General features: G+C 37.7%; 24 protein-coding genes, 1 non-coding gene and 1 pseudogene across 34 annotated transcripts; 12 read left to right on the top strand and 14 right to left on the bottom strand.

The window, feature by feature from the left end:
- The first annotated feature begins 253 nt into the window (after window positions 1-253).
- LOC18597116 (beta-glucosidase 46-like) lies at window positions 254-3,031 on the top strand. The gene is made up of 11 exons (XM_007025958.3): window positions 254-485; window positions 582-648; window positions 842-900; window positions 1,013-1,088; window positions 1,170-1,244; window positions 1,327-1,414; window positions 1,494-1,746; window positions 1,817-1,932; window positions 2,019-2,274; window positions 2,357-2,459; window positions 2,540-3,031. The coding sequence occupies exons 1-11, from the start codon at window positions 321-323 to the stop codon at window positions 2,869-2,871; spliced, it is 1,590 nt and encodes a 529-aa protein (XP_007026020.3). The 5' UTR covers window positions 254-320; the 3' UTR covers window positions 2,872-3,031.
- LOC18597117 (Pseudouridine synthase family protein) lies at window positions 2,461-7,149 on the bottom strand. Of its 2 annotated transcripts, XM_018123089.2 has the most exons (10): window positions 6,905-7,149; window positions 6,227-6,355; window positions 5,857-6,111; window positions 5,701-5,782; window positions 5,386-5,501; window positions 5,223-5,277; window positions 4,874-4,985; window positions 4,239-4,408; window positions 3,414-3,708; window positions 2,461-2,948 (listed from the first exon to the last, which is right to left on the bottom strand). In XM_018123089.2, the coding sequence occupies exons 1-9, from the start codon at window positions 7,138-7,140 to the stop codon at window positions 3,427-3,429; spliced, it is 1,437 nt and encodes a 478-aa protein (XP_017978578.2). In that variant the 5' UTR covers window positions 7,141-7,149; the 3' UTR covers window positions 2,461-2,948; window positions 3,414-3,426. The 2 variants fall into 2 exon arrangements, with proteins under 2 accessions (XP_017978578.2, XP_017978576.2); XM_018123087.2 differs by lacking the exon at window positions 2,461-2,948 and having other exon boundaries at window positions 2,983-3,708.
- A 2,457-nt stretch (window positions 7,150-9,606) lies between these two features.
- On the top strand, window positions 9,607-11,296 carry CYP77B1 (cytochrome P450, family 77, subfamily B, polypeptide 1). The gene has a single exon (XM_007025960.3). It carries the CDS (start codon window positions 9,658-9,660, stop codon window positions 11,173-11,175), a length of 1,518 nt encoding a protein of 505 aa, XP_007026022.1. The 5' UTR covers window positions 9,607-9,657; the 3' UTR covers window positions 11,176-11,296.
- Window positions 11,297-15,046: 3,750 nt separating this feature from the next.
- On the top strand, window positions 15,047-17,996 carry LOC18597120 (adenosine/AMP deaminase family protein). The gene is made up of 11 exons (XM_007025962.3): window positions 15,047-15,254; window positions 15,360-15,430; window positions 15,745-15,836; window positions 15,924-15,983; window positions 16,091-16,294; window positions 16,381-16,457; window positions 16,625-16,694; window positions 16,797-16,910; window positions 17,249-17,315; window positions 17,461-17,565; window positions 17,655-17,996. The coding sequence occupies exons 1-11, from the start codon at window positions 15,163-15,165 to the stop codon at window positions 17,777-17,779; spliced, it is 1,077 nt and encodes a 358-aa protein (XP_007026024.1). The 5' UTR covers window positions 15,047-15,162; the 3' UTR covers window positions 17,780-17,996.
- Window positions 17,997-18,631: 635 nt separating this feature from the next.
- Window positions 18,632-26,282, top strand: LOC18597121 (phospholipase A I-like protein). Of its 3 annotated transcripts, none has more exons than XM_007025964.3 (18): window positions 18,632-19,425; window positions 19,756-19,903; window positions 20,086-20,164; window positions 20,252-20,405; window positions 20,500-20,712; window positions 20,812-21,057; window positions 21,130-21,292; window positions 21,367-21,627; window positions 21,717-21,838; window positions 22,219-22,380; window positions 22,534-22,726; window positions 22,819-22,955; window positions 23,264-23,402; window positions 23,593-23,799; window positions 23,894-24,368; window positions 24,456-24,672; window positions 24,779-24,868; window positions 25,564-26,282. In XM_007025964.3, the coding sequence occupies exons 1-18, from the start codon at window positions 18,901-18,903 to the stop codon at window positions 26,011-26,013; spliced, it is 3,981 nt and encodes a 1,326-aa protein (XP_007026026.3). In that variant the 5' UTR covers window positions 18,632-18,900; the 3' UTR covers window positions 26,014-26,282. The 3 variants fall into 3 exon arrangements, with proteins under 3 accessions (XP_007026026.3, XP_088663645.1, XP_007026029.3); XM_088807519.1 differs by having other exon boundaries at window positions 21,370-21,627; XM_007025967.3 differs by lacking the exons at window positions 18,632-19,425; window positions 19,756-19,903 and having other exon boundaries at window positions 20,087-20,164; window positions 20,242-20,405.
- Window positions 26,283-27,622: 1,340 nt separating this feature from the next.
- Window positions 27,623-28,575, top strand: LOC18597122 (uncharacterized). Its single transcript, XM_007025968.3, has one exon. The coding sequence runs from the start codon at window positions 27,718-27,720 to the stop codon at window positions 28,111-28,113; it is 396 nt and encodes a 131-aa protein (XP_007026030.3). The 5' UTR covers window positions 27,623-27,717; the 3' UTR covers window positions 28,114-28,575.
- Window positions 28,576-28,998: 423 nt separating this feature from the next.
- Window positions 28,999-31,461, bottom strand: LOC18597123 (putative serine/threonine-protein kinase PBL23). Its single transcript, XM_007025969.3, has 5 exons — window positions 30,950-31,461; window positions 30,581-30,759; window positions 30,300-30,489; window positions 29,758-30,149; window positions 28,999-29,536 (listed from the first exon to the last, which is right to left on the bottom strand). The coding sequence occupies exons 1-5, from the start codon at window positions 31,086-31,088 to the stop codon at window positions 29,258-29,260; spliced, it is 1,179 nt and encodes a 392-aa protein (XP_007026031.3). The 5' UTR covers window positions 31,089-31,461; the 3' UTR covers window positions 28,999-29,257.
- Window positions 31,462-31,657: 196 nt separating this feature from the next.
- CLS (cardiolipin synthase) lies at window positions 31,658-34,220 on the top strand. Its single transcript, XM_007025970.3, has 8 exons — window positions 31,658-32,275; window positions 32,365-32,431; window positions 32,537-32,611; window positions 32,700-32,751; window positions 33,096-33,181; window positions 33,299-33,373; window positions 33,600-33,694; window positions 33,787-34,220. Exons 1-8 carry the CDS (start codon window positions 31,797-31,799, stop codon window positions 33,878-33,880), a joined length of 1,023 nt encoding a protein of 340 aa, XP_007026032.3. The 5' UTR covers window positions 31,658-31,796; the 3' UTR covers window positions 33,881-34,220.
- An 827-nt stretch (window positions 34,221-35,047) lies between these two features.
- On the bottom strand, window positions 35,048-36,670 carry PPR336 (pentatricopeptide repeat 336). Its single transcript, XM_007025974.3, has one exon. It carries the CDS (start codon window positions 36,516-36,518, stop codon window positions 35,322-35,324), a length of 1,197 nt encoding a protein of 398 aa, XP_007026036.1. The 5' UTR covers window positions 36,519-36,670; the 3' UTR covers window positions 35,048-35,321.
- On the bottom strand, window positions 36,644-36,715 carry TRNAW-CCA (transfer RNA tryptophan (anticodon CCA)). Its single transcript has one exon. It is a non-coding gene; the product is annotated as a tRNA-Trp (tRNA).
- Window positions 36,716-39,407: 2,692 nt separating this feature from the next.
- TOM1 (tobamovirus multiplication 1) lies at window positions 39,408-43,627 on the top strand. The gene is made up of 11 exons (XM_007025975.3): window positions 39,408-39,898; window positions 40,299-40,389; window positions 40,500-40,552; window positions 40,860-40,952; window positions 41,101-41,172; window positions 41,397-41,469; window positions 41,616-41,661; window positions 41,807-41,870; window positions 42,170-42,223; window positions 42,950-43,027; window positions 43,114-43,627. The coding sequence occupies exons 1-11, from the start codon at window positions 39,740-39,742 to the stop codon at window positions 43,204-43,206; spliced, it is 876 nt and encodes a 291-aa protein (XP_007026037.1). The 5' UTR covers window positions 39,408-39,739; the 3' UTR covers window positions 43,207-43,627.
- Window positions 43,628-44,090: 463 nt separating this feature from the next.
- On the bottom strand, window positions 44,091-46,479 carry DER2.1 (DERLIN-2.1). The gene is made up of 6 exons (XM_007025978.3): window positions 46,183-46,479; window positions 45,691-45,790; window positions 45,358-45,572; window positions 45,182-45,265; window positions 44,908-44,961; window positions 44,091-44,548 (listed from the first exon to the last, which is right to left on the bottom strand). Exons 1-6 carry the CDS (start codon window positions 46,279-46,281, stop codon window positions 44,366-44,368), a joined length of 735 nt encoding a protein of 244 aa, XP_007026040.1. The 5' UTR covers window positions 46,282-46,479; the 3' UTR covers window positions 44,091-44,365.
- A 938-nt stretch (window positions 46,480-47,417) lies between these two features.
- LOC18597128 (beta-amyrin 28-monooxygenase-like) lies at window positions 47,418-49,150 on the bottom strand (annotated as a pseudogene).
- Window positions 49,151-50,030: 880 nt separating this feature from the next.
- On the top strand, window positions 50,031-58,916 carry LOC18597129 (binding / calmodulin binding protein). The gene is made up of 20 exons (XM_007025981.3): window positions 50,031-50,788; window positions 51,023-51,494; window positions 51,599-51,684; window positions 51,881-51,994; window positions 52,104-52,292; window positions 52,404-52,469; window positions 52,730-52,786; window positions 52,974-53,096; window positions 53,181-53,297; window positions 53,596-53,703; window positions 53,793-53,928; window positions 54,680-54,817; window positions 55,288-55,464; window positions 55,553-56,295; window positions 56,508-56,685; window positions 56,805-57,046; window positions 57,319-57,508; window positions 57,959-58,184; window positions 58,277-58,432; window positions 58,558-58,916. Exons 1-20 carry the CDS (start codon window positions 50,153-50,155, stop codon window positions 58,646-58,648), a joined length of 4,245 nt encoding a protein of 1,414 aa, XP_007026043.3. The 5' UTR covers window positions 50,031-50,152; the 3' UTR covers window positions 58,649-58,916.
- Window positions 58,917-59,820: 904 nt separating this feature from the next.
- LOC18597130 (HSP20-like chaperones superfamily protein) lies at window positions 59,821-60,984 on the bottom strand. Its single transcript, XM_007025983.3, has 2 exons — window positions 60,326-60,984; window positions 59,821-60,241 (listed from the first exon to the last, which is right to left on the bottom strand). Exons 1-2 carry the CDS (start codon window positions 60,471-60,473, stop codon window positions 59,973-59,975), a joined length of 417 nt encoding a protein of 138 aa, XP_007026045.1. The 5' UTR covers window positions 60,474-60,984; the 3' UTR covers window positions 59,821-59,972.
- A 217-nt stretch (window positions 60,985-61,201) lies between these two features.
- LOC18597131 (zinc finger MYND domain protein) lies at window positions 61,202-63,716 on the bottom strand. Of its 3 annotated transcripts, none has more exons than XM_088807486.1 (3): window positions 63,575-63,716; window positions 63,400-63,482; window positions 61,202-63,299 (listed from the first exon to the last, which is right to left on the bottom strand). In XM_088807486.1, the coding sequence occupies exon 3, from the start codon at window positions 63,289-63,291 to the stop codon at window positions 61,393-61,395; it is 1,899 nt and encodes a 632-aa protein (XP_088663612.1). In that variant the 5' UTR covers window positions 63,292-63,299; window positions 63,400-63,482; window positions 63,575-63,716; the 3' UTR covers window positions 61,202-61,392. The 3 variants fall into 3 exon arrangements, with proteins under 3 accessions (XP_088663612.1, XP_088663613.1, XP_017979248.2); XM_088807487.1 differs by having other exon boundaries at window positions 63,400-63,497; window positions 63,575-63,713; XM_018123759.2 differs by having other exon boundaries at window positions 61,202-63,482.
- A 983-nt stretch (window positions 63,717-64,699) lies between these two features.
- Window positions 64,700-68,638, top strand: LOC18597132 (polyadenylate-binding protein RBP45A-like). The gene is made up of 6 exons (XM_007025985.3): window positions 64,700-65,156; window positions 65,629-66,100; window positions 67,611-67,657; window positions 67,734-67,864; window positions 67,961-68,057; window positions 68,154-68,638. The coding sequence occupies exons 1-6, from the start codon at window positions 64,812-64,814 to the stop codon at window positions 68,325-68,327; spliced, it is 1,266 nt and encodes a 421-aa protein (XP_007026047.1). The 5' UTR covers window positions 64,700-64,811; the 3' UTR covers window positions 68,328-68,638.
- An 892-nt stretch (window positions 68,639-69,530) lies between these two features.
- On the top strand, window positions 69,531-70,263 carry LOC18597134 (putative F-box protein At1g67623). The gene has a single exon (XM_088807680.1). It carries the CDS (start codon window positions 69,544-69,546, stop codon window positions 70,261-70,263), a length of 720 nt encoding a protein of 239 aa, XP_088663806.1. The 5' UTR covers window positions 69,531-69,543.
- A 442-nt stretch (window positions 70,264-70,705) lies between these two features.
- LOC18597135 (DNA binding protein) lies at window positions 70,706-78,258 on the bottom strand. Of its 5 annotated transcripts, none has more exons than XR_016027035.1 (6): window positions 77,918-78,258; window positions 74,820-76,313; window positions 74,546-74,627; window positions 72,409-72,493; window positions 71,675-71,726; window positions 70,706-70,731 (listed from the first exon to the last, which is right to left on the bottom strand). XR_016027035.1 is itself a non-coding variant. In XM_007025989.3 (2 exons), the coding sequence occupies exon 2, from the start codon at window positions 76,236-76,238 to the stop codon at window positions 74,943-74,945; it is 1,296 nt and encodes a 431-aa protein (XP_007026051.3). In that variant the 5' UTR covers window positions 76,239-76,313; window positions 77,918-78,258; the 3' UTR covers window positions 74,746-74,942. The 5 variants fall into 5 exon arrangements, 1 of the variants encoding a protein (XP_007026051.3); XR_016027034.1 differs by having other exon boundaries at window positions 70,706-70,748; XR_016027033.1 differs by having other exon boundaries at window positions 70,706-70,763.
- Window positions 78,259-78,417: 159 nt separating this feature from the next.
- Window positions 78,418-80,939, top strand: LOC18597136 (iron-sulfur cluster assembly SufBD family protein ABCI8, chloroplastic-like). Its single transcript, XM_018123851.2, has 2 exons — window positions 78,418-79,926; window positions 80,399-80,939. The coding sequence occupies exons 1-2, from the start codon at window positions 78,487-78,489 to the stop codon at window positions 80,615-80,617; spliced, it is 1,659 nt and encodes a 552-aa protein (XP_017979340.2). The 5' UTR covers window positions 78,418-78,486; the 3' UTR covers window positions 80,618-80,939.
- A 942-nt stretch (window positions 80,940-81,881) lies between these two features.
- Window positions 81,882-82,533, top strand: LOC18597137 (uncharacterized). The gene has a single exon (XM_007025991.3). The coding sequence runs from the start codon at window positions 82,125-82,127 to the stop codon at window positions 82,455-82,457; it is 333 nt and encodes a 110-aa protein (XP_007026053.3). The 5' UTR covers window positions 81,882-82,124; the 3' UTR covers window positions 82,458-82,533.
- Window positions 82,534-83,749: 1,216 nt separating this feature from the next.
- Window positions 83,750-87,447, bottom strand: LOC18597138 (protein DETOXIFICATION 40-like). Its single transcript, XM_018122623.2, has 7 exons — window positions 87,026-87,447; window positions 86,293-86,924; window positions 85,181-85,237; window positions 84,716-84,954; window positions 84,514-84,632; window positions 84,344-84,430; window positions 83,750-84,112 (listed from the first exon to the last, which is right to left on the bottom strand). The coding sequence occupies exons 1-7, from the start codon at window positions 87,371-87,373 to the stop codon at window positions 84,047-84,049; spliced, it is 1,548 nt and encodes a 515-aa protein (XP_017978112.2). The 5' UTR covers window positions 87,374-87,447; the 3' UTR covers window positions 83,750-84,046.
- Window positions 87,448-89,707: 2,260 nt separating this feature from the next.
- Window positions 89,708-93,440, bottom strand: LOC18597139 (protein DETOXIFICATION 40-like). The gene is made up of 7 exons (XM_018122488.2): window positions 92,815-93,440; window positions 92,092-92,723; window positions 91,251-91,307; window positions 90,815-91,053; window positions 90,601-90,719; window positions 90,408-90,494; window positions 89,708-90,136 (listed from the first exon to the last, which is right to left on the bottom strand). Exons 1-7 carry the CDS (start codon window positions 93,172-93,174, stop codon window positions 90,071-90,073), a joined length of 1,560 nt encoding a protein of 519 aa, XP_017977977.2. The 5' UTR covers window positions 93,175-93,440; the 3' UTR covers window positions 89,708-90,070.
- Window positions 93,441-95,790: 2,350 nt separating this feature from the next.
- LOC18597140 (protein DETOXIFICATION 40-like) lies at window positions 95,791-98,437 on the bottom strand. Its single transcript, XM_018122670.2, has 7 exons — window positions 98,042-98,437; window positions 97,304-97,935; window positions 97,047-97,103; window positions 96,695-96,933; window positions 96,383-96,501; window positions 96,222-96,308; window positions 95,791-96,068 (listed from the first exon to the last, which is right to left on the bottom strand). The coding sequence occupies exons 1-7, from the start codon at window positions 98,381-98,383 to the stop codon at window positions 96,006-96,008; spliced, it is 1,539 nt and encodes a 512-aa protein (XP_017978159.2). The 5' UTR covers window positions 98,384-98,437; the 3' UTR covers window positions 95,791-96,005.
- Window positions 98,438-100,268: 1,831 nt separating this feature from the next.
- On the bottom strand, window positions 100,269-104,964 carry LOC18597141 (putative GPI-anchored protein At1g61900). The gene is made up of 8 exons (XM_007025996.3): window positions 104,575-104,964; window positions 103,134-103,313; window positions 102,441-103,046; window positions 101,826-102,071; window positions 101,673-101,684; window positions 101,091-101,234; window positions 100,920-100,964; window positions 100,269-100,687 (listed from the first exon to the last, which is right to left on the bottom strand). Exons 1-8 carry the CDS (start codon window positions 104,642-104,644, stop codon window positions 100,611-100,613), a joined length of 1,380 nt encoding a protein of 459 aa, XP_007026058.3. The 5' UTR covers window positions 104,645-104,964; the 3' UTR covers window positions 100,269-100,610.
- A 710-nt stretch (window positions 104,965-105,674) lies between these two features.
- On the bottom strand, window positions 105,675-106,381 carry LOC18597142 (uncharacterized). Its single transcript, XM_018123714.2, has one exon. It carries the CDS (start codon window positions 106,296-106,298, stop codon window positions 105,945-105,947), a length of 354 nt encoding a protein of 117 aa, XP_017979203.2. The 5' UTR covers window positions 106,299-106,381; the 3' UTR covers window positions 105,675-105,944.
- Window positions 106,382-107,364: the final 983 nt, after the last annotated feature.

Raw genomic sequence — 107,364 nt, forward strand, 5'->3', positions numbered from 1 at the left:
TCAAGTTTTTATGTAAATTAATTTGTCTATTTTTGAATTTGACTTTCCAGTTCATTCCTTGCGTCAAGCCCCGGAAAACTATACGAAATGGGGGGTAAGGACTAAGGCGCTGCATTTTTTTGCCATAGTCAACGTTGGCATGCATGCGAACAGTATTTGCCTACTTCATCCAAATCCTATCCTGTTATTTTTCAATCTACCAATTTCCCTTCCTGTTTCTGCGTGTGTCTCGTCAAGCACGCCATTGTGACTACGTATATGTATAGAGATTACTCTATTTTCTGCCATTGGGTTATAGCAGCAGCTTCGGATAGTCAGTCATGGATATTTCTATGCTTTACATCGGTTCCTTTCTCTTACAGATTCTGTTCATGTTACCTCTCTCCATTTCATCCGAGCTGCAGACCCTGAAACAAACCTTGGGTAATCCATCTTCATCATTTCCTCCCAACTTTCTCTTCGGGACGGCCTCTTCCGCTTACCAGGTTTGCTTCACCATGTCTCAATCTGTTACAGTTTCTTATCCTTGTCTGTAAAAAACAGATAAAATTCTGCTTGTGCTGTTGTTTCATCTGTGGCAGTATGAAGGTGGTTACTTGAGCGATGGCAAAGGTTTGAACAACTGGGATGTTTACACCCACAAACCAGGTATGAGCATCACCTCTCCCAGCATTTTTAGCAGGATGCATGGCGTCCTTCATTGCAGAAACGCTTCCAGAGTTGCATTGTGTTCCTTGATCAATGAAAACACCATTGAATAGAATCTAACAGTACAAAGTTTACAGTCTACTTTATAAGAATATTTCCATATTTATGAAAAGAGATCAAACGATTATTGCAGAAAACGTAATCGACGGAAGCAATGGAGACGTAGCAGTGGATCATTATAATCGGTATATGGTATGTCTACGTCCTAATGCACCTTTACAATTTGCACCTACCTTTCTCAATCATTTTTCAATAAAAATAAATCATATGATTACTTACTTACAGAGATATTCATTTGGTATAGGAAGACATTGATCTAATGGTATCACTTGGAGTCAACAGCTATCGATTCTCTATTTCTTGGGCAAGAATTCTACCTAGTAAGTCTTTTATATCGTTTGAATTCGGGTTATTTGAATCAGGACCTGTATCTAACTATATACCATGAAATTTCCCGACAGAAGGGAAATTTGGAGAGGTCAATCCAGCCGGTATCAACTTCTACAACAAGCTAATTGATGCTCTCCTGCTTAAAGGTTATATACCGTTCTTAAGAATGCATAGACATCACATTCAAACCGGTGATTGCACCCTCAATTGGACATGTTTTTCTTACAGGGATTGAACCATTTGTAACACTGACGCACGTTGATCTTCCCCAAGAAATCGAGGACAGATATGGAAGTTGGCTGAGTCCCGAATCACAGTAAATATCTTGGTTCTTGTCATGAGCGTCTGTACATTGAATCGGATATGTGATAATGGCTTTCTTCTTTCAATTTCAGGGAGGATTTTGCATATTTTGCAGAAGTATGCTTCCGGTCCTTCGGAGACCGGGTGAAGTATTGGGTCACCTTCAATGAGCCCAATTACCAAGTCAAGTTTGGGTATCGTACAGGTACATTCCCACCATCTCGTTGCTCCTGGCCCTTCGGGAATTGTACCATTGGGGATTCAGACAAGGAGCCTTTCATAGCAGCCCACAACATTATCCTCTCACATGCTGCCGCTGTCCATATTTACAGAACCAAATACCAGGTATCAATTGTACTGAAAATCTAAATGCCATTGGTGTAAATGTAGACTTAGCAACTGTATGGGCGTGTAGGCGAAGCAAGGAGGTAGTATTGGGATCGTCTTGAATTGCGCATGGTTTGAACCCATCAGCAACTCTCTAGCTGATAAGCTAGCAGCTGAGAGAGCTCAATCCTTCTCTATAAATTGGTAGGTTTCTTCACCATTCTTTTTATCAATGTTTACATAGGCATATTTTGACATGCAGAAAGATACGTAACTAACCTTGAATGCAGGTTCCTAGACCCAATCATATTCGGAAGATACCCTATTGAAATGCAAAACATTCTAGGATCTATTTTACCTGAATTTTCGATAACTGAGAAAGAGAAGCTGCAGAAAGGATTGGATTTCATCGGAATTAACCACTACTCAAGTTCCTATGTCCAGGATTGCATGTTTTCTGCGTGTGAACCAGGAACGGGAACCTCAAAGACAGAAGGATTTTGGAGACAAACTTCACAGAAAAATGGCATTCCTATAGGAGAATCTGTATGTAACCTTTAATTTATCACCTATTCAGAACTTACATCACAAGTACTTAAACCAGAAGCTAAATCTTTTTGCTATGCAGACTGACCTGGACTGGCTGTATGTTTACCCTGGAGGAATGGAGAAGATCGTAACCTATCTTAAAAAAAGATACCATAACATACCCATGATCATTACAGAAAATGGTAGGAAAAGACCAAAGGTATCCTTTATATCTCAATTTCAGAGCTTTCGACACCCATAAATTTATTGTGTTCAATGCCAGGATATGGAGAGGAGGGCAAAGCAAACGCCACCATTGAAGATTTCTTACAAGATGTCAAAAGAGCGGAGTACATGGCTGGGTACTTAGATGCACTGTCAACAGCAATCAGGAAAGGAGCAGATGTTAGAGGCTATTTTGCCTGGTCTTTGCTAGACAACTTTGAATGGCAGTATGGGTATACAAGAAGATTCGGACTTCACCATGTTGACTATAAAACACTGAAGAGAACTCCCAAATTTTCAGCATCTTGGTACAAGGAATTCATCGCAGTGCAAGGCAAAGTAAAATACCAGACAACAGAACGTGTTCAAAAACACCCTTACTACTATTAGCATAAATTATTCCTTGCGGGTTTGAGATTTTGCTTTCCCGAACAATGAAATGCTTCTCCCTTGTTACTGCCAACAACCTTCACGGTAAAAGTATACTTAAATGTAAATTACTAGTAGACAAGAGAACAAAGATTCATTAATTTTAAATACAAATTTACAATGTTTGTCCAAGCAAGGGGGTAAAGATTTGAGTGGTGGGTAAATTCATGAAGATGTGTTTTGCAGCTCGTAATAGCAGAAGTTAAATTTTTCATACAAGTGCAAAATCGTTTTCAATCTTCTCCTGACAACCCTAATAACTTTACTTCCTTATTAACATCCTCTCTCTCTCTCTCTCTCTCATGCCTTTTATCCTTTTGGGTGGGGTTGGGGAAAGAGTTCAAGAAGTTTTCTGCTCTCTAACCTTGCCTGCAATTAGGCTACTAAAAATTCTAGAGCCCCCTTGTAAACAGAAATGAGACCTTTACAACAAGAGTGAAATATGGCAGAGACCTTAAAATCAGGTAAAAGAAGAAAATGTTGTATCTTACTGTTTATCTTACCCACATATCCAATCTAAGCCTTTCTAGATCTCCACCAAGGGGATCTTGCCTTGTAAAAGTGCTCACCATCATCCCATGAAATTTGACATGCTTGGAGACCAATGGCAACACTTGGCTCTTTTCCAAACTGGGAAATCCACTCTGTAATAGCAATTTCTTTATCATTCTCACTAGTGTGCTTCTTGTATTTGCCAAATGGGTTAAGTCCAGGATTGGCTATCTCTGCAATAGTAGGTGGCATGTACATTGAGTCGCCCAATATTGGTGCCCCACAGGCGGCCAGTTGTGCACGAACCTGCATCAAATGTTTAGTAGTTATTAAAAGTCTAGTCTTCTCTTGCCAATACTATAAAAAATTACATAAAGGTTCATTATTTTCTGCTCCTCTCCATTAATCAAGTACAAAAAACTAGCACCCAAATGAAGGTTGAGGGATGCAGAAATGGACCGTCTACTTGCAATATTACTAATAACTATTTTTATACTAGAACTGAATATTTCAAAGAAATCCTTTAATTGAAACTGAATTATCTGGAATGGAAGAATTTCATTTCCCTTATACTTCAGTCTTTCTAGATTCTAAACCTCACAATAATCTAGATGAGATTTTTTCTTCAAATAAGGAAGCAGTTGCCATCTCTAAAAGCAAGAGCATGTTACTGGATGTATGGCAATAATTACTATGATTACCTTTTCAATGGCACCATAGATTGGGGAAAGTGATACTATTAACGATATGCATAGTCTTACTCCTACATTATGCATTGCTTATGAAGTGTATCGCAAGTCAACTTAGAAGACTAGAGAAAGAAAGAGCCGAATAACCTGATGAGTCCGACCAGTCAAAAGGTTTATTTTACACTCATAAGCATGATCTTTCAAAGGCCACCCAGAGTCTTCAATACAGTAGTTTTCTTGAATGACATAATCTGGCCAGGGAACCTTTTTGCATTCCATAACCTCAAGTTGACACAAGTACCATCCTTTAATAAAGTCTGCAAGTCATATAAATTCCAGGCTCAACCCATATTACAAAAGTTGAAATAGGACAGATAGAGAACGGCATATAAACAAAGATCTGCAGACAAAACGGTTCTGAGCAAATTAGGGGGAAAAAATCTCCACATAATTGTAGAAATCATGTAGAAATCATGTAGTAAGTAAAAGAAAGTTTTTAACTAAAAACACAATTAACTACTGAAAAGTAATTTCTCATATCAACCGAATAGCCTATAACAGGAATGCAATTATTTCCTACTTTCAATCAAGTAGCTCTTCTGAGCACTCGTATCAACTCATGAGATAGAAAGAGGGGAAATGGGTGACATATCTCATGCACAACCAGGACAATGTGGAGTCCCACATCTTTATTTTCAATGCTTTATCCTCATTCTCAGTATCTTTCGGGTGTAATTGAGAAATTAACTTCAATAATCAAAATGCTTAGGAGACAGTATTACCTTCTGAGACAAGTCTAGGAGCCATATTGATTGGACGCATATAGTGCGTTATTACTCCAATTGGTAGAGGAGCAGCTGTGAGAGCAAGATAAAGTTTCTTTACCTTTTTCTCCTGTTGTAATAAAACCAGAAAGCTTAAGGGCAAAAGCAGACAAAACAACAAGCTCAGAACAAAGTAAACAAATATTCATTTGCTAAATGAATCTTATGCACACCCGTAGATAGTTAATTAATTAATCCATTTACTTTGAAAAAGCACAACTTCACAGAAATATAAGCTCCAATCATGAATTGAAGCTCACAAGTAGAACTACCTTTCTCTAATGAGACTAATTTATAAGAAACTTACTCTGATTTTTCCATGAAAAACTGAGCAATACTCCTTTGTCCTAGCTAACACGACACTGCAAGTAAATTATAGCCATTACATATCATACCAACAAACACTGAAAATAAGAAAACTACAGTCTATAATCAACCACAAGGACGCTAATATCCATAAGATACAATACCAGCCTTCTGTGCAATTATCTATCTGATGAGTAGTCTTCAATGGGGTGGAAAAGCCCAAGGCACGATTGGCAAATGTTGCACAACTTTCTTCAATATTGTCTGTAGTTCCCCCAACCTAGCCAAGATAACATAGAATATAGTTGTTGTAAGTCATCTATTAATTCATCGCAAATCTTTGAAATCTTCAGAAGAAGGATAAAGGAATATCATGCCACAACTCACATTCACAAACTTGAATTTGGGCATGCACTAAATGTAATGACAATTTGCAGAGCTCAAATCACAATTGAAAAGGTAATGAATAAGCCACATACAGATGTACCAGCAGGTTTGTCCAAAACCACATAGGAGTCAGTCACAGCTATGATTCTTGACTTCCAGTCAATTTCATAACACCTGGTTAAAGTTAAAGTCTTAATAATATTGCACTGGAAAAAATAAAGCAACAGGTGTAAAAAGAAGTGTTGCACCTTGGGAAACGTTTGGGGTGTACATGCACACGTAAGTATGTTCCAGCTTCAACAAACTGATCAACATGTGTTATACGGAAAGTCTTCTGTGCTTCTCGTACTGTTTTGCCCCTAATGGATGTTCTTTTACTCAAAACTGATGGTGCTGTTACTTCTTTAAATATCCTAATTTGCTCTGGGGTGGCACTTGGAGGAGGCTGTGGACATACAAGGGCATAATATACTGCTCCAAAATGGATGAGATCTGCAACAAACCTTCAAAGAATGAAATTTTCTATGTATCACTCTGTTCTGATTAATTAAAGATTACTGCAGAATGTCACAATGACATAGTTTAAAACAAAATAAACAAAAAAGGTATGGCACCTACATAGGAGGAAGATCCAGTGCTTTACAGATGTACTCTAGAACAGGCCCTCCTTCTGAAACAACTAAGTGTTCAACTCTTGGTGGGCCATTGTGTGAGGGACATGGAAGCAACCGATGGTATTCAGGATAGCTGAAAAGGAAATGAATCTCAATCATAAAATAGAGAAGAACTCTGCAAAAGAATAAATAGCATATATATGTAGAGTTCACATCAAACAGGATGAATAGCAAGTAAAATAAAGATAAGCTCAATATAACAGAACAGCTTAGAGAAGCATACAAAATTCATAACATGTGACAATATAAGAGCACCTCATCCCATCATTCAAAACTATTCATATCGAGGTAATAAAAAATTTGGAAGTCTTAATTCAATTAGACCCTTGAAGCATGCAAGCCTTTTCAATCAAATGCTAAACATTTGAAATGTTTGAGGCAATGTTGAGTTTATCAAAATCTCCATGAGTTCTGGAATCAAATTGAAATATCAAAATTTATAGCTGAAACTATAGATAAACATAACAACAAATAAAAAAAGAAACACAATTCAAGCTTCAAGCCACCCAGTAAGAGAAAGAAGCACTTTCTCTTCACATTTCCAATCCAAAAGCTATAATTTTTCACAAAACAGAAGTCTAATAAGAAAACACAAAACCCAAAAAAGAAAATCTAAAAGTACCCATTAACAGAAGTAGCAGAAGCTGTTTGAGCAGCATCCATTTTGGTAGATAAGCAAGAAAGCTCTCTCCTGCTCGAACCCAAACAACTCCAAGACAATACCGTCTTGCTGTAGTTCTTGTTAAGCTTGTATAAAGAAGAAGCACCGGTTGACGCTAACGTGCGCAGGAGGGACATTGGAGCACCGAGACTCCGGTAGCCAATGCCAAAGATGGAAGCTAAGCTCGCTGAACCCATCTTCGTGGTCTAGCTCGTAACGTTGTGGCTCTTTTCCTTTTGAGGGTTTAAGATAATTTGGATTGAACTTGGGCCGGATTGAATATTTGGGTCCATTTGGTTACAGTAAAATGGGCATTTCAGGCCCATGTCTTTTTGGGCTCAATTGGTACTCTTGTTCGGTATAAACCCATGATTAACAAGCAAATATATGTCTTATTCACGTTAGTTATGGACCGTCTTGGCCTCCCTCAAATCATTTTCTTAACCTTTCTCAACCTCCATTAATTCGAGAATTCAAAACTGCCTCTTTTCGGCTACATAATAGTAACTAACATGTTAGGTTTAAGTGGTGTAATAAAGAGAAGAAAATGTAGGTTTATTCGGTTTCTAGAACAAGAGATTAGTTTAATTTTTTTTTCAAGCTCGACGGGTATCTATTTTGTTTTTAGCAACTTACTTAAATTTAACGTAAAAATTTTCGAGATCAATTATTAGACTATGCAAATTAAAAATAACTTTTTCTTAGATAAAGAAGATGGTTACTCGATCCATATTTGTATTGCGGGTTAAGCATTGACACAACCATACATACATGTGCATTTTGTCACAATAGCTAGTAAATGAAGCAATAGGCCAATGCCTCTTCTTGTGCATACTATTATACACCGCATGTAGATATTCAATAAGAAAATGTTAATATCCCCACCAAGTGCCAACCCAATATTGATAAAAGAAAAACCTAAATTCACTTTTTTTTTCCCGATGAAAAATTCTATGTGAAATTTTAAGATAAGTTGTATTCATTTTTGGAGTTACATTCTTTTCAAACAAATTTCCAACCACAGAAATTTCCGTAAAAATGGAAAAGGTATTTTCTCTTGTAGTGATGAACCCATTGCAGATGAAGAAGAGAAAAGGACTAGAGCCAACTGGTATCGTCTTCTTGATTAAAGCTATGAAAAGGGGAAGAAGATAACCACCACCTTGACTACATATATGTATAGCCACGTGTTCTTCTTGGTTTTGGTCCCATGGCTCACACTTTGCTTCATTAAAGTTTTAGGTAAGCAGCTCCCGCACTCATTAACTGCTGGTTACCGTATTAGCTCACCGGTGTTCTTCTTACCTTGTTGGAAAGCCACAGGCACAGGATATGGATAACACATGCAAAACCACCACGGCCGCAGCGATAATTCACATATTGCGTACCTAGTTTAGCTTAATAAGAATAATAATATATATATATATATATATATATATATATATATATATATATATATATATTCTACTAGGATAGAAATATTCTTTCCATCTTTCATACGGCAATGACAGTAGAATAAAATTAGTTCTCTTTCTTTATATTTTTTTCAAATTTTAATATAAAATTAATACATTAAAATCAAAATTTCATTCTGTATTGGTATATGAATTCTCATATTTCCTATTTAAACAATAACTAAGATTTAATTATCTTTAACCTATTTAAATGATAAATTAAGTTTTATATGTTTTTTTTTTAATTGGGCGAAGGGAGAAAAAGAATTTGAATTTTTTTTAAGTAAAAGATCATACATCAATTAATAAGTAAAATATTCAAATGTAATTAAGTTTTATATATTGCCTGCCTACTTATGGCGAATCCACTGACAAAATATTTATTAACTTTCATGGACCGATTACATGGGTGAAAATTGGAAAAGATAAAAATAAAAAAAATTGGAAGAGTTTCTTGTAGAAATACATTATTATAGGAGAAGTTATGCCGTATCCAATCTTTTGTCTGATCAAATGATTAGAGACTTGACCAATATCTCCCGAAGGTATATGACCAGGTAACGTGTTTCCTGGTTTCCTCTTTCGGAAGTTGGTCAAGATTATTGCAGAATACATACGACGAGGCAACTGTGGATATAGTGTTCTTCTTCCGGGTTGTTGAATTTTTTTTCCCATGAAACTGCTACTTGTGGATCCCTGCTGCTTGTAGATCTTTCACGTGCCAAAATTTCTATGTCCCTAAAATCTTTTGTCCATCAAGCTAAAACCTTGCCATGGCATAGGATGGTGATGAAGAATATATACTGTCTTTTAGATTAAAAAAAAAAAAAGCTTATGATCATGGTAAGCCAACTAAATCTTACTATATCCTTACCCACATTCGCTTCCCTGGAAGCAAATTACGATTTGCGACCCAACAAGCTAACTTACTAAGTCGGCGCCAGCAATTTTCATAAACTGAATGGCCGAGCAATTAGCACAATTATGCATATATCATCACCATAAACCAAGTTAGGATTAGCTGTGTAACGATATAATCTGCAGTAGTTGTATTAAATTTTTTTTCTCATCACCCAAACAGTGTTACACATATTATAGTAGTAAATGTATTTGATGAAAGAAATTAATAGATACGGATAGCTGGTGGACCAAATTCATTTAATTCACCCTGTTCCTGTTCTATAAAACCTACCACTCTATCCCTCTCTTCTCTGTTGTGTGCAAGTCCCTTTCCTCCAATTTTTCTCTTCTCGAAAAGAAATGGAGTTGGTAGACCTTTTCGTCATCGGTTTGGCGCTTATCTTCCTCCGTCTGTGGTGGCGGTACTGGTCAGTCACTGGTGGCGGACCTAAGAACCTCCCTCCAGGGCCGCCTGGATGGCCCCTGGTTGGGAACTTGATCCAGGTCATCCTGCAACGTCGGCATTTTATTTTTATAGTACGGGAGTTGCGTAAAATATATGGTCCGATTTTCACCTTGCGGATGGGGCAACGCACTATGGTGATTGTTACGGACTCCAGGCTCATCCATGAAGCCCTTGTTCAAAGAGGTCCGACATTCGCCTCCAGGCCGCCGGACTCCCCGATCCGGCTGGTGTTCAGCATGGGGAAATGTGCCATCAACTCTGCTGAGTATGGACCTCTCTGGCGAACCCTGCGAAAGAACTTTGTGACCGAGCTGATAACCCCCACGAGGGTGAAGCAATGCAGTTGGATCCGCAAATGGGCGTTGGAAAACCACATGAAGAGGATCAAAAGCGAGGCTTTTGAGAATGGGTTTGTGGAGGTAATGAGCAACTGCAGGCTCACGATATGTAGCATCTTGATCTGTTTATGTTTTGGTGCAAAGATCTCCGAGGAGCGGATTAAGAAGATAGAGAGCATACTAAAAGATGTAATGCTGATAACATCCCCACAGCTACCGGATTTCTTGCCTATTCTTACTCCATTGTTTCGCCGGCAAATGAAAGAAGCTAAAGCACTGAGGAAGAGGCAATTGGAGTGCTTGGTTCCACTGATAAAGAACAGAAGAGCTTTCGTGGAGAAGGGTGAAAACCCCAACCAAGAAATGGTGAGTCCAATCGGTGCAGCCTACATAGACTCTCTCTTTGGACTGGAGCCGGCGACCCGAGGACCACTGGGTGAAGAGGAGTACGTGACTCTATGTTCGGAGGTGATTAGTGCTGGTACTGATACTAGTGCAACAACTGTAGAATGGGCTATGCTTCACTTGGTGACTAAGCAAGAAATCCAAGACAAGTTGTACCAAGAAATTGTCGCTGTTGTAGGCAAAAATGGGGATATCCAAGAAGAAGATGTGGAGAAAATGCCTTATCTCGACGCTGTGGTTAAAGAAACTCTCAGGCGACACCCTCCCGGCCATTTTCTTTTATCTCACGCAGCTATAAAAGACACTGAGCTTGGTGGGTACACGATTCCTGAAGGAGTTTTCGTAGAGTTTTACACTGCATGGATTACTGAGAATCCGGATATTTGGTCAGACCCAGGTGAGTTCCAACCTGAGAGGTTCTTGCATGGTGATGGGGTTGGTGTGGACGTGACCGGGACTCGGGCGGTGAAGATGGTTCCATTCGGAGCAGGGAGACGGATTTGCCCGGCTTGGAGTCTAGGCATATTGCACATAAATATGTTGCTTGCCAAGATGGTTCAAGCCTTTAAGTGGCTGCCGGTACCTGATGCTCCACCCGACTTGACTGAGACTTATGCTTTCACTGTTGTTATGAAGAATCCTCTCAGGGCAGTTATCTTGCCCCGGTAAGAAATTGAAGATTGAAAGCCAAAAAAAAAAAAAAAACAAAGGCAAGAGAAAAAGAAAATGTTGAAGCTTAGAGAATATATACTTGGTTAATATAATAATATGTCGTGTGTTTAATTTTGTATTTCAAGAACATTTAATTTAATTTACAAGCCATTTTCAAAGCTCTCTGAGTGAGTCACATTGATCTTAATCTTTGCTAAGCAAGCAAGAAAATTGGTTCTATAAATAAATAATGATATGAGACAAATGATTTGATGGTAAAGTCATGTAAATGATTTTCTTTTAATGTATTTAAATTCTCTCTGTACTTCTAACATCAACTGCACACATAATCTTTTCATGGCATTCAACTGCCTCTTCCCATATGGATGCAAAGCAAGTGGCAGCCTTCAAATTTAGCAATGTCCCAATATTAACGCTAACTGCTTAAACTTTATGACATGGGGGATTGTCTTTCACGCATGATCTGTGGAGAAAATTTCTATGCTGTCTTAATTAATAAGAGCTGTCGATATTCCATAGCCATAGCTTTTGGCTTTATCGCTTTCCTTTGGTCTTTTGTGGTGATTCTTGGCTGCCTAGTCGACCAATTAGAAGATGCCTATGGATACTTTTACACATACTTAAAGTAATGAGCCATTACCCATTTCATTATTAATGAAGATACCCACAAATATTTTCATGTCTTAGTCATAGTATTTAATTCAAAACCATAGTTATGATTATGGGTTTTCTTTTTTTCTGTAAATGGCGAAATATTGTACTGCTGAACAGTTGATCCTAAGCATTTATAATAATCCTACAAACAGTAACATGCATGGATTCCCCAAATCCTGGCCAAATTCCATGACAATGGGGGCACAGGGGTGTACAACTGGCTATCTGATTTCAATCCCCTTTGCCACTGGCGGATGGCACCAATTTGATGGAAGATTTGTGATTATACCTCCACACCCCTCTCACCACGTTTTCTCCTCCTCCCCTGGAGAAAGTAACAACCAATAAATGAAAGGAAAAGATACACACTAGATAGTGTTGTGTCTTATCTTCAATAGGGAATTTTTGCAGAATAGACAGCCTGGCTGGCTGCAAAGGCCATTAAAGTTTTCGGCCCCCACTTGACTCTCTTAAATGCGATGTAAAAAGTTTTTTCTAGACAAATACATTAATTGCCATTGGCATTGGCAAACAAGCAAAGAGCTAGCTAGTTATCACGGCTGATTTTAGCTAGGGCAAAAACTTCTGCACAGCAACTAATGAAATGATAGACAAAAACTTCATATATTTTACTGTGTGGCAGAAGTAAAGCCCCATGGAGATTCATGACGAGTAGATGAAGCCAATAAATGTTGACGCAGAATCCAAAAGAAAATGGCACCACTGCCAATATGCCATATTAACGCATGCCATTCGCTGCGTCAATTCACAGCCAACTACTGACTGCCAACGTTGTTAATGGTCTGATCTTACCTGGTCTGTTCCACTGCTCCATAAACAAACAAACAAACCAGCCAGTAAAACAAGGCATGACAGCCATTCATGGCCATGCTGGACGGGAACTGGACAGTATATATGCGCGTATGTGTGCTTATTTTCCGAATAAATATAGCTTAAGGTTTGTTTCATATATAACTAGATTTGATATTTACGTGTTATCATGTACAAGGAACAGTTTTTGCTTCATGATCATATGTTCATATGATCACGTACAACAAATTTTAAGTTATAGAATGGATTTTTGAACAAAGAAAAGGAAGAAAAACTTGAAGATATATAATCCAACTAGATCTGAAGCTGGATGGCTGGCAACTAGGGAAAGGACTAACTCAATGAATGTAGGAGACAAATCTCTGGTGTCTGGTCTCTCACAATAAAGGTTCTTTTAATTTACAGCTTTCCCGCATGCTGTCTTCATTTATTTCATTTTTCACTGTATGGTGAAAAGATAGTACAAAGGGGTTGGTTGTCCCTCGACATTTGAGTTTATACCTGGTAAATCCTTTACTTAAGTTAGTTGAATTAAACGTTTATTGGTTAGTAGTATCCGAAATTTTATAGAAATAAAATTTTGAATTTATCTTTTAATCATATTTTAAGAGAGACGAACTTCTTTATTGACAGATTCACAAGAATATGAGTCTTATGTTATAGAAATTTTTTTGCTTACTCGTGAAGCTACAAGTTAGAAGTGTTCTTTCAGTTGACGTCCTAAAAAATTGCAGTCTTATGCTTATAATAGCATTGAAAGTTGAGTCAGAAAGTAGGTGAAGCAACTAAATTGGGGAGTTGGAGCAGAGTCAAAAAGCAAGCAAAACGATTCCTACAGTAATAACGATTAGCGGCCCGTTCGGACCCATGGGAAGATGGCACGGAATTTTTGTGAATGGACAATATTGTTTAGACAAGCAGCCCATCAGGGCCGTCCGCCACTCCTTTTGGGGCAAATTCAACTGCTACCATATGACCGTGTCACAAAAGTGTTGGGGAGAGAAGGCCGGCATGGCAATATTGTTCTCGTACCTTTGTCGTGATTCACATGTGCTATGCAAGGGACCAGGTAATATATGCTGGTAACATTTATTTGTTTAACAGTTCCTCTTAAGGCTGTCTCTCCCTGGCTAGCTCTCATTGGGGAGCAACTCTCTTTCATATCCTCAGGCAGGTTAGGTGATCAAAACAGGACCATTAAGGAGAAAAATCAATGTATGTTAATGGAGTTACTCATCAAGCTAACATAGTACTTGTGGGGTTTGGTTTCAATTGGTGTTCAGAAGGGTGATGGCCAGATCAACTTGTTGAAGGGTATCACAGGTTTTGCTTACCAAATTATTTATTATAGAACAATCTCTGATAAGTCGAACTATGAACTTGGGGTCGTGCAAAATATGGCAGTGATCCATGTTAGGCTTTCAAAGCTCAAGATCCGTTTTCCCCCAAAAGCCATTGACAGCCACGGATCTCAATTTATAAATTCATTGCATTGGGCCCATTTCTTCCAAAACAGAAAACAAAAGACTATGGTATTTGTTAATATACATACAGATCAACTGTGGAAGATGCAACTCCAGGTAAAACCCCAAGACCTGCAAAACAAAAGGCTTCCGCCATTTGACATAGACCAGCCATGGAGTGAAGAGAATGGTATGCTGGTGAGTGGTTACAGAATCCTACTGGCCAATTACTCAAATTAGGGAGGGCTCTTGCTATGTATAAAGATGTAGGCACCAGTCCTACCGGCCAGCCAAAGGTGCATGATCCTGATCAGGAGCACATGCATGCATACTAACCAATTATCAGAAGGATCATACACTTCATAAATTCAATTAGAATAAAAAGATATCAGCTAGCTAGTTTGTGCATTCATAGAAATGGATCCAGAAGCCTCAAATAATGCCTCTTTTCGATGGTCCACCCATCGCAAGGCACGGAATGCCGTGCAGGGAACATATAGGCAATGGTTTGGAGGACAGACTGAAGGATGGGCAGCGGAAGGACGGCTATCAGACCACACTAGACAAATATATGCGCCAGAAGGATCACTTATAGAGCCATCTGAATTGATCAGATTTGGTAGATGCTCGCAGTTATAACATTGATAGTCCAGTATCCTTTACCAAGCCTTGAGGAGGTATCGTCCTCCTTGTTATGCAAGCGGAAGCAGACCGTTGAACTCGTAGAATATTGAGTCTCTATAGTGTAGCCTTCAACGTTGGGTTCTTGAAGCCTGAGATCCAACATTGCCAAACTTTGTTGAAGCCCAACAAGTCGCTGTTTGTTGTCTATTTGGGCCCATTGCTGCAGGTGCTCACTCGCTTCTTTGTCCGTTTGCTCTTCATTTTTGTCCTCTTCTTCTTTGACCATTTGGTTAGAACTTGGAAAATACTCAACACTCAAAGGACTCAATCTACCACAGTTCCGAGCGTACCCTGTTGGAAGACCCAACCCAAGGGCGGCTGCAGCAAACAAAGATAAGGGAAGCTGGAAAAGATGAACAGACAAGATATGGAGTGGTGTGTTTCGATGCCTAAGGTTGAACTTCACGCTCACCTCAACGGTTCAGTTAGGGACTCTACTCTCCTGTGAGCTTACTTATCCCTCTCTTCTCTTTCTTTAATTTTAAGGTTTTGAATTATCTTTGCTATCTGAACCATGAAGCTTAATTTAGTAGTGTTGTTTTCTAACAGAGAACTTGCAAGAGTTTTGGGTAAAAAGGGTATCATTGCTTTCTCTGATGTGGAGAATGTTATAATGAAAAGTACGTTGCTTCCTCCTCTTTTAATGTTTTAGTCCTCTATTTCATTGCTGAAAAAAATACAAAGAAGAAAAATCCTCTGCTCAATTGTGCAATTTGCACATTGTGCAGTTGTCATTCTTGAGAACCCAAAACAAACATGAGATTGGCTGCTTGGTCACAGCTCAGGTGGTAAGGCCGGGTGGAGTTTGGGGTTGGAATGGTTTTCATTTGATTTAATTAATCTTGCACATCTAGGAAATTAAGAATTCATCATATTGTCTTCTGTATATTTAAGATTGATATTTAGGAACCTCCTGAATTTTTTTTCAATTCAGGTGACCGTACTTTACATGAAGTGTTCAAGCTGTTTGACCTCATTCACATTCTCACTACTGATCACTCGACTGTTACAAGAATTACTAAAGAAGTAAGGAAGCTTCCTACTTGAAGGCTTCTCTTACCATAATTCGTCCATATCGGTTCATCATGTTTTTCTTGCTCTTTCAAAATACAGGTCATTGAAGATTTTGCTTCTGAGAATGTTGTATATCTAGAGCTTAGAACAACTCCTAAGGTACTTTTGTTGCAATATTTTAGTTTTGTGGGGGGGGGCGCAGCTTGTTTAACATGATGAAACAGCATGTAGTTTTGAATTAATGAACTCATGGAACTGTTGTACAGAGAAATGATTCCATAGGAATGAGCAAACGCTCTTATATGGAAGCTGTGATGGAGGGTTTAAAAGCAGTCAGTTCAGTTGATGTTGATTATGCTCCTGCTGGTTTGAAGACCAATACATTTAATGGAACTACAAGAAAAAAGCTATACGTTAGGTTTCTTCTCAGCATTGACCGCCGTGAGAGCACTGAAGCTGCCATGGAAACTGTATGCTAGGAATGCAGTTTGTGAAGAGCTTGTTATTTGTTCATTAGATAAGGTATCTAATATCTTTCTCTTTTTCCAATTTTCAGGTTAAGCTTGCACTAGAAATGAGGGATTCAGGGGTAGTTGGCATTGATCTCTCTGGAAACCCGATTGTGGGCAACTGGTACTCATTGTGCAACAAATCTCTCTACTTTTTTGTTTTAATTTAATTCTGTTTTGGATAAATAATCAGTAATCACTGCCACTAATTCTTACTAGTTTATTCATGACCTTGTCCTTTAAATGTTATAATGATCTCATAATTCTGAATTTTCTTTGCATCTGATGTAGGACTACATTCTTGCCAGCATTAAAGTATGCTAGGGAGCAGGGTCTCTGTGTAACTCTTCACTGTGGAGAGGTGCGTTTTTGTTTCTTCTCCTCACAAGTTTCATGCTACTAGTGTGCTTTATAATAATTGAAATAAACCGACTAGTTTATTTGCATATCTTAGTGCTTGTAGGTACCTAACCAGGAGGAGATCAAAGCAATGCTAGACTTTCTTCCACAGAGGATTGGTCATGCTTGTTGCTTTGAGGAGGAAAACTGGAGGAAATTGAAATCATTGAAAATCCCAGTAAGATATTTATCAGTTAGTATGTGGGTTGATATCCAATTTTCCAAGCCATTTACTTGATAGATTGCTTTGAGTGTAATTTATTAGATTGTCGAAATCCAGCCAAGATTAATTCTGTTAATCATGTTTCCTTCTTGACGATTGATGAAATTTTATAGTTCAGTTTTCTATGATCTGTACCTCTCATCATGGTTGGAGGATGCCTGTGCTTCTACATTTATTGACAGATTTTCAATTTAAAGAGGCTTTTAGAAGGTTTAGAGTTTGCATTGCAGGCTTGAATATTATAGGTCTTAGAACATTTAGCAAGCTAAAGGTTTTCTTTATTGTTTTTGCAGGTTGAGATTTGTTTGACATCCAATATCAGGACAGAAACAATTTCTTCAATAGATATTCATCATTTTGGTCAGGCTTTTCTGCTTCTATTTTCAACTCTGAGAGTTTAATTTTGCAAGTATTTAATCAGCTACTCTCCAAGGATTGCAGCATATTTCTCCTTCTGCTATATACTGACTCTTAAAACATGTGTTCTTGTGACATGGTGATGCAGCTGAACTATACAAGGCAAAACATCCATTGGTTCTATGCACAGATGATTCTGGTGTTTTTTCTACTAGTCTTTCTGGGGAGTACCATCTTGCTTCTTCTGCGTTTGGTAAGAGAAACATAAGTAACACACTCAAAACGGTATAGATCAAATAGGTCATACTCACTGATGATGTATTCTTTTTTTTTTTTTCCTAGGTCTCGGAAAGACAGAAATGTTTCAGCTTGCTGAAACTGCTATTTGTTTTATATTTGCTGATGATGGAGTAAAGGAAGAATTGAGAGCAATTTTCGAAGTAGCTGCGGGGAAGCTAAAATTATGAGTTGTAGCAGGTTCATAAGCATGTTGTACTTCCTACTAATACTTGATAGGCCAGTGGCAACATTGTTGATCCTATTTAGGTCAATTTGAGACCAGCTAGGCTACAATTCATCTGAATTCCTATGTTGAGACAAAGCCATTGTTGTTGTAACTTTGAACTGATCAGATTTCTGAGCTTGGTTAAATGTATTCTCACCCCTCCCCTTCTGGATGGTGCATTTGATGATCTTGAGATTTTCTAAGCAGGTGTAGATGAGCCATTTTCAGGCCATTGTCAGGCTTAAGTCTTGGCCTCTTCTGTCTGCCCCTCACTAAGCTGGTGCCATGCCTCTGGGAAAGGGCATATGGGCAATGTATGCCCAGACTCTTAAACTTGAGCAAAAGAACCCTAACCGATGCGGTGAACATCTTAAAATCGAAATAATCGAAATCGATTTATATTTATCAGTTTGATCGGTTTTATCACAATCGGGAAAAAATGAAATTAAGTAATAGACTAAAATCAAAACTGAACCAAACTGAATTTCGGTTGAATTATTGGGAATTAGAACTAATTAATGGTCCCTATATTAGTTAGAATTTGGGCCACCTGCTTTAAGTAATTAAACATTATGTCATTTATGTATTTATTTCTGTTAAACAATCACCGTTTGTCACTCTCACTAGAAAGCTATAGATTACAAAACACATGAAAAACAGAATTCATATTATTGAGACTGGCTTAAGAGAAACGACGTCGCTTTCGTCAAAATTTAATGCACCAGGGAGCGAAACTGTCTTTCAACCATCAAGCAAACGACGCCGTCGCAGTGATCTGGCTCAACTATAAAAACGATAATCGAACGACTCCGACAACAGAAACTGTGTCGGAAACGAAGTTCGTAGATTTCAGAGAGATCATTGCACCTTCAGTTGTCGATCAGTTTCCCATTACTCTCTCTCCCTCCCTCTCTCTCTCTCTCTCTCTCTCTAAGCCTTAACCCTTAAGAAAGGAACCTCATCATCATGACTACTTTTCAATTCGATTTTCTTTCCGTAAATACATTTCAAATGTGAAACATCGTATCGACCGTCTGATCGGGATAATCCTCTTCTTCCCCGCATTTGGAACGTCTGATCACAATGTCTTGGGGACTAGGCTGGAAACGGCCCTCGGAGATCTTCCGATTGTCTCTAAGCTACGGGAACGAAGAATCGGCGGAAGATCTCGACCGCACGTCATCGGCATCATCGACAAGTTCCGTTTCGTCCTCGTCGGCGTCGTTGCCGCCGCAGAATCAGCAGGAGGTAGGGTTCAGGATCGATCTGGATTGGATAGCGGGGGATGACGAGGACCAGGTGGCGTTGAGGCTGCAATCTCAATTGATGGTGGCGCTTCCGGTCCCGCAAGATGCGGTGGCAATTGAATTGAGGCAGACGGAAGGAAATGTAGTGGGGGTGGAGATGAAGGTGGAGAAGAGGAGGGAGCCGTTACGGGCGGTTACGATGGTTAAGGCGGCCGGGTCGGGTCAGCAGAGTGATGGAGTCGGAGTTCTGGTTCGATTGTTACGGTCAAATTTGGTTCCATCTGGTGATGGAAGTCCGGTTCAATGTGGTGACCATTGGAGAAGTGTCACTTTGCTTAGCCTTTGCGGTTGTGGTTTAATGGTAAATTCTTGCTTTTTCTTCCTTTTTCTTGTTCTTGCTTTTCCTGTTTTTTTTCATTTGTTTTTTGGTGAAATGATTATTTTGAGAAATGTGGGATGATGGACTGCAAGAAAGTATAAGGCTCTGCCTAGCCTAATTTTAACTAGTAACTAGTAAATTGATTCTTTTTTTAGGCTTTTTCTTTGTCAGCAGAACAAATTGGTAAGAGAAATGGTAATTGCTTAAAAATTTTGAAAGTTTTGGGATGAGCTCGATGAACTAATCTAGGCATGTTTCTTTTCCTCTCCTTTAGTAGTTTGGAACTCATTGGTTGCTTATTTTTTGATACAGACACTGCCGGTTGAGCTAACTCGTTTGCCAATTCTTGAGAAACTATACCTTGATTACAACAAGCTATCAGTGTTACCACCTGAGCTTGGTGAACTAAAAACCTTAAAAGTACTCAGGGTTGACTACAACATGCTTGTTTCGGTTCCTGGTAAGCATGATCTTGTTTTTACAACTAAATTGTGTTCCTGAGACTTGTATTACCATATCGAGTTCCTAACTTGCCATACTAGGACGGAAAAAAATTTGTTATCATGATTTTTGGAGGTCTAGGCCATAGATGTTCCTTCTCACTTGTCTATTTACCATATTTTTGTTGGTAATTATGAGCAGTGGAACTGAGACAGTGTGTGGGGCTGGTGGAATTATCATTAGAGCATAACAAACTTGTTCGGCCTCTTCTTGACTTCAGGTCACATTATTGACAAACAACTTGTTTCTTTAAGCTTGTGAATATGTAGTTTTCTCTGGTCTAATTTTTTTCTCCAGTTGATGGCAGGGCTATGGCTGAGTTACAAATTCTTAGGTTATTTGGTAATCCACTTGAATTCCTTCCTGAGATCTTGCCTTTACGCAAGCTTCGCCACTTGTCCCTTGCGAATATCAGGATTGTGGCTGATGAAAATCTAAGATCAGTGACTGTGCAAATAGAGGTACACATCAACAAATTAGCTGTTTGTATTCTCATGCTTTTACATGACAATGTACAAATCTATATATAAAACCGTTTCTCTTTTTGTGTTACAGATGGAGAATAGTTCTTATTTTGGTGCATCTAGACACAAGCTGAGTGCCTTTTTCTCTCTCATATTCCGTTTTTCCTCTTGTCATCACCCTTTGCTAGCCTCTGCACTGGCCAAGATAATAATGCAAGACCAGGGGAACCGTGTAGTTATTGGTAAAGATGAGAATGCAGTGCGGCAGCTCATAAGCATGATAAGTAGTGACAACCGCCATGTGGTACACAACATACTTTACTTTTATGAGTGACATCAGAATGTTTGTCTTTTCTTTCCCCTCCCTACTGTGCACTGTCCTTATAGTTCTGATTTGTGGTAGGTTGAACAAGCCTGCTCCGCTCTATCAACTCTTGCTGGAGATGTTTCTGTGGCCATGCAGTTGATGAAATGTGATATCATGCAACCTATTGAAACTGTAATGAGGTCTCCTGCCCCAGAAGAACTCGTTTCTGTGCTGCAAGTTGTGGTCACATTGGCCTTTGTATCTGATACTGTAGCCCAGAAGATGCTAACCAAGGATGTTTTGAGATCATTAAAAATGCTGTGTGCCCATAAAAACCCGGAGGTAACTTCCTGATTTTGTTTGATTCTCTTATATTGAATGATTATGTATAATTAAACCTTTATATTTAATCAGGTGCAAAGGCTTGCTTTATTAGCAGTTGGAAATCTGGCCTTCTGTCTGGAGAATCGCCGCATTCTGGTCACCTCTGAAAGTTTGAAGGAACTTCTCATGCGCCTGACTATTGCACCTGAACCACGTGTGAATAGAGCTGCAGCTCGTGCTTTGGCAATTCTTGGTATATTTCTTGGATTTAATACTTTTTTTGAAAATCTTTAGATCATGGATCATCTGATTATGTTCTTGTTGTAGGAGAGAATGAAAACTTGCGTCGTGCTATTAGAGGGAGACAGATCCCAAAACAAGGCCTACGCATACTCTCGATGGATGGAGGTGGCATGAAAGGTCTTGCAACTGTGAAGATCCTTAAAGAAATTGAGAAGGGAACTGGAAAGCGAATACATGAGCTATTTGACCTTATATGTGGGACATCAACCGGTGGCATGCTGGCTGTTGCCCTTGGTATTAAGTTGATGACCCTGGATCAATGTGAAGAAATATACAAAAATCTTGGTGAGTATGCTGCATAAAGATTCATTGTTCAACAACACTTTATTTGTAGTTCAATTTGTTTACTTTATTCTCCTATTTTGGCTTTGTAGGAAAGCTTGTTTTCGCTGAACCTGTGCCAAAGGATAATGAAGCTGCAACTTGGAGAGAAAAGTTGGATCAGCTTTATAAAAGTTCTTCACAGAGTTTCAGAGTTGTTGTACATGGATCTAAAGTATGAATTTCTCTTTTCATGAATATGAATTTGTGCTTCTTTTTACGATAGTGCTCGGGTTGCTTTCATGTTTTCCTTGAAAATATTTGTGTATGTATGCATGTAGAGGCATGAATAACATATCAAAGTATATCTTAAAAGAATGAGAACCTTTTGTATTTCTACAAGATATTTTTGGAGGATTTACCATAATTTACTTTAAGGGTTGCTCGTTCTGTATATTGCCTTTAATCAATAAAACATGCCTATCTGCTGCAACTTTTTTTTTTTTTTGAGTGGTATTATGGAAGAGTAAAATTAATAATCCAAAAGGACCTGCTGTTTTACCTTTCAAAGTATCCTTTGCTTTCAACAAGACACTATAACATATGGTATTGCAGCACAGTGCAGATCAGTTTGAGAGGTTGTTAAAGGAAATGTGTGCTGATGAGGATGGCGACCTGCTAATTGAGTCTGCCGTGAAAAACATTCCAAAAGTTTTTGTGGTGTCGACTTTGGTGAGCGTTATGCCAGCTCAGCCTTTTGTATTCCGCAATTATCAGGTAGTTCCTTTTTCTATCATATAATATGAACTCTAATTGGGTTCAAGTATTATGTTGCTCATACAGATATATTTAGACTATTTTATCCATTATGGTAATATATTGTTAGCTGTACAAGTTTGTTTATACATTTATATTTTTCTTAATGTGCAGTACCCTGTGGGAACACCAGAGGTGCCTTTTGCAATATCAGAAAGTTCAGGAATCACCTTTTTAGGATCTCCAACTACAGGTGCTCAAGTTGGCTACAAACGAAGTGCTTTTATTGGAAGTTGTAAACACCATATATGGCAAGCTATAAGAGCATCTTCTGCTGCCCCGTATTATCTCGATGACTTCTCAGATGGTATTTTTCTTCTGCTTCTTAAATTAACTATATTTTAAGAATGTCTAAGCTTCTTAACATTTATATTTAAATTTGTTTTACCTTCTCTATAGATGTATACCGCTGGCAAGATGGTGCTATAGTGGCAAATAATCCAACGATCTTTGCCATAAGAGAAGCACAACTTTTGTGGCCTGATACAAAAATTGACTGTTTAGTTTCAATTGGGTGTGGCTCGGTGCCTACGAAGGTAACTGCATTTTTTTTGTGTTTTTGTCATCGAAGCAATTTGTCATGAGATCTGGCTTTAAGTTTCCGTAAAATTTTTTCAATTCCCATGACCACTTGAAGTGAAAAATCACCATTTTACGAGGATATTCATGCGGAATGACAGGAAACTGCAGAGATGCTTTTTTAAGCATTTCTGGTATCTTGACTAAGGGAGGATTAAAAATCTAGAGATTTTAACTTTCTAATTTATTTTTTCATTGCTGATCATATTAGTTTTAAGGGTCATTAGTTCAATCCATGGATTCATGAGTATCTCATCTGTTGTAGGCACGAAAAGGTGGTTGGCGTTATCTAGATACTGGGCAAGTGCTGATTGAGAGTGCATGCTCTGTGGACCGAGTGGAGGAAGCTTTGAGTACACTGTTACCTATGCTCCCTGAGATACAATATTTTCGGTTTAATCCAGGTATAAATTCTTGGTTCCTTATGGCTTTCAAAGATGAGGGCTGGAGGTCTATTTTAATCCTGGCTGATGTCTTGATAACTAGCTTTCATCCAACCATCATTTAATTTGATTTCGGAATTTATCCTTATGGAATAGCTCTTTAGTGGAATAATTATGAACTCTTCATTGTTTTATACGGTTTTCCTTGCAGTTGATGAACGTTGTGACATGGAGCTAGATGAGACTGATCCAACTGTTTGGCTGAAGTTGGAAGCGGCTGTAGAGGACTACATCCAAAACAATTCGGAGTCCTTCAAGAATGCGTGTGAAAGACTTCTTCTACCATTTGCACATGATGAGAAGTGGACAGAGAATTTGAAATCTCAACATTTTGCCAGGGCAAAGGCATCAAGTGCAGGTATTAGACCTCCTTTTCGATAATCGTCATATGTTTTATCTTTCTGGATGCTCTGCTGAATCTTTTTAAATTCTTTTATCTTGGGCTGTACTAGATGAGAATAGCCCTTCATTAGGTTGGAGGCGAAATGTACTACTTGTTGAAGCTTTGCATAGTCCTGATTTGGGAAGAGTTGTGCACCATGCTCGGGCACTTGAGTCATTTTGTGCACGAAATGGAATAAGATTATCTCTTTTGCATGGCCTCTCTGGAATTTCAAAGACATTACCAGCAACAACTTTTCCAACACCATTTACCTCACCTCTGATCACTGGAAGTTTCCCTTCAAGCCCTCTTCTGTTCAGTCCTGATGTTGGCCTGCAGAGGCTTGGCAGAATTGACATGGTCCCACCTTTAAGCTTGGATGGATTACAATCCGGAAAGACAGCTACATCACCCCCAAAGTCTCCTCCTGCACCCAGACAGCTCTCTTTACCTGTACGGTCACTGCATGAGAAGTTACAGAATCTACCGCAAGTGGGCATTATACATTTGGCCCTTCAAAATGACTCAGTTGGATCAATACTAAGGTCTAAAAAGCCCCTCTATTTTGTGGCATTACTTGTGAGTGTCGTTTATGCCCTAGTCCTAACCTGCTAGCTGCTTCTTTTCTCTAGTTGGCAGAATGACGTTTTTGTCGTGGCGGAACCTGGAGAACTGGCTGATAAGTTTCTACAAAGTGTCAAGGTTAGCATGTTGTCAGTGATACGGAGCCAGCATCGGAATGATGCATCAAGTTTTGCCAATATAACAACTATTGCTGATCTGATTCACTATAGACCATACTTCCAAGTTGGAAACATTATCCATAAATATATTGGACGCCAAACTCAAGTGCGCATGCTTTTCTCATTTTCTTTCAGGTGATTTCATTTGTTATTAGTTTGATATTATCAAAACTAATGAAGTTCTGTTGTAATTGTCATGACATCTCTTAAAGGTCATGGAAGATGATCAAGAAATCGGGGCATACATGTTTCGTCGTACAGTCCCTTCATTGCACTTGACACCTGATGATGTTCGTTGGATGGTATGTATATGGCTCTCATTTGATTATCTGATTTACCCATCAAAGCACATGATACCTGATGATGTTCATTGGGTGATTTGTATATCCCTTGTTTCACTCTGGTGAAGAGTTACGTGGTGAAATCTTTGATGTTTAACCTCCATTAATGTCCCTTGTCCTGTATGCTGCTGCTGGTCTTGTTAAGGCAATATTGCATTTGCTGTATGCTACTGGTCTATTAATGTCCCTTGTCCTGTATGCTGCTGGTCTTGTTAAGGCAATATTGCATTTGCAGAATTAGTGAATTTTTCCTTGGTTCAATTGCTTAAACTTGCTTAACCTTGAGATGAAAAAAAAAAATTGCTTAAACTTCAATAGATAGAGATGACCTTGACAGACATAAGATTAACTTGAGACAGTTGCTTCTAATCATTGAATGAATAGTAATAGGTTTCTAAGACGTGAGGATTTTATTTGCTATAAGCCTGTATTTTCAGTCGAATGACATTTATTCTTGATGATGGCATGTCAACTTAGGACCATTGTGTCAGCATATTCAATGATCCCAATCCCTTTCAGTGGCGCCAGAAGTCTTTTGTTTATGTTTTATGTTATTTGATTCATGTTTTCTGTGGATCATGAACAAACTTGAGTTATCCTGAACAAAATTTGTTTTTAGTACTATGTGGTTGATACTTTGTCTCAAATAATGCTAGGTTGGTGCTTGGAGGGACAGGATCATAATCTGCACAGGAACTTACGGTCCAACTGCAAATTTAACCAAGGCCTTCCTAGATTCTGGGGCCAAAGCTGTCATATGCCCTTCAGCTGAGCCCCAAGAAGTGTCAATGACAGCAGTTAACGGTTCAGGAGAGTATAACGTTCTGGAAAATGGTAGGTTTGAGATTGGTGAGGAAGATGCAGAAGAAGAAGAAGAGGCTGAACCTATCAGTCCGGTGAGTGACTGGGAAGATAGTGACTTGGAGAAGAATGGCAACCATTCTACCGGTTTCCGGGATGAAGAAGAAGAGGAACTATCAAGGTTTGTCTGTCAGCTGTATGACCCGGTGTTTCGCGAAGGCGCTAGAGTGGATGTTGCCCTCAAAAAAGCTCTTGCCTCCCATCGGAAGCTGAGGTTTTCCTGTCACCTTCCCAATGTAAAATAGCTTGTCAAATAAATCTCATACAACATTAAAATTCAAAAAAGGGAAAAAAAAAAAAAAAAGACACAAAGAGAGAGAGAAAGGAGGGAAATAAAAATATATGAAGTGCATGGAATAATTACCAAAAACCAAGAAAAAAAATAGGAGGCACTAATTCAATTTTGAGGCTTACAAGAAAACATTTGTTGTCAATCATTCATTACTTGAACAAGAGTGTAGATTTTTTTACATTTCTTTAATGGAAATATATAGAAACTTATATTTTTAGTTGATTTTGTTCTTGTTTCCGGTTGAATTATCTCGATTAATTCGATAGAAATATCCTCTTAATGGAACTGATTGAAATTTTGTTTTAATTGAATTAATCGAACTTTTTCACCGAATTATCTGGAGTTCTGAATATGAGTCAATATTGGTGGAAAGAGAGACCGGAAGATGGTGCAAACTGCAAATCCCTTCGATACTCAGCATGTATTTTTCCCAGCATCTCATTCATTTTCCATAGCTGCTACATGATACAAACTCATCAGATGGATCATACATTTCAAACCCATTTTTCGGAAAATAGATTTTACATCATGAGGAAGTAGGAGCATGTCTTGATAAAATTGCTTTTCTGAGACCCAGCCAGTGATCAGTATGAGCCCAACTGTAAAGGTTTACAGCTAGAGACACCTGTATCACTGTCTGGTCGGATGAAGATTTGAACTCAACAGATTGATTCCGTTTTAATGTCGTCTGAAATCTTTGTTTAGCTTCTCAAATGCTTTTTTGCCTGTCACAAAAAGACTTTGTTTTCACATTTCTTTGTCTTTCAGGATTGGTGACAGTGTATGATATTATTGTCATGCATCCAGATCAGACACAGCACCACTTTTTCACTAATTTAATTTAAATTGAAAGCAGGAGATGTCTACCTGAATGGTCTGCTGTCCTGTCCTGTCCTGTTTCAGAATCTAGATGGTATACAAAAGAAGACTTCCCTGATCATACAACTCTCTTACTGAAATGAAGAAATGATTTCAGCCACTGGCATGGATAAGTTTAATCATTGGAACCCGCACAATGCGTTTAAAGGTTGTTTTTGATTCAAACTATTGCAAGAAAACAAAAAACAAAGAAAAAGAAATGAGACATTCCACAAAAAAGCAAAGGGAGTTGAGAAATCAACGGGCACTAGGACCCCATGCCTAATAACCCAAAACAAAAAGCACTCAAGTTAAAGAAGCCTTCCTTTTTCCCTTTCTCTATGCAAGCCAGGAGAAGAAAAGAAGTTTAACCTAATAAAGATAGAAAGGAAACCAAGCACAGTTGAAATTTCCTTCCTTTTTTTTTTGTTTTGTTTTGTTTTTCAGATCATGGTTCTAAACCAATCATAAAGATTACAGTTTTACAGCTTAAGGAATGTGCGGAAGGGGGCAGCCAATTTCTATGGTTTAGAAGGTCAAAGGGGTAAACAGAAAACAATACGGAAAAAATGCATGCTTTCATTGCAAACACAAGGAAGGATATGATGATGGTCTGTATCCCTATCCGAGGCTCCAATTATGCAGAAACTCATGCTGTCCACTTTAATAAAGTGATTAGATTAATAGCTTTATTTAGGTCAGAGGGATGCCTCATAAGCAAAAGTAATCTTCCCAACATAGGCAAGGAACCAGGGCCATCACTTTCTTCAGCCACAAGCCTCCAGTGCCACTTAAAAAAATGCAGTATAAAGCCAGCTTCACAAACACCAAGTTTTTCCCTGAGAAAATGGCTGCAGCAACTCCTGTTGCAATAGGCACAAGGGGAACTGTGGGATCACTTCTCAAGAAGGAGATTGAGTACTTTACCAAGTTTGAGTTAGAGGGACGCGGGAGCTGTTGGAAACCGCATGGACAAGTAGTGGAGATGGTCCAGATGGATTGCAGAAGTGGTCATGGAAGGCAGAGTCTCTGGTTATCGATTACTGGCTGGAAAAGGAAGAAGCGAAGAGGGGGCAGCGGGTTCCTACCAAGCATGTGTTCTGCCACGGAAGTTGCAGATAAGAATCAGCTAAATAGGATTCCTGGTTTCAATTACAGGATCCTTAAAAGTGATGTGAACAACTTTCACTTTTAGTCCCTCTTGTTTTGATGCCAGCCTTCGACTTCTGGCCATTTCTCAGTTGGACTTGAAGGAACAAATAGTGCTTTGCCACTCTTCAGAAGCTTAGAGCTTCATCAAATATTGTTAATAATCTGTTTTTTCTCTAAACTTGTGAGCCATTTTATAATTTGGGTCAGAGCTGAGCATCAGAATCCAGCGAGGAGTTTCTGAATTTTATCTTTTGGTTTTAAGAATTCAAACTTTTGGTTTGTGTTTCTTACTGCTTTTATTGAAGCTCTCTTCATAGACACATTCCTACTGAACTGTGACATAGATGATAGAACCTTCGAGGTTCTCCTCTGTAAGGTTTCGTTATCTCTGGTGCACAATCTATGAATTGTATATGCTATCTCAAAGGAAAAAGCTGTCTTTGTTCAACTTGATCTTGCTGTGACTTGCTGCAATGAATTCCTAGCCATATTTTGGCATTTGAAAGATCACCTGTCTTATGTTTTTATGTTTTGTGGTTTATCAAACCAAGTTATATGTGTCTTTCATGTCGTTTACTGTCATTTGCGTTGCACGTTCTTGACAAACAGGTTCATCATTAAAATCCCGGTCTTAACAGAAGCTAAAACAGTCAAGGGGCTCTGATTAAGAAATGAGATTCATGTCAAAGAGTTTTGTAACTTATAAGTATCTTTTGCATATGGGGAAACCTTAAATGTGATGGTAAATTTGGCACTGAAGTTGAAACCTTCATTAAGGTTCCACAATGGGCCCTGACGTGCCTTCTTTTTTGTGTCTTCTTCTTCTTTTTCCTGCTAGAAAGTAGAAGGAAATCATCGTTGTTCTCCCAAAAATATCAGAATTGATAGCAATGATGTCTTGATTCTCCTATCGTGGCAAAGGCATTCCTCAACAAAATTCATAAATTTATTGACAACAGGTTCTCTCTTGTAGTCAACTGAACACGAACTTACCACCAAGTGGCTTCCAGAATCACGCTAGAAATGGCTACGATTGCTACTCAAACGATTACACCATTAATCAAATTGCTCACAGATTCACAATTATCTACACAACAACATGCTAGTATGGTATGAACAACTTAAGCTGGTTCAGTTCTGCAATTTTTACCAAGCTTCAACTTTGCTCACCCCAGCTAGGCTACAAGTCACGGTCCCTTTTGGAACTTCCTTTCTTTCATGGAGCTAGCATGCAAGCTGCTGTTTGTTTCGGATTCTGCAGCAATTTTGTTAGTGTCCTTTGGCCGGGCCAGAAACTCAAGGGCAGTTACAACATCACCAATCAATGGTCGGGTATCAGCTTCCTCCTGAAGACACATGGCTGCGACTGCAAGAGCTTGATAAAGACCCTTTACAGTGTAGTTCCCTGCAAGCAAGGGATCTGCCATCAACGTAAACTTCTGCCTGTCCTTAAATAATGGCTCTGCCTGCAAGATGGAAATGAGAATGGATAAGAAAGTTAGATTGATGAATCATGAACTTCAATTCAAAGCTTTAAAAACCTAGAAGCATGCAAAGGTCACATGTAATTGTCTCAGTGATGGGGTGAGGATTGCCAGGTTGAATCATAATTCTGAGAATTTGTATTGTCCTTCGGTCAATATGGCATTTGTTCTTTGCTGAGTGATTATTAAGTTCTTGAACATACCCAAGCAACCAGGTTCTGTTCCTCACTTGGTCTTTCAATATCGATAGCTCTCCTCCCCGAGATTAGCTCCAGGAAGACTACACCAAAAGAGTAAACATCAGATTTTGTTGTCAGCTGCCCTGTCATTGCATACTCCGGGGCACAATAGCCATAGGTTCCCATAACCCTTGTTGATACATGGTCCCTCCCTCCGGTCGGACCTAGCTTTGCAAGTCCAAAATCAGAGAGTTTGGGATTGAAGTCGGCATCTAATAATATATTTGATGCTTTGAAGTCACGGTAAATTATTGGCGGCTCAGCAAAGTCATGCAGGTATTCCAGTCCTTTGGCTGCTCCTTCAGCTATTTTCATCCTAGTATTCCAATCCAGTGGCTCCTTACCTGGAGGTAAATCTGATTTAACAGATAACATAATCAGAATCAAGATGTTCAGCTCTTAATCAGTATTCCACTAGCAAGCTCTCTCGGCTCATACAATCAGTTGGGAGAATGAATTAGAATTATATTAGTATTGAATAAGTGAAAAAGTATCCATTAACATACCAAGAAGATGTTTTTCCAAAGATCCATTTGGCAGGTATTCATAAACTAAAATTTTCTGATCCCCATCTGCACAATAGCCGATCAGATTCACAAGGTTTGGATGATGAACCAGACTTAGCATCAGAACCTCTGAGAAGAATTCTCTACTCCCTTGCATTCCATTTCTGTCGAGTTGCTTCACGGCTACAATCTAAAATGGAGTTAAAGAAAAACCAAGCATATACTTAAGAGTGTCATGTTAGTACATGCATCGAGAACAGTTCAAAGAAAAAGAGAGATACTTTATCGATGCTCTCTATGTATCCTTTGTAGACCCTGCCAAATCCACCTTCACCTATCAGACAATCAGGATTGAAGTTGTCAGTAGCAACCACTAGTTCTCGGAGGGTGAAAATACGAGCTGAAACTTTAGCTTTTCCGATTTTCTGGATTTCTTCAGCTATTTTCTGCTTGCTGCTACCTGCACATTTGATCAACATGGCTAAAACAAGATCTCCAGAATAGTAACACAGACACTAACTCGAAACAAGGTACCCAAACAAGCAACGAAGATACCCTTTTGACTGGTTCTGGAAGCTTTTCAATCAGGAATCAAGTTAAGAATTAAAAAGCACAATGAAATTTGACAATTAACATGTTCTGATTCATACTTGTTTTGCCTGTTAGATTGTTCATGAAGGACTTGAACGATTTGCCACTCTTGTTATTGCCTTCAACGCCATGGCTGCTCTCCTTGAACGAACCAATACGCTGCTGCACCTCCACCCCACAACAAAAGAAGCAACTCATTCTCCTTTCTCACAACTCTCCAAGGCTCTTCCCAATGCAGAAACTCTGTTTCATATATCTTTGATCCAGGTTACAAACATAGACAGAAACAGAAATCTTGTTCATATATTAGCAAGGCTAGGGGCCTGCTTCCATTAATCACCCATTTATCACCATGGCCAGTATACCAGTTTCACTTTGCTAAATTTAGCTGTTTTCCATCTACCTTATGGATCATCATGGATAGAGATCAAACGCCCAAAACTGAGTTAAATTGTTTGACAAGTTTGGTAGAACAGAACAGACGCGTATACAGTTTAATTCCATTTAACAAATTTCCCAACAACTTCTATTCCATAATTGGCCTATTTAATGCCATGGGAGAGGATGCAGTAAATGAAGAAGATGATGACTAACTAAGACATGTGCCCACTGTTCTCAACCATGCATGTATCTAATTGATTTTTCCTTTTTTATTTAAATATATTTTTTATTTAAATTTTAGAAAATAATTATAAAAATATTGGAATTCTTTGCATGGTTACAAATTAGGGAAAGCTGACACGTGGCAAATGCATTTACAATAGTCGTCGTCGTCGTCGTCTTTGTCGTCATCATCTCCCTAAACCCTTGCAAAACCTAGGAAAATCAAAACACAACATAACGTTCCGAAGGGACAGTATCTCTCTGTTTTGTCTTGGTCTTTCTGTTCAAAGCAATGCTTCATCAATGGGGATTTACAGATCTCTGCAAGCTTTAATCACGAAAAGCCCTGAAAAAACCCGAACTTTTTTGACCGCGGCATCGACAAGTTCGACGACTTGTATAATTCCACCTCTGTCCTCTCCTCTCTTCCACAGCCGAGTCTCGCCTTCTTCTCCATCTCTTTCCAAATGGATCGCTCCTTTCAACGGCCCTCTCTTCCTCTCATCTCCTCCCTGGAAACTCTCTCAATCCGCTACTCCGCTTTGGGGGAACGTCGCGGTTTTCAGAAAAGTCCAAGCTTTGAATCTTGATTTGGTTAGAGGCGGCGCTAAGTTTCCGGTCAAGATACGATTCGGCGCGGTTCTATCGGATCCCAGAGTCTCGAATCGGGTGGAAACCGACAGGGAAGTGGATAAGGAGAGGGAAGCTGTAGTGGAGAGTTTTGTCAATTTGCCGAATTTAATTTCAATGAGTCGATTGGTTTCTGGTCCTCTGCTTGGATGGTAAGTTCTAATCTTTAATACCAATTTTGGTTTATTCTTAAATTAATTTGATTTTTGCTGTGATCAATTAAGTTAATGAGTTAATGCAGGATGATTGCAAATGAAATGTATGGTTTTGCATTTGTGGGATTGGCCATCTCTGGTGCAACTGATTGGGTATGGATTCCACGACATTTTTCATATTATTGAAACAAGTAGGAAAAAATTTGTATAAATCATGACAGTTTAGTTCATTTCCATCATTTCTGCTTGTTCATCTAGTTGGATGGATACATGGCTAGAAAGATGAGGATTAATTCGGTGGTGGGTTCTTATCTTGATCCTCTTGCTGACAAGGTAAATGACAAAATGCCACTTACTCTTTGTAGATTTTTTTGACTCTTTCTGAGTTTCATTTGACAAGTTTCCGGTCTTCTTGGTATAGGTTCTTATCGGATGTGTTGCTTTGTCAATGGTACATAACCAGCTTTTGCACCGTAAGTAGTCTGCATATGTTTGGATCTTCTGCAATTCTCTGGTTATTAGAGTTAGTTGGTATAATCTAATAACAATTATCTGCATTTGAATGTGTATATTATCTCGCTTTCCTTGCATCCACAAACAAATGGAAATTTGGAATTATCATACCGGCTGATCATAGTCAATTGCCTCAGAATCCTTCGTCTTCATTTCTGTCTCACCAACCCTTAATACAGGGAATTACAGCAGTTGTAGCAGTCATCTGTGTATGGTATTTAATTTTTACATGCATAGGAGGTACTATATTATCTGTAAATGTTTGATGATGCCTATCTTATTAATAGTCTTCTGTGCTGTAAAGCTGGACTTGTCGGACTAGTTGTCTTGCGAGATGTTGCCCTTGTTAGTGGTGCTGTGTATCAAAGAGCTAGTAGCTTGGGTTGGCAGGTGAGGTTGCTTTACTCGAACTTTGTTGGCACATTATTTTTTTTTTTGTACCAATTGCTTTACGGCTTGGCAAACTTTGGCAATAATTTATTTAAGTCTTGTGCTGGTTTTATTCAGTGGAAAAGTTGGCTAGATTTCTTCAATCTTGATGGGACTAGTCCGCAGAAGGTTGAGCCTCTCTTTATAAGCAAGGTAAGCATCACCCTTTGTTTTTCTGATTGGGTGGAGTAGAGGGTTAGCAATGGGGTCTGTGTTTCTTTAACATTTTAACCACTACAAATAGATAGTGAGACCAAGGAGTGGAAAACTGTGGCAATATATAGAAAGAAGCCATCTAGAGATGGCAGATCACCTGAATGCTGCAGCTTGTGAAAATGGTTAATGCTTCCTTATCTGTAAAGACTTCAAACTTTTGCAGGTTAACACAGTTTTCCAGCTGATTTTAGTTGCTTCAGCGCTCCTTCAACCAGAGTTTGGAACACCAGAAACTCAATCTTGTATAACGTACTTAAGGTAAACTAGCTGACGCATAGCGCATTAAATCAAACTCACTTAAATAGATTATATAAGTCACAAAAACTTATTTTTCCATGGCATTTCAACAGTTGGCTCGTGGCTGCAACAACGGTGGGTTCTACCCTTGCATATGGAGCACAATACATGAGAAAGAGACCCAGGTTGATTGCAAGAGAGTCTTAGTTTGAGTTTTCAGTGCAACTCTGAGACAATTTGATGAGTTCCCTTTGTTCTGGCACCTGATGAGTGAGCATTTATAGCTCTAGGAGGGATGAAGGAATGGTTCATAAGAGTACAAACTGGATGTAGAGTCAAAGGAGCTCATTGCTTTCTTGCACATGGCCTGCACCATCTTGTTATAAAAGTGTCAGAAACAATTAACTCTCAATGAATACGGCATTGGCAAAGAATGGTTTTTAGCATAGAGTAATCGCGCAAATTATATCGTGTAAAAAATTTTGTTCTTGATGTTTAACCTCTTTAAGAAAATTATATTGATTTCTGCCATTTCTCAGTCGCACAATCCATCGTGTTCATTTTCTTTTCACTTGAGCAACACCTATCAGTAGGGGCGACTCAAACAGATCCTTCAGTTTTTGTTTGAACATGAAAAAGCTTCTACTGCTTGCCTCCAGCAACAAAGTATTTTTGATGGTCACAGGTTAGGACAGCATGGGATCTTGTGCTATGAACATATGAATGCAATAGTTTGAAGGATGAAAACCTAAGGATGAGCATCACAAGGATGACGATCAGACCACACTAGACAAAAGTATGCAGCATCCGAACCATTTATCAAGCCTTGCAAATGGAGCAGGGTTCCTAATCCTTGAAGTTTTGGTATTCGATAGCTCATACTCTTTTCAAACCCTCTACAGTGGCCAACTAAGTATGCACCATCCATGGCCTTGAAATTTTATCAAGTATTAAATTATCCATTAGTTTACCGTATTTACTTGTGATTTGGATTAAAAACAAAATTACTCATGATTGTGATTTATGATTTCATGATAATTAACAGTATGAAGTATATCCATAAATAAACAGATGAGTACCAATTGGTTCAACAGGCTTCTATCCTAAAAGCTACAGCTGCAGGCATTCAAATCAACATAGGTTCAAGCAACAAAGTAACAGATTCATGGGAAATCCTAATATGAAATATATACTCAAAGGGGAAGGGAATTAGGAATTCATCTGATACCTTTAAGCCTGAAACAGACGAGAGCACTAGGCCATTTAGAATCTCTCAATTAAATCAGGGGAAACTTTTGAGTTTTGAAGAGAAAATCTTAAAGCTGGTCTAAGAAAAAGTATCAGTATGCACCACAACTTTACTTGAGCCATGCATAATCAGCAAGTGAATGTAAAAGTTATTACTTGACTTCTGGAATATGTGAGTATACTAATTCCACACACACTAGCATACATGGAATAGCTAAGGAATGACATAAAAGTTCGATATCCTACACCAATTCAAGAAACAAAATGAAATCGGATCCATCCTGTTCATGAGAAAATGCCCTATTCAGTTTCATTTCCATGCAAAATTGGCCTGACTGGCTTTAATAATTCATGCTCAAGCTCTTAAATAACAAACTCTAAGACACCCTAGTTACGTTCTCTATTGGGGCAAACTCTTTTCAACTTCATCCCATAAATCTGCATTTTTTGAGAACTTCTCCTTAACTTTCTGGATAAGTTCCTTTGCCTCCTCAACCTTAGACATGCTAGAAAGTCCGTTCACAAGCGATTTCATAGATGAAAAACTTGGAACCCAATTTTTCTCCATACTCTCCTTACAAATACTCAAAGCAGCCTCAAAATCCCCACCTTGGCACGAGAAATGCACCAAAGTAAAATAACATTGACTATCCGGCTCCAAACCCGAATTCCTCATACTCTTAAACAATCTCTTAGCTTCCTCCAAATTCCCTTCCTTACAAAACCCATGAATCAAATTGTTATACGTGACCGTATTCGGCTTCATCCCTCTTGACAGCATCCCATCAAGTAAAGCCTTTGCCTCAGTAGACTTCTTCAACATACACAAGCTTTGAATCCTTGTATTATAAGTACTAACCCCAACAGGAACCCCATATTCCTTCATCAAATTTAACACTTTCCCAACATCCTCGTACTTCTCCTCCTTATAGAACCCGGCCAACAAAGTCCCAAAAGTCGTCGCATTTGGTTGAACTCCTTTGCTTTTCATATCAACCAAAATGGAATAAGCTGAACTCGAAGACCCAGATTCACACATAGCTTTAATCGCAGAATTATAACATTCTAAATCGGGTTCGATCCCATACCTTTTAGGAAATTCCACAAAAATCCTCTTCACTTCTTCATAATCCTTCGATACAATCCCCGCCACAAGCAAAGCGTTTAAGGATTTCGCCGAACGGCATAACCCTTCATTATAAAACTCGTCGAAGGCCGTTAAGGCGTGGTTAAGCATCTTAGCTTGACCGTAGAGGATTAAAGAATGGGAAGCGAAACGCTCGTTTTGTAAGTCAGGGCGGGAACGGAGCTCGTGGAGGAAAGTGTCGATGGATTGGAAATGCTTGCCTTCGGAGAGCTTGGAGATTGCTACGGAGAAAGTGATTCGGTCGAGGTGGGAGGCTGGCGTGAGGGAGGCGGCGCGGCATATTTCAAGGATACGGTCTGGGTTTTGCTCGGATTTAAGGAGAGAAAGGGCGGCGCGTGTTTTTTGGTGGGAGGTTAGAGGGGTGGAGGAGTCTGGGGAGAGGATCGAGAAGTGACGGAGGCGCAAAGTTGCGGCGGTTGTTGATGCACGGACGCGGGAGAGTAAAGCCATTTTTTTGGAGGTGATTCGGAGGTAGTGTAGGGTTTTGGGGTTTTTCTAGTTGGAGATCAGTGAGCGGAGTGCTGCCGTGGCGGGCAGGTAAAAAAAAAGCGGGGATCCGAATCGAACCGGGGATTTGAACCCGACGTGAATCGAACACGCAACCTTCTGATCTGGAGTCAGACGCGCTACCATTGCGCCACGGATCCGATATGAGGCTTCCATCTAAAAATACATAATTGAAAATAAACTTAATGGGCCATCTAGTGGCCCACAATTTTTTTTTTATCTACTCGATACTGGATTTTATTATCTATTCAAATTCATGACGTCCTCGTTGCGGATCAAGTCACCCTACCGATTTCCATTCATTGAAGCGCTTATAGTGAAATCGAAGTTGAGTCTAAATTGACTCTAATATCACTTTATCGTAAATTTATTACTTTTTTTTTTAAATTAATTTAATAAATTATGCAACTCGCATCCAAATATTTAATTTATTAATTAGTATATAATTTTTTATCTAAAAAGTAAAATTCAAATCTCCCTTTCCTCAATTATAAAAAATAAAAAAAATTATACACTCTATATTTATAAGCACAAAGCTCATCTCTTATCAAACATTTTTAGAAACATAAAATAAATTTTTACATTCCCCAATCCTTATTAACAAACTGTAGCTCACGATTTAAATGACGAAAAGAAAAACTAATTGTTCTTCCAAACTTCCAAAAGTTGAATTTACTAAAAGTACTTTGTGCCTAATTTAACTTCCACATTTCTTCCATTAACTAAATTAGAAAACACATACCATTCCTATCCACACAAAAACAAGTCAAAAAACTACACCATACATTGAACTATCCATAACACTATACGACAACTATATTTATTAACAACATTAATATTTCAAATTAAAAAAGCATTCTTACACTATTTTTATTCCATATCATATCGATGTTATGCTGGAAGATAAGACTACGCTTTACTTAGTTTTATATTAGACGTGTAATTTGTGGTATCAAATTAGCCATGTTTAGACGTAAACATCATGAAAGCAAAGGCTGCGGGCAAGGAACCAATTTGGCAAATTGTAAGAGTTGACATCAATTATTTAACTTTAACCAATGTTAGACTAAATGAATATAGAAGCAACATTATTCTATCAAGAAATAAGAGGCAAGAAGGGGGAGCAAGGAAGAAGGAGAAAAGCATTAATTGAACAACCATGGAAAATTTTGGAATGTCTACTTTTTGGTCTTTGTATTGCATGAAAATGACGCGTAATGTCACAAGGCTGTTATTATTTCTTCAAAAGAATAAATTGATAGATATGCAATATTTATATTTATTTTTTTTGAAGTGTTTGACGTGACATTTTACCCTACTTGATTTTAAAACATTATCGTTGTTGTTAACCATCATACTTACCTCTTATTTAGAGGTTCTTAAGGTGAATCGAGTTTAAATTGAATTCAGTTTGAAATCACTTTATCATAAGTAATTAATTTTTCTCAAAAAATTAACTTGATTGAGAGTGCAGTGTTCACATTGTTTGATGTGAGATTAAAGTGCCTTATTTACTCTTTTTGAAATGTTTGACATGAAATTAATTCTAATAATACAATTTGAGGAGTTTACACTAATTATTTAATAGCAAAATTTTGAAAAATATTATTAATTAAGATATAAAAAAAGTACTTTTTAAAAACTTTGAATGGAGAGATTTTCAAATGCACTTTCATAAAATTTTAGTTTAATAAAATATTTAAAATATTAAAAGTTAAAGTTAAAAAAATTACATTGTGAAAAAAAATTAAATTTAGATGTTATTTATAAGATGAAGGAAATAATAATTAATAGGAAAAAATCATTAAAAAATAAAAAGTTTGAATTTATAATTATTGAGTCATATGAGACAATATTTAAACAATCATAATGTAGCTTTGTTTGCTTAATAATTTGAATTGGAAATGGGGCCCTAAATAATTAAACAATTGATATAAAAAATTGAGAAGAGAAAAAATCAAAAAGAAACACCGCCAAAACCGGCCATGGGCCCTTGGGCCAGGGACACGAAGAAACTTCGCGTCAACGTCCTGTTAAATTAGTACTCCCTCCCTCACCTCTTCCCATCATTGTGGGGCCCCCGTCGGAATCTCATGGGAGCATATCTTCATCTGCGACACGTGATCCTCTTACTCACTCAATCCCCAACCCCCCCCCGTTTTAAAATTACACAACGTAACACACTTCGGTCGTGTTATAATTATATGATATATATAAGATAAATAAATAAATAAAGTATGCATGTTTTTATTATTTTATTTTAATAAAAATGATGTATAAATGATTTTCTTTAATAACGTCATGAAAAATTATAAGGCTTGTCTAAATTCTGCTTATCAATAAATAAACGTATAAAGTATAATCATAATTAAAATGATATTGATATTATTTTATAAAATAAGATTTTATTTTGTTCATAACATGTTCGTATTATTATCTAATGGTTGAGTTTCGTTAGAATATAATTTTTTTTAATTTATGACACGTGGGGAAAATAAAATTGAGAAATCGAATATTATTAAAAAAATGGTAAATTCCACTTATTTTGGCGATTTCATTTTTTCATACATGACATTTTATGATTTTTTTTCAATAAATATAACATGAATATTTTTTTATTAAAAATTATAAAAATATCTTTAAAAATAAATAAATAGACTGACTTTAGATTATAATTGAGTAAAATTAATAATTTAATTTTTATGAGAATGAAAATTATCCATGAAATGTTAATTGAGAAAAAAGATACTTATGGAAAAAAATTAAATCAAGAAGGTTCTTAATAAATTTACTTTAAAAAATAAAAAAAAAGGGGGCAAAATGGCAAATAGCAACCACCACGTTCGTAGATGAACTCGTAGAAGCTTAGGTGAGACCCGGGTAGAGAGAGCGACCAAAAGGGGAAGGAAAAGCCTCACAACTTCATCAATGGAAATTAGTTATCAGCTCCAGCTCTTTGGACTGACCGGTAGACTTAAAATAATCTAAAATTTAAAAATCTTTTCTCTCTCTTCGTCTCTCTCACAGTTGTCTCCCTTCGTTTCTCGGCTTCTCAGTTTTCTTTTCTCTTTCTGCTCTTTTTTTTTTTTGGGGGTTTTTTTCTTTTTCTGTTTGGCTGTGGGGGATTTTGACTTTCCCGGGAAAGCTCGGGAAAAATAAGAGGAATGGTTAGAATGAGGAGCATACCACTGAGCTTAGCGCCTATGGAGCTTCCAGCTATGGTGTCCGATTGGTGGGACGAGATCAATGAGTCGACTCAGTGGCAGGATGGCATCTTCTACGCTCTCTGCGCCGCTTATGCCCTAGTGTCCTCCGTTGCTCTGGTCATCTCCTATCTTTCGTCTTTTGATTTTCAAGTTTATGTGCTTTTTTTGTTTTTTAATTTGATCCACTGTTCGATTTTTTTTTTTTTTGCTTGGATCAGTGCTAAGTAGAGGATTTGTTTCCAGAGTTGATTTTTATTTCCATTTTTTCATTTTACTAGTTTTCAACCTTTTAGGAGTCAGATGACTCAGTTCGTTTAGATAGTGACATTGTGATAATTGACATATTTATTTTCCCTCAGTTAACACATTTATTTCTTTTATTTAAGTATTTGATGTGAAATTAAAGCTTATTAGATGTTAATTTCAGTGCAACTTTCATTATTCGTCGACAAATTTCTTCACGGTGTTAGGATCTTAGATTAGTTTGTGTGTAATGGGTGGTGTTTGTAATGTGCAGATACAATTAATAAGGATTGAATTGAGAGTGCCCGAATATGGTTGGACTACACAGAAGGTTTTCCATCTTATGAACTTCATTGTTAATGGAGGTGATGTTCAAAGTCCTCAAAACATATGGAGTGTATTTTTTGTTTATGATGTTATTACGATTGAGGACATAAGTTCGATTACTTGATTGTGAGTTTTCTTGTGGTTGCAGTGCGTGCAATTGTGTTTGGATTTCACAAGCAAGTATTTGTATTGCATCCCAAGGTTAGTTTGCTATGGAATCAAGAGATTTTGGTTCATACACTAAAGTTCTTATTGTCTGACACAAAACTTGTGTTGGGTTTCGAATTCAAAAAGATTACATTTTATATTTAGGCAAGCCAAGCAAATTTGTCTCATCTAGGTCCCTATTGTTTCAGTTTCTCAGACAAATTAAGGCTTTTTGGGTAGCACAAGGGAATTAAAGGAGAGTGCTACTTTGAGAGAAAAATAGAGTACACAACTAACAAGTGTTATGTTCTAATTGACACAAGGCTTTTATACTGACATGAGCCATTACTTATTGAACTAGGTACTCACACTTGTACTGTTGGATCTTCCGGGCCTTCTGTTTTTCTCCACGTACACATTACTTGTCCTGTTTTGGGCAGAGATTTATCATCAGGCAAGTGACTTTCTTAGTTGGTTTTTGTGAAATGATGTGTCAAATTTGGCTTGTCTTTGGTCAATTGACTTCAGTTACGAACTTGTGTGCTTGGTTCTTTCTTGTACTTCCATGAGGAACTGTGACATTTTACCTTACTTATGAGCAGGCAAGAAGCTTACCAACGGATAAGCTCAGAATTTTTTATATGTCAATCAATGGTGTTATTTACTTTATACAGGTGCGCTCGAACTTGGATTCTCTTGTGCTGTTTACTTTGCTTATTACCATCATTAATACCTGGTTAATCTCTGAAGGAAATTATTATATCTGTTTATTTATTACGCTCTCAAGTTTTTATCTCAAAGTTTCCTGCCAAAACTTGCTCTAAGACATCCTTGAGCTTCCATAGAAACCTTATGATATGTGTAAGTGAAGTTTACCAAAATGAAGTTTTGACATCAGGTCTGCATTTGGGTATACCTCTGGATAGATGACAACAGTGTGGTGGAATTCATTGGAAAAATCTTTATTGCAGGTAAGTGTAACAGTGAATCATCAAAACGAGTTTCACAAGGTTTATCTCTGCATATTAGTCTTTTTCTCAATAGAATTTTTATGCAGGTTAAGGTTTATTTCTTTTGTTTTAACTGTGCCACTTATTTTCTTTATTGTTTTCTCCAGTGGTGTCATTTATAGCTGCATTAGGATTCTTGTTGTATGGAGGAAGGTAATTGTTGTTTATTAACACAATATTTATGGCTATTGTGTTTCAAGTGTTGAATTTTTAAAGATGCCCTAACGCTGCTCACTCAAGTCCTTACTGTTCTTGTTTATGCATTTTCTCCATGGAATTTCATGGGCAATACTTCCAGACTGTTTTTCATGCTAAGACGTTTCCCTATTGAATCAAAAGGAAGAAGGAAGAAGCTTCATGAGGTATTTTCCTTCCTATATAATTCACGTAGTAAATAAGAATTTATTTCTTCTATAATTCCCCATAGCATAAGTTTAAAGTGCTTTTCTATGTGCTAATTGCTTGGTTTTTAACTTGGCATAATTCTGGGGAAATTACTTTAAACAAATTTGGGCATGTTCATGAATTTATTGAAATATGTTCTTGAATAGAGTACAGCAACACCATATAGCCGATTATATGCAGCTGGTAAAAGGGTCAGTTTGTTGTAGCACTTTCTTGGCATTAGTATTGTTGACTTGATGTCTTCTTTTTTTTGTAGGTTGGATCTGTTACAGCCATTTGTTTCACCTGCTTTCTTATTAGGTGCTTTGTGGTAAGTTTTTCTTTTTGGACCAAACTCTGTGGTAGGTTAATCATTCAGTATGTCTCTTCTATATAACTTATACAGCAGTGTCTCTCTGTTCTCAACAGATGACAATCTATTTGATTTTTATATCCTGAGGCGAATTAATAATCTGAACACTTAAGTATGCATGAATTTAGACATGCTACATCCTTCATATGTGAGATAACCTCTGGGAGATTTAAGTTTATCTAGTTTTTTTAAAGTAAAAACCCATAATTAGTTTAGTCCTTTTTTTTTTTCCCTTCCTTTGAATCATTAGGAAGCTTGAACCTTTCCTGGAGTTTTTCCTTTTCTTGACATTCTAGCTAAAAGTGACTGGAAGAGGTGCACAGGAGTAGGTAGTTTTCCTCTGGCTAAATACTCCCAATATTATGTGAATAGCTGAATATAAGTGCAAAGTTAGCATTTTCCCATGGAGAGGGCTGGAGAGGGAGGCAAGTGGGTATGCTTCACCTGAGTTCTCTCTTCCTAGGTTTCCATCTTAGATGGTCTTATCAATAGAAATTGGTCATGAAGTAGAATGTTATGAGCAATTTCTGGCTCGTGTAAAATGGGTTATCAACAATGTTTGATGCGAATATTTGACCCAAACAATTTGAGCTTGACAACAGTTGAACAACTCAACTCTTTTTATCAACTGTTTAGAAATAATATTTGACCCAAACAATTTGGCTCTCATTTCCCTATGTGCAGGTGGTTTTATCTGCTTTCGATTCAGATGCATCACTTGATGTTTTGGACCATCCAGTTTTGAACTTGATCTATTACATGGTATTCTACCAATTCTTTCGATTTGTTTCCACCTATTTCTCACTTTTATTTTCCTAAGCATGTAATTTCCATTGATCAAATTACAGGTGGTTGAGATCCTACCGTCAGCTCTAGTCTTGTACATCCTGCGTAAGTTGCCTCCAAAGAGAATATCTGCCCAATATCACCCCATCCGTTAGCCAGAATGCTTCTTTGTTCGTAGGATTAATTTTTCCCCTAGAAAAAAGGTTTTGGCATGGCTCGGAGGGTTAGTTACTGTCGGCGTTGAGTGAGAAGCGGAGCCAGAGAACAATCCAGAAATAGAACTGGAATGGCTCATGGTGCCGGCAAAATCTTTTACATGTATATTACATAGATATTTGCAGCTTTGTTAAGGGAGATCATTGAATTGATTTCTTCATGGGTTATGTGATCAAAGAGTTGGTTAATTGACACTCTTTTGGCATTATTTGTCGACAATTGGAAGAAAATTTTTTTCTTGTAGGTTCAATCAGCAATGCAGTAGTTGTTGCATCTGTTTGTGCTTAGAGATTGAACTTTATGGTTTGTTATAAAGACTTGCTCGAAATGATATTAGTTTAATTTTTTTTTTCTCTTCAATTGGCTGCCATTATGTTTTTATGTCTTGTAGCTGCATTTTTAGGCATTTACGCTAACACTTGGTGGAAAAAACACGAGGAGCAAGGTTTTATGAGTGTGTTGTTCATTTTGATTCATTAAATTTCACTATTTTATCTTCAAAAAAATGCCTCCTAGATGAAAAATGATATGAACAGTTGAATATTCAAATTTCATTTTAATATATAATTAATATGAAATTCATAACTCCTCTCTGAAACCGTGACACCAGGAATGGGAGCCGAGTTTTCAATATTGCTTACAGCTACATCAGTAAAGGGAGGTTTCGCACATCTGCTCGCTGTTGCTGAGGATTGTCCACACATGAGAAGGCCATTCACCATGAAACTAAACAAATTTCAAGGCCTGGAATAACAAGATGAGAGTTCTGCCTCCAGGGGAAACGGGGAAAACATCAATTTTGTGAGTATATATGTTGCTAAAATTTTGGTCATAACAAATGCACAAAAGGGCATCCTATACCAACCAAAACCACTCGGTCTAGGCATAAATTACAAAAATTCCATCCCAAAATCCGCATAACTGTATAGCAGCAGCAACATCAGATATACACAGCTAACCTCTAATGCAACGAAAATGTAAGCTTGCACATTTTTAAGAAAGGGGCCAACCACACTTTTGCAGGCCTTTGCTATGTCTGAGCAGAGATCAATTCAACCAAAGGTACCCTCCGTTCATCTAGTTTTTTGCAGGGGGAGGTCAATCTCTGTGAAATTCCTCCCCGGGTGGTGGAGCGAATCTCACGTTTGCTGGCCGTGCTACCACTACAGCCTCATCTGCAAACAGTGCTTTAATAAAGGATGGAGTTCTTAGGGGTCGGCGACCAGTCATTCGTGGATATACATCTTCAAGAAAATAGTACGCATGACCGGCTATCATTCCCTGGATCAACAAAATATTTAGTTTGACAAAGAAAAGCCACAAGAGTAACAATGATAAGCAAAAAGAGGTAAAAGTTTAACATGGTAACAGTGAGGATATAAGCAAAGTGAGACTAGAACAGGGGGCACTTTATAGGACCACTACATCATTACAAGTACGTCTCACAGTCCTTACAGAAGACCTTTCCAGCAGTGAGCATAGATGATGATTACGAAAAAGCTTAATTACACTAATATAGCTTCTGTCCACTCGGGGGGGAACATACTACTAATGGATTTTGGAGATACGCAGAAAATGTATGCAAATAACACTATCCCAATATTTCAACATTAAAGCAGGCTCTGGGAATGGAAACGCACCAGGAGATCCACCCAAGCACTAGCACCAACAAGGACAGAGAATCCCAAAAGCACCTGAAAGACAGACAAGGGAAAGAAGCCATTACACTCTACAACTAGGGAGAATTAGGATCAAGCCCACAAAAGTAAATATGAAAAATAAAACTTTCTCCCAGTGGGAAAATCCACCATAACTACTTCTTCTTCCTCGGTCAAAACCTGTAAATGCTTTGAAATAGAAGATAAATACTTGAAGAACAATAAAAAAAAGGATGGAATGAATTGAAGCACTCACCCAGGGCAAATAAGCTGCTGTGAAGGTAAAAAGACCCAGAAAACTCATATGTATAAAAGGATTCTGTTTGCTCCACACATATACCTACAAGGAGTGGAAACATAAGATGGCTACCAGAGAACATACACTAATTAGTAAAAAACATTTTGCATGAGAACAAAGGCAGACAGACTTACCATCATGAATGTCAATGAATTGCTTAGAAATATGATTTTGGCAAATGACTCTGAGAGATAAGGTATCATTCCTCCAATAAGAACAATGCCAGTTAGGACAGAAGCTCCAAATAAGAGCATGTAAAAAAAATCCGCAGTCCTTCCCCTGAAAGAGTTCTCTTCAAGAAGCTTGCAGTAACGAGCAAGAAAGAACATGTGAAACATGAAATCCAAATCTGTCATTATCAAGGGATACCGTGTTAAAGGTGCACATTACATAATACAACGTCGTTCCCAAGGCATAACAATCCAGAGATTTCAAGACACTCAGACATAAAAGCACATGAAATTTACCCATCTTGCGGAAGTACAGAAAGTTAGTAATGAGGCGCCAGAACTGATACTGCTTAACCACGAGCTTAGGGTTCAAGTACAGATGATAAGGTGATATTATCTGCAAAGAGAGAACTAAGTCAACTGAGCATAACAAATCATACCCAATTGCCTATCATACACAAAAAAAAAAAAAAAAAATCTTTTTTAAAAATGAATAACAAAGTCAACTTTGTATGCCCAAATTCCCAACATGAAAGATAAATTGAAAAACCATAAGAGCAAATCCAATGGAAATCACCAAATTTACAAAATTGAGACAAACAGAACTCAAATCAACCTAAAAGCATCATACCCATTTGCACAGAAACTTAGAAAGATTGCACTGTTCATTGAAAATTGAAGACACAATCACAATGCTATTGCCTAGATTGATAAAAATAACACCGAAAAACAATTTAAACATACCAGAAAAACAAAAGAAAATATAAAACGAGAGAAAAAGATGCATACTTCGAGAGAGCAACCAATTGTGGTTACTACGGCAGCTGTGAGATAAGAACGTGTGATGATGGGCATCTGCTTGTACCATTCTTCAACAGCTTGAGCCATATTTTTTTTCTTTTAACAAAATCCTCCTTTTGATTTCCACAACAATAGAATTAAACCAAGATATTTGAAGGGCTAATTCGATAAAATTGTCAATTTAAATTTCTGGGTTTTGGGGGTTTTGAAGATCGAAACAAAGAGCTTCCTTGTTTTTCTAGAAGAAATGAAGGAAAGCGTGAAATAGCACAGAAAATATAATAGACACAATTTGGCTTCGTCATACTTTATGTTTTGTTTAGTGACAAATCCAAGCGAATCAGAACGCGCGTGGTTCACACGGACCAATGGGATTCTATTTGGGTGATACTGTAATACTTTATTGTAATCCAACAACATTCAGAAAAAAAGAAAAGATAATAAATCTTTATGGTAATAGATGTCGTGTGAATATGTAATTGATAATATGTATTTATTTAACCCGATTAAAAAGAAGATTAAGATATTTAATAATCGAGTTTGAGGGTAAAATTTAAATATATAATGAATTATATTTAAAATAGTTATATAAAATATTTATAAAATTTGAGTATTTATTAAATAATTGGATTCGGCTAAGGTTATTAAAAATAATGAGTACCATATCTGTTGATATTCTTAAATATTAAATAAATGCTAAAAGGAGTTAAATTAAACTTATTTTCTAATTAGTTTTGGCCAAATATATATATATATATATATATATATATATATTTAGTGATTATCTTGCCTTCTTTTTTTAAAATTTCTTTTGATGATAACAAGAATGCCTTTAATTAATTTTATCCAAGTATACTTGATGAATGATCGGAGGCAGACAAACCAATCAATATTACTCCCATTTTACATGGCTAAAATTTTATTTTTTATTTTGATTTCATCAAAATTTTAACAAATTATTAACAAAATTTTCATGAAGGAAGTGAGAATTGTTAATAGTTTTGTTTCATATGCATGTGTATCTGCTAAGTGCTAATGTCTCCATGGTGGGTAATCCTCACAAGTTTTAATGGAGTTTAGTTTGTGGAATAGGATGGCCTCATGATGAATAGTATCCAATGCATGTCGCTAGCAGAAGTTACACTGATTTGAGAGTAGAAGCCAGAATCTTCTTGGCAATTTCCATTGAAAAGTTTACACTAGGCAAGCTCTTTGCTTGAGTTTTAATGGATCCTGACAGGGTTCTTGGGCTCAATTTCTACCAGCATCCCATGACTGAAAACTGGGAATGGGTTTCTGTTGAAGGAATTGTCTGGGTAACAAAGCTTCTATTTAAATCGGGTCACCAGGTAATGGACTGTAACCAGGGTTTCAATCCTTGCAAACTCGTTTCCAGGACAAATCCTGGCTCCTCCTCCGAATGCAACAAAGCAATAGGGTGGTGTCGATGCTTGTTTCTCGAAACGTGTTGGATCAAACTTTGATGGATCAGGGAAAATCCGCTTATCCATGTGTGTCATGCATGCAGCCCAGATCACCTGAAAAATTTCAGAATCAGATACCAAGTCACAATCAAAAGAACAGTTTAGTTAATGGAACCAAGAGGTGAAGGATGATACAGTCTTGCCATCCTTTGGGGATAGTGTACCCTTCATACTCAAAGTCTTTGATGACTTTCCTGAAAGAACCCAACAGAGGAGGGTTCATCCTTAAAGTCTCCATTGCTACTCTCCAGGTGTATTTCATCCTGGCAAGGTCATCCCAGGTTAGAAGCTCACCTGAAGTCTTGGTCTTGGCTATCTCTGCTTGTTCTACAATTTCAACTTCAGTTAGTAGACTGTAAATTTTCTTTCCCTGAATATGGAAAGTGAAATGTTTGCTTACCTTTCGTGATGTTCTCATAGACAGATTGATCTTTAGCTAAATGCCTGACCAAGAAGGTAATGAGAACGGAGGATGTGTCATGTCCTTCTATCATTGCACCTATTACATTATCAGCGATTTCCTCATCAGACATCAGAACTGAAGGGTCATTATTTCCGAAGCTAAGCATGCAAGTGATGAGATCTTTATTAGGAATAGCAATGCGTTGCTCCAAGGCTGCCCTCCTTTCACTGATAAGATCCTTGATCAGTGTTCTGATCTTTGCGCTGGCTTTCAGGCTGCGGTTGAACCGTGTGAAGGGAAGATTTATTGGTAGTGACACCAGGCCGTTCATCATATGTTGGAGAAGCTCTACAAGAGTATTTCTTCTTTCCCCATGTTCTATACCAAATATGAGTGAGCTCATTATATTGAAAGTGAGAGACTTCATCAATGGCATTACCCGCATATATAGTTGTGAGAAGGAAAGAAAAAGGAACCCATCTGTCAAGATAATGCAGCATAGAATTTGGGTTATTGACAATTTTTACATATCAGCTTAGGATCTGCTTGTGTTTTGCCATGATATTAAACTTACCATGACCTTCTGATTCCCATGCCAATGCATGTCTAGATGCCTCCTAACCTCTTCATCCAACTTCCCTACATATTGCTTTAACATTTCAGGCTTCAGAAAAGATACAACTGCTCCCCTCACACGCTTGTGATCATCACCAGCCAACTCTGTCATATTTCTCTCCCCACAGATCCTTCTAACCGATGGTGGTTGCTGATTTGAAAGTATGTTGCCATCACAAGTAGTGAAGATGAATTTGTTAGCACCCTGCCCATGTAGGAACACTGTTGGAGTAGCAAAGAGGCTGAGTTTAGAAATGGGACCATATTTTCTTATTCTCTCTTGAAGCCATTGTTCTACCGTGTTGGTGTGCATTGCTCGCAGGAAGCAAAGGCTTTGGCCTATGAGGGGGAACCCCAAGGAACCAGGTTGGAGCTCTTTGGATGTTTTCCTTGTCAGGGCAAGGTAAAGAGGAACAAGGAAAAGAAATAAGGTGAAACAGACTGTGAAATTCATGATTAAGGTGATCTGGGAGGAGAGAAGGCTGATTTATTTATAGGAAAAAGTTCATGTTAATACATCTCCGATCAATAATGTTTTTATAAATCAATCATTGAATTAAATGTTCGGATACATCTTTTTTGTTGTTAAATAGTAATCATGTCGTTTTCCATCTTAATCATTTGCTGTATTCTTGTGAGTTTTTGGTTCTTCCTTCTCATTTTCTACATACTGTTCTGTCTTAATGCATTTGGGAGCCTCCCAACATGAACATATACTATATGACATTCTGCTTGAAGCTCAATTCATGTTGGGTGGCATTTTCGATGAGCTGCTTCAAGCTGCATAGAAGAATTTTTTCTCTAAAACGTCAAATTAGAGGCATCTTGCATATTACAATTTTTAAAAATATTAAATTTACGATTTTTATTCTTAAACAATAATACATAATACCGTAAATGAATATCTAACAGTATCGAATTCGTTTAATTAAAATTAAGATATTTTTTAAGTGAATTTGGATTTTTATAAAAAATTATTAACCGAGTTTTATAAAATATAAATATGAAATTTTATAATTTAATGCGTTATGAATATTTTTCTGTTGCCATTTTTACTCTCGAGTGGATACCCTAATGAAGTTTTAGTATTTTTTGGGAAATAAAAATGGCGGGTGATCTTCGGCCCATTAAGGTGGTTGATTTTACGGGCCTTTATATGGGCCTTCAATACTCTTTCCCGAATTGGATCCGGAGCTCCACAACCATTTCGGGCCTTTGGAAACACGTGTGAAATCTTTTTAGCGGGCTCCTCACACGTGCCTGTGACTCAAGCCCACCGGCTTCATCATAACGTTAGTAGCGCTTTCTCGGCTCTCGCTCCTCATTTTCAAATTCAAAAACAAGAAACCTCCTTTCCTCCCCCTCTCGATTTCTTCTCTTTGTACCCAAATCTCTGCTATAAATTCACACAGCAAGCGACTGATCAAAGCAAAGGAGAAGAGCAAGAAGAAAAGGAATGGAGGAAGAGCCTGTTACTTCGTCAGCTTCCTCTTCTTTCCTTCTCAAAGACATCTCAAATTTCAAAACCCCCAAACGCACTTCAAAGAATTCGAATTTCCACTCCCCGTGTCCTCGGTTCTTCACTGCTTCCAAGCAGACTCCGAGGTCGTCCTTGTCATTTCGCCCCCGCTCTCGACCATCCCTTTCCTCTTCCCGCTCTCGAACCGCCGCCTCCTCCGCCGCTGCTCGGAAGCTCAAAGCCTTCGAGCTCGAGCAATGTCATTCCGCTCGCAAGGAACAAGCCAGAAAAGAACAATCTCTCAAGTCATTATCGAAGTCCCTTACCGTTTGGCTCAATTTCCTTTACCGAAATCCTAAGTCTTGCGGCTGTGATGTCTCTATCAGCGGCGATGATAACAATGTTGTTCGTGTGGACAGTGCCTGGAGAAGCCCGAAAAGGATGAGAGAGTTGTGGTGGAGAGGGGAGGAATCCGAGAACGTGGCTGCGGATATTTCTGGTTCAATGTATTTGGCTTTGAGGTCTTCGTTGAAGGAAGTTTTTAGTTTCGATGATTTGAAGCAGCGGATGCGGATTTATTTGAGGTTGGGGAGTTGCAAGGAGATTTTCAATGTCATGACTCAAGTCGTCAAGGTTTGCTTCTCTAAATTTATTATCTTTTTCTTGTTTTCTCTGTTGTTCTCTGCAGAAAAGACAGTTACTTTGACTAGTGACATAACTTCTTATTTTGTAAATGCGCCGTGGTATAAACTAGTTAATTGTTTACTTTTAAATATCTTATTTTCTACAAATTTATAATTAGTCTTATTGGTTATAATTTGTTACTAGTAGCATTGAAGTTTATTGTTGTTTTTAATCAATTTTCAGAATATAGATGAAGGGAGGTTAAAAATGAAGTCACATTGTCCTATAGTTACAGATGTTGGAATGAAGGAAAAGGCTTCTAAAATTCTTATGTCTTACAACCCAATTTGGCTACGAATTGGGTTGTACATTGTTTTTGGTGGTGAGTCCTTATTATCATCTGAGGAAGATAATAGTTCCGAGCAAGATATTTCGTTTTTGAAGATGGTAATTGACAAGCAATTTTTCTTGCATTCTGGACTTGCCAAAGCGTATGCATATAACAAGAAGGTTGAAGGTTTGTATAGACCGGGATACTATGAGAATTTGGGAAATGTTATATTGAAGAGAATTTTGTTGCTTGTTCTTATCCTCGATCGAGCCAAATCCCAGACCAGTCTTCCCCTTGAGTATGGTATTGATGGAGTGGACGGTGGTTCTCCTCTTTTATTCACAGTTTCATCTGGTATAAAATCAAGTCGTCAAGTTCTTAACGGTAATTCTATAGCAACTTCTTACTTCAATATTATTGTTGCTTAATTTACAGCTACATGTGTTATCTTTGTATGCACTAATGTTGCCTTTATCATATGAAACTAGATTTCTTATCTTCCGATGTTATGCATGGGGAAGGCAATCTTCTCGCACATCTAGTGATTGTAGGGTATAAAGTTTCTCATCAGCAGGTATGTGGTTTAAATTTAATCCCTGTAAAGTGCTTATGTGCTTGTGGGTGCTTATGCATACATGAGTTGTAGGTTTTAACACTAATCTACAATCTTGCAACTTGATTTTGAGGCACTTCATGCTGATAATTATACATTATCTCCATAGGTTTTCTTTTTCTGTTCTTTTTACCATCCAAAGTTTTGCTTAGTGCAGTCTGCCCTTGTTGAGTTTGACTTCCAAGTATCAGATTTATTTGTGGATCTTCAAGATGGGGTGCGTCTCTGTAGAGCTATTCAACTTTTACAGCATGAACCCTCTATCCTCATGGTTGGTATTTCTATCTTATACCCCCAAACTCAACTTGTCAGGGTCAATCACTTATATTAAGCAGCACATGGAATGTAATTTTAACTTAGCAGCTTGTTGCGTGGTGCAGAAAATGATAGTTCCTTCAGACACCCATAAAAAGAATTTGGCAAATTGTGGTGTTGCCCTGCAATATTTAAGACAGGCTGGTGTCATGCTATGTGATGAAGATGGAATGAAGATTACCGGAGATGATGTTGCTGATGGAGATAAGGAACTCACTCTATCCTTGCTCTGGAATATGTTTGTTCATTTACAGGTGTGCAAATCTCCTCTTGGTCTGAAATTTTCAGATGGTAGTGGGTTTTACAGAGTTTTTGCATGTGTTAATTCTTTTAGCTGTGCACTTATGTTTTCATTGAGTTTGCAGCTGCCACTTCTGATCGATAAAACAATCATTGCTGATGAAATATCCAAAATACGTGGCTTTAATATGGTATGCTTCAGACTTTACTTGAGTTCTTGTGAAAAAGGGGGGCTGGTGAGAGAGCGAGGTGGGAAGCCGAAAAGGCTGGATAATTGTTTAGTTTTTCTATTCCAGCAGAATCAAGAAGTGCATATAGGAAGTTATGTCAACCAGCTATATGATTAAATACTTGAAAAACTTGGCTAAGTTCTTTCTTATGTTCATTTCTGTTGTTTATTAAGGTTTCCTAATGTTCACAAATCAATTTGAATTTTTTCTTCTCATTATAGGAGAACTTGAATGCGGTCAATTCTACTCTTTTGGCAATGCTTTTAAATTGGATCCAGGTATGTCTGTTATTTCATTACCACTTCAGTTTTTCTTCTTCTCTGCCTTTTAGATGATTTTATCTGATATAATTATTAATCAATAGTAGTGTTTAGGGATTCTTCACTCTATACATGTTTATTCTTTTAATTTTTCATCTTCATGCTTTTCACTGCCCTTAATAAGAATATAAATGAATGTTTGTAGGCAATTTGTGAGAAGTATGATCTTAAGATTGACAGCTTTTCTTCACTGGTTAATGGAAAAGCCATATGGTGCTTGCTTGATTATTACTTCCGCAGAGAACTCTCTTGTTCATGTTCTAACAAGGTGGTGCACACTCTTTTCTGTCCTAATGTTTTCATTCTTTTCCCTTTTAATTTGTATTAATCTCATATTGCCATGTCTTAACAGGATTCTCATGAAACAAGAGGTGAAGAATCAATAATGTCTGCTACTGATTACACAGATGCAGTTCACAATTTTGTATTATCACAGAAACTGACAGCATTATTGGGAAACTTTCCTGAGGTAATGCTTAGTTTAATTCTTATTAATTGATTATGTGCTATTTACGTTTACATTGCTTATTTATGTTTATTTAATGTTTCAATATCTGCTATAGAAGTGAGAATTGAGAGATGCTGGTAACATTTTAAATTCTTATGGGTTTTTTGAGGCAAAAGAGTGTTAAAAGATAACTTGTAATTTAGATGGTGATTGTGCATGCTATTAATTAGACAATGAAGTTTGCTCTTTTAACATATCTTATATTTGATTAGTTACAATATGTTTATATGTCTTACTATTTGCCTATGTTGCTGTACAGGTTCTGCAAATAAGTGACTTACTTGAGCATAACGGTGCAGTTAGTGATCAAAGTGTGGTAGTTTTGCTGGTTTTCCTGTTGTCCCAGCTGATTGTCAAGAAAAATGTGGTAAGGCCTGAGCCCAGAAGACTCTTTCGGGAACATTTGATTGTGCCATGGTTAAGCAATCACTTCAAGAACTCTTCTATTTTTTCCAGGATCAGTTGAATTTCCATAAACTATTGGGTTGCAATTGCCAAAACCTAGAGAGGAGGCATTCATTAACTCGACGGCAGTCAGCAAGTTCTGAAGCTGTTGTGCACAAGAAGGAAATAGACAAAGATACCACTGAAGGTTCTCTTTTTAGTAATACTTCTCTTTTTAGGAAGTTATGTATGTTAGATGGATGTGTTTTATCTTATGCAGCTAAATGTGGTTGAATAGTGCTCATCAAATACTGAAAACAATCACATCATGCAAAAATGTATGAAACTTGGGCTGTAAGTGGATCACTCTCATCAGGCCTAGCTTCCGAGGACAAAAAACTGGAAAATGAGCTGGTATTGGCTGTAGTTCACACAAAAAAGGTGTATTTTAGCTATAAATTTATTATACCTTGTATACCCCATCTGATCCACTGCTGTCATTGTAGTATTGGTTTCTGCAAGGAATACATGCTAACTAATTCAAAAGATGTGAGGACAACTGGTGTTATAACCTTTTAGAGGATTAAATACTCCACCAAACTTTCTTTATGATTTCTTTTTGCTAATCATGAAGCCCCTTTTATTGTTCAATGGTCCATTTACCTTTTGTATTTCATGCTTTATTTTATCAATCGAGAATATTGTTTTGTTTGATCCTTTAAGTTTCTTTGTCTAAAACGTGGCTCATAATGCTAGTGATGTACTCAGCATTTTCAATTTCTCGTGTGTGGTGCATGCATTTACAAGTGTGTGTGTTATATTTGTATGCTTATTTACTTTTGGTTTAAGGAAATTATCATGTGAAGTTGTTGCATTTGCTAGTTAACTATATGTTCAAGCCCTCAGAATTCAGCACTAAAATTTAAGCTTTGTTCACTCTCTCTAACATATTTATACAGATGCTGCTAAAAAGTTTAAGGCCATTCAGGCTTGGTGGCGAGATATGAGTGAACGAAACTACAAAAGTGTTGTAAGACCTGCTGGTTCTACTTCATATTGTCTCACAGCTCGGAAGTCAAGCATTGACATTCAAAGAGGTTATTCTGTGCTCCATCTCTAGTTATTTTTGGTAATAGTTTTGTTTTTCCTTTGCCTGTTCTGCTATGGGTTGATGTAATTTTTACACTGACTAGGAGTCTAATACCTTTTCATCTAAAATTTTCTCATTATTAGTTAGTTGATGTTGATGTTTCTTCCTAAGTAATTTTAACTTTGATATTCATTGGTTGTTGCCACATTCATGTTTTATTGCAAGTTTTCATGGGAAATCTGCTCTGTGAGTTCAAATTATTCTGTCATCGTGGTTAGATCACATTGGATTTGGAAACTTTTTAGTTGACAAATTACATATTTTTTCTAAGATTATCTTAATTTTATGGCTTGGTCAAATTTAACTTAACATGGCATCTTTGACCTCTATGGTCTTTCATTGCATTCACCAACAATAGCATCTCTGTGGAAAGTAACATTTTTCTTCTAACTTTGCGATTCTGGCATAATGGTTCAGAAAATGCTGCAATAGTCATACAGTCTCATTTCAGGCGATTGATAGAGCGTCGCAAATTTCTGAAGATGATGAAAGCAATCTGTTTAATGCAAACTGTTATACGTGCATGGTTGACAGTGAAGAAACATTCAGAGCTCAGCAAATTCAGTTTTTCCAGAGTTCAGGAATTCCCATCTGGTATTTGCTCTGACTGCATATTTTGGTTATATGCATTTTTCCATATTGCCAGTTTTTCACTTTAATTGTTTGATCTTTGCTTTGCCAGAAGAACTCAAGAGACTTGTCGAGTTTATTGTTGAGAGACACAGTTTTGTCAATTTAAGACGATCAGTGTTGCTCATACAGCAAGCTGCAAGGATTTGGATAGCTCAAAGACATGATGCGTCCTATCCTGACCTAGTCAAGGCTGCCATTGTCATTCAGAAATGTGTTCGTGGTTGGATGGTAAGGTCACAACACATTCTTGGACCTGCTCATATTGAGAGCGCTTCTCTTATGTGCCGAGAGATTGGTCTAAGCAATAGTATAATAGAAGCAGTAACCAGGATTCAGATTGCATGGAAGAAGTTTGTCTGCAGATCTCTACACAATCAAAATAGTGCTGCAATTAAAATTCAGAGCAATTACCGGGGTTGGCGGTTAAGAAGGAGTTTTATGAAGCAGAAGCAGGCAATAACAAAAATTCAAAGTAATTTTCGACGGCTGAAATGCTGGAGGGCCTTTCAGATTGCTTGGAAGGATTTTGTCTATAGATCTCTTCAAAATCAGACATTTGCTGCAACCAAAATTCAGAGTCATTTCCGTGGTTGGCAGTTAAGAAGGAATTTTATGAAGCAAAAGCAAACAACAATAAAAATTCAAAGTAATTTTCAACGGCTAATATGTTCGAGCGCTTTTCACCAATATAAAACTGCAGCCAGATCAGCAATCATCATTCAGCCTCATATGCGGGGATGGATGGCTCGGAGAAAAGTTCAGAGATATAGGTATCTTATTGTTGTGATCCAAGTAAGTTGTTTCTTTCTTTACTGATTATTTCTGTAGTGCTTCCTTATATTTTCTTTGCTGCCTTGATCTGATGGTCAAATTAATATGATATTTGAAATTCCAGATCAATAATCACCTCAACTTTATATCCAGTGCATTCCTTAGCATGGTTTTCTATAAGATGTTTACTTGTCGCGATACATAAATCACTGATCTTTCTTCTTATAAACCAGAGACATTTCCGTGGTTGGCTAGTAAGGAAGGAGCTTATGTTGCAAAGGTCTGCTGTAATAAAGATCCAACGAGCAATACGGTGCCTAAAATGTCAGAAGGCATTTCATTTTCAGAAACAGGCTGCTATCCAGATTCAGCAGTTTATCAGGGGGCAAATTACTCGAAATAGGCTTTTAGGTACTTTCTTAGTTTTCGCCTGAACTTCCACTTATTGAATTACGAAGTTCATGTTTGCATATTTCATTTGTGGTTCCATCTGAGAATTTACAAAACTATATGGTTTTGAGCAATTGCAGGAGCATCTTCCTTATATGCAGCTACTACTGGCAGTTGCAAATTTAAGATGGTTGAAGGCCTCTTCCAGAGTTTTGAATTGACATTAGTGATTGCTTCAGTTCTGAAACTGCAAAGGTGGTGGAGAGATGTTCTGTTATTTAAATTAAGAACAAAATCAGCAATCATTATTCAGAGTCATGTACGGGGGTGGATTGCTAGGCAAAAGGCTTATAGAGAGAGGAAACATATTGTTGTAATACAAGTAAGATATCTCCATATTGAGCTATGCTTTATATAATTGCTTTTAATGATGCTTTTTGCAAATGTCTACAGTTCCAATTTTTCTGCTGGTTAGAATCCACTTGCACTTAATATTAGCTTGATTTAGTATTGGAACTATGCCACATTTGGTTAAATTTGCTTGCCGATCCAATCTTTATCCTTCTACTAGTTTTTGTTCTTAATATATGTTTTCAATATTCAACTTGCATATCTTGCTCAATCCTAATTTCTTTTTCCTTATAAATTTGGTAGTCATATTGGAAAGGTTATCTTGCTCGCAAAGAATCAATAGGGCAGCTAATGGATTTGCGCTTGAGAATGCTAAAGTCTGCTATGAATGTGGATGATAGCAGACGTATTATTAATAGGCTTTTGTCAGCACTTTCAGAACTACTGAGCATGAAAAGCATCAGTGGCATTCTTCACATTTGTGAGACTTTGGGTGAGTTACGCTTTATTCTACAAAACTCATACTTCTTGTAGTTCTCACTCCTTGGAAATAGTGACAGATTGCTTTATTTTAAGATAAGTTCTTATATTATCTGATTCTTAAGCCTATATGCATAGTTTCTTAAACGATGCAGGGTTCTGCCACATCATGGTCTTGGTCAAGTATCTTACAAAAGTCCTGGCAGATGAAAATGTTAATAGTTCATGGTTTATCACTCTATGCAGTTTAACAAATTAACATTGAGTATTCAAATAAAATTTAGCTTGTATATATTTTGGATAAGCTTAATTGTATTATGGAATAGAGCATGGTGGATTAATATGATCTGAATAAAGGACCCCAAGTACTGAGACACGACTAGTTTGATGAGCTAACATGACATTGTTTCCCTTAATAGATACATCATTGAATCTGCATACTTATGACAAAGCTTCAATGCAGATATGGCTACAGCACATTCTCTTAAATGCTGTGAAGAACTTGTTGCTGCGGGTGCAATTGGCATTCTACTGAAGCAGATTCGCTCAGTCAGTCGAAGCATACCTGATCAGGAGGTTCTAAAGCATGCGCTCTCAACACTCAGAAACCTTACCCGCTATCCACATTTGACAGAAGTGCTGATCGACACTCCTGGATCCATAGAGATTATCTTATGGGAGTTGCACAGGTTTTCCATTTTCTACTCTATTACATGTCAAGATAATGGTACCTCATATGTTGTTGTCGACTTGTTTATATTTTCTTATTAACTTCTTCCAGGAACAAGGAGGAAGGATATTTTATTGCTTCCGAGATCTTGAAGAAAATATGTTCAAATCAGAAAGGTGTGAAAGCTGTACGGAAGTTTCCTGCTCTTTTGAAGAGACTACACAATCTGGTTGAAGAACTGACAAGGAAAGCAAACATGGAAAAAAGGTTAGCTTTTGGCTAAAGAAAGCTCGTTTCCTTTAGAAATTGGTACTTTTTGTTGAAAGAAAGTGGAATGTGGAGTGATTTATGACCCCCCACAGATGATGTTCCCTCATCCTATTTTCTTGCAGGAATCCCCGTGGCACTGTTGCTATAAGAGAGAACATAGAAAGAAGATTGAGAGAGGCTGTCGAGCTTCTTAAACTAATAACAAATGGTTAAATCCAGCAACTGCCAATCGGTTTTGCAATGTGAAGAAGTCTTACACCATGCTAGGGTTAGTTCTGTATATTTCCATATAGTGTCACTGATATGTGTTTGATAATGATGATTGATGAGTCAGTTCTTTTAACTCTTGGTACAGTTTTGTAAAATCTAATGGTGCATGATCTGTGCACGGATGTGTTGTGAAACTGATACTGATGTAACTTCTGTGAAAATGTATTTATCAGAATTGAGTCATTATCTTATCTTTAAACAATTAATCTAATAGGGTATTCAGTATTCACGTTTTAATTTCTTTTTAAATGTTTGATGTAACATTCTTTCCTGTTCAATCCGGGGATGTCTTTATTGTCGACAATTACCCTGCCTACACTTATAAACTTTCTAGAGTTGTGTATGTGCTTCATGTAAGATTGAAGTAAGTGCGAGACGTGGTAGCCAGCGACTTCCTGAGTCTATCATTGCTATTTTGGTCTTTTGTTAAAGCAAATTTCCATCTAGTAACATTAAACTAGTTGAAGCTAAAGCTGTGACCTGCTGCAGCACCGCCCATCCAATAAGGTTCCCTGGTTGGAACCTGTCCAATCGAATTCGATTGCCTCGGGGGATTAAAGGTTTGCGCAAATCCAGGTTGCAGAAGATATCCTTGGCCCGCAAAAGGCTAAAACAGGTTGCAAGTTGCAACATTGTGAACAACAAAGTTTTAGTTTATTTAAAGCCAGTTGCAATTACTTAATTCTAATTATTCCTTTATTTTAAGTAGTGTTGGAAAAGATCTTGTGGTGATCCTTGGTCCATGGCTGCTGCTGCGCACATTCTCATCTTTTGGCCAGAGATATCTATTATCTAATTATCTATCCAGCCACTCCAAGGGACTGTTTGTGTAACTCACTTGTACCCAACAAGGAAGCCTTCTTACAGAAAGTTGTGCAGCAAACAATGCCTAGAGGCTTTGGTCGACCCAACATGGTGGGAGTTAAAGCTCTGTTTGGTTGTCATTTCTCTGCCGCCTTGGCTTCAACTCTTTCTCTCAGGTCTCAAATTGGAGAAACGAGTTTCCTTCTCTCTGTCCGGTAGGTGGAAGAAAATTTCAGATTATGTTCAACTAATTAGAGTGAAATATAAAGTTCATGCCAATATCCATGGACAGATTACAGCAGCAGCCATAGTTCCATACCAAATCAAATCTTTCATACAACAAATTCCCAAACCAATCACACCCACAAACAGGCTAACAATTTAATGGAATTGAATCATTGATTGGAACCTATTCTTAGTAGCTTAACTAACCAAGTAGCCATTTATATCTAACTTTCCAATTTCAGGCAGCCCTTGCCAGAACTTCAAGCCTCTCGGGAACATCTGCAGGGTCAATATAGAAACCACTCCTCCTGAAGGACCTTGGCACTGTAACTGTCAAGACCCCATCTTCATATCCGGCTGATATTCCATCAATATCTATCATTCCAGGGAGCCGGAATTTCCTCGTGAAGTTCCTGACTGGTTTTGTTAATTCATCAACGGCCTCGGTCCTGATTACAAGATATCTTGCGTCCTCAAGTTCCACTTTTATCTCCTCCTTCGTCACACCTGATATGACAAACATGACATGAAACTAAATTCTAGTACAATACATAACAAAGCAAAAAGAGATGCTTTTCCCTAGTGACTTACCAGGAAGATCAGCAGAATAAATGTGAGACTCAGGGGTCTCTGTCCAACGAACGTAGTTTTCGGGAAGAAGCTGGTTGGAGAAAAGGGCAGGAGATGAGAGGAGGTAATGCCAGGGAGAAAGTTGGTATGACGGGAAGGGGAACTCCATTGCTGATGAGAGGAAATCTTCTTGGCTGCAGTATGGGGATATCTGAGGTTTTGGGTTGGCTTGACAAGGAGATAGAGAGAGAGTAGTTTGCACTTTTTATAGGCCAAGTGGGCAAGTTGGGGTTATGGGGGCCTTAATTGGGACGTGATTGGGTATTCAAAGTTTCAAACTTTACGGTACGTTTCCATCTTGAGGGAATTGATTAATTGAATCATGGCTCATTAATGGAAAAGGGTTGTTCTTGAAATGACAGATTTTACATTGAATGGCTTCTGGAAATGAGTTGGGCAAATGTACAAGTCGCAGCATGCGGCTGTCGAAGACGACATGTTCGTTTTCACCATACAACACAGAACTCCTGGAATATTGGAAGGGGTGAAGTGAATTCCAATATTTGTTCATAGAAAGTTGTCAAACGAGGTCACAGAAGTATGCGAGTTGTTCCCATTTCTGATGGTTTTGCATGACAGCTAAACATAGGAAGAGCTTCAGCATAAAAGAGATCTTGGTTTCAAATGCAAACATATGTGCCACTGCTAATTCTCTAAAAGCCTCAGATGCTTTGGAAAAAGTTTTATTGCAGTAAAATGTAACACAAAACGTTAATGTCAATGCAAATGGAAGCAAAACAGAAGGTACATGTAGTAGTTTCACAGTCAAAGGAGGAATATAAAGCTTGCTCTAAGCCCTTGTATGCAACACTCAGAAATGACAGAACAACCACAAAGTTCACATCAACTAGCTGTATTCAACTCAATAACAGAAACAGGTTGTGTTACATTGAAATTCTCATTGCTTGATTGTCTCTCAGCCAATTTGTTATCAGCAGGTAAAGCCCGCACCAGCATAATATCTGCTGGTATATATAAAATCATGTAAAAACAGAGGTTTCAGCATCTGATAATGTCTGAGTCTAGAGTCATGTGTTTACCCCCAGCACAAATCCATTGCTGTAAGAAGGAAGATTGCTGGAAGAATCATGATTCTTCACTGGGGAACGGAAGGGATTTGGTGTCACAGGGTGGGTGATGTGCAGTCCAGCACCACGTAGAACCTGTTTAGCATTTGCACACAAAATTTCTGACTGCTCGGTGAAGAAGGCTGGAATGTTCATGGCTTTGATCAAATCAAGAGCACCACCCCAAGTGGCATACCTATCCAATACACAGTTCAGTGCAACTATAACATGGGGGGAAGGCAGGTAGGTGGCTTCTTCCTGATAAACACCCCTTACAAGATTCACCCTCACTCTGCTACTTATTCCTGATGTTGTGCCTGACAAGTTCGTTGGTACTTCAGGTCCAACCATAACTATTTGTATATTACCCAACCCATTTAATAAGTGACTGATCTCAGCAAATGCTGGCATCCAATCCATCTCCCCTTCAGGCCCCAGGTAGTGAAGAATCACCTCCTTTCCTTTGAGTAAAAGATTCTTTGAACTGATACTGAGAGCCGTCAATATATAATAAACCGTCAAAGGGTGGGAAAGAATATCAGCAACAGGGCTTGACAATGGCAGCGATCGAAGGTTGTAGTACTCGGACCAGCCAGAAAGAAGGATAGGGCTTGAGATCCCGTCTCTTAGATGATTGTGAAAAGGTGAATCGCGAGGGTACTCTTCATCATCTAGCCCACCCCATGAATCCCAGAGCCCACCTTTAGCTGGAAGGAGACCAAAAGGGCAGTGAGAATAGCAACTGCACTTCCTTCTCCACATCCCTTTCTGATGGATACCCAATGATTCAAGCCATTTACAAGGATGGTCAGCAGAGCAAGGGAACATGAATATTTTCATTACAAGCTCTTCTTCCCTTTCCATCATAGCTTTGTACAGACCACACATGCTTTTATGTGATTCCTTCCAGTGCTGCTTTTGGCAGAGAGAACCACAGTAGACCACTGCTCGACATCGTCCACAGCAGAGAGACTGATCTCCATTAACTTCTTTCTCACACATTGCACACTGCCTTGAGCTGGAATTTGAGTTTACCCTTATATCCATGAAGGCATCCTCATTTGGTGGCTCTGCATACTTGGTGGGTGTTGAGCTGGCTGTTGAACTTGTCTTTTCGTCATATGCCTGACCAGGCGGATGTGAGATTGTAACTGCTACAAGTTCATGACCTCTAGCCATTTCTGGAGGCCACTGAATGTCAACTGTCTCAATAAATGGATCAAAACATATCAACCTTGACCAGTTTGGACCACCTTCTTTATCCACCCGAAGCAATGGGTGTACCAGGGAAATGGCTCTCATGAAAGCATAAACGAACTTTAGCTCTCCCAGGGTAGGATTTCTAAACCGAAGCTCACCTGAAGATGTGCAGCGTGCAACATCAATAACAGGAAACCGATCAGTCCCTGATGCTTCCAATGACAATGACTTGATCATTTTGCGGTTCGAAGGAAACATTAATGTCTCAAGCTCATATGTGACCCTCAAAAGCTCCACATTTGCAACTCGAATTGTCTCCCTAGAGCCTGTCATCTTCTTAGCATCATTTTCAGATCGAAACATGTAAAACCCAATATCCCCACCATCTCCTCCAATGAACTGGGCACATGGAAAAGGCTGTTTTTTGCCAGACCAATCTGAATCTTTCCCAACTCGGACACCAAAGAAATGCCCTGGGCGCAATCTCCTCCAAGGTTCAGTTCTATATAGCGCTGCAGAAGCCTTAAATATGGATTTTATAAAATTAGAAGCAATGCCATCTACCTTCATAAGGCATGTCCCGGATCCAGGACCGAGGCCAGGACCAGAACCAAATTGCTCCTGAAATCTATCGAACAGGTTCTTCAAATGGAAATCCATTCAGACCCCTGACATGAAATCTAGTCAAATCCTTGACGACTCCTTTGAGATAACAAGACAGAAGACAACAATTCCAATTACAAATCAAAATCTGTCAAAAGATCTCACAAGATTATCACTTTAGCCCAGAATTTTCTCCAAGACGAAAGCTTTAAACGTCAGTAAAGAGCAACTACTCCAGCTAGTAATTTCTGCACACACTAAAACTGCTTAAAACTAGAATTAAGAATGGAAATCAGTTAATTACCTCAACATGGAAGATAAAAAGGTTAAAACTTCAGACCTGTTTAAGCTGAACTTCAAATTCTCCCTCAAACATTCAGATTCAGAAGAGTGAAAGAGCTGCCTATATCTGTTGCCTTTCCGACAGTGAAGAATTACAGTAAGAACACTGACCGCTGCCAAGTAAAATAGCCACCACGGAAACTGACAACCCAATTAAAAAATTGTTTTTTTTAAAAAACATTTAAGTAAAAAAATGATTATTAATAGATTTAATAATTTATGTTTTGTATTTTCAATGTATAAAACATAATTAGATATTAAATATATTAAAATTAAATATAAACATGATATGAATATTATTTATATTTTAAATTTAAAATACATATATATATTTAATAGTTATATAATACGATCTAACACGATTAAAACTTTTGTTAAACGTGTTAATATCTAACATGACACAATTAATAACACGATTAACACGTTTAACATGATTAAATAAAAATATTAATAATTTAATATAATTTTATTATTTAAATTTAAAATTAATAATTATAAAAATAATTATAACAAAACAAAATAACAATAACATCAAATATTACAAAATAAAATTTAAAATTAGAATTTAGACATGATATAATTATATTATTATTTTTTATAAAATTTAAAAATTTTATTAAAATAATTATTTAAAATTATTTAAGTAAGATTAAAATAGTTTTTAATTATTAATTTTTAATAAATTGATAAATATGTTATGTATACATATTTAAATATAATAACACGATTAAACACGTAACACGATTAAATATAATAATATAATTAATACGATTAATTAAATATATTTTAAATATGTTATTCGTGTCTGATACTATAAGATAAGATAAAATACGAAAATTTTTATATTTTCAGACACGATTAGATAAGAAATATGCTAAAATTAAATTCAAATTTATTTAATTTTATGTCATTTTAACATATTGTGTCTAAAATTATCAAGTGTAATTATTAGAGCTAAATCAACGATGAAAGCGTGATTGGGGTCCACAAAATACAAAATGATCAAAATATACCTAATGCCTTACTTACCAATGATAAACAGAGAAAAGCCAAACCCATTTCAGTCTTTTCACAGGAATATCAGCTTACGCCTTGCGTGCTCACTATTTAATAGCTCTTTCTTTTCCAACCAATAACTCTCTCTCTTTCACATCTCCCAAACCTTACCTTATCTAGGGTTAGGGTTTCGCTCTCTGTCAGTCCAGCCCCAGAAAACCAAAACCCCAGATTTTAAGATGATGCAGCAACCAGCACCCGGAGTGGTTCCACCACCAATGGCTCCACCACCGTCCATGGCGGCAGCTCCACAGAGCCAGCAACAGTACCAATACCAGCAACCGCCACCGCCTCCTCAGCCGCAGCAACCTTACATGATGATGAACATGATGCCACCTCAGAGCCAGCCTCCACCCATGTGGCCCCAGCAACAAGGTTCGGCTCCGGTGCCAGGTCAGCAACAGCAGGTGGGTCAAGCGGGTCAACCCGCCAGCGCCGATGAGGTTCGGACTTTGTGGATCGGAGATTTGCAGTATTATATGGATGAGAATTATCTCTTGGGTTGTTTTGCCCAAACTGGAGAGGTATTAAGTGGCTTTTACTCATTATAATCTTGAGATTTTGTTTTCTGGGTTGTTTTATTCTGGAGGGGTTTTGTTTTGATGTAATGTGTCAATCCGTGGTTCCTGTTATTTTGATTTCTCAGATGGGTGATTAAGTTTTTGTGTTGTTTCTTTCTCTGGTCAAATGCATCAAGAAAAGATTTTGGTAGTGGATTTGCTTGTTTATCAAGGTTTTATATGTTCTATACTTGATGTTTAGGAGACTTGATGTAGATTTTATATGTTTTGGATTTGTGATGTCATGTTCTTTTTTTGATTTGCATTGAAGGGCTTTAACTAGGATGCTGCTTAGACTAGCAAGGATGTAGATTTGAAACGTGGCTATTTATGTAGGTTGTAGGTGTCATTGTTACTCAAATTGTTATGTTAAACAGATGTGTAAATATTCTCCTTTTATGATGACAGAGTTTTTACAGTCTTGATTCTGTTGCAGGTTGTTTCAGTGAAAGTTATCCGTAACAAGCAAACAGGCCAAGTGGAGGGTTATGGGTTCATTGAGTTTGTTTCACGTGGTGCTGCTGAGAGAGTTTTGCAAACATACAATGGTACACCTATGCCGAATGGTGAGAATAACTACAGGTTGAACTGGGCATCATTTAGTTCAGGCGAGAGGCGAGATGAAACCCCTGACTTTACAATTTTTGTCGGAGACTTGGCGGCTGATGTTACAGATTACATGCTTCAAGAGACTTTCAGGGCACGCTTTCCCTCTGTGAAGGGTGCAAAGGTTGTAATTGATAGGCTCACCGGACGCACAAAAGGTTATGGATTTGTTAGGTTTGGAGATGAAGCTGAACACAATCGTGCTATGACAGAGATGAATGGCGTATTTTGTTCAACTAGGCCTATGCGTACAGGACCAGCTACTAACAAGAAGACTATTACAGCACAACAATATCCGAAAGGTATGTTTGCAGATTTGCCCAAGCCTTTTGGGATATTTTGATTCATTAGCTGCATTAAAAGAATGGCATACATGTTTGAGATTGAATACATTTTTTTGAATCTTCTGGTGCTCTTTTATGTGGTATGTAATGTGGATTTTATGCCCTTTAAATATCATTGATATTCATATTTATGAATTACCAGTTTGAAAGGGTAAGGTTGGTGGTGCTAATTTGCAACTATTATTTGTTGTGAAGCGTATGTAATATTATTTTAAGTTTTCTCTCTTTCAGTTATTCTCTAGAAGATGAGCAGCAGTTTCCAAAAGTCATTTCCTTCCTGTACTTTCCTTTTAACATTTGGGCACCATAATGCTATTCAAATCTTGAAACTTGCAAAAACTTATAAACTCCTGTTGTCTCAGAGCAGGGCGTCAGGTGGCTCTATCATCTTGGGGCCTGGAACTGATTTCAGCTGAAATGGTTACCCCCTTAGTCCGTGCCCTCACCTAGGTCAGTTTTTGTGTTTATGTCTCGTCCTTTATTTGAGATTTCTGTGGCATCTCTCATGCTACATTTTCAAAGTTCATTTCAGTTCTATTGGTTGAGCTGTCAGTCAACTTACTTTTACTTCTCTGGTTAGTAAGAGATTTCAGTCAAGTTACATTTCAGTTTACCTTTAGAGCCTTTTTCTCCTTCAGTTTTACAAAACAATGACATTTGTAATTTCTTATGTACTGTTTCCTTGTGCCTTTACATTTTAGCTTGATCTGATTGCTTAGTCCTGCTGCTCTCGATGTCTGTTTCTGGTTGCTGTACTAGAGTTTTTTGGTCATGTGTATTTTTAGGTTTCAGTCAGTGAGAGCTCATACTGTAGGTTGTAGCTTGTCAAAAGCATGGATGTCAGTATTTATCTTACTTTTGTGATCAGTGCTTTCTAGGCACTTATTTAGTTGCCCTCTTATTTTTTTTTTCTTCATTCTCCTTTTTATTCATGGGGTCTTGTCAAGTGGGAGTTGTCGGTTTTTGCAGATTTGAACATGTTATGTCTTGACATGTATATGAAGTTTTCATCAGCATAATTCATTGTAGGAACTGCATTCTGGGAAATGATTATTTTATCTCCTCTTCATGGCTCCTTTCCAAACCCTTTGTTGGTTACCAATTCATGTGTATGTTATTACTTTATGAGGATATGCAGGAAGGCCCACCCTAGTGGTCATACACTGGGACCATGCTGTATGTTTGGTGTTTATTATTGTATATTCAGTACATACTCTTTTATGTGCTTCTTTGATCATGTTTCTATGAATCAAGGGACATTGGTCTTGTACATATTATTCAAATAGGTGACACAGTTTTTAGGTTATATGTTTTTTTCTCAACTTTTAAGTGACAGCCCCTGGAAGTGTAAGTACAAGATTCATCAAAGGAATCCTGTCTATGCATAGTCTTGTGTTTTCTCATATATCTTGGAAATGCTATTCCCTTTTTGTTGTACTTTTGTTATGCCTTTATTTTTCATATGCAGCTTCATCTCAAGGGGCTCAGAACGAGAATGATCCGAATAACACAACTGTGGGTACTTTGTTCACTTTCCTTGAGGAATTTATTTTTATGTAATATGTTTTTGATTTTACATATTTATGTGCAGATATTTGTCGGTAATTTGGATTCTAATGTGACGGATGACCATTTGAGAGAGGTTTTCAGCCCATATGGTCAGTTGGTACATGTGAAGATACCACAAAACAAACGATGTGGATTTGTTCAATTTGCTGATAGGTTAGGAAATGCTGCTCAACATTTCTTAAGAAATCTATTAAGGGGAGAGATAATGCTCATGTAATTGGTTTGTTCTGTGCTTGTGCTGTGCATCAGGAGCTGTGCAGAAGAAGCACTACGAATGCTAAATGGGACTCAGTTGGGTGGACAAAGTATTAGGCTTTCATGGGGCCGTAGCACATCAAACAAACAGGTGAGTTAGATGATTTTGATGGCCTATTACTTTTTTCTTGGTAATGCTGTATATCGTTGAGTTTGATCCATGCCTTTGACATGTCTTGTATTGCAGCCCCAAGCAGATCCGAACCCGTGGAATGGGGGATATTATGGGTATGCTCAAGGATATGATTATGGCTATGCTGCTGCTGCTCCCCAGGACCCCAACGTGTACTATGGAGGCTACCCTGGGTATGGAAATTATCAACAGCCTCAGCAGCAACAACAACAAGTCGGATATAGTTAAAGTGCTGCTTTGTTATTTATGGCTGCTTTTATGTTTACTAGTATGGTGAACTTATGTTACTTGATCTCTCCTTGTTTCTCTCTTGGGGGAATAAATTCAGGCTATGTTATTCTCTCTGCTATTAGCATATGCACTGTATAACCCTCCTTTATCACAAAATTTTGTACTATTCTTGGTGTTTAGCTTTAGCCGTTATCAGATGCTGTTGCTTTTGTGATATATGCACGTAATGGTGAAATTGTGGCCTTTGGGATTGAGGAAAGTTCAGTCCGGTCATGGGTGCATCATAATGATACGAGTGTTATTTATAACTGTTTTTGTTCAATTTGTTTCAACAAATCCCATGGTTAGTCCTAAGTAAAAAACCGCTTGGAAAGCCTGGAAAAGGGGCTATTGGCCTACAATGGCTTGGATGCTAAGTTTCCCGTATCTGCTTGTCATGATTCAATCTTTATGTAGCCTTTGTCATGATTGGTTGATTGATTGCATGGTTGGTACTTATTGGATGGCTTCTGGTTTAGTTTCAACTCATTCCACTCAGCTTCGCCTCGCCTCCACCCTTTTCTCTCTTTTGCTCTCTGATGTTGTTCAAGTATCAGACGATACATGAGCCTGGATTTACCAATTTCATTACAGAATTTAATAAACGAATGTATTGTGTTTCTGTATTATCGATTTTGAAGCTTTAAAAATTTTACAAATAAATCTGTCAAAGAGTGAAGCTTCGTACGTTTTAGTAAGGTCGGTCAATTGGCCTGCTGAACTCTGAGAACATACTATAAATTTACATGTATTTCGAATTCCCAACAGAAAATCTTATAGAATAATATTGGTAGTAAAATTGTGTTTGGAGAATTTCTGGGCAAAAAGGAAGAAAAAAATATTTATTATTGGACATTTTTTGACCAGATACAGAAAAATCTTTTGAAATTAAATAAGAAATTATTGAATCATAAATCCTGCAAACTTGTATTAATATTAAAACTATTGGATATTTGAAGTAAATAAATTAAAAAAAAAAAAGACCAATAGAATCAGCTGTCAATAATAAACGGGAAAACTTTGCAATAAAGAAATTATTGCATTAATCCTTGGTATGGTCGGATTTCCTTTTTCCTACTCCTTAACAATTACGGAGTCCGGGTTCCCTTCTTATATATAGCTAGCTTTCTTCTAAACTTTCTTTCCACGTTAACGCCCTGCTACGTTGAGGATTATGAAGATGAGAAAATCTAGCAATATCCAGTCTCTTCCAAGAGAGATGTTGGCAGAAATTCTTAAGCATGCAGCTTCCAACTCAATTACTGATTTCGTCAATGCCCAAATGAGTTGCAAGGCTTTTCTTGGAGCATCGAACGATTATCAAATCCTTGAGAACGTTTCGATGGCGAATATCAGCTTTGTCCCTTGGTATAAAAACGAGAAAATCTTTCTGAAAAAATGCAAAGATGCCAAGAATTCAGAAGCATTATATAGGAAAGGGATGATCAACTGTTTTAATAGGAGGAAACTAGAGTCAGGATTGTGTTACTTGAAGAAAGCAGTTGAGAAAGGTCATTTCGAAGCCAAATATACCTATGGCATTATGTTAATTTGTTTGGGAGCTGAGCTTAAAAGCCAAGGACTTCAAATTGTGTCTTCTCTCGATCTCACGAGCTCCAACACAAGATTCAAGATTGCTAGTTGCCGCTCGAAAACAGAAAATATGTTGAGCAGCATGTGGGTCTATGTGTCTTTAGATAGGCCAAAAGAATCTGCTAACAATGCAAAGGTCAACTGCAAATGTGATGACATTATCACGCCAAGACCAAACCGGTGGGAAGCAAACAATACTCTACATGATAACCTCCCTTGTTGTGACTCTTGCTTTTGGGATCATGAAGCAACTTTATTTTCTAGCATGCTTAGGAAATATCTAATTAATAAAGTTCATTAATCCTTGTTGATTCAATGCATGTAATCTAAATTTTATATATCTGTTCTTTTAATCTTGTATTGGAAATATAATTAGATTTACCGATTTAAAAGTTGCGATCAAGTACTTGATTTTGATAATTAAAGATGACTGAAATATTCTTGATTTCGATATCTTATAGAGCAAAGTAATCAAACAGAACAATAGACTAAACAAAATATTAAATGTTTATGTATGAGAAAGCATAATCCAAACTTACAAGATGAAACTGAAGTCATTTGCTTAATTCTGCTCCCTTGACCTTTCAGCCAACAATGCATTGTATTCCTCTCTCAGGCTGCTATATTTCTCGCTCAGGTCATTGAAAGCTTCCTTTCTCGCATCTGGGATATTCTTCTTCTTCTTCTTCTTCTTCTCCAGGCAAAGCTTCACAGTGACAATTTGTCTCTTGAGCTCTTGGATCTTTAATGTTTTCTCCTCATGCTGTTTCTGCAGTGTTTCCAACTCTGGTAGTGGTTTGGCTAAAGCTTTTTAAGAGAGTTTAGTGTTTGCGAATTCGGATAAACAAAAGCCAAAAACAACAGCTTTACTATAAGCTATTCTTATTAGCTACTCTACAATTTACATTCATACAGGTTGTTTCTGATAATGTAATTAATTAATAATTGAAGTTGGTATAAGTTATTAGATTCCATTCTAGATTGTGAATCAGATGTTACTTCGATTTCAGAAAAAAAAAGATGCATGATATGGGGAAAGAGAAGGGATCTGACCCCAACTTGGCATGTATGGATTACATTAAAAAAACTTTTTTTTTATTTTGCAAAGCTTACATTAAATAAACTTAAATGCTAATTATCAAAGTATCATTAACCTTGGTTCTCTTCTAAGCCAAAAGGTTGACTTTACTAGGGTTCTGATATGTTTCAGAGTTGATTCAAAGGGTAAGACTGTCTTTCAAAAGATTCTTGGTTTACTATTTGGCCTTATGGGAGGTAGATGATATTGCTACACAAAAGTGAAAATGCAGGGTGGACAGCCTTATCCTTAAAGGTTTAGAGAACCAAGTAACAGCAACCTTCAAATGGTTCAAAAGAAAAAGTAATTGAGCTGCCTGACAACATTTGGAAAAAAGCATGAGATCTCACTGTTCAGTTATCAAAATTTCTTTCTAAGTGACTAGTTTGTAAATGCCTCAACTATCTAAGGCTGGTTATCAGTTGTGTTTCAAAACTTCAAGGGAATGTTGGTTATATTTATAGAAGCCCCAGGAGCTATATTGGATCTACAAACTATAAAGATAACTTTTCTCTGAAGGGAAAAGGTATTGAGCTGTTTTAATTAGTTATAAAATAAGTATGTTCAGAATTTACGATGTCAAATCTGTCAATAGAGGAAAAAAAACTAATAAAGAGTTGTAAGAATTTGCTACCTGGAGGGTTGTAGGAGCTGCCACTGCCACCTTCCATGATGTTTACAGATTCCTGCAGAAATATTATTGTCAGGGTCTTTCCTATATTGCCTCTCACCTCAACCCTTCTTAATCTCTGGGTAATGCCTTCTTATCACTTCTTTTCTCCAGGACTCATTTATCTAATTCAACTCCTCCAAAGAAGAGAAGAATGAGGATCAAAGAGATCTCATGGATGGGGAACCTAACTATTCAAATTCTCAGAATGCCCCATTGCAGTTTGTTCTAGTCTTTTATGAGAATCTGTCTTTTTCCATCACTTATGAGAATTGCACTACTTCCTTCGTAGAATCTTCAACTTTTTTTTTTTTTTTTCAGATTTGATGTCTACATAGCGCAGGCCACAATATTTGCATACAGCAGTCTCCTTGAAGTCAAGGCACATGAATTCAATTGGGTGTCCTATATCATGATTACTGTCTGCAACCTATGTAGACTATATCCTCTTGCTTAGGCTTTTAGTTGGTTTTGTTTCTACTACTAAGCAAACAATATTTTGAAAAATTTAACTTTCATGGATATATAAAAATACATGATTTTACTGTTACTCAAAACTATCTTTTAGTATTAAACATCTTAGCCATTTACTTGTTTTTATCAAATATAATTTAAGTTGCTTATTGTGCCAGTACATAATTCACCAACTATTCAGATTGTTCACAAAGTGTTAAGGAAAATAATGATCAGAAACCAACCTCCCTCACAAGCTACAATCCTGGCTTCAACCTTGATAGGAGGAACTTCATTGATCAACTCCATCAGAGATTTCTTGCCCGTATCCTGCAAATTTGAAAAGAAAAGGTGAACTTTCAAATTATCCACTCTACTTCATTCTCTTCACTTCATTGCCCTATTGTGATGTCATGGTGGCATCATAGGCTGCATTTTGTTCCATCCATCAATAGCAGAAAAACCATTCACTTCCAAATTTCAGTCACTAAAGATAGAGCCAATGGCTTACACCAACGGCAAGCATATCTTTACAAACATGAAAGAGTAACTAAATTCTAGCAAGGAATCAGAGCCCACAAGGCAAACCAAAATCCATTGGTCGATAACAAAATGCTTGTACAAATTCAGGCACAATAGAACCTTTGAGTACTTAGGATTGAAGACATTTAAAGACAATAAAAAGAAGGTAGGATTTCCATTAGGTAGTGACTCCAATCTGGTTTCTTCAAGTTCAAACAAGTATCTGCTGCTTGACCGAACAACCCCTGCACCTGTTTCAATTCCTTCTCTGGCACCAAAGACATAAAAAAGCATAGAGTTTATAAATATTTCTTCATTTCAACCTTTTTTCCCCAAGGTACAGTTTAGATCCCTAGTTTAAAGTGGGGAACTTAATCCTCTAGTTTACATGCTTAACTTCAAGACAGCAAGGTTGGAAACAAAACATGTACCATTAGTTGACAATGAGTTAGAAAATCAGAAGAAAGTGGGTATGTAGAATGACAGCGATGGAGCAAACATCCTATTTGATCTGTCTAATACAACACTGAAGGCCAGAGTCTATGCATTATTGGCAACTACTCCATGTTTCTGGCACAAAAAATTTCTTCTTGAGATCAAGCAGCCTAGGTCTTAACAATCCCACACCTAATTGGTACTCATTTCCCTTGTTCTTTATTCATTAAAGGGAAATCGAACTGGAAACAAAATTCATTCTTAAGAACATTGAAGGCAACAAATCTAGCAAACAACCAGAAGGATGGGAAAATGTACTGGCAGCCTCCAGTTGCTTCTGAAGTTCTTGGCCTACAGCATCATTTTCAGCCTGGACAACAGGTACAACGATAAAAAAAGAACAAGAAAAAGACAATTAAGACATGTAAAACACAGCCGACACTCTATCTACTTGGAGTTCAGCAATCCTTCTAAGTTGAGCTTCTTCACCTCCCTCGGATGATGGAAGTACTGCAACCAAAGCATCAAACTCTTGAAAGTAGTGGTAACAATCAGTAACATCTGACATAAGGCCATGAGACAAGGAACTGATTTGACCCAATCATCAGATTATACTACTAATAGATTCCTAAGATTGTGGTACTAACAAAAAAAAAAAAAATCATAATTCTGATAAAATCAATCACCCTTCCTCAACTGTTTAGCAGCCTTAACAAGAGCAGCACTCATGAGCTTGGGTTGGTCAGCGAAATTCGCCAAGTCCCCAGTGGGGTTAGCAGGGGGTTCTGGGTAATTTGGGGAAAGCCTGATGAGTGAGCATCTCTCTGCAGCAACCCAAAAGTGTTGAAGGCTAGGGCAACTATTGCATTTACTTGTTCTTGTAATTGGGAAATTAAATCCACCTTCCCAAACAAAAGAGAACCCAAATTTTATTAGACAGATTGAACAGAGAAGAGCCAATAAAAAAATTTCTGCAAAACTTTGGCAGCTGTTACTTCAATGTATTTGGTCTTGGTGCTTCGTAAACTGCATAATTTTGAAGACCCAAAGACAAAAGCTTGAGCTTAAAGGGGAAATAAATATAAGCAGGTAGCCTCGGAGGTAGGAGCGGGGGTGTCATATAGGCCTATAGGGTCTTGACCTTCATGAATTTGGGCAACTGGAAAAGAATTCAACTGAAAAGCAGTCATTTGGGACTAAATTCTGTCAGGAATTAGACCTAGTTCCTGGTCTATGCCCATGAACTATATGAGGTTCAAGCGAAGTTAGGATAATTGAAAAGTCCTGAACAGTTCCAAACCCAACCAAGCAGGGCCCTCGAGACATTTAGTCAATATGAATATCAATGGAGACAAACTTGGAAATGAAATGATGGTCACAACATCATTCAATCAATATGAATATCAATGGAGACAAACTTGGTACCTTGTAACACATTAGTCTTTTTCGATATGGCATCCTGTCATCAACTTTTTCTTTCTATACTTTGGCCACATCACATGCTTACCTATAAATTTCAATAAAATGGAAAAGAGAAGTCAATCTTGGAAACAAGCACACAATGCTGTTAAAGACTGCAAATATATCTTCATCACACTTTGCAGGCATGAAATATGCGATGGAAATGAAGTCAAAAGGTAAAAGGTAGATTGCAAAGAGTTTCCCATTACAAATAATCCAAATTAGAGACAAAGAGTACCTAAATTTAAGATTTTCCTTAAACTCTCAACTATCCTCAGTCATGACTTACACAAGTCATCCTTCAAGCCTTAACTTCTAAGGCTCATTCTATTCCCGCCTCTAGTTTCACAACTCGAGAAAACTAAGACTGTGCTGGTGGAATGGCATCTTTGGCATTACTTTCCACACTATTGGTGTTGGCAGCCATTGAGGAACTACTAACTTCAGATACAACCCTTCTTGGAACATCAGATTCTTCAGCACCAGGCCTGGATTCAGATGGAATAGTTTCCGCACCAAATATCATTATTGGTAGGCTGGTTGATACAGAGCATGGAACTGTTACAGTAGTTGTGGCAGTATCACTTGTAGACAATCCATCCATGCGAGACTTGTCATTTCCACATATAATCTTCTTAGCATGCTCCGGTTGAGTATCTTGTGAAATATCTTTATCTTGCCTTGATGAAGCCTGTTTTTCAAACATCTTGATTCCAGTGGGTTCACAGGCCACGGATTGAGGTTCAGGTTCAGGAAACTTGGGAGTTTGGTTGTTACCAAAGTCAAGGCTTTTCACATCATCATGAATCAATTCCTGTGGCTTAAGGTCCAAACTCAAGGCCTGATGTTCAACTTGAGGCTTCAGAATTACAGTATCAGTAGCTGGCAAAGTAGAAGTAAATGTTGCTGACACTGGCTCTGATGCTTTAGGTGCCTCCACATCAATATTTGGTCCTTTCATCAGTTTTAAGGCCTCAAAACCCTCCAGTGACTGATCCTGTACAACAGCTTTATCATTCTGCAATCGAGAACCTAAGATTTGTTCTTTCAGGACCTTTTGACCCAGGGGAAGACCTGTGTCATTTATTTGCAAGTTACTAGCTGGAGGAATCAGAATAGAGGCAGATTTGCTCTCACTAGCAGTTGTGCCACCAGACTGAAGCCCAGTATGTAGACTTTGGTCTGGAAGGTTAGGAGCATCATTTTTATTCTCAACAGGTTTCTCACTTTTTCCAGATGGAGGACCCACAGCATGGTGCTGACTTTGAGGGTTTACAAATGGGATAGAAATCTCTTTTCTTTCGTACATCTTAGCATGAGGAGCCACATCATTTGCAGCAGTAACTGGAGTGAATCGCCCTGGTAGAAATACAACACCTCTCAGATGAGTGTTGGTGTCACCTACCTTAACATGAAGAAGATATCCAGCATCAAATGAACCTTCAATGACACCAGAAACCATCTGGCCTACCATTTCATCAGAGGCTGTGTTACTTGTTCCCATGCTCTGCTTGTTTTTCATTAGAATGTCAGATGCAGGTGTCACAGGTGTGCTGTCCCCTTGAACACTCTCATCCTTGCGTGGACGCCCACGTTTCCGCTTCATAGGGGTATCTGCTGAAGAACATAAGCTAGCCCCTTGATTCTGGCTGCTCATCCTGAACAAATGGATGCACAGCCTCCTTTATACTATCTTAATATAATTCCTTTGTGATAGTCTTCCCAAATTTTCCTGCAATCACGAAAGCAATTAAAATTTTTGACATTGATATGACCAAACAAGAGCTGAGTGCATTAGAATAAATGGTACAAAAACAATAGTCAATAAACAATATGCTAATATTTCTTTTGCCATGCTAGTAAATCATATTGCACAAGAATCAACTGTACCAAACTATATGATATCTGGAAATCCTCTAGATTATCATTAACATAAGATTGCCTATTGGTGCAATAGCTAAGTGTTCTACTTTGAGTAGGCTCAGATAATGGTCCAAAATTTTGATATTCCCTCGTGCTCAATGCCATTAACAAATTAGAGTAATGTTTTAATTTTCAAAAGCTTTCAATACAATAAATGGATTAGATTTGAACAGCTAATATACCTACTGAATAAAAGAGCAATTGGTGATGAACTAAGATATGCATGCCAATAAGGTTGTCTATGTAATAGGTAGATTCAGGGACAAGCCAGATTGATATACAATCAATTACAACAAATCTGTGATATCTTAAATTGATGCTTTCCAAGATTTGGGCACCTAAGCAGAGGATACACAGTAGCAAAAACTACATGCTTCTTGGTTTCTCTTTCTACATACAATTCATTTTAGAATAAGCAGAGGATATACATTCACGATGCGTTGTTGCTATATATCAAAATATTGTAAGACCTTCTAGCGAGCTTTATGCGAATAACTGACTTTTTACTTTTTGGGGTAAAGAAAAATACAGACATGATCTATAAAGGATGTCTGGATGTGTAACCAGGACCAAGAAATTCTGACACAGATTTTATGTCATGATCAAGGGCCAAAGTTGAAGTTATAGGTTTTGCTTGATCCTCTATCTTTTGCACTTTGCCTACCACACTGCACTGGCTGGGGCCTTCCCTGCCATTGAAACGCTAAGCAATCCTCATTTTGAACCATGATTTCTTTGCCCCAAGTCTCCATTATCAAGGACATTGAGACTTGAGAGAACAACAATTTTCTCAAACAAAAATCATTTCCAACAAGGAATGGTACTCGATACAACTAGAAGATCTCCCAGAAAATGAATATGGGGAAAATCACAAATAGTAACCAAGGATGAAAGAGACAACTCCAATATCTGTGCAGAACAAACACAAAGCCCAAATCCATTCTATAAAAGAATGCGGAACAACTTATACATTCGAAGAGGGCAACCTTCCATGTTCCAACAGAACTACATTGATCTTGGATCAAAATACACCTCGTATACAAAGAAAACTTGAGCCCTTAATCATGACCCCCAAATCATGCAAGATTGAAAACATGAACACCCTTTTGACACATTTTAAATATCTCATGGGTAATGGGTACAAACGAAAGAAACACCATAATTTTCACCAATCTGAAGAGGCAAATGAATCTCAGGTAAGTCTTGAACTAAACCCACAATCCCCAAATAAAATCTCTCACTCATCTCCATCATGAAACAAAAGAAAGAAACTTACTAATCAGTTGTGGTTTATTCCACGTTTTTCCCATTAAAAACTTTTTTACCATTGAAACCAAACCTGTAACGCAATGACAACATAAAAGTGCAACTACAGTTTTTAAGGTGGAAGAAGGAAAAAAGAAACTATCGTACCTGCGTTGTAGGAGAGACTCGGAATCAGCTGAGTGAAAAATGGGTGGTGAGATAATCAATAACCAAATCCAAAATTTTGCTGATTTATTATTAGTTATAATAATAATAAAAATAACAATTTTCTTTCTGTTCCTGTTTATTTTTCTTTTCAGGATTTCTTTGGAGTTCGCTGTTTGGCGCTAAGAGGTAAGAGCTGCCTGTTTATTTGGGCCTCCGTAAACTGAAACCTTAAATAGTATGTCGGTGGGCTTGGATTCGCCTAAAGCATCAAGATGTAGCGAAGAACATGGGCCTCAAAGCTTTCTTTTCACTCCCGGTGCCAGTGCGACTCGAACCCAGAATTTTTGGCGGTTAGAAAGATCCAGAAACCACACTAATCTCAAAGTGGGTCCATAAATGGTCCCCCCCCCCCGGCCACAAGGGTGCGTGTTGTCCACGAGACACTCTAACAATCTCATAGCCAAGAAAAATCACAATTTCAACAATAATTAATAAAACTCATTCACTTAATTTAGTTTTGATATTCTTTGTACTATTTCTTTCTCTATCCTGAAAGCACAGCCATAACCATGGCTTCCTTGCTAGCCAACGGCATCTCAAGCTTCTCGCCACAACCCACCTCAGATTCAACCAAGTTCGCTAAAGGGTTTTATCCAAAGCTCGATTCCGTCAAACCAATAACCCCAAAGCCCCCAAATTCAAGGCTTTTCAAGGTCAGAGCAGATGTGGGTTTTGATTCTCAGACCTTGACGTCAGATCCCAGCTCTTCATCAGGTAAATCCTACGATGAGAAAATCCAGGAAATTCTACGAAACCGTGATTATGATAAAAAATTTGGTTTTACTATGGATATTGATTCGTTTTCGATACCCAAAGGGCTTTCTAAAGAAACAATTCGTTTAATTTCTTCTTTGAAGGAAGAACCTGATTGGATGTTGGAGTTCAGATTGCATGCTTATGAGAAATTTTTGAAAATGAATGAACCTAAATGGTCTGATAATCGATACCCACCCATTAATTTCCAAGATATTTGTTATTACTCTGCACCCAAAAAGAAGCCTACTTTGAATAGCTTAGACGAGGCTGACCCTGAACTGCTTAAGTACTTTGACAGATTGGGTGTCCCTTTGAATGAACGTAATCGATTGGCTAATGTCGCGGTTGATGCTGTTCTTGATAGTGTTTCAATTGCTACTACACATAGGAAGACTTTGGAGAAGGCTGGGGTGATTTTTTGTTCGATATCCGAGGCAATTAGGGAGTACCCTGATTTAGTTAGGAAATATTTGGGGAGAGTTGTGCCTAGTGAGGATAACTATTATGCAGCTTTGAATTCAGCTGTTTTTAGTGATGGGTCATTTTGTTATATACCTAAGGATACAAAATGCCCAATGCCAATTTCAACTTACTTTCGGATCAATGCATTGGAAACTGGGCAGTTTGAGAGGACTTTGATTGTTGCTGATGAAGGGAGTTTTGTGGAGTATTTAGAAGGATGTACTGCACCTTCTTATGACAGGAATCAGCTTCATGCTGCTGTTGTGGAGTTGCATTGTGCTAATGGTGCAGAGATTAAATACTCCACCGTGCAGAATTGGTATGCTGGTGACGAAGAAGGAAAAGGTGGGATTTATAATTTTGTTACTAAGCGTGGACTTTGTGCTGGAGATCACTCAAAGATATCATGGACCCAAGTGGAGACAGGGTCTGCAATTACTTGGAAGTACCCAAGTGTTGTTTTGGAGGGTGATGATACTGTGGGTGAGTTCTACTCAGTAGCACTTACGAATAATTATCAGCAGGCAGACACGGGAACAAAGATGATACACAAGGGGAGGAATACAAGAAGTAGGATTATCTCAAAGGGTATCTCAGCTGGAAATTCAAGAAACTGTTACAGGGGGCTTGTTCAGGTTCAATCAAAAGCAGAGAATGCTAGGAATTCCTCGCAATGTGATTCCATGCTAATTGGTGATATGGCTGCTGCAAACACCTACCCTTACATCCAGGTACATATGTTTATTTTTTGGCCCTTTTTCCCCTATATTGCGTTAAGTACTTGTGTCTGTATTAGTTTTTGTTGACCTATGTCTTTATGATTATCAATTGGGTAAGTAGACTGCTCCCCTCTCTTTCCTAATTGCTTTTCCTGTTTAACCGTGTAATAACACTGTGGTGAAACTGAAGCTTTTGAATCAATATTTTGGTGCATGCATGTGTGTGCTTTTCCTGACGATGTTTATTCTCATAACAAACAAGAGCTCCTTAATTCAACCTCCCATGAATAAAATATTGGAATGCTGGTTGGGGTAGAACTTGATTCTCTTTCTTTTTTTGACACAAATCTCCTTGATGTTTGTACGGTCATAATTTCTTCCTTACAGTGGAATTACTATCTCTGATTTACTGCTCTTATTTGTTGCATCAAGAAACTAGGGGCTATATTTTGTTGCTTATGATTGGATTGCTACTATTTAACAGGTTAAGAATCCCTCAGCTCGCGTTGAACATGAAGCTAGCACTTCCAAAATCGGTGAAGATCAGTTATTTTACTTTCAGCAGAGGGGAATTGACTATGAGAAAGCCATGGCTGCCATGATTTCTGGGTTTTGCCGTGATGTTTTCAATGAGCTTCCTGATGAGTTTGGTGCTGAGGTGAACCAACTCATGAGTTTGAAGCTTGAGGGATCTGTGGGTTAAGCACGTTGGAGGTTAACTCAATTTAGGTTATGATGGATAATGAAATGATTTTGTCAGAGTCAGGATCTTATTGTAAATGACTAGCTAGCTTTAATGTACTTTGCTGTCCCCAGAGTGTTGTTTGGAGCAACAAAAATCATGTTTCAGGGAAATGTACACCTAATCTCTGTATATCTACTTGTTTCTTGACCAAGAACAACTGTGTAAAAAGTTCATTTTTGGGCAAAATTTTGTTTGATGTGAAGTCTTATGTATTGCTGTGATATTAAGTAGTGGAAATAGAGGAATGAGATCAAAGTTTCTCTTGCTACTTTGACTTGAACCATGGGTTCCAATCAATTTATTCTTTCTACTTTTCTTGGTATCATCCTGAGAATGAGATTAACCTAGTATAACCTAAATTGCTGATGGAGATGAGACTTGATCAAATACAAGTATGAACAAAAGAGACCAGCAAGCTGCTTGGTGAGCTGACACTTGCAGAAAGGTTTATCAAGAGATTTAGAAAGAATTTGGGGTTTTTTTTTTAACGCATAATGTAACTATGATTCTTTCTCAAAATGATTTGTAGCAACCATCATTGGCGAGCTGACACTTGCAGAAAGTAATTGTGTAACCGTTTGGCCGTTTGGCATTAGCCTTTGTCCCCTCACCTTGTTTGACACTTACTTTGTTTCAATTACTAATTTTTTCCTTTTCAAAGATGCTTCATGCCGGCGGGGATTTGGTCTTTTTTTTTTATTTGCCCCTTTGACTCCATGCCTCTTCTCACTTTATCTCCGGCCCAACCAATAAAATAAGTCTTGTCTTTGTATGATTCAGTGTATGCTATAGTGTAGAACAAGAAATAAGAAAAAAAAGAAGATATAAACATAGAGCAAAACTCAACATTAATAACATATTTATGGTATATGTTTCACTATAATTTTGGGGATCCAGCGTATACCAGGTATTCAACCAAATGGTTCATTTTACTCTCCTCTGTTCATCTGCTGCCTGGAAATATAAGTTGATGGTAGAAATAGGTATACAGTGTAACTAATTGAATCCCTCAAGGCAGAGTTGTTCTCTGTATTTCAATGATTACCTCATCGGATTCTAATTGTTAATTATAAAATATAAACATACTTAGCTCACGTCAGAACCTTGGACATATTTCATGTTAAGGAGCAGTCCTGTATTTATTTATATTTAGTATTAAAGAAAACCCAAATGTGTTTGAGGAGAAAAGGCCTTGTGATCATCTAGCGGCATGCTGGTCCTGAGCAGGGTCAGTTTTCACACTGATGTAAGGCCAGCTAATAGAAAACCAATTTTCTCCTCCATTATTTTTCTACCAAATTTCCATGTTAGTGCACATGTACAGCTTCATCAGCATATGACATCCACGATTCCTAAGTTCATTCTATAAATATTGCCTCAATCCAAAGTCATATCTGTCTCTTACAACTCCTTGTTTTGTACTCTCTCTTTCAACTTTCCCTAGAAGTGATTCCCTGGAGACAAAATGGCTAACCTGAGGAGATCATATGCTTACTCCAAGGTGGATAAGGAAGACCCAGAAGAGATCATCCATCGACGGGCACAGTTCTTGATCTACAAAGTGCTGGAGCAAGCAGATTCCAAAAGAAAACCATCGTTTCTACGAATCAGATTGTGTAGACTGAAGGTGAAGATCGGGAGAAGGTTGAAGAAGCTGAGGAAGTGTGCGTTGGTTAGTATTTCTGCAGCAAGAGGTGGTGCTTACAAGCAGGTTATTGATCAATTGAAAACTTGGAGACGCTTGTTTAGCCGTGGTGGGGGAACCATTTCCAGCCTTCCTCGTCCTTTGTTGGCTTAAAGATATGCTTACATACAGATTTTCTCTTTTCGTTTTTGTTAAGAATATAAGAGTGATTCTGTTTTCTTCTTGCAATGACAAGCTTTTCTTCCTTTTTTACCTGCTATTATCTTTCTCCTTTTTGTTGGATATGCAAAGAACATTACCAAATCAATGGCGGCATGATCAATGAAACAACAGATATAACAGGCTTGATCAAATGCAGACCAATATATATGCTTGAAGGGTCATCGGCCTGTGACAAGCCTGAAAAGCCTGTTCCATTGATTTTTTTTAGATCAACCCAAAAGAAGGGATCCTTGTCAGATCAGATTCCTGATCCTCATTTCCAGCTAGGGTCCTCCTGCAAATGATTGAACCCAAACTGAGATTTCGAGACAGGTCACATGGGTTCAACTGCAATCAGCAGTTTGCTCGTTTACTGATATGTTGTAGAACAGAGCAAGCACATTCAAAGATTGAAAGCCAGACACTTTCCCCTCTTTCCCATCCTGCCGGACACTGTCCTGACTATACTTCCTCCCCCCATAGAATCAAATACTTAAATTATTGATTGAGTCGAAGCCGGTGGCACAAGTGGCCCTCTGCCTCCGGTCAACCCAGCAAGAACAACCCGGCCTAATTAATGCTCATAAAATAAAATAAAAAATTTGACTTTTTGGGTTCTCGAATAGATCTTTGGATATTCTAATTCTTTGATTTTACATTCAAACTAGCAGTGAAACAATCTTCAAAATTCTCATCATATTCATGCACGGCACACCGATCAAAAAGCTTGTTGTGACCACGTTTAGGCCTCAAATTTCCCATGTCAGTGTCGCTGACAAAGGTTAAAGTCAAGCAAGCTTCACATTCCATTCGGCTTCTCTTGTTATTGACTGAGGTTAATTGATCATGTGACATGTTTTTTTTTTCACTTAAAACTTTTGATTTTAATGTATTTTTATATTAAAAATTGATCAATTAACTTTCAAGAAAGTATATAGTATATTCTATAAGATTCAAATAGGGTTGGTCTCAAAAATTATTAATGAAGAATTACAAATAAAAAGATCCAATTTTTTAATCTTAAAGAAAATATATAGTATATTCTATAAGATTCAAATTATTAATTTATTTTTTGACTTTTATTCACATTAACTCTAAATTTTTTATTAGATTAAGAACTTCTATCCTGTGTGGGTACAATAAAACAATGAAAAATCAATAGGATCTTAATTAAATTGGCATAGATTAAATTATTATTAAGCTAAATTTTTTCTAGTAGTATAAGATATTATGAAACCAATCAATGGGGAACATAGTTTCTATAAAATGAAATCAATCGATGAAACAAACACTAGACTCTCATCCCAAAGTTCCAAGCCAAGCCAGCCATGTTTTCAAAGGCTTATACGGCCCATGAACAATTGCAAGAACAGATAGTAGAAAACGATTTTGATAAAAGTATGAACAAAACTTTATTCGACAGCAGCGGTCAGGTCGTCCTGATGATCATGGCTTCGAAAAGTTTTTTTTTTTGTCATCTGCAACCCATTTTCGATGCATCAGTTGCAGGCAAAGATTCATGATTTCTTCGATAGTGATGGTCAGTTCTTAAGAAGCGGCTCCTTCTTGTCTTCCCATTTGTCCAGCCGCTTCCTTGCTGTCTCTACCTGAAAATTTTCAGCAGTGTCAGATATAGCTTTCTTGCACTGTCATGGTGATGTACCCCGCAAGGATAATGGTAACAGGCCAAGGGGAAATGTTCATTGACATGTTGGAGTGGTAATCAAGAACTTTACGTGAAAACTTGACGGGAATGCAGTTAAGTTCATCATGCATTGCTAACAATAAACAGATTAACTGATGATGGGAACAAATTCAAACGTTTCCAAGCGACTTACCTCTTTGTTCCAATCTGTTCTAAATGTAACCCACAACAAAACGATGGTCTGCATCAATGTTCCTCCTATCATCCCTGACCATATTCCCTGCTCGAAGATAAATGATTTAGTACCTATGCCAGAATTCTGTTAGAAGTTTTCTACAAATAAGTCACGAGAGAGTTCATTACCTTTGCACCAAGGCCAAACTTGAAGCCAAGAAGACAGCCTAATGGGATCCCAACCACGTAGTAGCATCCCACGTTTACATATGCTACAAATGCTTGCCATCCACATCCAACAGCCACGCCTTCATCAATCAAATCAAATCTCAATCATCAATTTTCATTACCCATCAGTTTCATAAAACGGTGGCAGAAAAAAGTTTTTTACCAGACAAGACAGGTTGAATCCCATTTAGAATAAGAGTGACAGCCAAGAACGGGCATAGGTCAGACACAGCATCTGCCACGGCCTCACCATCCGTGAATGCATAGCTTATTACATGCCTTAGAGCTAGAACAACAACAGCTTCCACTACAGAAATGATGAAGGAAACCAAAGTCACAACGGCAACCGTGAATGCCACCGACTTGGGATGCCCTGCTCCCAGCTCGTTGCTAACCCTAACACTGTTGCATTGGAAAACACATGCAAGAAGATTAAACTTTTGCTTTTAGCTTAAATGATTTGACTACAATCAAAGCGACCCTAAACTTTCTTTTCTTTCGTTTTTTTATTGATAGAGCAATTTCTTTGTCTTTTTAATGTCTTTTTTTTTTTTTTGGGATTGAATCAGTGAATACCAACAGTGACAACAGAATCAGACTAGTAATTGTGGTCCTGGAAGTGACGAACCTGGCAGCTGCATTGAACCCAACTGAGACCATTAACAGGAAGGCAGATATAGACATGCTGCACCATTGCAACCAACATTCATGGTCAGTTATTCCATAGGTAAAAACTACCTGTGAATTAGGTAGTAAAATATATGTATGTGCTAGAAAAGAATAATCAAAATGAAGCATCAAAGCATCGTTACTTATCATGCATATCAGAATAGCAGTCACTCACCACTGATCAGTATTATGCAAAATAAAGCAAAATGGATGGGGTAAATATGAATTACTATGCTTTAATGCTTTTCCTTTCCAAGACAGACATCCACTAATATCGGGAACTTCGAGAAGCCATAGCAATCACTTTTTTCGATTTCTTTATACATTTTTTATTTCCCTTTCACATGGTGTCAAGGATCGTACCTTGAGTGGACCAAGTGTGAGGATCATCCAGCATAATGAAAAGAAAGGACACCAGGAAAAGGAAAAGAAAAAGGAAAAGGACAAATATAGAGATCATGATGGATTAGAATATAGAGATCATGCACTTTACAAAAGAAAGAAAATAAGGTTCTTATAATGAAACCATGAATTCCATGCATGCCATTGGCAAATGTGGGTTTTTTCCAAATCTAAAGGAACAACTATCAGACAAAAAAAAATTATTATAATTGTGCATTTACTGTTCTATTTTGCCTTAAAAAGTCATAGTGGACCAAGTGTGATGAAAGTAATGAGTATAGCTGTTGTGCATGCATGCCTGCCCATGTTAATGATGAAAAGCAGATAAAAAAAAATGAAGGGTAGAATTTCTGCTCCCTTTTCTTTTTTTCTTCTATAGTTTCTTACTGTATCTAGTAGTCTTTTCTCTTTCAAGAAAACATTTTCTTAATTAATCTTTCCATGGAGTTATCTCTTATTATATTTCCCACATATCATGGCAACCATAAGATTAAAGCAACAGATTAAGTACTTTGTTAAGAAGATTAACAACAGAAGGCTATTTATTGATAAACTTAACAAGCTAAAGTAATGGAATATTAGGTGAATTTTTAAATGACCAAAGAATAATGGTATGATGATTAGGTTTACAAGTTTAATATCAAAGGTTAGGGTTGCTAAGTTCTTTACCAGATAGAAAGGGAGTCCAATGAAAGCTCGGGATTCTCCAGCAAACCAGCGATCAAGACCAGTACCTGAAAGTACCAGGTCTCCAAGCACAGCATCACGGCGGAAGCAGCCGATAATTTGAAGAAGTCCACTAGCCCAGAAAAGGCCTGTAAACTCAGTCCTAACCACGTGAGCTTGCACTTTTTACTGGTCAAGATGTACACCATCTGGGCCACCACTATGATCCACCATGACAGACTCAGCACCAGGGATGCACCTATCAACCCCAGACCCAGCTTGTACACTGCCAGCCAACTGAGCAGGAGGTGAACCCCAAGCGCGGCAGCTGATATGTATGCGCTCGGATTTACAATGCTTTGAGCTTGGAGGAATTTTTGCATGGGGAAGTTCACAGCGTAAGCGAAGATTTGTGGGATCAAACCATAGACGAAAACAGCAGACGCGGATGCAACCATCGCCGATTCGCCTAGTAAGATCAAAATCGGCTTGGAGAAGACGTAGGCCAGCGCTAGTGGAATCCCGGTTAGAGTAAGGACGATCGTTGATCTTTGAAGATATACCCCTAACATGTTATATCTGAGGGCTCCATAAGCTTGTCCGCATAGAGTCTCCACAGCACTTCCCATTCCTAGCTGCAAAGAAAGTTAATGCAAAGTTTAACTGCTCAAATATATGTTATATGTTAATTAACAGGGAGTAAAGAACGAATAGAAGGAAAGAGATGTAGCAGTACCATGAGGCCATAAGCAAACAGTTGGACGCCGCTGTTGCCGAGAGAGGCGGCGGCGAGCTCAAGATTGCCTAGATGGCCACAAAAGACACGAGTTGATAAGGACATGGCATTGTTGATCATGTAAACAAAAATCGCCGGTGCTGCCAGGCTGAAAATGAGCCTCAGTTCAATCCATGAGGCCAAACGGAGACGCTTGAAAAATGACAGCTCGGGGTCTGACAAAACTTTCTCGAGCCTAGAGTCCACATAGCGGTGGCTAGTACTGGCTCCTGACTCTGGTTGGGGTGGTGGCTGATGGTCGTGCATGGAGTTCAGGATTGGCTGATTCAGCTCCTGTTGAGAATCCATGGGTTTTCTAGCAGGGTTAAGCTATGGTGCTACTTGCAGGGTATACAAATATAGAGGAGAAATGGGTTCCACTATACAAAATTAAAAAGCCTGGGAGAAACCTTTTCATTACACATGTTACGTGTGGCGAATGAGAATTTCCCTTTTTATTATATTCTTATGGGGGTTTGTTTTATTCCCATATTCTTTTTTGCATTAAACATTTATACTATGGTTTGATCAGAAAGAGTATGGATCCTATTGATATTTTTAAAATCTAAATTCAAAAGTGTGGGACCGATTGATATCTTTTTCAGGTACACATTACTTTTAATTTTTATATTATAAATTTATTTTTCATAATTTTTTTACGTCTTTTATATTAAAAAATATCGAACACTTATTTATTAATTTTTTTAAAATTTATTATAAAATACATCAAAGTCAATAATTTATTATAAAGATTAATTTATAATAATAGTTCATGTAATAATTAATCCTTTCCAAATGTCTATATCAGCATTAAATGTGGTTTCTCTATCTTCCGTTAATAATTGAGGACAAAGACACCACCCGTATGAAAACAAAACTTAATTTAGCTGGCATATTTGTCTCAATGTACTTATTGTGATCCAAGATTATAGTTTAGACTCTTCACCTATTATAATTTAATACATGTAGGTTTTTCTTTAAACTTGAATTACCAATAATAATTCCATAAAAAAATGGGTAAAGTTTGCATACACATCCTATGGTCTTAACTTTTTAGCAACAATTAAATCATTACAATTTATTATGGTGTGAAGTGTTTACGGTTATAAGGTTAAAATATTTTCGTTATTTATTCGATATAAGATTTTGTAATATTCTCTCTTACATCAATTAATAACACTTTCTTTACTCAATGAAACATTTTATTTATTTTATTTCTTTAAATCGTTTGATGTGACATCAAAATCAAGTTTTTGTTAATTCTGATATCATTTTATTACTCTCTTTAACAAAACTAACTTACAAGATCTATTAAGAAGGCAACGGAACATTAAGGGCCATAGGTGAAACAAAAACAGGAAATGACCACTTGCCTCGCAGGTGGATTAAAGCCTGGAACAACCGTATAGGGTTGAAGTGTCTCTGGCTGCATTTAGTAACTTACATGAGCGCATCAACCATAATAATCAGAAGAGGGCAGGCCAATGATATATTATCTATGTACGCTAGAATTTCAATCTGATGGATGGATCTTGCATTCAGACAATGAGCTTAGGTTCATGAACTAGCAGTACGCTCATTGTTTTGCTAATTTGGGTAACAATTAATATAATTTCCTGGAGGATGGCCCTGTCTTTATTCAGAAAGTTGTCTGAAACATTCTGCGGTGGTTAGAAGCTAGGAAAGGTGTAAAGATGAGGACGTTCTTCTAGGCATGATGTGCTGCAAGAAATTTAAGCCTTGGATGGTTTTGTATCAGGGGGCTTCTTTCTAGAACTCATAGTTACGAAATGATTGCACGCATTGCTGACTAGGTTCAAGAACCATATGGTTTTCACTTTCCCAGGAAACCGAAGGAACTTTTGCAGGAGAAAAATCCTCATATGGAGTGGCAGTCTGCTTTAAGAAAAGCAATAAAGAGGGGAGTGTTAGTGGTCCGGAACATGCAGCCAAGACTCGGGAAAAAGTCACCAGGACTCCATCAGAATTCACAAACATGTGTTTCAAGTTTTACTTTGATCCTCCTGTCCATTGGAAAAGTATGACAAAGAAGCACAGGATTTTCCAAGTAACTGTCAAAAAAGGAGGGGAAATCCTTCAACTTGGGCACGAGACAGGGCATGTTCTAATCCCTGGAGGTCAGGATGGTGATACAAAATTAGTAGCAGTTGATAAGCAATGAGATAGAGTTCCCTGGCCAATTAGTTCTCATCTGAACATGTTTCTTCGAGAATTGAAAGGAATTTCTCTCTCAACTACTCTAGGTCAGAATCTAACAGGATTACATTCATGGAAAAAAGGAGAAATTTAAGGGAAAATCAAGAGAAAATTTCATGTACGAAGGCCAAGAAAAAACTTTTTTCGTTTACAGGATCTTCAAAATTAAAGAATGATCACCTTAATGATCCTCGTCCACACACTTGGCATTACTCTTGTCCTCACAAAACACCCAAATATGGTAGATTTGTCGTATTGATGGGTAGCAGACAATACTTGGTAGTACTGAGTAGTGAAGATATTGAAGATCAAAGGGGAAGAAAAAAAATGTCTGCTTACTAGAAACGTGATGTTTCCTCCTCCTGTTGAGAAGGGCATGGTCTTTGATTGATTAAAAACAAAACAAGAAAGGTGAGAGAGAGAAGAAAGGGGAAACATTTTGGGCAGTCTCTTTATATATATGGCACTTATTTGATGAATTATGTAGTCAAATTATTAGAGCACAATGGGGAACATTAATTGTTTCTGTTTTCTGGAATCAACCAATCAAAACTCTAGACTCTGAGTTCAAGCCTAACCATACTTCAAGGCTTATTTGGCCCAGGGAAATTGTCACAACTCATATCAGCCAGTAGAAAACCATTTGATTATTTATCCGGGTCATCCCGATTATGATCATCAGCAATGTCGTGACGGTTTATTGTGGGGGGTAATCAATCAATTTCCCAATATTTACCCATTTCTTCCTTTTTGATGCATAGCAGGCAAGCTTAACAGTTTCTTCAATATTCAGTCCTTAAGAAGAGGCTCCTTCTTGTCCTCCCATCTGTCCAACCGCTTCTTTGCTGTCTCCACCTGAAATTTCAGCATTGTCATCAATGCTTCTTTCATATTGGAATCAATAACTATTCCGAGAACTTTTTCAAATGTTTTTCCTGTCACCAACCGGTCAACTAGATGAAAATCAGATAGCTTTCTAGCACCTAGCCTGGTTATGTACCCCAAAAGGATATGGTACAGGCCAAGGGACATGTCCATTGACCGAATCCATATTCTCATGCATTTGAAAAAATTACACAGATCATCTGATTGTGGGAACAAATTTAAACGATTCAAAGGGACTTGCCTCTTTGTTCCAATCTGTTGTAAATGTCACCCACAATAAGATGACGGTCTGCATCAATGTTCCTCCTATCATCCCGGACCATATTCCCTGCTCAAAGATAAAGTGATATGTCACACCAAGAAGTCTAACCGGAATCGAATGCCAGAATTCTAGTAGAAGTTTCCTACAAATAATTCTCGAGAGACTTCATTACCTTTGCACCAAGGCCGAACTTAAAGCCAAGAACACAGCCCAATGGGATCCCAACCACGTAGTAGCATCCCACGTTTACATATGCTACAAATGCTTGCCATCCACATCCAACAGCCACCCCTTCATCAATCAATGTTCATCAACACTAGCCAAACATCATTAACTAGTTTCATCAAGCCACCTCATAAACCAGTGGTGTCAAAAAATTTTCTTACCAGACAGGACAGGTTGAACCCCATTAAGAATAAGAGTGACAGCCAAGAACGGGCACAGGTCCGACACAGCTTTTGCCACGGTCTCACCTTCCGTGAATGCATAGCTTATGACATCCCGTAGAGCTAGGACAACAACAGCTTCCACTACAGCAATGACGAAGGATACCAAAGTCACAACGAAAACCGTATATGCTGCCGACTTGGGATGCCCGGCTCCCAGCTCATTGCTAACCCTTACACTGTTTTAATGGAAACACATGCCAGATTAAACTTTTGATTTTAGCTTAAATGATATTTAACTAGAACTGAAGTTAGTCTAACGTATTGCTTTTTATTTTTTGTTTGGCTCCCTTGTTTGTGGAATTGAATCATTGAATGCTAGCACTGGTAATTGTGGCAACAGAGGAAGACTAGGGTGGTCCTGAAAGTGACGAACCTTGCAGCTGCATTGAACCCAACTGAAACCATGAACAACAACCCAGATATTGCCATGCTGCACCAGTACAACCAAAAATTAATGGTCAATTAATAGTCAAAACTACCTTTTTTTTAATTTAGATAGTAAATAATCAAAATAAGCATGAAAATGCGTGTTTTGATATGAGATCGAAGTGATTTATTTATTTTTAAATATTTAACGTGATAGAATTATAAATTTTCGATATTTGAATAAAGCAAAATGAATGCGACACGTACGAAAAGTAAACTTTAACTCTGGGTATTTTTTGAAAGGAGCAAAGAACTTAAGATTTTTATTTCCCCTTTCACATTATCAAGCATATATCTCTCTAAAGTGGACCAAATGTTAGGGTCATGCAGCATAATGAAAACGGAAAAAAGCAAAAGGAAAAGCTAAAAAGTTTAGGGTGTGTTTCATGACGATTTCCATGGAAATTAGTAGCAGAGAATAATAGTCACATGCCATTGCCAAATTCTCCTATACTCCACACACATTGGAATATAATGCACAAATGCAATTTGCAAGAAAGTAATAAGGTTTCTATTCCCTCGTTCATCACCTTTCCGTAAAGCAGATATTTGTAGAACTCCTTTACATTATATACATAGACTTCCATAAGGGAATTGTATAGAAAGGGGTTAAAAGAATAATAATTAGTATGTAATAGTCTAGAATGTGCATGATTTTGACTGCAAAATTACCAGTCAAAAATATCTATTGTAATACTTGCTCACCATGTACTGTTGTTCCATTTTTGCCTGCCTGCCCTTTATAAGGAGTAAGGAGCAAAGAATAGGAATATTGGTAAGTTCCTTACCAGATAGAAAGAGAGTCCAATGCAAGCTCAGGGTTCTCCAGCAAACCAGCAATCAAGACCAGTATCTGAAAGTACCAGGTTTCCAAGCACAGCATCACAGCGGAGGCAGCCGATAATTTCAAGAAGTCCCATAGCCCAGAAAAGGCTTGCAAACTAAGCCCAGCCCATGTAAGCTTACATTTTTCACTCATCAAGATATACACCATCTGGGCCACCACGATGATCCACCATGATAAGCTCAGCACCAGAGACGCACCTATCAACCCCAAACCCAACTTGTACACTGCCAGCCAACTCAGAAGGAGGTGCACCCCAAGCGTCGCAGCTGATATGTATGCACTCGGAGTTACAATGCTTTGAGCTTGAAGGAATTTTTGTATGGGGAAGTTCACAGCGTAAGCGAAGATTTGAGGGATCAAACCATAGACAAAAACAGCAGCGGCAGATGCAACGACCGTCGATTCCCCTAGTAAGATCAAGATTGGCTCGGACAAGACATAGGCCACCGTCAGTGGAATCCCGGTTAGAGTAAGGACAATCGTTGACCTTTGAAGATAGACACCTAACATGTCATATCTAAGGGCCCCATAAGCTTGTCCGCATAGAGTCTCCACAGCACTTCCCATTCCTAGCTGCAAAGAAGTTATTACGAATGATAAAAGTTTAAAAAACCCTTGTTAGAACACATGATAACAGGGAGTAAAAATCAAGAAGAGATAGTACCATAAGGCCATAAGCAAGGAGTTGGATGCCGCTGTTGCCAAGAGAGGCGGCAGCGAGCTCCAGATTGCCTAGATGGCCACAAAATACACGAGTGGACAAGGACATGGCATTGTTGATCATATAAACAAAAACCGCAGGCGCTGCCAGGCGGAAGAGGAGCCTCAGTTCAATCCCTGAAGCCAATCGGAGACGCTTGAAAAATGACAGGTCGCTATCTGTCAAAACTTTCTCGAGTCTAGAGTCCACCTCATGGCCGCGGTGATGAGTAACTCCTGATGGCTCGGGTACTGGTGGCGGTGGCAGCTGATCATGCATGGAGTAGTTCAGGATTGGTTGATTCAGCTCCTGTTGAGAATCCATGGTTTTTCCTAGCAGTCTTTAAGAGAAGGAAATTGGGTTCTGCTATATGGAAACCAATTGGCCCTGGTGATTATTGCATCAAAGGAAAGTTGGTTGGGAATAAGATTTCTTTTCCTCTTTGCTTTAGATTCTTACAGGGTATTTGTTTGCATTGATGCCACTTGCCATGCCAGGAATTGTTGTTTGCTATTTTAGCACCTGTTCTTGGGATTCTTTCTGAATCTTTCAAGGCCGAATGAATGATAAGAGTATACTTCCAAAAACCCAATGTCATTTTCTTCCAGTGGTCATGCTACCATATACACTAATTAGTACCTCCATAAATTAAAAAAAAAAAATATATATATATATATATATATATATACTTTATTTACATTTTTGTTACAAGTAGTCTTTGATTTAAATTATTTTTTAATAAAATTAAAGAAATTAACAACTATATATAAAGATTAATTGACTTGAGTATATCCAATTAATATATTTTAGTTGATATTCTTTTTTTTTTTAATTTTTTTATTTGACCACCCAAAAAAAGGGGCCTCTCATTTTTCTGTTTTGATCAATAATTTGATTTGTATTTTTGCAGAAATGAAGCACCAAAATTTTTTACTTGATTGACTGGGAAACACAACCAGTAAAATGATGTGAGTCCAGACAAATAAAATTAAATGCATAAAATCAAAAAGTACTTTTGTCGGAAAGAAAGAAAAAAAAAAAAAAAGGAAAAGAGAGAAAAATAAAACAAAAGAGACAGAATATTATATGTGGAAAGGTACAACTTAATAGTATATAATCTCTTATAAAAATATTAGATGTAAGATATCCATCTCTCCCTTGATTTCGATCTCGATTTGATTCTCATGAAAATTAAGATAAATTTTTAATTTTGATGTATTAAAAAGTTAAAAAAATAATATAATTATTCAATATTTTTTAATATTAAAAATAAATATATAATATAAAAAATAAGAGTATTAAAAAAATTCATTTTAAAGCATTTTAAAAAACGAAAATGGACAAAAAAAAGAGACACAAGAAGCAATAATTTTCTTATGAAAGATTCTCTATAGGTTTTGGTTTTATATTTAACACTTTTTTAAGTATAAAAATTGGCAATCCATCTATGACCATTGGAAGCAAACATTGTGATAATTTTTTTTTTTTGGAAAAAATAAATAAATATTTTGCTACTAACATGCATAGAAAGATACAAAATTTCCCAATTTTTTTTAACCCTTTTAGTGACTGATCAAGATCTTGATTTAATTTACTTTATACTTGAAGTACTAATTATTTTTTTCCCCAATTGTCCATATCAGGCATTAAATTTAGAATATATTCAGTTGCTATCTGCAAAAGCTACTACTTTCATAGGTCCCCCCTTGAAAACTGATATTGTGCATGGCATGTTTGTCTTAATGTATGTATGATCCAAGATTATTCCATTATATTTACTACTTAATTTGATATTTAAAATTTTGAAAAATAATTTTTTTAAAACGAAATGTTTCGTCGAAATTTCATCAGCAATTGACAAATGTTTTTTAATTCATCTGAATTTCGTCAACAATTTACAAATGTTTAATGGTGTTAATTGGCCAGGTCAGCTTTGGTAGTGAATTACTGTTAATTTAATGTTGTGGGTGCCTTGTAGTGTTAGGCTCTCTGGTAACTAAGGTCGACGAGTCCTTCATCCTTATCCTGTTCGTCATACTTTATCTATAACCATGGCCAAACTATTTACTATTAGTGAAAGTAGTACAATGATTATGAACGAAGACGGAACACTATACTAGTTTAAGTTTATCACGTTTGTCTGGTTCTTGTACGTGGTTGACAATGTCATTATCTCGAGCTGGCAAAACCCAACTTTGATTCTGCTTGAGTCGATCAGTTTAGACCTCTTAGGTTTGTATCATTCAACAGCGATTGTCATTACTGGTTAGACTTAAAAAAGAGGTGTCTCACTCAAGTCATTTTCCATCGAGTTAAAACAATTTAGAATCATTAGAAAGCTTAAGTGGATTCAGGGGATGGGAGTTTGGCCATACACCGATTGAGATGGCAAAACCTTCTACCTGAAAAACCAGGTTGGACTTGGACACCATTAGTTTGATAGAGATGGCCACTAACAAGGTAATTATTGTTAGTTTGTCTGAACGATAATGTGTATCAATCGGTGCATGTTCATTTGACAGTTCGCCATTGATGTTTCGAAAGTATGGTATCAGAAGAGGGCAGGCCAGGGCATTGAATCCCCATAAACTACCACTAGGTTCCATTGCTTATAGTACGTGTATATATATTACCAGTAACATGCTAGAATTTCAGTCTGGTGGATGGATCTTGCACTCAGACACTGAGCTTTGATTCAGACAATTGTAAGATAAATGGAGCTTCATAGCAATGGCAGCAGAGGTTCTAATTTACAAGTATCTGCTCTCAGGAACAGGAGTGTTAGTTGTTGGAGCAAGTACGGACCCAGAAATGAGGCACCAGTGCATCAAAATTCACAAACATGTGTGGCAGATTTTACTTAACCGATTGGAAAAATGAGACAAAATTTGAGAAAGAAAGCACAGAATCTTCAAGAAACTGTCAAAAAAAAGGAAGGGATCCTTCAAACTTGAGCATGGCACGTATCTGCTTACTAGATTCATGATGTTTTTCTTGCTCATCTTTATTCATTAAAAACAAAACCCAAAAAAAAATCAAAACAAAGGTGAGAGAGAGAAGAAAGGGAAAATATTTTGGCAGTCTACACATATATATATGGCATTTATTTGATGACACAATATGTGAAATTTGGGAAGCTGTGACAAGTTCATGAGTTAATTCAACAGAGGCTCCTTCTTGTCTTCCCACCTATCCAGCCTATTCCTTGTCTTCTCAACCTGATCACGAAGTAATTGCTCATGAGAATTAATGGAAATATGCTATCAGATAAGGACATTTAAGCATTATAAACTGTATATTTGTCATGTTACAATTCTTAATCCTTCATTTTCAGATGGAAAATGTAAAGATTCTTTGAGGGTTTTGTTTACCTCTTTGGTCCAATCTGTACGAAATGTGACATACATTAAAATGAGAGTTTGTATAACAGTGCCTCCCATCATCCCCGACCAAATTCCCTGCACAAAACAAGCACATTCCAATGACTAAAGTCGAGCTTGAAAAGGAGTGGAGATTCGAGGCTTGCTTGTACCTTCGCACCAAAGTCGAACTTGAAGCCAAGAACACAACCCAATGGGATGCCAACAAAGTAAAAGCACCCGACATTAACATAGGCCACAAATGCTTGCCATCCGCACCCCACAGCCACACCTTTAATCAATGCAAGTCATTTCACAATAATACCACAAAGTTAATGATAATTGAGAAATTATTCCCATTGATGTAGATGTATAACAACGAGTCCATATGTGATTTAACTCTGAGCAACTGAGGTTTGACTGTTAGTATAATATGGAGGTTTTCATGTGGTTGAATTGCTATTGGGCATGATCAGTTTTCTTACCAGTTAAAACAGGTTGGATACCATTTAGTAGGACGGAGATGGCGAGGTAAGGAGAGAGTTCTGAGACAGCATCGGCAACAGTTGAACCACTGGTGAAGGCATAACTCATGACACGGCGCAGAACAAGCACGAGAATGGCGAAGATGGCAGCGATGATGAAAGAGCTCGAAGTTACTATGACTACGGAAAATGCTGCTGATTTGGGATGTCCAGCCCCCAGCTCGTTGCTGACCCTCACACTATGTGTAATCAGTTCACAATTAAATAGTTTCAGACCAAGAATTTTTTAAATTGTGAATTACGATTGCATGTCCATGAAAAGGAGCCATGAATGAAAAGCTGAAGAACTTACCTTGCAGCCGCATTGAAGCCGACTGCAATCATGTAAGCCCATCCGCATATCGTCATGCTGCGTTTAGCAAAACAGCATGAAATCGTTAGCCTGATGTCTGAAGGATAAGGCCTAGAGGCCAAGAAATAACTTATCTAAGATTTTTCCTATAGCTACGTCAACATTCCAAGGTACTATACTCCTTGGTTTGATGTCGAAAGAAGCAATATTCTGTACATTTCACGCATGCCCCTCTAGGCTTTAGTTATTGCCCTTACCAGATGGAAAGAGCGTCCAGGGCAATTTCAGCATTTTTGAGCAACCCAGCAATCAAAACTATTATCTGATAGTACCAAGTTTCTAGGCACAGCATGACAGCAGATGCTACGGATAGCTTCAAGAAGTCCCATAGTCCAGAGAAAGCCTGTAGGCTAAAACCTGTCCATGTGTGCTTGCACTTTTCAGTCATTACGATGTACACAAATTGTGCTGCGACTACGATCCACCATGATAAACTCAACACCAATGATGCACCCAACAACCCCCAGCCCAGTTTGAATATCGCAAGCCAACTCATTAAAAGGTGTAGTGCAAGTGCAGCTGCTGAAATGCATGCACTAGGGAACACTATGCTTTGGGCTTGTAGGAATTTCTGGATGGGGAAATTGGCAGCATAGGCAAATATTTGTGGAATGAGGCCATAAGTAAAGACTGCTGCTGCAGATGCAATCGTTGGTGATTCTCCTAGTAAGAGCAAGATGGGCTTGGAGAATATGTAGATGATCATAAGTGGGATCCCAGTTGCCATAAGAAGGATTGTTGATCTTTGGAGATAGATGCCTAGCATTCCGTACTTGTTTGCCCCATAAGCTTGTCCACACAGTGTCTCCACTGCACTTCCCATCCCTAGCTGCATATACAATCAACTCATCAGGTACATCAAGTTATCGATGTAATTCAGGTTTCTCAACTAAGCTAGCTATGCTTGAACCTGTGCCTTAGAGAGAGAAACTTACCATGAGCCCATAAGCAAAAGTTTGGATACCATTGTTACCAAGCGAAGCTGCAGCAAGCTCAAGATTGCCAAGATGGCCACAAAAAATTTGGGTGGACATGGAGATGAGATTGTTGAACAGGTAAACCACGACTGCAGGGGCAGCGAGGTGGAAGAGGATACCGAGCTCAATCCATGTAGCTCTCTGGATTCGCCAAAACAATGATAAACTGTTATCTGATAGCGTATCTTCAAGAAGATCAGAAACACATGGCTCAGGTGAGAAAGATTTGTAGTAATGTAACAGTGGCTGATGCACCTCATTTTCAGCACAGTCTATTCTGTTCTCTGAGGCCATGATCATCTCTAGCTCTCTCACTACATAAGGAGAAAAGCTACTTGGCTACCTGATGACATGATTAAAAGCGTTTGGTACTTGACAATGCTATATGATTACAAGTAATATGATTGCAAGTAATGTGATTGTAAGAAAAATAACATTATAGTGTTTGGTATACAAGTAAAATAATGATTAAAATGCAGGAAAGATAAAATTGCAGCGTTTGGTTTACAAGTACTTTATTAAAAATGTAATGTTAATTTTCAGAATTATCCCTATTTATTAAAATACGAGTTTAATATATTTATATTTTTTATTATTAATTTTTATATAATATCATCTCTTAAATATATTTTTAATGTCATATATTTTATTTTTATTTTTATTATAATTTTATATATTTTATTTTCATTTTTTAATATAATTTTTTATATTATATCTTTTATTTTAATTTCTTTTACCTATATTATATAAATTTTAATTTCTTTTACTTTATTTTATTTTAATTTCTAATTTTTATATTACATATTTTATTTTAATAATTTTTATTTTAATTATAACATTACAAAATATTTTTAACAAAATAATAAAATTGAATGGTAAAAATATCTTTAATAACATTGCAGAGTGCAATGTAATGTGATTGTATTGGTTTTAGACTACAATCACATTACATCCCTTGGTTATAATATGATTGCATTGCAATCTTACATCACAGTGATTTGTTGTAAAATAAACACTATAATATAATTTAATTAGATACATTGCAAGTAATATACTTTTACTTCCCTTATACCAAACGCTACCTTAATGAAAAAAAAAACTTTTTCTAAGTAATATAATCAAACCTTGTTGCAACCAGCTAGAAGGATCTGCCTTAGCTGTTAGATTTTATCATGTCAGATCAAGACCATTAATCAATTTAGCTGCATTGATGTATGTACTACCATTCAGGCATTTTATAAATTTTCAAACAATAATCATAATTAATACTATTACGTACGCCATGGTTGCAGCAATAATTAGGGCCAAATATTTAGCATGTGCAATTCATGTTCATCAGGTGCTATTTTTTTTTTTTTCAAAAAAGGCAGTGAGAGTTTATTCTATATATTACTGAAAATAACGCTTACCCGAAATTAAAATGGGACAAAATTAAACTCGTTAAGAATTGGAAATTATTATATAATATCAGGTGCTAATCAAGGGCCATATGCCATAAAATTTATTTTATTATAACTAGGTTATTGTTTTGGTTCCATGCTTTGCATGAGGGAATACAGCATTCCAATGTTCAGATTCGTTGAACCAATTGCATCCGGATTTTTGGGATCTTTGAAGAATAAGCTGATGATCACATCCGGATTTGAGGGATCTAATATTCTTTACTTTTTTCCTTTTTTAATTTGATCTTAGATTCTGTACTTTACTCAGACTTTGTGTCTGCTACTGTGGACAATGTACAGCACATTGAATTAAAGGAGTGGTGTGGAAACGTTGATGTAGGCCCAACAGCATTTATGAGTTTCAGCAACAAAAACGGACCGACCACCTCAAGCTTTACGACAGGCGGGCTCTCAAAGGACAGAACCTCACAAGCCTTAAGCTCAAATACGTCTGGAGGTGGCCCATCGTCGTTGAAGTTTATGTTTCCCTTTTCATATGTAGCAATACACACGATGAGCTCGTGCCCAGCTCTGATGCATGGTCAACGGATTCTATTGTTTAATTGAAAATGGTTTTACTGAAGAAAAGTTTGTAGGAGGGGTGGATGTAGATCAGCAGGGAACTGGCAAGGGAAGAAACTTCCAAGTTCCAACAATTGCCATGGATGTAGAAAAGGGAAAGCCTGTCAAATTGCTAGATTGATGAAGAAATGCATTGCGGGTTGTATTCAACAGGCCACAGCTCCCAAGAAATAGAGTAAGATTCTTATAAATCTCCAATCAAAATTTACAGGGTATTGTCTAATACTTATAGATACAACATAGCTTTTCTCTTCTCCCAAGTTACTTTACAAAATATTATTACACAAAACATGCAAGAATCACGAATTAATATGATCAGATGCACGATGTGAGTCCACCTCCGGTTGAGAGTGTCACTACTGATAACTTTCGATGAACAGGGGGTCATGCCTGTATCACAGTGTAAAACCTTTTCTCGAGAAGACTTCATCCAGTTATGCTCAGACTTACAGAGACCGATGTTATATCATGCAGTTATGGAGAAAGACTGACTCGGCCTCAAACTAGAATTGTAAGAGCATCATTATGGCCATCGAAGAAGCAATGAGAAGATAAACTGCAACATATTCATTGTAAAGACCTGCCGAAGAGAGAATGACTACTTAGAGAGAGGCAAAGACCAAAGTTTATATAACTCAGTTTGAGGCATAGCTTTATTCAAAGATATCCTGGTTACAACCTTATGTTTGCCCGACACATTTGAGACCAACACGAGATAGCAACTCAACATCAATTTCAGACCAACATCCACAAATTCCTCTCATCTCCATCGATTTACAATTATTTGAGGAGTAAAAAGGTTTACATCTTACCAGTTTGAGCATTTGTTGCTGCAGGTAGTGCAGGAATTCTGACAGCTGCATGCCAAAATTCCAGTTGAAAATAAGTAAAAGATGACAGAGGGAAAACAGTCATGTTAATTTTGAAATGGCTTTCTAATATGAACTATCCATTCTAGAAGCAAACTTGAGAATACAACATACATTTTTTGCATGATGAAGCTGGTAGTAGTGACAGAGTGGGCCATGGAGCTGGAATATTATCATTTAGATCGCAAATGAAACTAATACCAGAGAACTTGTCAAATGTCGCATCAGAGGGCAAGCTTGGCAGGAGGCATCCAGATACTAAAAGCAGAGGAAGCAACTCAAGTTAGACACAATTATATTATAAATGGTCAGGGGCATATTATCTAATCTAATATGCTCTGTTTGAACAGGATGGCTACAACTAAACAATGAATTAGTGTTTTCTAGTTCCAAAAAGGGTATAATTCTTCCAATTGTAACAACTCTCACCCCCACTTTCCTAAACCCCAAGAGGCAAAAACAAAACACCAAATGCTTCTTCTCCTAAAGAGAACTATCTCGAGGGAGTATGAGCATTGTTGCTGCTTTCAAAAAGAGCTTTCAACACGATGTAAGTACCATAGTAAAGAAATCAGAAGTCACAGTTAGAGATAACAGAGATGATAAACTAACTTAAAGAGAAGAAAATAGGAAATAATTCCCAGTATGCAAATGCAAATTTATGCAGCCAAAATTAAGTGGGGGTAAGCATCTTACCCTGACTTCCAACTGATGCATACAAGTTGTTGGTATCAAGTATCAAATTGATCATGATGAAAAAAAGAATTAAGTGTTAGTACCAGTTCAAAATTGTCATGTGAAGATCACTTCAGCTTGCTCATCAAAGGTGCGTCAAGTAACAAAACTAACCTTGGAGGGAGAAATCCTTGAGGCTTATGTGACATTGGCTATAAACATTTCTGGTGATATTGTATTTCTGTAGCTTCAACCCTAGTGAGGTAGCACAATCCAAAGCTTGTAAGTTGGTGATCAGGGTCTGCTTTTGCAAGTGAGAAACATAACTATCCATGGCATCGCAACATGCTGTCTGGTTATTTATTCCATTCCAGCAGCTGTTTGCAACATGCCTCATGTTGGGGAAAACGAGAGGGCAAACTGAAGCAGAAGAAAGAACATGGAGAAAAAATCAAGAACTTAAATATAAAGTCAAAGAGGTCATCTGAAATATTATCATTAGACCTGAGAGATCCCTACGGATAGATTAGCATCTACAACTGCCATCAACAAATGATAGCTGACAAGCACAGTGGAAAAGCCACCTTGGCTAACAAGGTTTCCATTGTAGAAGCAAATAGATAGAGGTAATAAAAACTTCTGTGCTACTCATTGTCCAAAGGGACGCTCTTATACACATTAATCAGATGGTAATACCTAAGGGGAGAAGGTCAAGGGGTGAATCTAAACTATGAATATAAGACATTTAATAAAGTGAAATTTGACATCTATGCTTTAGTCCAAACTCACCTTTGTTAACATTGCAATTGGTCAGTCCTCTAAGAACTTCCTTTGCTCGATAAGGATCAAGTTTACTTGCCAGCCACCGAAGGACAACAGTTTTACAATCATTTACCCTTGTTGAGTGCTCTGGTAAAACATGGGGCACATCCATGTTCAAAGGATCAGAAGCTTTCAGTGCAAGCCTTATTGCAGCTTCTGATATAGCACCTTGACAAACTTGGTCACAACATTCTTTCACAGGATCAATCTTTTCACATGAAGCAAGAAGCTCAGAAGAATTTACAGTGCTCTCAAATTCATCAACATCTTTTACAGGGCAAGATGCTTCAGTAAGGTTTGATGGATGAATTGAGCAAATCTGCTTCAAATTCTCACCAGCACCCTGGCCTTCCAAGACTTTCTCAATATCAGAGAGGCAAGGGTTGGCAAGGGTTCTGTTTAGAGCAAGCACACCAGTATCTTTACTTGATTGACCAACAAGAATCACAAGAGTTGCATGCAGCTGCGGGCAACATATTACATTCGCTAACAATGGAGCAAATGCAGCCCAACAATCGATTGAGGTCATGCTCATCAAGCTTTGAGCAGCAGTGAAGTTTAAAATACAAAGTCCTACAAAAGGGCCAAGTCCAAAATGTAATTAAACACTTAACCCCTATTGCTTTTGCATTCCAATGTAACCAACTATGTAAAACATACCCGATAATTTAGGAACAGAACTATTTGTGAAGGGTGACAATGGAGAGGGAGCAAGAAGAGGAAGAAATGGCTGAGGAGATGCACTTGGAGTAATTTCAGGTACGAAAGCATCAGCTCGTCTGTCTGTTAACATATAACCTTTAACATGATCCAGTGGGCTGGATAAACATTCACGGAAGCCTGAAATAAAAGCATGGATCAATGAGATGAATACATTATACTATTTACTAAGATAACCAGATAAGTAAGATGCAGAATTTCCACTTTTTCACACTATAAGTACAAATACTTTTAGTGCTTAAGTTCACAAAGGCAAGAGGCATTGCCCACAACCTCAGACTAGGAAAGGAAAGGAAAGGAAAGGAAAGAAAAACCATGAAAGCTTCAACTCAGGACCTGAGAACTGCTATACTTAAGAGCATAACTTGCAAAAAGCTGAGTGCTTACACCTTAAGTTGTTGCTTTGCATTGGTCACAGAGACAATGGTATTGCTAAGACATGTCTCATGTCTGTTCCTCATTCATTTAGCTTTAACTGTTCCCAGTTTTTTTCCCTCCACAAACCTATTTTTCTCATTCTAACACCAACACAATCGATTTATAGATCAGTCAAGAGATCTCAAACACCTCTTTCATGTTGTAACAGAGAGTTGTCCTTGACAGGTTCTAATCATGGTCAACCTCTCTGTAAATGTCTCAGGGATACCAAAATCAAGATCACACATTTCTAAGCACTGTTTTTGCTAAACCACTTCAACTGATTTTCTGTGGTAGTTGTATCCTTGTTGAAGAAGCAGCCACTCTAAAAGCTTAAACAGATAAAAGAACAATGTAAACGACTACAACACCTATTCGTAGTAAGCAGTAACAAACACTCAAAAGGGAAATTATTTGTTAGCAGAAAGGTGGCTAAAACTACAACAAATCACTAGCAAACTATTAACTAATTTTAACTATTCAACAGAACCAAACATTCTCAGTACATTAACTTCCTCTTCAATCCATCATTTCTTTTCTCAAACATCATATTTAACATAAATAACAAGACTAATAAAGAGTTAAACGAAGCTTTCAAGCTGGAAAACACTAAACGCTTACAATATATCAGAATCAAAGAGCCAATAATGCAAGAAATTAGAGTTTCAATAAGTTAAACAGCCAATGCAGAACTTCACTAAAAATTGCAATACTATTTTCAATCAAGAATCTTCCCACATAAAAGTACGGAAATTTACAAGCCTTATTATTGTCAAATCTAAGAAGAAGCCATTTCTCTTAGCCCAAAAGTACAAAACAAAAATTTAAGAAATCTAGGCTAACATTTCCTACACAAAGATGCAATTTTGACTAGAGTGACCGAGCTGCTAAAACTAACAGATCATGCTAAAATAAACAAAACCCAGAACAGGAAACAAGGAAGAAGTGCTGAAAATTCACTCACAGGCAAAAAACACAAACAGCTCAAGCAGAAACATGATAACGCGGTGCTTGAGAGACACCCCAGCACTCATGTCTTCTCTCCTTCGATAAAAAATAAGGTTGCGTGACGAGACAAACAAAAAACTAAAAGTGGAGAAGAGATTAAAGCAATGGTCAAGGAGATAGAGAAGTGTGGGAATGTAAGAAAGGAAAAGAGGAAGGCATGGCAGCAGACAGAGAGAGAAGAGAGCCCAGAGAAGCCATGAATGAGCTTGAAGGAGTGGTGGGGACTAAGGAAAAACCAAGCCAAAAAAAAAAAAAAACAGGAAAGCAGTGAGGAGTAATGAAAATAGCTGTCCTCTCTAGAGAAAGCAGACCCCACACTCAAATTAAACACTCCCACTAGTGCATTAACGCCATCAATTGCCTTTCTCTTCTTTTCTCTCTCTCTCTCTCTCCCCCCACTTGGTTTACAAGTCATCCTGAGGGCACTTGCGATCTGGCACGTGGCTGTTGGTTGGGAGTTTTTAATAATTCTGGTGATGGTTCCTTGGGTATGCAACGTCTCTTTTATTTCTTGAAATAGCTTTGGACCTGACAGGAACCGAAACAAGGCCTCCGCCAAGCCCGACTGACAGATTGAGGATAGTTCCGCCCAACATGGAACGGACATGAGCCTAGTCGGTTTACTCTAGGTTGGAAGCCTAAGAGTTCAAAGGCAAACCAAACTCATGACCCAAAGCCTAACAGCCCAAGTTTAGTGTCCGGACATGGCAGAATCGTTGTTGGTGAAATTCAAACATGACCATGACCATGTAACTTGGGTTGTCATTTGGTTTAACTACTGGAAGATCAACTACTATATGCATGGATTAGTTTCTGATCACCTTGGCTTGCAAATTAAAGGGATTATAGCAAGAAATGTTCCTCTGTTTTGGTTTGCCACATGGAGGATTGGCGAGAAACCTGCGTGGTAATCGTATCCCAACATCAATTTACAATCATCTAAGCAGGATTGATGAGTTTGAGAGAACATTGAGCAGCAACAGAGTTGTTCTTCATTGTAAGGATGAACCATGAGAAGCAGTGAGATTTTTTTTTTTTTTGGGACTTGGGTAGAAGTTGATATAGAAGCCTTAGTTTATTTGATTATGTATTCCCTTAAGTCTATGACAACTAAATACAGAAAATGTTCATGTACCAGAATTCAGGACATATACACATAAAAAAAAATTTCAAAACGGCCTATTCTCTATGTACAATAACCTTAACAAAATCATGAATCATTTCAAGCCTAGTTCTCACGTTTCAAGGCATGGAAAAAGATGATCGAAACCCAGAGAACTGAGGATGAAGAAATCCATAGAATTGCACCATCTGCAACTCATTTATTTAGTTCACCTCCGGAATACTTTGTAGGACCGGCTTCCATGGCCGATGGTGCTCCAGCTCATACACATCTCCACCCTTGACCATACTAACCAGGACTTGTTCAAGAGTCAGACCTTGCATGTCCACTTTCCGTACCAACTGCTCTAGCTCCTTCTTTGAAATGGTTATCTTTACCTCTCGGGTTGATGGAGATGACGAAGATAACGAAGCAACTCTCTTTGCACCAAGCAAGCTCTCCTTCTCCGTAATGTTAATAACCTCACCATCATCATCCTCTTGCCTGTGAGTTGAGGCCAAAGACCCCCAGTCGTCATCATCCCAAGATGCCTTTCCGTGTCTAAGACAATTCCCCATTTCTGATTTCTCCGGTAGTTTCTTAAACCTGTCTATATCTATACGTAGTAATACAGAGAAATTTTCCGGGAGAAGAGATCTTAAACATGGAAGGAGTCACAGTATTTATAGAGAAAAGAAGACAGGTCAGGTAACTAAGGTTCCTGGAAACCACGTAGGACAGGAATGACAGGACCTTGAGCCCTGGTCTTACGTGGAAACCTGATCGCTTGGTTAGTTGACCAATAAAATTGAACAGGCCGTGCTAAAAGAGGGACCCAGATGAGACGGTGCAGCCTAGCTGAAACGAGCTTCAAGCTAGTCTCTGGGCGGAGAGGATGGAGCCATGAAGGTGGCTAAATTAAAGACGGCTCAGCTTAAGGTTTAAGCATTGGCTTAACAACAAGCAAGCAAAGTTGGGAGAAACTTGCCAGCTACAAACCAAAGTCAAAACCAAACAGATGGTGGATTTTGGGGTGTGAAAAGGATTAAGAGAAGCATCTTTGGATTGGAAAAATGAAAACCAAGTGTGAACAAGATACATGCTGTTGGAATCTTTGACTTGTAATTCCTTTTCCTTCTAACTTCTTCCTCACGTGGGTGGGTGCTACGCTTGCTCGAGGCAATTACCTGTTTCCTTTCTTCTATGCTTAATATTCCATTTACACGTACCTTATGTTTTCACATTAATCTCAAGATTCCTATTTATTTTACTAGCTTTAAATTTACAACTAACTACTAGCTAATTATGAACAAAACTAGAAGAGGAGAATTGAATATTCTATTCACATTAACTAGCTTGAAATGCTACCAACTTGTGTTGACCAACTTCTATAATTGAAATCAAACTGATAAAATATGAAGAAAACGTAAATCAAGGAAGGAGAAACACATGTAATTAACCCAAAAATCTTCCATTTTTCTCATATTAATGTCTCGTAAATAAGTTATTTTTCCCATGTTTTTCTCCTGATCGTGTGCAATCTTCTCAGTTGTTGAAAAACATGGTGCTTCAATCTGTCAAGAAAGATGGCATCCGAAGGTGATTAATCTACTTTCATTTCAAATAAATAATTCATCTCGGTCT

Source organism: Theobroma cacao, chromosome 6 (genome assembly GCF_053813885.1).
Source record: "Theobroma cacao isolate CCN51 chromosome 6, ASM5381388v1, whole genome shotgun sequence".
Lineage (NCBI taxonomy): Eukaryota > Viridiplantae > Streptophyta > Magnoliopsida > Malvales > Malvaceae > Theobroma > Theobroma cacao.

Bases quoted from the DNA above. Each gene is read 5' to 3' on its own strand.
- LOC18597120 (XM_007025962.3), top strand. From the start codon at position 15,163: ATGAACAGACAAGATATGGAGTGGTGTGTTTCGATGCCTAAGGTTGAA. The intron at 16,695-16,796 runs GTGCGTTTTTGT...TAGTGCTTGTAG, and splicing joins TAACTCTTCACTGTGGAGAG to GTACCTAACCAGGAGGAGAT. The intron at 17,316-17,460 runs GTCAGGCTTTTC...ATGGTGATGCAG, and splicing joins AATAGATATTCATCATTTTG to CTGAACTATACAAGGCAAAA.
- LOC18597123 (XM_007025969.3), bottom strand. From the start codon at position 31,088: ATGAGTTGCTTCTTTTGTTGTGGGGTGGAGGTGCAGCAGCGTATTGGT. The intron at 30,760-30,949 runs GTATGAATCAGA...TCAAATGTGCAG, and splicing joins CAATCTAACAGGCAAAACAA to GTAGCAGCAAGCAGAAAATA. The intron at 30,150-30,299 runs GTATGTTAATGG...CTGTTAAATCAG, and splicing joins TTTGGAAAAACATCTTCTTG to ATTTACCTCCAGGTAAGGAG.
- LOC18597136 (XM_018123851.2), top strand. From the start codon at position 78,487: ATGGCTTCCTTGCTAGCCAACGGCATCTCAAGCTTCTCGCCACAACCC. The intron at 79,927-80,398 runs GTACATATGTTT...ACTATTTAACAG, and splicing joins ACACCTACCCTTACATCCAG to GTTAAGAATCCCTCAGCTCG.
- LOC18597135 (XM_007025989.3), bottom strand. From the start codon at position 76,238: ATGAGCAGCCAGAATCAAGGGGCTAGCTTATGTTCTTCAGCAGATACC.
- LOC18597129 (XM_007025981.3), top strand. From the start codon at position 50,153: ATGGAGGAAGAGCCTGTTACTTCGTCAGCTTCCTCTTCTTTCCTTCTC. The intron at 51,995-52,103 runs GTTGGTATTTCT...TGCGTGGTGCAG, and splicing joins ATGAACCCTCTATCCTCATG to AAAATGATAGTTCCTTCAGA. The intron at 58,185-58,276 runs GTTTTCCATTTT...AACTTCTTCCAG, and splicing joins ATCTTATGGGAGTTGCACAG to GAACAAGGAGGAAGGATATT.
- LOC18597140 (XM_018122670.2), bottom strand. From the start codon at position 98,383: ATGATCATGGCCTCAGAGAACAGAATAGACTGTGCTGAAAATGAGGTG. The intron at 97,104-97,303 runs GTAAGGGCAATA...TGCTAAACGCAG, and splicing joins CTGGACGCTCTTTCCATCTG to CATGACGATATGCGGATGGG. The intron at 96,934-97,046 runs GTAAGTTCTTCA...GATTACACATAG, and splicing joins GGCTTCAATGCGGCTGCAAG to TGTGAGGGTCAGCAACGAGC.
- LOC18597132 (XM_007025985.3), top strand. From the start codon at position 64,812: ATGATGCAGCAACCAGCACCCGGAGTGGTTCCACCACCAATGGCTCCA. The intron at 65,157-65,628 runs GTATTAAGTGGC...ATTCTGTTGCAG, and splicing joins GTTTTGCCCAAACTGGAGAG to GTTGTTTCAGTGAAAGTTAT. The intron at 67,658-67,733 runs GTGGGTACTTTG...ATTTATGTGCAG, and splicing joins ATGATCCGAATAACACAACT to ATATTTGTCGGTAATTTGGA.
- LOC18597117 (XM_018123089.2), bottom strand. From the start codon at position 7,140: ATGGGTTCAGCGAGCTTAGCTTCCATCTTTGGCATTGGCTACCGGAGT. The intron at 5,783-5,856 runs GTGCAACACTTC...AACTTTAACCAG, and splicing joins CACCCCAAACGTTTCCCAAG to GTGTTATGAAATTGACTGGA. The intron at 3,709-4,238 runs GTTATTCGGCTC...CATTTGATGCAG, and splicing joins TGACTGGTCGGACTCATCAG to GTTCGTGCACAACTGGCCGC.
- DER2.1 (XM_007025978.3), bottom strand. From the start codon at position 46,281: ATGGCTCAAGCTGTTGAAGAATGGTACAAGCAGATGCCCATCATCACA. The intron at 45,573-45,690 runs GTAAATTTCATG...TGATAATGACAG, and splicing joins TCTGTACTTCCGCAAGATGG to ATTTGGATTTCATGTTTCAC. The intron at 44,549-44,907 runs GTGCGTTTCCAT...TTGTTGATCCAG, and splicing joins GTGCTTGGGTGGATCTCCTG to GGAATGATAGCCGGTCATGC.
- LOC18597139 (XM_018122488.2), bottom strand. From the start codon at position 93,174: ATGGATTCTCAACAGGAGCTGAATCAACCAATCCTGAACTACTCCATG. The intron at 92,724-92,814 runs GTACTATCTCTT...ACTTCTTTGCAG, and splicing joins TCCTTGCTTATGGCCTTATG to CTAGGAATGGGAAGTGCTGT. The intron at 90,720-90,814 runs GTAAGAAAATTT...TGATTGATGAAG, and splicing joins GGTTCAACCTGTCCTGTCTG to GGGTGGCTGTTGGATGTGGA.
- TOM1 (XM_007025975.3), top strand. From the start codon at position 39,740: ATGGTTAGAATGAGGAGCATACCACTGAGCTTAGCGCCTATGGAGCTT. The intron at 41,662-41,806 runs GTAATTGTTGTT...CAATACTTCCAG, and splicing joins TTCTTGTTGTATGGAGGAAG to ACTGTTTTTCATGCTAAGAC. The intron at 41,871-42,169 runs GTATTTTCCTTC...TTTTTTTTGTAG, and splicing joins GAAGGAAGAAGCTTCATGAG to GTTGGATCTGTTACAGCCAT.
- CYP77B1 (XM_007025960.3), top strand. From the start codon at position 9,658: ATGGAGTTGGTAGACCTTTTCGTCATCGGTTTGGCGCTTATCTTCCTC.
- LOC18597137 (XM_007025991.3), top strand. From the start codon at position 82,125: ATGGCTAACCTGAGGAGATCATATGCTTACTCCAAGGTGGATAAGGAA.
- LOC18597122 (XM_007025968.3), top strand. From the start codon at position 27,718: ATGCAGTATAAAGCCAGCTTCACAAACACCAAGTTTTTCCCTGAGAAA.
- LOC18597130 (XM_007025983.3), bottom strand. From the start codon at position 60,473: ATGGAGTTCCCCTTCCCGTCATACCAACTTTCTCCCTGGCATTACCTC. The intron at 60,242-60,325 runs GTAAGTCACTAG...TTGTCATATCAG, and splicing joins TTATTCTGCTGATCTTCCTG to GTGTGACGAAGGAGGAGATA.
- PPR336 (XM_007025974.3), bottom strand. From the start codon at position 36,518: ATGGCTTTACTCTCCCGCGTCCGTGCATCAACAACCGCCGCAACTTTG.
- LOC18597142 (XM_018123714.2), bottom strand. From the start codon at position 106,298: ATGGGGAATTGTCTTAGACACGGAAAGGCATCTTGGGATGATGACGAC.
- LOC18597141 (XM_007025996.3), bottom strand. From the start codon at position 104,644: ATGAGTGCTGGGGTGTCTCTCAAGCACCGCGTTATCATGTTTCTGCTT. The intron at 103,047-103,133 runs GTATGTTTTACA...GCCCTTTTGTAG, and splicing joins TTCTGTTCCTAAATTATCGG to GACTTTGTATTTTAAACTTC. The intron at 100,688-100,919 runs GTAAGATGTAAA...TCTCTTCGGCAG, and splicing joins AGCAACAAATGCTCAAACTG to GTCTTTACAATGAATATGTT.
- CLS (XM_007025970.3), top strand. From the start codon at position 31,797: ATGGGGATTTACAGATCTCTGCAAGCTTTAATCACGAAAAGCCCTGAA. The intron at 32,752-33,095 runs GTAAGTAGTCTG...TGTGCTGTAAAG, and splicing joins ACATAACCAGCTTTTGCACC to CTGGACTTGTCGGACTAGTT. The intron at 33,695-33,786 runs GTAAACTAGCTG...GCATTTCAACAG, and splicing joins TCTTGTATAACGTACTTAAG to TTGGCTCGTGGCTGCAACAA.
- LOC18597134 (XM_088807680.1), top strand. From the start codon at position 69,544: ATGAAGATGAGAAAATCTAGCAATATCCAGTCTCTTCCAAGAGAGATG.
- LOC18597138 (XM_018122623.2), bottom strand. From the start codon at position 87,373: ATGGATTCTCAACAGGAGCTGAATCAGCCAATCCTGAACTCCATGCAC. The intron at 84,633-84,715 runs GTAAAAAACTTT...TGATTGATGAAG, and splicing joins GATTCAACCTGTCTTGTCTG to GCGTGGCTGTTGGATGTGGA. The intron at 84,431-84,513 runs GTAATGAACTCT...ATCTTCGAGCAG, and splicing joins AGTTTGGCCTTGGTGCAAAG to GGAATATGGTCAGGGATGAT.
- LOC18597116 (XM_007025958.3), top strand. From the start codon at position 321: ATGGATATTTCTATGCTTTACATCGGTTCCTTTCTCTTACAGATTCTG. The intron at 1,245-1,326 runs GTTATATACCGT...TTTTTCTTACAG, and splicing joins TGATGCTCTCCTGCTTAAAG to GGATTGAACCATTTGTAACA. The intron at 2,460-2,539 runs GTAGGAAAAGAC...GTTCAATGCCAG, and splicing joins CATGATCATTACAGAAAATG to GATATGGAGAGGAGGGCAAA.
- LOC18597121 (XM_007025964.3), top strand. From the start codon at position 18,901: ATGTCTTGGGGACTAGGCTGGAAACGGCCCTCGGAGATCTTCCGATTG. The intron at 21,839-22,218 runs GTATGAATTTCT...ATGGTATTGCAG, and splicing joins TTGTTGTACATGGATCTAAA to CACAGTGCAGATCAGTTTGA. The intron at 24,369-24,455 runs GTCTAAAAAGCC...TCTTTTCTCTAG, and splicing joins TCAGTTGGATCAATACTAAG to TTGGCAGAATGACGTTTTTG.
- LOC18597131 (XM_088807486.1), bottom strand. From the start codon at position 63,291: ATGGATTTCCATTTGAAGAACCTGTTCGATAGATTTCAGGAGCAATTT.